This window comes from Rhamphochromis longiceps, linkage group LG1 (genome assembly GCF_057381845.1).
Source record: "Rhamphochromis longiceps isolate RC_006_pf linkage group LG1, R_longiceps_female_GT1.1, whole genome shotgun sequence".
Lineage (NCBI taxonomy): Eukaryota > Metazoa > Chordata > Actinopteri > Cichliformes > Cichlidae > Rhamphochromis > Rhamphochromis longiceps.
In genome coordinates, this window is record NC_140557.1 from 18,462,302 (window position 1) to 18,603,518 (window position 141,217).

Genomic DNA, 141,217 nt, shown 5'->3' on the forward strand with positions numbered 1-141,217 from the left:
CTGGAGCGGTCCCACGGACCCTCCAGCGAAGGCGGACAGCTGAAGCGAAGGCAGACGAAGATGATGAAGGCTGGAGCGGTCCCACTGACCCTCCAGCAGACGACGAAGGCTGGAGCGGTCCCTCGGACCCTCCAGCGAAGGCGGATGAAGGCTGGAGCGGTCCCACGGACCCTCCAGCGACGACAAAGGCTGGGGCGGTCCCCGGACCCCCCAGCGAAGGCAATCCCGGACGAGCCCCCATATGTTACACCCCAGCCTAGGCAACCGGCGTGCAACGTATGAAAATAAAAATAAGAAAAAAAAAACACGAGAAAAAAACTACAGCTCTCCACCAAAATCCCAAAACTAAAGTATCGACAAATCTATTTACAACACGGGGGAGATCGCAACCATGACACACTGAAACACAGGGTTTAAATACCTAGAGGGAGCAATCAGGAAAATGGACAACAAGAGGGAAACACAGCTGGGGCAACTCAGAACTGACGAGACAGGGAAACGTAAACTGAAAAGACTAAGATAACACAGACTTTCAAAGTAAAACAGGAAACACATAACAGTCACGCCAAAAAGAACACACTGACAACACCGAAACGTAACAATGAAATACAGCTGTAATCATGTGATTTTGAAGAAACTACATTTGGTACAAACCTTTAAATTAAAATTTATTAGACAATTTAATAGTTTGTAAAACAGCTATTGCTTCTCACAGGTCTTCTTTGCTCTAACTGCTTTCCACTAACCACACACCATAATCTGGTTCTGCCAGAGATTATGTTTTCTTTGCACTGTGACTGTGTGCTTGTTCACAGGGAATCATTTCCCCACAATGACACTGAGATCAATTATTCTGTGATTTACAGTTAGAGATTTGGAGAGTGAACTGAAGACACTGAGATGTGTCACTAGCAATGGTTGGAGTATGCTTTCTGCTATCAGGGTGGTGCCTCAGACTGTTCAGCACCCTAATCAAGATAACGTAACCAAGAACATTTGAGGAAAAAAACAAAAAAATAAAATACAAAACATTTACACTTCACTTGCAATTTGCTGTGTGCAGTTCTCAGAATAGAAGACGCTGAGGTGCAGATGGTGATTGTTTCTTACCAGAGGCAGAGTTGAGGTGGCTTCTTTGATCTCAGAGAGTAGGACATGGCGATGGATGTTCCTTGGTGCACTTTGGTACCTCTGCTTTCTCCTATTAGAAAGACATGAAGGGGAAGGTTTTGAGAGGCATGTACTTTTAATTAAAGGAATACTAAGTGCAGAGGTAAGACCCAGCCCACAGTTAATTTTGCCTCTCTTTGTCATCAACAAATGCCTCCAATGTTTAAAAAAAACAAAAGAACAAGGAAAAAAAAAAAAAAAAAAAAAAAAAGCTGACTTGTTTTGGCAGTCCTCCACTACAGGGTCTTTGGCATCAACTCGTCGCAGCACTTCTTTCACCATCTCTTCCAGCCAAAGCATTACTGCAGCCTCCCTCCACAGAGTGCAAGTTCTCCCCACATACAGACCTGTCAGTTCAGCCAGAGCTGGCAGCTGCCTAAAGATGGAACAAGTGCAAAGAGCTTTAACATGAGGGTACAAAGATGGAAGAAAAAAATGTTTCAATTGTTTTTAAAATCCTGCATTGTGCAATAGTTTGGAAAATAAAGAGAGTATACGTTACCTTATCTGACTATTTGGACCAAAGAAGCTATGGGAGGTGACTGCGGCATCTGGCTGCACAGTACACAGATCCAGTAAAGGCATCAAGACTATAGTGGGGAGAAGGGAACACGTTAAAGGGCAGGGAATTACAAAGTTACACTTTTCAAAAGGTGAATGGTAACAGTCCTGGAAGTTATTAAAATTCTTTAGAGTATGCCTTAGAATATGAAGAGCTAAATAAAGGGCAACCATTTGATTCAGTTCATTGCTGAGGGTCTAACCTGCAGGGAACATGATGAGGGCAATCTGCAGCAGCTGGTCGGCTTTGTGCCTTTGTTTGTGACTTTCTTCAGGGTCCATATTTTCCTGCTGACTTAGATGAAAATGACAAAGGGCAGTGGAGAATGCAAAGTTTGGTAGCTGAGACAGATTTCTGTGCTCCTGAAAAGCAAAAACAAACAATTCCTGTCACAGACTGAAAATTTAACAGTGGCACACTAACTCCGGCACGCACACAGAACGTAAGTGCACACTTTACCTCCCAGTCCTGATATAACTGAAGGACGGATTGGTACTCTCTGGATCGAAGTGCCAAGAAATCAATGAGCAGCAGCATGCAAAGAGGGTCAGAGTCCGGGTCCAAACTAATTCAAATGGGGAAGAAAAAAAATGAATATAAAACAACCATGACAAAGATGTGTCTTAGACTAAGTACAAATAAAACTATCACACCACGATGATCTGGGCTGCTTACGGTGTTTCAGACATTACAGCCACTGTTGGTTATGGCATTTAAGGATATTTAGTAAAGACGGCATTAATGAAGAGGGTCGAAACCAGACAGCTCCAAAACACCACTGCTTTGCTGTTTGTTTCCTCAGTAAATTTTGACCCTCAGGCAGAAAACCAACTGAAGTAACCAGGAGGGAGGTATTAATCTATGCACACAAGTCTCTTTTTACAATAGCTTAAAATCAACCTAAGGGCAAAAAAATAAATTCTTTAACAACAACTGTGATTATAACGACAAATAAAGTTTGTGTGTTAAACATCATAGCAGATGAGATTATTACTTATCTTCTTTAATCATCTCATATAATGTATGTGTAGCTGAACGTGCTAAAGATTCTGTTAAAGCAAACAGTGACTTAATATCTGCCGGTGATAAAGGGCCAGTGCTTTTTATTACCACACTGCTGCTCTTCAGGCCGGAACATTAAATCAGGAAGCCAGAATTTGATGAAAATCACAAAAAATATTGACAACTATATGAATAGTCTGCAAAGCTGAAGCTTATGGCAGCAGTGTCCCCACAGGAACACTTCGTGAAAAGCTTTTTGGTAAGTGATTTCTTAACATAAGAGATAATGATATAAACACATGGACTGTTTTTAAATTATGTCTCCATAAAAGTTTAATTCTATTATTTGTAAAAGACGGGTCATGATATTAGCCCGAATCTCAATACATGACCTGAATGAATGGTCTGAAACACATGTTCAGTTGTTTTTTACCTTATAAATAATTCCGAGTCCATCTCGGATCGTTATCAGCAGACAGTCTCACCACATTAGTGCACATAAAAAAGGTGCCTCAACAAATTTGCCTGTTTAGTGTTTACTTTATAAAGAGAATAAAGGTTCCTCTTGTTTATCTAGAAAGTCATTTATGTAATACTTTTCATGTAATGGGACAGTGAAAGCGTCTAAATGTGCATCCTCTCTCTTTGAGTAGAAACAGATCGTGTTCTTTCATCGTTATTGCTCACATGTCCAATCAGCCCATTAATTCCTCAGCAATTAAGAAGGTAACTAGCAGCCAGGTGTTGCTAATCAAATGCAGCTGATTAACTGATCATCACGAGCACCTCGAGAAAAGCAGTTTTGACCGTTTAAACGTTTGGACCATTCAAGTGCGTTACAAAATGCCACGATCTTCCTAGGACTAGACGTCCCAGTAAATACACCCCAAGGTTAGACTGTGCAATGCTCAGGGAAACTGCAAAAAATATTAAATGTCAAAGCTAATGACAGTGAAAAGAAAGCCTGAACAAAGATGGTTTATTTGGAAGCGTTGTTAAGACAAGGCTTTTTCTCTCTGAAAAGAACATGCCAGTATGCCTTAGGTTTGCACAGTTGCATCTGAACAATGTTTCAAAAGTCTAGTGCAATGTCCTTTGGACAGATGAGACCAAAGTGGAGATGTTTGACTCGAATGCACAGCACCACATTTGGTGAAAACCAAATAGCATATGAGCACAAACATCTCATAACAACTGTAAAGCACAGCTGGAGGTGATGATTTAGGCTTAGTTTTGCAGTCACAGAATCTGGCCACCTTACAGTTACTGTGATGTTCAAAGTGAATAAGACCTCAGACACTGGACAACATCCATCTGGCAACCACTGGTTGCAAAAGAAATGTATTCCCTGACTGTTTTCCAAGTGGTTGCTGGCAGTTACCGGATGAAATTGGTAACAAAAGTTATTTAATCCTGCAGCAAAAACCTCTTAGCAACAGGTCACTAGCAGATTGACTTGATTGTCAGTAGTTTGCATGGAGCACACCGACTACTGCGTGGTGAGTGTTTGTACAGAAGTTGGCATCTTGCAAAGAACCTCTGCAAACCTCTCACAAATCAGTTGGACAAAACACATTTTTGCCCCGTGAGCAGTGGTTGTACCATGTCCAATATGACCATGTGTACCATGTGATTGAGAGTTCTCAATCACTGTGTTTATGATGTCACAAAAAACCTCTACAGAAAAGTATTTTAGAGTCAAATGTGAGGCCATCTGTTTGAAAATTTAAGTGTGACTGAAATGTGGTCATCCACAACAGGACAATCATCCCATACCCAGCAGCAAATCTATAACTAAATGCTGAAAAGAAAAGAATCAACATGTTGAGATGGCCCAGCCGGACCTCACCCAGACTTGAAATGCTATAGCGGGTCTTTAAGAGAGGTGTGCATAAATAATTCCTCACAAATATCACTGAACTAAAGCAATTTTATACAGACAAGAGGCCAAAATGTGAAAGGCGATAAAGTCACAGAAAACATGCAACTAAACAAAGTCATAGAATCATTGGGTGCACTCGGTTTTTCACAAGAGTCCATAATGTTATGGAAAGGTCAAAGACTTTTCACAGCACTGTAAATTAGCTGTTAAAAAAAAAAATCTGGAACATAATGTTTTATACATCAGTTAAAGTTTGTTTGAAGGGGGAAGAGTCTGAATGGGGAAGAGTGAGGATTTATTATTATTGCTATCATAAATGCCTCATATCTAATTATGTAGCTTATCCTTTCCCACGTTTTAAGCTTTTCTTTTTATACCTCAGGATAAGTTTGCAGTACTCCAAAGCTGTCCTTGGGCATCCTCTCTTCTCCAGGAACATCATGTGCTTATACAGAGCCAGATAAAATGCTCTGCAAACAGGGGAGATTGAATTACTGAATTGCTGAGTTCAATCACTTCATAAATATATAATTTAAGTTGAAAACTATACTGTAGAGTCTACAAGATGTTTAACAAAAGTACAATGTGTAACAACATTTTTAAAAAGTACAAAAGGGAACAACCAACCTGTTTTCTGGTCTCAGATAATCCAGTCTGCTGGTGCCCGACGTCAGACTGAATAAAGGATGAAAAGCACACTCAAAGCTATACAAAGCTCGCTCTGGAAAAAACAAAAATACATGTTTTACTTAGGAAATGACTATTAATAAGTATACAAGGCTGCATCATTCCACCTTTAAAGTTTTGGTACACGAACATGTACCAGCAGTGAAAACAGCGTCTCTTACGCCTTCAGCTTGCATTTGGCTGGCGCCGTGTTACTACGTAAATCAGACAAATTATCCCTGCAGAGGACAAAGTATCCCTGTGGTCTTCTACACAAACTATTTCAGAGACATAAATAGGATGGCGCCTGTGAAATTAAACCCATCATTGTCCTTTGCATGAATTTTGACTTGTTAACAGTGGCTAGTTTGTTTACTCACAGTATATCAAGGAACTACCTAACCTCTGAAATAACTACAAATATAAATCAATGTGGAGAAAGACAGTTTAGAAATGAGGTAAAATGCATTTTTACTTGAAATTATTACAAAGACAAAACATCAGATATTGGAAGTGAATACATTTAGTTGATTAGAACAGACAAAAAACAGGGAAAAAAAAGTCAACTTAATACCAGCAACACGGTTTAAAAAAAAAAAAGAAAAAGAAAATGACAAAACCTCAATTGGCACCATGTTACATCATCATCACCTATAGTTTAGAAAGCCCAGCATTTTTGCTTTAAATGGTTTTAATTGATCGAGAGTTCAGATTTTTTTTTTTCCATTTTACAAATGATGATAAAATACATTTTTTAAATTGTAATTATACTGAAAGAAATGGAACATTAAAAGCTTGAATTCTAAAGGTATTCATATACCAAAACAAATTAAGTAATCAGTTAATACTGAAAAAAAGTACAGTATATGCTCGGTCCTCTTAGTGATGATGAACAACAGACATGCACTTAAGCTTGTCTTAAGGCAGAATAATGCCTTAAGACAGGCTGCATTTCATGTCTGTACCAAAACCTCGTGTCTACAGCAAGAACAGAAAGAGTTTGTGTATTAAGTCACTGAGATCAGAACGCCAGAGTGGGTGCAGGTCAAACAAGTGAATGAAGCACAACCCAGTTAAGATTCAAAATTTCATTACAGTCTAAAGATATCTGAATAAATCACCATCGTACTTGCAGATCATTAGTTTGCCTTGAAGCTAGATGTGTCATTTGCTCTTAACAGATTGTGGTTGAACAGAGTGGATCCCCAGCTATCATCATTTAAAAACAACAAAAAAAAAAAAACACAATGTATTTCATGACACAGAGCATCCAATGATCCTCACCAATAAGGTCCCTAGCCATCTCCTGGTCTTCTTGTATGCGACAGACATCAGAAAGTTGCAGCAAGGAATCGATGTGGTAGGGGTTAAGCTGAAGCAGGGCCTGGATCAGAAAGGACACACACACACACACACACACACACACACACACCCCCCCCCCTTATTGGCGTCTTTAGTCTTCTTGTTTTCCACACTCAAATCCATCATGAACCTAGTTTATCTTTACATTGCATTTGCTTCACGTTATTCATTAAATGATTAAAATATTTGGAGTTTTTCAGTGTAGATTTAAATGTTTTAAAGTAAAAATTAGTTGCCAACATTTAGGTTGACACAGTCGTCGGTGTCTACAACACTGAAGAATTTCATTTACCACAATGTTGTTGGGGTCCATGGACTCCACGGCATCCAGGAACTTGAACTGCACTTGTTGGTATTCCCGACTGTGCTCAAACGTGAAGTAATGAACGCCGTCCTTTGTCTCCAGTAAGGTCATTGAGATTCCTGCGGAGAGGTCAGGCAGGAAGGAACAAAGCATCACGTAAAGAAAAGCACAACTCATGTTACATTTAAAGTCACTCTGATAAACAACTGATAAATATTGAAAAAAAATTTTTTAATATATTAAAAAAGATTTTTACGTTAGATGAGAAAAATGTGATTCAAACAAAGTGTAAGAATCGAAATTGAACAATTAAATAACCCATCAACGATAACTTTCAATATGTTCACAATGAGGTGGTCTTACGATGGGAGTATCAAATAACATTCACTACATGTTACACCTAAATATCTATTATAACTAGCACAGTTTAGAACTTTTACCCTAAATGTAATTCCTTCAAACTACAAGATAAAGTAGCATGAAAAGGTCTTAACACCATTATGTGCCTGTCAGCTTGAATTATGTATAGTTAAAAGAGAATAGATCAGGAGCTTTTGATTGATATAAATTGCTGTAGAAACTAATTTATCACAGCTATGTGTGCTTTTGTGTGTCTTCTGCTTTTGCTGTGTCATATAAGAGCTTAACAGGCAAAACTGTCCTCATCCTGGGACAACTGAAAAACACATGTGCACCAATCTAACTAAACATTTATTTACACAGAAAGCTGCCTATACACTGAGTGTCATCAGTAGTGTTCTTGTGGGTGTTTTGGCATTTGAATCGTATCCCAAAATAACCATTAGGTAATCACGAAACTTTTCATGTTTTAGTTTCAAACAGCAGCATGCGACACACAAAGTCAACCTTTGATCAGCATCGTTAAAAGTATTACTGAAATTATCAGCAAATCACGCCACATAAAATTCCTTATGATTAATTAATATATAAAAGTATACCTGGGCGGCTGAAGCGAGGCCAGCTGTCCTTTGGACTGGTCATCCAAGTGCTACGGTGAAACTGTCTGTTTCTCTGTCGAGGCCTAACAAAAAAAAGTGCAAGATTATATTTTAAACTATAGATGATATAATTCATTTACTTGTTTAAAAAAGTGGCACTGACTACTTTTAAAAAAAAAAAAAAAAAGAAAAAGAAAAAAAAGGTTTTGCTATTACCTTTGATCCCCTAGAACAGCTCGAGCCCCAAAATATCTCTTCAGCTCCGTCTCAGAGTTGAGATTCCTGAGTTACCACAGAAATTCAAAATGAAAATGAAATTCACTTTGAACTGGTAGAAGAAATGCATTCCAGTTAAATCCAAGTTCAATTTCAAAACAATATCATACAGCAGACAATTTCACTGAGGACCATGAGAAACACACCATATAAGTGTTGAGATTAAGAAGTGGTCGTACCAGAAGCACACCCGATTTCAAAGCTGACTTTATATCAGTCAGAGTACAGAGCCAAAATAAAACCAGGTCATCAGTGTAATTGTTTACTGCTTTGGGCACAGACGAGTTTCACACGATTAACTGTATTTTTGCGAGTTGAAAGCAGCAAATAAGGTTCTCACAAAAGCCACAGGAAAAATACAGTTGAGTGGAAATGTCTCAGTGGCTGTTAATCACCTTAACATTATAATTTGACAGTGCAGAATTTGCACATTTATTTGGAACCACCCAGCTGACTTACTGGTACAAAAAAGTGTTTGTTCTGTAACAGTCTTTTAATGCAGAAAGGAACAAATGATGCTTTGCCACCAACACTGGTGATTTGTCTTGTGCAACATTTTCTAAACCATTTTAACTTTTTGCACTTTGGTATTAATAAACTGTTGTACAATCCGAACGACTAATGGCCTTATTGTGTTTTGTTTTTCTTCTGTGAGCCAAGCGCCACCACATGGCAGCATTTCAGAATCACAGAAATTATGTTTGAGGCTAAAAACTAAACAAACCAACCTAAATCTGACTAAATCAAGGAATTTCAGCTGTCCACTGTTTAAAAAAAAATCCTAAAGCTATAAAATGAATGAATTTTTTGTTATTATTTTCTAACTAATGCAGTATGCTAAAAAAACTGATTTTTGTGTACAAATATATATAGAAAGATAAATGCTTCTGCCACCTTGCTGGTCAGGTTTGGTTAATGAAAAATGATCCTAATGTGTGTTATTAGGATCATTTTGTGCCATTTTTGATGTCTTGATCAAACATGTCCTCACCTGTGCTCCACATGTAGCACAGGTCTTCTGTCTGACACTCCAGAATCGTCATTTTGCAAACTCAGACCGTTAGACTGCTCCAAGTTTTCCAGCAATAAATCAATGTTATCATCTGCTGCAGCCTCCTGAATGTAAAGCACATACACACAGTCAGTTCAAAAAGAGGGGATCAAGTTATGCATACTGTGAGTTTAGCTTCTGATTCTGAAGCATTAATTAAATAAATAGTGTATATAGTAAATATGTTACCTGTCCATCTTCTGATGTCACTTTTGTCTTTTTCTTCTTCTTCTTCTTTTTAACTCTGTCTCCAGGGGGCTGTTAAAGAGAAGATGCACAATAAGATCAGATTTCCACGGACCTAGAAGACTGCAGAAGTGCATCACTGTTGCTTTGTTTTCATTTTACCTTGGCTGACTCTTCCTCGTGCTTTTGATCCAGTTTATCGGTGTCTCTATTGTCATTCTTTGCTGGGTCGCTTGTTTTGTTTCTGTTTGGTTTCTCTGCCTCTTCATCAGCTGAAATTTTTTCTCCTTCGATGTCTGTACTACCGATCTGGTAAAAATAGGACATTGGCACTGAAAGCATCCCGTCACAACACGGCACAGCTACAACTCCAACACAAAACAATACCTAATACACGAAAGTCTGTGTTCATGATGAGAAGGTATATTAAGATGACATTTTAACCACAGCTTGTGGGTGAATTGTGACTTAAATTGTGGGAGGAGTTCATATTTTTAGTTCTATTCTGATCAATGGAGAATTTAAATAAACTGATCTATGTAAACAGTATTGATATGAAATGAGCTGAAAATTAAAAACAAACAAACAAAAGAAACCCTTTAATGCTGGTGACACTGTGACAGAAATATTTTTCCTTCATGGCCTTAAGTTAAGACAAGTTATTGTCCTATGAAAAAGTAATTAGCCCTAAATTTAATAACTGGTTGTGCCACCCATGGCAGCAAGAACCGCAAAGTGGGAATGAGTCTTTCACATTGCCATGGAATAATTCTTCAACTGTGGTTATAATTCACAGGGTTTTCAAGCATTACTGGCCTATTTAAGGTCATGCCAAAGCATCTCAGACTGAGGCAAGTGATGCCCGCAGTTCTTTAGATGATGTTCTGGGCTCTTTTGTGGCCTCCTGGATGAGTTACAGATGGAGTGATTTTTGTAGGCCAGCCACTCCAAGTTCACCACTGTGGCAGGTTTTCTTAACCTATGAATAATGACACTCACTGTGGCCTTAAGAGGGCTTGGTAACACCTTTCCACCTTTGTTTCTCATCTGTTCTTTAGTTTCTTTAGATGGTAGCACACTGTGTTGAGTTTTGAGATCTTTTAACCTACATACTACACTTTGTCTGACAGGTTCAGTTTCATCTAAGTGATTTATTGATTCAACAGGTCTGGCAGTAATCAAGCCTGGTTGTCAAGTAAAATTAAACCAAAGTTTCCAAAAACATGTTAGTGTGACAAATAGGGGGGGAATCAGGAAGGGATCAGATACTTTTTCACAGCACTGTAGGTTTCAGTTAGTTATATTAAACACGGTCTCACAATAAGTAGAAGTAAGTACAAAAGGCAGCGCCTGTACGACTCCCAACCCACTAGGATTATGTTCGTGTTGATGAGGAATCACACCGACAGCTGTCGATTGTCGGTCCATGTGCAATCAGCCGTACAGGGCATTTTAAAGGTAAGTTTTAAAAGAATAGTGACGCGCTGAAAACAAATACCAGACCTTTTCTGGCGGTGTTCGTTCTGATGGTATAGACAGAGCCTACATTTGGACGATTTTCTAAAGCGACAGCCAGCTGGGCATCATGTCATACGGCTAGTCCAGAGAGAGCTAGCCGTAAACAGCTGCCATTAAGACACTAACTTTATGCTAAATTCATGATAAGCATGAGTTGGTGGATTACACCGTCACCTTACCAACTCGTAAATGTTGCTGAAATTTTTCTGAGCCTTGCTTTTCTTTGCCTTTCGGCCGTCACTTTTCTTGTTGGAAGGAGAAACGTTAGCCGTGTCCAACTGCTCCTCTTCAGCCTCAGCCTGCTCCTCCGGGGTGTCACCCAAAGTTAGATCCCCCAAGTCTAACGCCTCCTGGCCTCGCTGTTTCCCTTTAAGCCTTCGAAGAGCCCGGGTAGACATTCTCTGATACTCATGAGGTACATACACTTGAATATTAACGACTAAAACTGTTGTTTTGCTAGCAGACAGACACAGCAGACTAATAAACTGAGGACGAATTCCATTGGGTTCCTTTTCTTCTTCATCGAAATGTTTCTGCGCTTCTCCGTGTGTTACTGCCATCCATAGGATAGATGAGGAATTGCAACAATAAATATAAAACTGTCACTACGCAAAGTACGTAAGAACAGGAACAGGCACGCAATAAATTGTCAAACTAGCAAGACAGAGGATGGGAGAGCAAGATATATGTCTACTAGGGAATACACAACCCAAGCCATTAAAAGCCATGCAATTTAAATAACTTGCGCAATTAATGACGCTAGATTTATCGATAAATTATCAGAACTTGTAAAATGTGTTTATATGACCTACATCTGAATTTCATACGAGTTGAACTTATTTTGACATTTGTTAAGTTATGTGTTTCTATAGATTTTCCACACTTATTTCATTATTTAAAGAAAAATCATGAGCATTACAATTAAGATCAGTTGTTTTATAATTTCTTTTGAATGATTTGAAAAATAACAAATGAATCAACGAAACTGATTTCATAACTAGTCTTACTTTGCCTTTGGATCAACATCTAATGCAGCACAACTTCGTTTGTAGTTCTCTCGTTGAACAGGAGGTGGCAGAATTAACCTACTTTATAAACAAGACAAACAACTTTTCTAGCAGCATAAAGAACCCGTGAAAATATGAATCATATTGTCTTGATGATTATTTTAAAAATACAACATATACATTAAAAATGCTTTTAAATAGATCAAACACTGTACATTAGTGCTAGGCCCCAAACTAAAATGAAGAACAACTGTACCCATGGATTATCATCTGACAGTATGCATTATTCATAAGTAGATGCCTATTTATAGGGATAGCCAGCTGCCTGACAGGTCAGCTGTGACACACACACACACACACACACACACACAAAAACATGAGGGGTAACAAAAGATATAATACAATACATAAACATGCAGAACTTGTCTGACAACCAGCACCTAAACCAAATGAATGATCCTAAGATTTTTTTTCCCTTTGTAAGCCAACAATTGATGGCAATATGACAAAAATGCAGAAGAAGAAAGAAACAGCTGAGACAAGAAAGGGAAATTCTGACATATTGAAATTGTGTACATTTGCAAAATGGGGAAGTTGCATTGCTTAAAATAATTTACCACAGAAACCTTGTAGAATAGAGATTTAAAGAATACGCCTACAACACATAATGAGTCAAAGGATAAAATGAGTTTATTTACAACACAGTGAAAATGCTAGCAAAAAGTTTAATAAATGGCTTAATGTCAGCCAGATACAGTCAAAAACAGCTGTTAAACAGCATTGGGATGAGCTGCTTTTTAAGAAATACGTAAAGGGTTAAAACACAGTGTAATTATTTTGGATGCAGAACAACTTAAAACAAATTGACAATATTTGTTAGCGGATGACACTTAGCAGCTACAGTGTTTACATTTATATTCTGTTGTCTGATTTTTCTTTCTTCATTGAACAAATTATTTCCTTCATTTTCTCCTCCCATTTTTCTTAGTTGAGTTGAGTTAAGGAGGTGTGTGTCTAACTTGTTGCCCGGTCAACAGAAACACTAAACTTCAGAAAAACGTTGTTCATCCAGAGTTACACAATCCAGTAAACTCCAACTGTAACTGGTTATGGACTGAAGCTATACTGCTTATTCATCATCAGTAACAGACATGGGGTTGTCATAGGCTGATTTTTCAAGGTCGCCTGCTTGTTTCCTGCGCATCTCTGGAGGAGGTCTTGGTGGTGGATTCTGAGGAGGATTCTTGATGCTCTGTGCAACTGGTTTTCGGGTCTCCTTCCGTGGAAGAATGGGCTCCCAATGCTCGCCTCGTATAGCGGCCTACAAAGCAAGAAGATGACAAATCAACAATGACTGGCTTGTGGATGATTAAGTTAAGCATGACTGAACGTTACTGTTCAAGTCTGAAAATTAGGAAGATTATTATTACTGGTCCTTTTCTTTGACACTCACAGTAGTTTAGAAAATATAAAAATAAACAGTGCAACCTCGAAAGCTTCCACAGAGATCCACAGAGGTGTTGAGGAATTCAGTCACACCCCTAACTGTTCAGATTTCATAACTACATCTTTCAACAGAGGTGCCAGTAACGAAACAACCTCTTCCTTGTTGCTATTTCCTTGTTTCCACTAACTGGCCAGTTCCTGCTTCAGTTAACAACTTTATCAAAAAGTTATTTAACTTGCTGGACAAAAGAAAAATAAATGCGTTAAAAGCTGCAAACTTACTGCAAGGTAGATGAGGCTGGCAATGCCAAGGCAGACACATCCGAGAACAGTGGCAAGCATAAAACCTCCAGGTACACAGATGCTGAGGGAAAAAAACAAAAACAAAGGAATTTGATGACAAAAGACAAAATAAACCAAGTCATAATTCTTGACTAATCGACAGTGATAGAAAGCTGTTTGGCAAAGATAGCAGCTGAGATAAGGAACTCACGCAGCATGTAAGAATGCCCTGACATAGTAGTTCCTGGTCAGTGGTCCAAAGGCTTTTACGCACACAGTGAAGCAGTACTGGCCTCTGAGAGAAATTAAGACACAACCATGAGCAACTTAGAACTTGTCCATTAAAGTCCATCACACATCCAAATGAATAGTGTTTGCTTACGTTCTCTCCACACTCGTGCCCTTGGCCCTCTTGCTTCTGGGATACTCAAGTAGACACACAAACACCCCAGCAGCACTAGTTATCTGTCAAGGTGTTTTCTTTAAAATAATGTTCTTTATTTACATGCAAAGTGTCACACAGACATAAAAACAGAAACAATATATCATCATCAGTAAACACAGTGCACTAAGTCAACAGGACCAAAAGAAGTCAGATAAGAATGCTCACTGAGATAAGTCTGAGAAGTGAAATTGAGATAAACACTGGTGACGCTGAGCGGTTCCGCAGGCAAAGACAATAATGAATGAGAGCATTGTTTCTAATACAAAAGAGAATATGTCCATTATTTCATAAGAATAGCTACTGGGGGGAAAAGAAAGTACTTTCCCATGTTGTATTTTTGCCATTAATGAATAAAAAGAAATAATGTTCTTGCATGTCAGTGTGAACATTGTTAAGCACAGCATCGGTTAAATCCATAATACTAGAACATTTGGTCAGGTTTGATGTTAACTTGCTGCATAATTGTGCTTAACATACTGTGTGATGCATCATATACATTTGACAGTTATTGTATTAATAACACTCATTCAACTGCTTGTCAATAAAAACACCAATTCAGTCACTAATGAGGCCGGAACAAAATGTCTTTTGACATATATTAATAACTTTAAATAAGCCTTAGAGAGAAAGAAAATTCACCCACTGAGCTGCGAAAACACTTCCTGATGGAAAAGATAGGAGAGGAATGGCTGCACTGATTGAGCAACAATGCAATAGAAACTAAAATGACATGTTGTGCAGAGAAGGATCTCTGAGCACAAAATCTGTCAAAGAAAAAGCAAATGGTCGTCAGCAGCTTTAGACCACACGGGCTTCAATTTGTGCAGCTAAGAAAAGTAAACAGAGCACACAGTGGGCCCATGAGTGGACATGCATGGCTGGAAAAAACATATTGCCTGGTTGATTGGCGATGACTCTCTTTCTGCAGCATTTAGATGGTGGGGTCAAAATTTGGCACATCATTTAACGAATCGTTACTGTTTTAGTATAATTTGAATGTAACAGCAGAGTATTGTTGATGAGTATATGTGTCCCTGCATGGCTACAGTGTAATTGCTCATTTCACTTGGGCAGTGCACTACGCAGTCTCAGACTGGTTTCTTGAACTTAAAATGGCCTCCACAATCACCACACCTCAATCCAACAGAGCCTGTTTAAGATGTAGTGGAGGACAGATGAATCACATCATCTGTTCTATCACGTCAATACAGACCAGAAAGCTAAAGGCTCTAGTATTAGCTGTGTAGCCTATAATGTATTTACTTGTTATAAGTATGTCAGCTTCCTGTATGCAAACTGTAGCCTGAATACATACTTTATATCAGTTCTAATCGAGATTTTTGTGACGTAAATAACATCTGTACTTTATTTTAAGTTATTTAGCATATTATTATTTCTACAACACAGAAAAAGCTTAATAAGCCAAAAATCCAGACACAATTAAAAAATACAACTGAAAATAAAGGATACACTGCATAAGCAGCAAACTGCCACCCTCTGAACTGTCCAGCAACGCCTACGATTCCTCCTGTGAGGAGAACTGAAAGAAGAAAACAGGAAGATAAGATTAAAATTATACACTCCAGCAGACTGCACAAACAAAGAGATGGTAAACTGTGCTTTATTATGTTGTCAGAAACACTCTGTAAATGAGCTAGACAAGAGGCTAAAAGTATAATTCCCTTTGAAAATATTCTGTTTGAATTAAACCGCTCATGTAACCGAATAAGACAAGAAACACGCTAAATACCGCCCCCCTCCTTTCCCTCCATAATAATAAAGTTTTCATACTCACTTAGACCCGACGCCAAAGCCTGCTCATTAGCCCACATCGCCCACTCAATCTTCCCCATTATGTTAACCTAACAGCACCTCTGCAACCTCCTGGAGCTCCTCCGGCGTGGATTACCGACGGTGATAATAGTTTCTACAAGGAAGAAAATGTATTTACGAGATTTGAGGGGTGCAGGAGGGCAGGTCAGAGGGCGAGGCTTGTTCTGCCTTAGCCAATCTCCGTTTCAAGCGTCATGTCCGAAAAAAATGCAGCGCTACAGCGGAAGAGGAAGAACCGAAAACTCCTGGCAGGTAACACAAGGAAAAGAAAGACCGGCTTTATCCCAAGATATTCACACTGTGATTGTTGACTGTGGCGGTGATTGTTAGGTTACCGGAATTTGTAAAAGTTTTGTTTTTTTCCTTATCTATTATTTGCTGTCCTTTTTGCTGCTTCTGTACCAGAATTATGAGTCAATCTTTAAAGTTCTGAGATTGAATAGAGAATTATTTTTTCATCTGGATGAGAATCGGATGATGACAAAAATCACAAACAACAAATGAAATCTTGACCAAAATATATTTTATTGTGTGCCATTGACATTGAATTGACATGAATTAAATATGCACTGTTGATCGGAAATGGTGATTAACAAGAAGAAACAAAAAACTGTACAGACAATGATTTGATCAGACAGGTCAGAGAACAATGGGTCAGCTCCAGTCTCCGGTCCGATCTGTATTTATGACTCAGTGCATTGCTCACTGCAAGAGTTTCCACTTATTTACTACCAGAGAGTCAAGGCAGTATCAGTGTTTATCTACCTACAGACACACAGAAATGATTAAAGCTATGAAAGAACACAAAGGAGTAATGATGATATGAAAAGAGACCAAACAGGACAGTTTAATATTTAAAGGGAGACGTATCATCTTCCGCTCTTGTGAGGAAGGTGTCTGGTATTGCTGCGATAAAAGTTGTATGCAACTAAGTCACATCGGCTTTCCTGTTGCTCAGTAGAACTCGCTCCTTTAGGGCTGCAGGAGGAAATCACATTGTTTTCTTGGGAAAACCATCAGATAAAAGCAGGTGCTGAGTAGGATCCTCTACAACACGCGGGCCTGGTCCAGCCTTGAAGACAATACAAGAAGATGAAACAACAGATTAATTATGTGTGTCTGAGTGTTCACAGCTTCAAAATTATACAATTATTCTTTCCACTTGGAAACGTTAGCTTTTCAAATGAAGCACTCACTGGTCAAAGATTCAGATAACTGTCATGGTCTTTCAGTGCCCTAGTTAAATGGACCAATGCAAGACTATGTTTCATAACAGCATGTTGAAAGGTATTGCATAGACACATCTGAACCTTCTTGCAATCCTACAGCAGACACATCACTGCAGTTTTGTGCAGCATAGATGGATCATTTAAATCTAAAACCTCTGTATCTTTCAGCTGCTGTTTAAAGTAAGCCTATAATACAAAGTTGGAGTAATTGCTTGTGTGGATAAATATGAGTGAATACCTTAGTACTAATTATGTAGTTTATTCCCTTTGGCATGGGTTCCAGACCAATACCTTGCTTCAGCTCCTCAGAAAGAGAAGCACAGTTGACTGGAAGACCCTTAATAAAGCTGCAGAGAGGAAAGAAGCACTCAGTGACACATTTTAAAAAGGACTGAAGGCCAATACACCTTAATAAGCAAAAATACAAGTCTACCATTTGTTCTAAAACATTATTCAACATTAAGATGCAACATTAAGTCCTCTGTGGAAGTCCATTTAGCAGCATTTGCAGGTTCAGGTCTTCATAGACATTTCAGATTTATTCTTCTAGGCAGGTTTTTTCTAGCTCAGGCTATTTCTGTGTTTTCAGGTTGTGTGCAATTTGAAGCAGGTTATCTTCATGTTCCCTTTCTGAAATCTTTACATCCCTGCGTCTTCATGTCCCTTCTGTGGAGAAAGACCCCAATAGTATGCAAGCATCCTGATTCACTTGCCTTCAGCAAGATAATAAGCAGTGCCTGGTATTAGTCAGAAATAGTGGTCTGCTCAGGGAGTTAAGTGTGTGGATCATTTGACCAGTAAGTTGGCTGTCTTTCCAACAGGTTTTCACAACAACTTGAGGACCTCTGAGGTTCAGTCAGAGCAGACCTTTCTTGCTTGATCACTTATTTTGGTTGGATGGCAAGGTAACTTCTGGTAAATATCTTCTAGAGATGTTAATCTACTGAGTACAATGCACTTTTGGGAACACTCAAAACCTCAGAAATGGTGTTCTTGACCAGTTTTGTGGGCAGTTTTTACAGAGTTTCCTGGACTTTGGGCCTTAATACAATATGATTTGTTAGACTTTCTTTACAGGCACATGCCTTGGTAAGCTGTGCTCAAATCATTTAGGTTTCCACAGTTATGTTGTAGACACGTGTCAAAAATAATTAAAGCAAACAGGATGCACCTGATCAAAATGTTGAATGCAACAGCAAAGGGTTTAAACACCTTGGTAAGAACTGATTTCAGTTCTTGATTTTTAACAAACCAAAACAAGTTTCACTTTCACAAATTTCAGAGTAGGTTAATGGGCAAAAGGCCTGCTTTATCAGCTTTAGATTACACGAAAAGACCTAATACTTTCCACTGTATATATCTATATATATGCATTTAAATGTTGATTTTTCAGGATTAATTAATTGCTATAGACGGATTTTAAAGGGAATGAGCTTAACATCCTTCAACTTACTCTGCTCTGTTGGTTTCTGGGGGAAAGAAATATTGAACCATGTGCACAAACTCAGGAACGTGCTGCTGTAAAGTGAAGATCACAGCATTGGGCCCTGCATCAAAAGTGTAGGCTACCTATAAAGATAATAAACAGAATGTGACTATTGCAGAAAAAATGAGATTTTCCTGTCTCCAGTTTAAAACCATCACACATCTTTCACATCTTCTTTACGGCATCATAAAAAAATGCATTATTTTAACACATGAGGAAATTAAGTTTTCTTTATTTCATTGAAAGCATGGCATGGTGTTGAGTGATGGACTGGCAACATGTCCACTGTTAAACTAAACTCTCGCCCTATATCAGCTGGGACAGGCACCTGTGACCCCAAGTTGGATGAGTGGTTAAGAAAAATCAATTTCATGGAAAAACAATAAAATAAAATGTAAATAAGGGAATGGAAATACAAATATGTATAAATAAATAAAGTCCAGTGCCCAGATATTTCTCCCATAATGTCACTGTAAAAGCTGCTCACCCTCGTCTCCCCGTAATGCTTGTTGTAACGATGGACCAAACTGATGATCTGCTGCGAAACATGATTGAGGTAGAAGATAGGGGGGTACGTGTCGAGGCAGGTGGCATGAAACTGGTTACTATCCTTCATGGTTAGTTCAGCAAATGCTGCAAAGTCCTTTTTTCGTATTGCTTCAGTCATCTCTACCATCCGGCCTGGGACAACAGATTCAGCGCGGTGCTAACACAGGCACAGGTATGACAGTCAGACATGTGTTGTATTAGTGAGCTGGGTTTAAATAAAGTGCCAATCAATATACATTAAAATTCTGACATTTGCAGTATAAGGTGAACACACCTTTAATAGGCAGCTTGTTTTTACACTGGTTTGCATTCCAGAGGTGCTGCCAACTGGCTTCCGCTCTGCACTGGCCTGTGACAGAAGTGCATCAAATTGATGTAACTTTTGCATTCCTGCATTTGTAAAAGCGCAAATTCATCAGTATTATTTTCACTTATTTAGTGTCACTCTTCTATACCCACAATCAGACCTACCACTAGTACAAGGATTCTGAGCTCAGGCCAGTGAGTCTCTGGCTCCACCTGCTGGGCTAAACTGTCCTTCCCATCCTCTTTGTTTCCCATGATCCACTGGACGAAACCTCCATACATGCTCCGGCATGCGCTGCCAGAGCCTTGACGAGCAATCCCAGACAACTCTCCTTCTACTCCAAACACCCGAGCCAGAGAGTAAACTGTGCCACAGAACAGTCAAAAAAAACAAAGACACTGGGACTAAGTGAAGCAATATCAACTATAAGAAAGATGGAGAAGGAGATGTTAGCAAAAGTGAATTATAGCACAGACAAGCTCACCCAGGCAAGCAAATCCAGCTGCTGAAGAGGCGAGTCCAGCAGCAGTGGGGAAGTTGTTAACTGAGCAAATGTGGACTTTGTGTGACAAACTAGCTGAATCCACGCCAGAGTCTCCATCATTACGCCTCTTCCGTGCCAATCGTCGAACTAAACATAAAGAAAAAAGAAAGAAAACTACATTGTAGTATGCACTCCTTTCTGTCTGCTCTATGATTTTACAAATATAATGCACAACACTCACTCTCTCTCAGACAGGACTGCAGTCTGGGATGGGTTATGTCCTCCTCTTTACCGTTGAGCCATATTCGATCCTCCTGAAATGATCTGCTGGTTGCAACTGTAGTGGTTGTTTTCAGCTAAGCAGAAGAAGAAAGGAAGGTACGTCGGTATCAAGCTGCATTTACAGTGGTGTGCAAAAATCTTGAACCATCCCTCATTTTTTTCTATTATGTTTCCAAGAACCAGACCTTTTTGTAGTTTTTTAAGAGTGCTCGAGAGCAATAGTTCTCCAGGCATTCTGAAGTTCTTTCAAAGTTTTACTTTGGACATTGGATGCTTTTATACACATTTTTAGTCCAGTCCTTGTACCTAACCACTTATAGAGGGATCTGTTTTTGTTTATTAAGCCACTTAAAACTGATTTATCAATCACTCAAGCATAAAAAGACACCTGACTCAAGGGATGAACCAGTGTTATGTCCATACATAACAGACCAATTAGCCAAACCAATTTTAAATTGTATCTTTAAGAACTTTGTTACTTCAGCCATTCCAAAACATTTCGTGATTTCTTTAGGTAAAGCTACATAAAATATAAAAATGTATTTTTGCACCAATAAGATGATTCCCAAAGCGTTATTTGCCAAAAGCATGTCTCATCATGGGTGTGCAGTGTGTTCTTCAAAAAGGACCAAAGAACTGACAGATCTTTACAGAGAACAGAACAAAAAAGCAGCAAACATGCAAAGAAGAGCAAAAGAGAAACTAGAGAAATAATGGTGCTGTATGTAGTAGTGTATGTTATTACTAATATAACATAATATCCAACTTGAAGCCCGGAGACATGTGAAAAGCACAAAACACAGTGTATGTCTGTGTATCCCAGTTTCAAGGGACAGTGCAAAAGTGATGCCAATCGTCTGTAATCTGAGTAACAGAGAATTTCTTCCAGATTGTCACAATACTTTTCCCCCCAATATTCATTTAGTAGAATATCTAATAGACGTGAACAGGTAAAGTTTAATATAACTGTGTTCACACTGCAAATACTAAAACAGCAGGTAAATATTTAAAGTTTGTCTAGCAATCCTAATTGAGACTAACAGTAATGTTATGACATAATATTCTCTTAACAGTCTATTTTATAGAGACTTTGGCTCCATTCAGTGAACTCTTACTGCCACAGCAGCAGTTTATTCTGCAGCTCTCGACAGGGAAACACGACGAAATGAGAAAACATAGAGAAAGAGTGTTTTTTTTTACAGACACAGGCTTCGTGAGGATTTCGTTTTAATTAACATACCTGGTCTTGATGCAATGTGACGCTCAACGATGAGTTAATGGGTAGAATTATGTCTTCATTTCTCTTGCCCCCTGAAAAGTAAGAAGGCTTTAACACGGAGTCCTCAACCGAGGTGTCATCAGCCTGATATTAGGATAAAATATAAATAGACTCGAGAGTAATTCAGACCTTTAATAGCCAATATTCAGTCAGACATTAACACACAGGCACTGTCGATTCAGTTTTACTTGAGTCCAAATGATACAACCGTAACAAAACAATGCTAACTCAAACACAAGTCCAGGTGATACTTACAGTATTTAATGACAGCTATATTCACTGGAGCGGTACATGTAACTATATGTGGCTGCTCAGTTCTGTCCTCCGGCATGGCTCTGCATATACACTAATAAAAAGACTACCTGAATGTTTTTTAAAACACACTGTACAACCCTCTCCCCGAGTTTAGCACTCTCAGCGTGGCTGCCTGCACCTTACTGTAGCGTTTCCTAGCAGACTCACCGGATTGGTTAGTGATGAACATGTGACTAACCCGAGCACCAATCAGAGTCGGGCTGAGTGTACTGAACTCTAAATAGCCAATAAGAAATCATCTGACCACGGTCGTGTGAAAATGAGGCAAGCGTAAGACCAACCCAGACCCCTGTCGTCGGTGTTAGGGTTTATTCAAGTCAACGCAATTTTGAATTATAAACGCAATATGAATTAAAAATCTTAATAAGTGCTCAGGCAGGAAATGACTATTGTGAATTAGAGATAAGCTGCAGGATTTAGTGCTGAAAAGGTACTCGGTTATTGTATTTGACATGTAATGAACAACTGAGGTACATTAAATGCTTTCTTATACTGTACATCATTATTGGTACTGACCCCGATAAAAACAGTTCTGTCAGTATGGTGACTACAGTGATTTCGGACAGACTTTTATAGAGATAATAAAGTATATTAATATAAAACAAATTTCCTCATTTTGCATTTTATTTCAAAAGTTGTTGGATACATTTGGCAGTCTGTTAACTCCTGCTTCTGAATTGAATGTCAAAATGTGAACTTATTTATAAAGCAAAAAGTCCAGAGTCAATTATCCACCTCCATAGACTGACAGTCTACCTTTGTATGGTGGGGACGTTACTGTGTATTGATGTTGTGATATTTGATGTTCAAGTCAGTGGAATACAATTTGTGTTTAATTCTAAATGGAAACTTAAAAAAAAAAAAAAGAAAGATTTAACACTCATTTAAATGGTGAAGGACAATTTTAGAAACAGTCCACTAATAAGGAAAAACATTTCAATTTAAGGCTCATTTAATTATATGTGAACCCTCAAGGTACACATCAGCAACAAGAATCCTAGAATAACAGCTAATGGGATAGTAGCCTAGATGGCAATTAAAGAGTAGACCCACATAAAATGCATTAACATCAGTATCATCTGCATTTTAACTAGTTTCTAATGTTTGAAGAAAATGCATGAACCGTGGTGAAAATAAAGGAAACTACTGAGATGGACTAGGAGAGTCAAACAGTGCCATGAGCTGTCAGATAAGCAGTAAACATTTGTAGCATCTAGATTGAAGAGTTTACAAAATAAAATGTTAATTGACATTGTGTTCAACAATCCCACCAAATGCTGCAATATCAAAGTCCTTGTTTTCCATCTTGGTTGGTAGTTTCCAAAGACACACAGAAGCTAGTGTGGCATCTCAGGGTTCAGCTAACAGGAACACACTAGTCAGCGATCCTGTCAGAGTCCCAGCAAAGCATGTCAACTACTCTGATTTGGTTGCTCATTCCAGAGCTCCTGTTGAAAGTTAATAGTCGTCCTCATCATCCGAGTCCATCACCCTCCGTCTGTTGAACTGTCAAGTAGAGTGTATTAGAAATGTAATACATATAAATTACAGGGAAAAAAATCAAATGTATGTGACATTTCAGAGAAACTTACTGTAACGGTTGTCTTTTTTTCTGTTTGTTGACTGACTTTTTCTAGGATCTCGATCAAGCCTGATTCTGTAATCTGACAAAAGTGGAAATGAGTTTATTCAATATGTTTTGCTAGAAGCATTCAAAGTTAAAGTCATTTGAGGAAAAAAAGAGTTTTGAGAGGAATGCATAGTGAAAAACTACATACACTCTTGCTGCTTAAATGAACTTAAATGATCGTCAGTCGTGTGACCACCTCTGAAAGCAGAAGTTTGGCACTTTGCTGGCACCATGCAGGCACCTTGCAGTTGAGTTAACTGCAAACTCCACTGTACACGGAAATATTATAGTGCTAAATCTGCCTGGCAACTATAGCTTGGCTGAAGGTGGTTTTACAAGATACTGAATGGTGGGGTGTATTTAGTTTTTCATAGGATCGCAGAGAGTGCTGTGAAAACTTTTTCCCCATGTCTGTACTTTCTTACCTTTCCTCCCAGCTTTCCAAAACGAGCCATTTGAATGAGATAGTTTTCAACTGCATTTGCCTTTTCTGGCTTCACCAAGGCAAGATTGCTCACTAAAAAATAAAATACAATGAGACAGCACTATTAATTTCCAAAGAGGAGTTTTATTAGGATGAAGGATATACAGTATATGAAACCACACTTACATCTCGCACGGGCAGACTGGTCTAGAACTTGAGCCAATATGGAGTTCCTCATATCTGTTTCTCTGTAATTAGAAAACAATTACATTGGTCAACTGAGACCAACTAAAAGAAAACAAAAAGATACTGCATTTATATAGAAGTTAAGCAGTAAGAATACCAGGTTGGTCAGCTACACTGAGAGTTTAGATATTACATATATGTCAAAAACTTTCAGTGCTGGCTCACAGCGGCTCATCTAATTGTTGGGGTTTCTCCGTATTAATGTAATGGGTCTATACCTTACAATAATAAGCACCTTGAGGTGACTGTTGTTGTAATTTGGCACTATATAAATAAGACTGAGTTAAATAGGAAAAAATATATTCAACTGAAGGTATATATACACATTTCTGCTGTATGGAAATATTTTAGTTCAGTTACAAAAAAAGTGCAATACTTAAGGCATATAACAGTTAGTCTTTAAAAAAAACAGTCCTTTATGCAAGTACAAGTACTATAAACAGGAAAAATTCAGCTAAAGTAGTTTCTTTTTTGATCAATTACACATCGTACCTTTGTTTGGCCTCCTCTGCTTGCTGATTATTACCTTCCTGGAAGTATACAGGACAGCACCATTAAATACAGATTTTATTTATACATTCAGCTAACTGGTAGACATTTTATTTTATTCCATCCACCAATCAAACAGTACTTTAATGTTGGTAATGGTGAAAATTTGATAAAGTAACTTATTCGCTGTTATTTTCAGGTCTGACGATACAAGAAGGACCATGAGAGCAATCTCTTCGGTTATGTTTTCAAGTTTCTTCGTTTTGTTTTTAAAAATTCTATATTTTACTTAAACCAGTATAGCAAAGTATACCATAATGGCTAATCTTTAATCGAGTTTGTAAATTTGTTGCTTTGGATATTTTTTTAATGGTAGGTACTCTAGAAAATGAATTGAAGTCCAGTATGTTCTCTATTTTGTAACAAATAAAGTTAGACTACTGTCAACAAACAAACAAAACTCATATGACAGATTTATATATAGGCACATTCAGTGAAAAGTTCCAATTACAGTCTTCTTGAGGTAAGTTGGATATCATCAATGAGATTTAAAACCCACTGATCACTGTATTTTTTGAGGTCACAAAAAGACATAAAATAGAAATTTATGAGTGTCAAATATTTTCAAAAACAATGACAGAAACCCAGACACGTGAGGACTCTCTAATCACTGCACTGCATGTGAATTAGTATAAATACTTATTTCTGACATATGGTAATGTATTAGACTATTGACAGTTCACCAAACACGTCAGAAATTGCTGCCGCTTACTCACATGCTGTGCTAATGTCAAAGTTTAGATAAACACACACACACAAATTATCTGTAGAAAGGAGGAAGCATAACGACCACTCCATCAGTAGCAAGTCTAAAAATTTGTTCAATTTTGTTCCAACAAGCCAGCGCTTTGATTTTCAGAGGGGTAAGCGCTGACTGATACAAAGCTAGCACTATGGTGATGTTAACACATCTAGATGAGGAAGCAAATATCATCTGCACCAAACATGAGGCTCATTAAGTTAGCTGTGTATATCCCTTAAGTTAGAGTTAAGTGGTGGTTTGTTTTTGTTTTAGCTACACTAGCTAGCAGTATACTGAACTCAGCATCTCCATATAAGGCGGGTGAAACCATGCTTTCCGGTGCCTATTCGGTTCTTACCCCTTGCTTTGCCTGTAGCTCCGCCATTCTTTGCCGCCTAATCGCCTCTAATTCTTCGTCTGCCATTTTTTATAACCGTAATATTGACCTAAAAGTCAAAACTGGGATGGTGTATCGCAATAAAATTCCCACTAAACTGCTATCACAGGCTAGGCCCAGCCTAACTGAAGGAAGGATAATCGACGTCAGAAAAACAGATCCGACAGGCTCGATCAATCAATGAGAGAGTCAGGCTCACTCAGTCGTGCACTGTATCATTATGCCTCTGAAGTTATATATTTTATTCTCCCAAGTCTTAATAATAATAATAATAATGGATTGGATTTATATAGCGCTTTTCAAGGCACCCAAAGTGCTTTACAATGCCACTATTCATTCACATTCACACACTGGTGGAAGCAGCTACGGTTGTAGCCACAGCTGCCCTGGGGCAGACTGACAGGAGCGAGGCTGCCATATCGCGCCATCGGCCCCTCTGGCCAACACCAGTAGGCGGTAGGGTAAAGTGTCTTGGCAATCATTATAACATTTTTTCCCAGGAAGTCCGTTTGATTTTTCTCCAAAATATAAGGTTAGGGTAGCGCTGTGGCCAAAGTTACCACCAATAATTACTTATACCTCATAGGGGTAATACTGAAAGAAGGATCTCTAACTGGAAATATGAAAAATCTTAACTTTATCCTACAGCGATTTGTATGGTTCTTGTGATGATATACTCTCAGGTTTCACAGGACCTGGAGGGGTTTCTTGAAGGTTACTGTCTTTTTAAAGGCAGTGCACATGTAACACAATTGATCAATCAATATGTTTCAATTTGTATCACATACAGAAACTGGTGATTTAGACAGATGTATTATTTGATCGTTTAGACCTTACACATCTTAAAATAACAGCTTACAATAATTGATATGGTAGACTAAAGTACAGCATATATTAATAAGTTTTTTAATTTGTTTTTTTAAAGAAAGAAAATATGGTATTGTGGCACTATTACAACAAAAAGAATAATTGAAATGGAGTATTGTGCCTTGTCAATATGTCCAATATGTGTGACAGTTCATTCAGTGCCATCATGTGATGTGTCAAACAGCTGACAGGTGGAGTAATCTCAGGAGGTTCCTCTTGCTTGATATCTAGCTCCCTCTGTATGTACTGTAAGAGAAACGACTCAGAAGCAGAGGGATATGGTACTTTTGCCCAGGGTCATTTATGGTGAAGACAATCTTCAAGAAGAAAAACAGAAAGATTACAGAGATAAGATTAATATTCAAGCCCATACAAATGGTTTAAATTGGACACAAATTTACCGATTTAGTCTCAAAAATTGTGATGACACCACAAGTAAATCGTGAGATATCAACAGTTTTAGCATTTCCTCACCTCAACATACGGGTAAAAGCAGGTCTCTCCCATACTCGCCCAATACTGAGCCGTCTCAAAATGCATTTTGTACACACCAGATTTAAATGATTGTTTTGCGATAAGTCCAGGGCAACGTCCATCATCATTAGTGGTCCTGTTCAAAAAGCATAAGATCGAAGAGCTTTGCACAAAGACATCAACTTTTACAGCAGTCTTTGAGATTTTCAACTAATTATAGGTTTCTTGGTGATGCTTTTTTTTTCCAGGTTCTTACCCGGTGGTGATTAAATTCCAGGTGTTTGTGGAGGGGTCTTGTTGATAAAGGCTGAGGGCCATATTTGACCCGGGGACACCCATTGCAGTGTTCAGCACATGTGTGGTCAGAGGACTAGGTGATTCTGACATTGCTGTGAGCTACAGACCGAAGACATAGGACTTTAAACAGAGCAGCTTAATATGGAGGAATCACATTAAAATAGTAATATTAAGATGAAACTATATCCACACATTTGCATCTTACAAATGAGATACTGGTGCTGGTGTAGTTTTCTTAAAGCACCAGTGAGTTCTTGCAATGTTAAACTATCTTTGGCACTTTAAAGATTTTAGACAGCAACCACAGCAGAACCCTTGGTTTAAATTTGCCACAAGACTGTGTTCAATAATTAAAAATAGCATATTTTGTTATATTTGATATTGAACTGTTAACTAAAACTAATGTCACCTCAGCCATAAGTTATAGTACATAACAACCTATCGACTATATAATGCTGTTTCACTTTATTTTAAAATCACAAATCTTCAGTTTTATCATGTATTTCTTAAAATGTTACACTTACCTTATTATCAGGCAAAATCTGACTCTTCAGTTGCTGCAGCCTGGAAGTGCTCATGAGCACTGAGGAATAAAAATTCTGGGTTTGCAGCTTTTTACTGAGTAATGTAATTTTATGGTGTATATGTAACAGCTTCAGATCTTTATTACAAAACCCCCACAAAGTTCTGAACACTGTCCTCTTCAGTATGACATTCAGTTCACATGTGCTTATCTTTTTGTCAACAGCACGCTAGTTATGCAAGAGCTCCTTTTGTCACACTTCGTTTTCAGCACTTTGAACTTGGATGATTAAAGTTGCTTCCTCTGGGGCCGAGCAGATTAGCACAGTAAATGGCATTAAAAGTAACAAAGTTGCATTCTCACATCTTCCCCCTGCTTGAATTTCACAAAAGAATATTCACAACATAATTTTATATGAACCACTCAACCTTAACCTCCAGCTTCAAATTCAGCTCCCGGAGTTCAGCATCAGAGTTGTTAAATATAAAGGCTTGTTGATTTTATTGTTGACAGCAGAGCTCTGCTTCACAGTTCATAATGGTGACTTTTTAGAAGTGCTGTTCTTTTTTTCTGATGCTTCCATATCAAACTATATCATCAGGTACATGCTGACATTAGAGCGCAAGATGGCAATGTGGTTAATGTGCATCATCAATCACTAAAAATCACCAGGCTGTCCTATTTGGCTACATTTCACTTCATGTCTTCATCTCATGTTTGTTTATTAATCATTCATATTATTACTGATGAGAAAAAGAGAGCAAAAGATTTTTACATGTCTTAGTTTTTAGTACCCTATCAGGTCCTTGTGACCTATGGCCTAAATTAAACTGAAACCTGGCCATTTTCCCCACGTGGCCTCCGTATCTCAGCTTAGTAAAGCTTTCCCTTTCTCTCTTAATTATCTCTCACAGGCTAAGCCAGCTTTCTAAAGAGACAGCTGCTGATGGAAAGGCTGCATGTGGATTTTTGTTTTTCAAACTCTGACATATATAAAAAAAATGAGTCATATTTTGTTTCAGTGTTTTCTGACTCAGCAGAAATTCACAGGCTGCTGGAAAGTCTTATCAAATGTCTGCTTTTGCCTCGGTCTTTCAGAATAAAAACACAACACCACAAATAATGTTTATACTCAATATGAAAATACTTTTACTACAATGACAATGAGTATTTCCACTTGGCAATATCTTAAGAATGCAAACAAAAACATGTAACACCATAGGAATTATAATAATATCATTATTTTCTTTAAAAAACACACAGAAGTCCTAAAGCAAGATTAAAATTGTACGGCTAAACAATTACAGTAAAGTATACAATAATACACATTATTACACTGACCTGGGTCTTCGCACATCTTAAAGTGTCTAATACATAGAGGAAGAGAGTTATAACATTACTCTAATACACTTAAAGGAGATAAAATACTCTTTCCTTCTGAAAATACTTAATGGGTATAGTATATCATTCATACTCATACCTACAGGTGGAAAACAAACCATTTATCTCCTGAGTGATTATCCAGCTAAATTCTGATATCTGGAAAATATGAGTTAAGGTTTAAAAATGAAAGAGCTGTGTGCAGAGTTTAGAATACTTGAAGTAACACCGAGTTCATTTTCATTATACTGTCCACACAATATTCCAGTTCTAGTGTTAATTTGGAAATAGCGGCATGTTTACATGGTTGAGAAAAACCCATGCTTAATTAATATCTAGTCCTATGTGTTTTGTGCATGATTTACTTCAAGGTCCTTAAGGCCTTTAGACATTTTGTAACACTGAATGATTTTGCTGTTTCCAGCGGAAAGGAAAAAAACCCAAAAAAATGATGAACCAGCTGTAGAAACACTCATATTAACAGTATCTATAAATGATTAATGTGTGTAAAGTCTGACATTACTCTATGTCATCTGTTTTCGTAAAAACAAAGAAATAAAAACCCAGAGTGACCCATGCATGGTAAAAAAGTACAATCTGAACTGAAAAATTAAACTAATGAGGACGTGCTTGAAAACCTGCATACTATCTGATAGACACCAGTGTGGTTGCACAAAGACTTCAGGTCCTTTAGAAGTCCATGGGAAAATGACTTTCTGACTTGACCCCTGTAAACACATTCCTGCTCAGTTTATGGGTTCTGTCACTCATTTTTGGTCACACTGAATTAAAAAAAAGAAATTTGTTTGTTTTATAAACCTGGGTAATACTGTGTTTCAAAATAGAGGCTTATCTGTGGTACGAAATCGCACGCTCATTAGCAAGTGAGACGTCACTCTCCAGTTTGCCAAATGCTCATCTCCAGGCTTCAAAACAGGACTTCAGAAACCAGTGTGAGACATCACGGTAGCTACGTCCATCTTTTATACCGCCTGTGACGTGAGCAAAATAAACTGGCAGGTTTGTGTCATTATGATTTAATGATTCATATCTATTTTGCTGAAACATTGAGATTCATGCTGGAGTGTTGCTGTTGGTGCAAACTCACTCATACAGTAGAACTGGTTCATTTCAGGTAGACGTGTAAAATTTATAAAGTCATCGTTCTGTTTTGTTTATTTGTTACAGCAAGGTCACGGTCTATCTGTCACTCTCTTAGGTAAGCCTGTCAAGTTCTGGTCAGTTGGATGTATGTGTACTTGCTTCTCAAAATTGATCTGTATCTGGATCATGGTCACGTTAAACGAGTTGCTGTGATTCAATTAAATGCATTATGTTATTTGATATGTACATCCTATGTTGAGCTTCTGATGTGGGTGTTAGCCTGATGGCTCAGGTTCTCTTCCTCCATGTTTGGCACCTTATCCATGTCTTTTACGTTTTCTCACATTCCTCCTTCATATTTCCTCCTCAGGGTCAGAGCTGTGGTTGCTCATCTGTGACAGACAAACAGGCAGACAGACAGTGGGAGGGAAACAAAGAAGGCGTTTCATTAACTGCCAGCTCAGAATGACTCAGGAAAATTTTGTTATGCCAGTATACGCTGATTTCAAGAAGCAAAGTCTTGCTTAATGTCCAAGCCACTCATAAGACTGAAATATGTGGGCTTCTTGCCTGTATGACTTTCAAGTAAAAACAATGTTTTCTAAAAAAAAAAAAACAATTATACAACATTACTCCCCATCCATATTCACAAAATGTAGCCCTAACAGAGACCCAAATAATGTTCCAGGCAAAATATTAAACTTTTTTTGGTCATAGCATCTGTATCCCCTTAAACTAGCATATGCTTCATAAACATCATTTACCGTGTGGTGGTCATCGTCAGGCTCTCTCAGGTCAGGGCTCTCCTTGTGAATTCGATGGCGGGAACTAGGAGGCGAGAGGGAGGAAAGGGAGTGCTCTGGGCTGCTGGGTGATGCAGCATATGGTGAGCCAACTGGACTATCCTCTCTCAGTGGAGACCCTGAAAAAAAAAAAGAAAAAGAATAAACATATGTACACACGACATTTGCAGTTTTATTTGAGATTAATTGCTGTTCGTACAGCGTATTGAAGAAAATTCGTGTTCTCTGATTTTATACTAGATGACAGGTAGAAAAATGAGTGGGAGTGACAAGATGAAGGACAGATGTGATGATAGCGAGAGGGAGATGAGAGACGGCAAGGCTAGACAGTGAGGGACAGGGGAATGAAGCAAAGCTGGAGATAAATTAATATAAAGATGAGAGCTATCTATCAGCCAAGGTCAATCAAAGTAGACAGGAGAGTTTTAACACAGACTTTTGCAGGTGCAAATCCACAGATAGTAAAATGAAGGTTGTCCAGGACTGTTTTTTTAGTCGAATGTTGTGATAATGGTTTCAAGGTTAAAGTACTGTCTTCACTCAACAACATTTAAGTGTAGCAGTGACTGAGGGGTTGGGAGCTCAGAGGAGGTTGAACTGCATCAAGTGAGAGGGAGTGGTGTAAACTCAGTGTTTCAGTTATGGTCGGTTTAATTAAGGCAGAGGCTAAAATAATTTCCTTAAGGAGGACAATAGAGCTTTGTCCTTTATTCCCTGAGACGTTTTTTCGTAGCCAGCTGCAGTGACCTGGAGATGTCCACATGAGGGCAGCAACAGCACTTCCTTCTGTGTGTAGCGATCGGCTGCCGTTCACAGTACTTGATTATTTGCGTTTGCAGAAGTCTCATCAGTCAGTTACTTCAACCACGCTGTTTGTTCAGCATGTTCCATAATTTGATCCCAATCATAAATCTATACACCTCTCCCCCGACAGCCTGGATTCAACTTTTTAAAAGATCCTGACTGGGGGAAAATAATTGATTTGTCAGGTAAAATAAGAGTGGCTCCATCCATGCAGTGCATTCCCATCCCCCAGTTTCCCTGCAGTACAGATCCTGAATCGTTTTGATTGGGGTTGTGACTGGAGGAGCTAATCAAGCAGGAATCTGAACGTGGCATATTGCCGGAGTCCTCCTTAAAATGATTCTGATGTGCAAATGGATTATCTATCATTCGATCTTACAGCCACCCGACTCCACTGTCTTTCTGAATGAGTGTCTCACCTTTGTGGTCATTCCTCTGTGTGTCCATCCTGTCAAGACTGTCAAGCAGCCCATCGATCTGTGTCTTTATCAGAGTCAGCTCCTTTTTAATCACCTGCAACTCCTCCATCCCCACTGCAAGGACAGAGAGAGCGAGAAAATGTAAGCGGCATTAGGAAATTACACGACCTGGAAACACCTTTGGAAAGAATTCTGAATGTACTTCAGCTAGTGTGAGACCTCTTTGAGGACACTGGAGCAATATACAGTTAGGTCCATAAATATTTAGATGCATATATACATGTAATTTTGTCCCTGTACATCACCACAGTAAATTTTAAATGAATTAAGATGTGATTGAGATGCAGACATCATCAAATGCTGCATTTCCTCCTTCTATCAGCAGTCACATCATCAAAAAACAATAGTGATCCGGTTCCACAGCCATACATGCTGTATGCCATGCCGTAAAGTCATATTGGACATACATGCAGTATGCTTCAGATCATGAAATGTTCCCTTTCTCCTCTGTACTTTTCTATTCCCATCATTCCGGTACAAGTTAATCATGGTTTATTCTGCCCAAAGAATTTCTGGACTGATGATAAAGACTTTTATTCTGCCTCTGAATCTACTGTTTGGTTCACTTCTATCAACATCTGTTTTGACCTCATACTAAGAGTCCCTGTGAACAACTACCAAATTCAAGTTCAATACTTGGAAACAACTCCATATCTTTGATCTGCTTGTCATGGAAAAACGAGGGAACGGGCCGTGAAACTGCTTGTCAGTCAACTGTCTAATTAACTCTGGGAAAATGGAGGACTAGAAATTTCTGCAATTTCTAAACAATTAATGCAATGATTTTTTTCAACCCCTTGAATTAAAGCTGAAAGTCTGCACTTCAATTAATTGGTTGATTTTAGAGTTCACTGTGATGGTGTGTAGAGAGACAAAACTACAAAACTGCCAGTGTAAAATGCATGAGTTCTTTTTTATAAAATATATTTATTAAGCATGTAAGTTTAAATGCATAGAACTTTACTACCATTTTAGGCAAACAATGGGAACCTACATTATCCAACTTGTCTAATTTAAGATGTAAAATAAAGCCATTTATTTTTTTCAAATTTGTTTGTTACGTTTTTTCCACAACAATCAAATCTCAGTGACATCCCATTCATATTGCTCACACTTGGCTGTGGCTGAACAAGTAGAGTGGGCTCTGGAGCTTTTGGAGTGGGTTCTGTCTCGGCTGCGTCTGTGCCCAGAGGAGTAGGAGGAGGAACGGGATCGCTTGGCAAGACTGGGTCCCAGGGGTAGGGGAGAAAAGGAAGCTGGCACACGCTGGTAGTCATACACCCTGTAGATTAGGTAGACACATTTTTAACAAAAAATATTGTTAAATGACTGTTTTCATGCAGCAACTTGTGTTTTTGTGCTGTAGCTGTGTCTGTGTGATTTTGTGCTTGTGTCTGAAATGATAATCAGAGGCTGGAAACAATGCATTTTGTCACACATAGGTGAAAATGACTCAAATTAGAAGCTGTATGCAGATTATTGTTCCGCAGATCATTTGAGCTGTTCACAGCCTCCGTACAGAGTACACAGCTTTTAGATCCACCGTTTCAGGCAACAGGTGGTGATGACGTTTCATGCTCATGAGGCCACTTTAACTTTCACTCAGATGGCAGATTGATGCAGGGCACACTGCAATGCTCAAAACTGGGACTAGTTTGCTTGTATTTTATTTTGAAATATTCTCTTGCTCAGCTGAACGTATATTGTATGTTTTCAAAGTTCTTTAAGTATCAAATTCAAATCAGCATTCATACCTAAACTTAGACTACAAAAAAATGTAATCATATTCAAACGAAGTGAAAAGAGATGCAAATTAAAGCAGTTGTCCAGCCGTCATAAATAAATATGGGGGGGGGTCTATTCTATGTTCCTTTGACTTGTATTTTCTATTTATCAAATGCAAGAGAGTGAAACTGTCTCACTCTCACTGTTGCCTCCTCCCTGTGGACAGCTCCATGTCTCTATCTGTCACTGAATGTAATTGGTTCTGTCAGGGCCAATCAATAGCTCCCCGGCAGGCTAGTAGTGCCGGTGACAGGGGGTGTATCACTGTCAACCTCTATAGTGGTTACAAAAAATGACACTGTGTGTTTGTGCATGGGTGTTTCAAAAATAGAAATAATGATGTGACTGAAGAATGTAATGGCCTCGACACTCACTGACCCAGTGACCAGGTGAAGCTACAGAGCTACAGGATCCAAACCAACCAATCATCACTTGGCAAACCTGTAGAAAGTGTGGGAAGCTAATGTTTTGAATGGTACAGTGCATGCAGAAAGTATTCATACTACTTCACTTGTTCCATACTTCTACACAATGACATTGTTATTATTCTTTATTGAAGCACCTATGCTAGCAATTACAGCCTCAAGTCTTTTTGAGAATGATGCTACAAGCATGGCATACCTACTTTTGAACAGTTTCTTCCCTTTTTCTTTGCAGAACTTCTCAAGATCCCTCAGGTTGGATAGGGAACACCCTGCACAGCCTAGGGATGTTCAGTCAGGTTTATGGCTGGACTATGGCTGGGTCAAGGAATTCACAGTCGTTGTCCTTTTCTAACCTGAAACTTTGCTCCAGTCCAACGTTCATAGCGCTCTGGAGGATGTTATCATCAAGGTTCTCTCTGTACATGGCTCCATTTATCTTTCCCTTAATCCTGACTAGCCTCACAGTTCCTGCTGCCAAAAAACATCCCTAGAATAATATGATGCTGCCACCACCATGCTTCACTGTAGCACGGTGTAGCACTGGTATTGGGCAGGTCAGACATGACTCTTAGCATTCAGCCCAAAAAGTTCAATCTGGTCTGAGGCTCCTTCAGGTGCATTTTAGCAAACACCAGGTGGGTTGTCATTTGCCTGTCATGTGTCATGTGCCTTGAAGAACATCATCTCCTCCTCCATTCCAGACACCACAGATCCGGAGCCACCCATGGCTCCAACACCATTGTGGAGTTTGCTGACGACACAGTGGTGTTGGGCGCCATCTCCAACAACGATGAGGCGGGCTACATTGACGAAGTGAAGAATCTGGCATCATGGTGCCAGGATAACCACCTCCAGCTGAACGTTGGCAAGACCAAGGAGCTGGTGGTGGACTTCAGAAGGAGTCAGCACAGAGACTACAAGCCCACTATCATCAATGGAGCTCCAGTGGAGAGGGTGCAGTCCTTCAAGTATCTTGGTGTCCACATCTCCTCAGACCTGACATGGTCTGCCCACATTCAGGTCCAGACCAAAAGGCTAGGCAGCGCCTGTATCACCTCCGACAACTGAGGAAGTTCAGGGTCTCGCTAGCGATCCTCTGGACTTTCTATGTAGGTGCTGTGGAGAGCATCCTCACACAGAACATCACATCCTGGTTTGGGAACAGCTGTGTTAATGACCAAATAGTTCTTCAGAGAGTGATCTGTACAGCAGAACGCTGCTGCAGGATTGCTCCCCCCCACCCCCTTCAGGACACCTACACCAGGAGATGCCGGACTAGAGCAGCGCAGGTACTGAAGGACCCATCCCAACCTGGCAACAAACTGTTCCAACTTCTGCAATCCGGCAGAAGGTTCCGCACTATCCGGGTAAGGACAGAGAGACTCAAGAGGAGCTTCTATCCCCAAGTCATCCGGGGCCTAAACTGATTGGCCACTCTACCATACAGGTCTGATGATGGAGTGCTACAGAAATGGTTCTCCTTCTTCTCCTCTCTCCACAGAGCAATGTTCAAACTCTGTCAGAGTGTCCATCAGGTTTTTGGTCACCTGCCTCACAAAGGACCTTCCACAATCACTTATACTGGTCGGGGAACCAAATCTAGGAAGCGCCCTGGTGTTTTAAACTTCTTCCATTTACAGATTACCGGATTACAGGACCTTCAGTGCTGGAGAAATGTTACTGTACCATTCCCCATATCTGTGACTTGATACAATCCTCAACTATGGGACTTTATCCATACAAACATGTGCCTTTCCAAATCATGTCCAGTCAACTGAATTTACCACAGGTGGACTCCAATCAAGTTGTAGAAAAATCTGATAGATCATCAGTGAAAACAGGATGTACCTGAGCTCATTTTTGAGTGTTATGGCAAATGATGAATACACGCACATGCTGTAAAATTGTTTCTTTTTAAAATACATTTGCAAGAATTTCAATCACTTTGTTATTATGTTCATTTTTTTTCCAAATCAGGCATAACGAGACAGGGGAAGCAAAACGAGGGACTGTCAAAGATAAAACAGGAAGTAGCACGCAAACCAAGATTCAGACAAGGACACACAGGCTTGACACGAAGATGGGGGTAAACAAACATAGAAACACATGACAGACGGGGGAGACAAAGGAGAAAACACAGGGAGAAGAACATGGAGACAGCACAGAGATATGACACGGATGAGAGGGAGAGACAGGGCAAGAGACATGACTGACAGGAGGGGAAGCCAAACAACAAAACAGAAATACCAGACCAAAGAAGCGGGAACATAAACTGATAACCCTAAATTAACTTAAAACTAAACTAGAGACCTCTAATAATATAGCAGGAAAATTAACAGGGATTACCAAACGCTACCATTTCTAGTCACACGAACTAAACAAGAAAACCCGGCCTAATAAAATCCAGAAAAAAGGTTCACTTCTCAAAATCAAAAAAATGAATTCAACATGATGCAAAAGGTCACAAAACAGAGAACACTGGCTCAACGATCTGGTACCATGACACTACTATAATAGTGTCAGTGACTTAAAAAAATAACGTGTTAGATATTTCAGGATAAAAGACAGTCTGAAAACAAATGAAAATATTTCTGCAAAGCCTGCGAGTGAAGTGTTCCTCTGTTGTATATAACGAGCCAACAACAGGAAGTGAAGCTGTCATCTGCAAGGACTTTGATTTTGGATGGCAATTTAGATTTACTGATTGAGCCGTTAGCCAGTCAGTCAGACACAGCCTGGCTTCCTGAAGAGTTTTCTATATTGTTTCCTGATCTATGATATTATGTGAAGCCCGTCTACTTGATATAGTGATTTCTGAACAGACTGTGTTCTTAGCACATCCACAATACACACTCAGACACATATGCATCACAATGTCACATAAGTATGAAGTGTATTAGGCCACCGTAAGTGTGTGAGATTAGAGGCTTTGAGCATTGTCCGTGCGGGGAGACATTGAAACCAAAGACTTAGGGGAGTTTAAAGTCTTTTAGAGCTGTGTGCAGGGGCAGATAGACAATGTGTTGTTACACCGGCTTTGAAGTGTCATCTCAGAGAATAGAAGCTCAGACAATGAGAGACAGTAGAGGAGTGAGGATTACAGAAAAGTGTGTGAGTGTGTGTGAGAGTGTTTGTCTCCATGGATTAGACCCCACATGGAAAGCAGCTTTGTCAGCCTGAGCTGTTATCTGTGTTGAAAGACACTTTACTGTTGTGTTTGCTCAAGAGGACAGCGGGCAAAAACAGTCATTTCTCCCTTTCCCACATATTGACGTACACAAACAACAAACACAGATGCAAACGTGCGTGCACGTGTACACACGCATAGCTCCCGCTCACTCAAACCCAGAGGAATACACGCACATGCACTCAAACACGCACAGCTGTCAAAAGCGCAAGCCAACAGTGTGGGGAATAATCACGCACTGTGTTAAAAACAAATTGATATTGAACAAATTCATAATCAACGTAATAATTCACGTAATATATGTTAAGTGATCAGTTTGACCTCAATCTTTCGTGATACACTGTTATATTTACATTATTTCTACAGTACGAATGATTTTCTTTGGTACCTGGTCAAACTTCAGTTCTCCTCAGTCTGCGCTTCTCCAACCGCGCACTCGCAGGCAGCAGCTCTCCCCCGCCCCCTCGCTCAGTCGCTTAGTGCCTGAGCTCGGATCATACCAATATTAGGGGGGATTTACGCACAGTCGTAAATTCCCACAGTGTGCACTATGTGCTTTGAATATTGTGTGTAGTTTTTGTTTTATACAGTTGTCAGCCAGGCATCTAACTATGAAAAAATTACACTTCAAAAGACCCCGGGCTTCTGAAAAAACAACCCGGGCTTAAGCCCAGTAAGCCACCACCCTGCTCCGCCACTGCTTCAAAGAAGCCTGGAGAACTATTCATGAACACTACTTAAAGAAATTAAACTAAAGTTTGACTTAGAGTGTTCAGGCTGTGTTGAAGAATACTGGAACGTACAAACATTGCAGTTTATGTTTGCATGTTAGAATAAATCACCCTTGATTTAGAATGCACATCAAAACCCACCGTTTTAGTGTCTGTAAATAGTATTGGATGTGTGTGTGTGTGTGTGTGTGTGTGTGTGTGTGTGTGTGTGTGTGTGTGTGTGTGTGTGTGTGTGTGTGTGTGCAACTAGTGAGGTTGTGTAGGTTGTGTAGTAAATGGGTAAACTGTAAACTGTAAGCAAAGACAGAATGACTGACAGCTGTGTGGGAGACAGCAGCAGGGAGCAGACACTACCAGCGGCTGTCAGGATGACGAATCCACTTTAGCCTCTGCCTTTAGGCGCCTGTGACACACAGACAAGCAGTAAGGTGTATAGGCTGCCATGCATAGCTTTCTGGCAGTACCTGTCATAGTAGTCCTCATGATAGCTGTCATACTCCAGGTCGAACTCAGATCTGCAGGAGAGGTGGAGAAAAAGTCAGAGGAGAGATGAGGTGAATGGTCAAGAATTTGTCAAAACTACATGATGGGCTTTTACCAAAGCTATCACATTTTTCACATAACTGACAGCATGCTTGGTTGGTGTGTCAGTCTGTAAATGTAAGTCTTAACAGAGTTACAGTGGGGCAAAAAAGTATTTAGTCAGCCACCGATTGTGCAAGTTCCCCCACTTAAAATGATGACAGAGGTCAGTAATTTGCACCAGAGGTACACTTCAACTGTGAGAGACAGAATGTGAAAGAAAAATCCATGAATCCACATGGTAGGATTTGTAAAGAATTTATTTGTAAATTAGGGTGGAAAATAAGTATTTGGTCACCTCAAACAAGGAAAGTCTCTGGCTCTCACAGACCTGTAACGTCTTCTGTAAGAAGCTTTTCTGTCCCCCACTCGTTACCTGTATGAATGGCACCTGTTTGAACTCATCATCTGTATAAAAGACACCTGTCCACAGCCTCAAACAGTCAGACTCCAAACTCCGCCATGGCCAAGACCAAAGAGCTTTCGAAGGACACCAGGAAAAGTATTGTAGACCTGCACCAGACTGGGAAGAGTGAATCTACAATAGGCAAGCAGCTTGGTGTGAAAAAATCAACTGTGGGAGCAACCATCAGAAAATGGAAGACATACAAGACCACTGACAATCTCCCTCGATCTGGGGCTCCACGCAAGATCTCATCCCGTGGGGTCAAAATGATCATGAGAACGGTGAGCAAAGATCCCAGAACCACACGGGGGGACCTGGTGAATGACCTGCAGAGAGCTGGGACCAAAGTAACAAAGGTCACCATCAGTAACACACTACAACGGCAGGGAATCAAATCCCGCAGTGCCAGACGTGTCCCGCTGCTGAAGCCAGTGCATGTCCAGGCCCGTCTGAAGTTTGCCAGAGAGCACATGGATGATACAGCAGAGGATTGGGAGAATGTCATGTGGTCAGATGAAACCAAAGTAGAACTTTTTGGTATCAACTCAACTCGTCGTGTTTGGAGGAAGAAGAATACTGAGTTGCATCCCAAGAACACCATACCTACTGTGAAGCATGGGGGTGGAAACATCATGCTATGGGGCTGTTTTTCTGCCAAGGGGACAGGAGGACTGATCCGTGTTAAGGACAGAATGAATGGGGCCATGTATCGTGAGATTTTGAGCCAAAACCTCCTTCCATCAGTGAGAACTTTGAAGATGAAACGAGGCTGGGTCTTCCAACATGACAATGATCCAAAACACACCGCCCGGGCAACAAAGGAGTGGCTCCGTAAGAAGCATTTGAAAGTCCTGGAGTGGCCTAGCCAGTCTCCAGACCTCAACCCCATAGAAAATCTGTGGCGGGAGTTGAAAGTCCGTGTTGCTCGGCGACAGCCCCAAAACATCACTGCTCTCGAGAAGATCTGCATGGAGGAATGGGCCAAAATACCAGCTACTGTGTGTGCAAACCTGGTAAAGACCTATAGTAAACGTTTGACCTCTGTTATTGCCAACAAAGGTTATGTTACAAAGTATTGAGTTGTATTTTTGTTATTGACCAAATACTTATTTTCCACCCTGATTTACGAATAAATTCTTTACAAATCCTACCATGTGGATTCATGGATTTTTCTTTCACATTCTGTCTCTCACAGTTGAAGTGTACCTCTGGTGCAAATTACTGACCTCTGTCATCATTTTAGGTGGGGGAACTTGCACAGTCGGTGGCTGACTAAATACTTTTTTGCCCCACTGTATACAGTACAAACACTTCATCTGGAAAGAATACAATGTTCATGATCTCCAGCCAGCCAGAAAAAAAACATCTAATTTGCTCTGCTGCATCATCCAAGGTGGATAATCCATAGAAATTGGATCGTGCTCCAACTGTACCACCCACTGAACACCTCTATGTGTAAGCTTGGTGAGGAATGGAGTGACTGGAGTGAATGGTCCGTACCTGCGGAAAAGAGCAGAGGAAGTGGAGGGGGGAAGTGACACTAAGCCACTGCAATTTCACATTCTAGTGTGTCAGACCTCAGCATTCCTCCCTAATCCCTTCACAGAGTCACTAATAATCCCTCCATGTTGCTCATCCTCCCTCTGTCTCATTGTGTCTCTCGCTGACTCACTCTGCTATGTCTGTCTGTCATTTGTTTATTTATTTGTCATGTTTTCTCTCTGTTTAAAATGACCCCAGTCTCTCTATTTGTCTCTTAGTCAGCCTTATGGTTCGATTCAATTCAAATCAATTCAATTCAATTCATTTAGTGCCAAATGACAAAAGTTGGAAGGTAAATGCCCTACAAGAATATTATTAGTATTATTAACTAATTTATTTTATTTTATTTTGCTCTGCAAGATTTATTCCCAATATCACATCTATAAATATAGTCTCTTAGCAACTAATGTCATGGTCGTAGATTTTTTAATTTTTGACTTCACGATCCATTTTTGTTTGGAGATGAGATTTGTGTTTGATTTCTATTCTTTGTTTCTTTTGAAACAAAAAATAACTCCTATATATTTAACCAATTATGTAAGACTTGCATTTTAAGTTGTCCTTGCATTGGATTTCTGTGAGTTATGTTTCTCTTTAATATTTACCGTTCTATTCATACAGTTTTCAAGTGTTATTTTTCATGAGTTGTATGGATTCATAATGATCTCCATTTATATTTTATTTTTTTTAAACTCCTGTTTTTAGTTAGAGGTAACTTTGAAGTTTGTATTTAGTTAGTTCCATTTTGTGTTTCCAATCTGTTCCTTTAGTCTTGTCTCTGTGTTTGTCTTATCTCTTTGAATGTTCTCCTGCCTTCTTCTGTCTTCCGAGTCAAGTTAATCTTGTTTTCCTGCTTATCTGACTCATTTACTTCCCGTTTTATTTTGGTAGTAGTTTGATCTTCTGTATCTTGTCTAATTTTGTTTCTCCTGCTTGTCGTCTTGATTGTTTTCTTGATTGCTTGATTGAGCTGTGTGTGGGTTTCCACCTCTTTTCTCCATCCTCATTATCTGTTGTATACATTGTTTCAGTCTTCCCTTGTTCTTTGTTGTGTCGTCTGTGTAATTGTGTATTCCTTATATCTGTAAAACCAGAATTCCCAACGTTTCATACGTTGTGTTCTTTGGATCTTGGACTTTCAAATTCTCTAAACTAATCAGCATAAAAAGCTCACCTTATGTTCTACACCTGTGTCTTGCATCCTGCTGTTGGTTATGCAATATAAATCTACAACACATGCATCTGAATATGACTAACTAATTACTAATGACTAATTACTCCACTGTGATGACTACAGTGTGTGCGGTAGATCAGAGCCCTTTTGCTAGAAATAACATGCTGTTGCAGCCAGAACCTACACTGTATGAAAACCAAGGCTGTGATGCTGCTAGCCAGAAACCCAAAACAATGAGCTGAGAGAGAATAAACCAAGTGTAAAAAGTTCTTTAGAGCTTAGCTGATTTATACTTCCGCATGGGTTTGACATCAAGATGGGTTTCTCTTATGTAGCAGGAGTTTTGTGGTCCATTGTTAATATAAGAATATTGAAATTTATTGAAATGGGTGCAAGAAAACGTGGTGCATATGAAGATGGGGTATGAAATTGTATTAATTCATTCATTTGTGTTGTTGGCTTGTGCCATTTATGTATACCTTCGATTCGTATATCTCATTTTTTCAGGAGTCGTCACCAAAACCAAAGTCCCTGCCATCTGCCTATCTGTCGCTGACGGGCAGCTGTGGTTCTCTTGTTATGCAGCTAATCTCAAAGAGGAGGTGTTTTTGTGTATAAGGAGAAACATCAGGGGACTAAAGTGAGTGCCACACAGTCAGAATTACATACAAAGCAAGACAAACATAATAACGTCTCAGCCTTAGTACTGTGTGTTTGTGTGGATCTGAAGTGTAGGCTTATTTTGGAGGGAACCATAATCACATCTCCTCCAGTATCGCTCTCACGGACGCTTTTCTGTCTCATACCAGCTGGTTTTCTGAGCTCAGGAGACAGGAAACCACAAAATAATTCATAACATGTAATCATGCCTGAGCTATACACTTGCCAAAAATGCAAAGCGCAATTTCAATCTAATTTAAAGATGGCCTTCTGTTAGCCTATTTGATATGAACAAGGTCTACAAGTTGTTTTAGTTCATTTTCTTAGGTAATAGGTAATTCTCTGACATTTGAAGGTATAAAATTAAGAAAGCAATTCTAGTGAATTTGCCTTTTATCCTTGTAGCAGTTAAGGACTCACTGAGGACAGAGGAGGACAAAGGGAAGCAGCAACTCCACAGCTTCTTACCCGAACAGGGCTTTCTGTTCTCCAAGTGAATTCAACTAGACGAGAGAAAATAACAGCTATTCACCATAATCCCCACTGAGGGGGAACTAAGCTGCTGTTCACGTTCTGTTCGTTTCTTTTGCTGTGAGATTCTCTGGTTTACCTTTGGCTGTTTGCAAGGCTTTATGGCAAGTATTTCTTATTTGTTAAATCATGTAAATTGCAAATAGTGAAGGCCTAATTCAAAATGATTTTGAATTTGTTTTTGTTGATTAAAGCTTTTATAGTGTTTTATTTCCACTTGGTCACTTTATTTTGATCAATAAAAATTATCCTTTTGTTGGGTGTTAGCTTTTGTATTAGACAGTAACAACCTTACAACGTAAACAGTACGAGTCATACAGAGTGATTAGCTGTCACCTAACCCATAAATGTTGGATAATAAACTCTTTATTTATCTTGTAATAGTGTTTGGCCCATTAAAATCTCACCATACTGCAGTAATGATACACCTAGGTATTTTTTATGTGATTTAGCGAAGATGAATCTGTGACAGGTAAGCACAGCCCATTTAACCTGTAATTACATGCAAAGTGATCAGCCAAGCGCCTCTGCCAGGAGAGAGAGAGGCAGATGGACAGCAGGGTCACTGAAGGCTAATTAATTCTTTTTCATAATTTCTCAAGTGCCAAAGCAATCCATTAGACATGGCTGGCTATAAATCATTTTAGCCTCAACAAGCCTGCCTGGCTGCACGCGTGCGTGTACGTGTGTGCGCGCGTGTGTGAATGTGGAGATCAGGCATCTGTAATCTGTTTCTGTAAACAAAGCATCCCAGGGATTTCCGCCAACATAAACTCCCACCAAAGGCAAAACACCATCACAACTTAACAGATTCAATGGAAATTGTATGTGAGTATATTTTTGTGTATATTGTTTGTGTGTACTGTGTTTAATTACTAGTTATGTAGTTCAATTAATTTAGAACCAAATTAGGCAGTTTTTACATTTTACTGACAATCAGTTCTTGACAGTGGTGAGTGACAGTGACAGTGAAAAGAAAAACTACAACAACTTTGTCTAAGCCTTAAAAATAAGTCAAACATCTATTTTACATGAAATTTTATGCTTCATATTAACAGTTTTGATCACGATCTAGGTGTTAAAACATGTCTATATGTTTAGAATGAATAAAAAATGCATATTTGAATGCTTAAGTTTCATTTTGCTTCAAACTAATGTGTTTTCCATTTTGTTTATTTAATACAGTTTAATGTTTCCCCCCCCCTAAAAACGCCTTTGTACTTACTTGCATGTATACTAATTAATTAATGACTGCACTGGATTCCCCATCAGAACCTCCTTAATTTTCCATGACGCAGATTTAGGAGACATCTCTCATATTGACATCATTTAGTTGCTGCAGATTTGTGGATAACACTTTAATGGTGCAAAGCTCCTGATCTGGTGACTGTGGAGGCCATTTTACTACAGTGAATGCATTCTCGTGCTCAAGAAACAAGACAAAATGAGCTTTGAGACACGGTGCCACGTTCTGCTGATTAGCAATTTGCAATCATAAAGGGCTGGACATGTTCAGCAACAATACTCAGGTAGACTGTGGGATTTAAATGATGCTCAGCTGGTACTAAAGGGCTCAAACACCCCCAACACAATTACATGACCACCATTAGTGCGAGTTGTTGATACAAGAGTGGATGAATCAAAGCTTTTAAAGTCATGAAGACTCATTAAATCAGACAACATTTATCAAGTTTTGATGCACCGTTGTTACTAAAGCCTCAGTTTTCTGTTCTTAGTGGACAGAAGCATCATCCCAGGTGGTCCTCTGTTGTTCTGGCCCATCTGCTAAAATAGTTAGTATTGACTTCATCGTACGCTTTTCTCCCTGTAGAAATCATTATCAGAGTAACTCTGGCCATTTATTCTGGACCAGTCTGGTTATTCAAGATCATTCGTTTTTGAAATACTCAAACCATCCTGTCTTTTCCATTTACAAACTTCTTACTTGTAATCTTTATTAGTATGTGATGGAGAAATAAGACATCCTGATTAGAGATGCACAGACTGACCAGCCAGGGACTGGAATTGGTTGATTCCAACATTTTGACCTTAGATGGGTCAATCAGCCTCGTGCATGTCTGACTAGAAGCAAGTCCATTTTATGCATGCACACCACGCACACAGTGGCACAGGCAAACAGTCACACTCATACTGACACACTAACATGTTGTTAGCATGGAAGCTCTTCACTGTCAATGACGACACAAAGTTCTCCAAAGCAAACCACAGGAGGAGCACCACAAAAATGTCCATAGCAACAAACCTTTATCACACTTAAATCATTACCCAGCTGAACATGGGCAGTGAAAGAAGCCACAAGTTGGCTAAATCTAATTAAATGTAATACCATCCTGAGCTCAGAATCAGCCATAAGCCAGTAGCCATCGTAAGAGCCTCAGTATGAGCAAAGGTCAATGTCCTGTTATCTGGTGAAGTTATTAAATTATACTAGAAAATTATGTACATAACTTTTGTTTTGTTATATAAATCTACTGCATCATCTTTTGTTTGGTATAGTAAAATATGTCAGGTAAAGGTGGGTGTACAGCAACTCAGTTTCAGTTAATTATTTCTACCTCTTTATTTTTACTTGTTTCAGTGAAAGATCAAGCAACTTACTGCAGTTTGAAAGAAACTGTCAAGTATAATTGTTCATTTTGCCATGAAAACAATATTTTGTCTTTCCTTGCATGTGTTCAGTTATAGTTAGAAAGAAAACTGGAATCAATTTAGGAAAAGAAAGGAAACCTCTAATTCTGGTGTGTCGAAAAGTTTAAATAATGATGAAAAAACTTCTTTCAAGTGAGGATTTAAATGGATGGAAGACAAGAATCTTTTTATGAGCCTGTCTCTGATGCTTGTAGGTGTCGTTTCCCCCTAATGGCTCAGCACTGACTCCCAGAGCTCCATATCATTTCTGATGGAAAGGCAAAGGTCAGCTAGGTTATTATTGTACACTGGGTATGTCAATGTGTAGCGCAGTGAAACATGACAAAAACGTAGCTCAAGGAACCCGAGGACAGACTGCTAAACTGTAGGGTGGTAAACATCCCAGACAAGCTCACGTTAATGTAAATAACAATTCTTAAGAATACTTTTTTTCAGTGTAATTGCAATTTTTTGTTAGTACAGGAGTCCAGTTAACATTACAATTACAAAACATGTAGAATATGGAAAAACTAAGTCTTATTTATTTGTCTTGTTGACATTTTGCATAATAAGAATTGCTAGTTCAGTAGTCACCATGCCCCCCTACTCAGTTACAGTGAAAAATATGGAAAACAAAACACAGCTGAATAATCAAGAGGGAACACATTGCACAGCCCACACCAACTCAGGGAGACTGGAAACAGCAAGCAGTGAGGAAGAAATGAGATTACTCTGTGTAAAAACTATCACATAGGAGTTTTCATTATGCCCTGCCACAAAAAAAAAAAAAGGGGGGGGGGGGGGGGGGGGGGGCACTACAATCATGCTCATGGACTGACAATGAGAGGAGACACAAAGAGAGAAAGAAAAGAAAGAGAAACCATGATATATTAAGGGTGAGCGTGATGAAGATAAGAGCAGAGAAGCTTTGACGGGGGAGGAGGGGAAGATGAAGGGAGTGCTGGCAGCTTGTTCACCCTATCAGGCACTCTCTAAGGATGGACTCTGAGCTAATGTACTCCCTCTTTCGCTTTCATTTAATCACTGTCACTTGTATTCTCTCCATTCCACTCACATTTTTAATTTATTTCTCTAAGTCCTTTTTAGTTTGTAAAATGCATCTAAGATACTTCAATATAATGGCTTGCTTTCAACATACAGAGCCACATCTACTTATACTGTATATATACACGAACTATAGAGCAATTTTATTTGATTTCTGATGGATTTATATAATGTGGTCAGTTTAAGCCTGTGCAGAGATGACAATCATTGCCAACTGTTCTGCATAAACTACAAATATGTGCCTATTTGATAGATGCAGCATGCACAGTTAATTATGCTTCAAACTGTTATCAGTGTTGTGGCTTTTGCACTTGGGAAAAAAATGAATAACTGCTAAGAAAATTGCCATTGGTGCATCTCTATAAAATAGCACTCAAGCTCTTTTTATTACTGAGCAAAGTTGTTGTCACATTTGCTGAAAGTAGTTTGGCAGTGTCTTGATGAAATAGACAAGGCAGTTACAAAACCTGCATATAGCGTCAGCATTAACTAAAGTACAACTGCATGGTTCCTCTCCTTGTTAGCCTGGGGAATATAATTTAAAAATTATTTGGAATTTTGCGTTGTCAGACTGCAGGACAGTTTTTCAATTTTCCTCATCTATCACCTTTGTAAGCACATATTTCTTAAATGTGCTTGAGACTAGAATTAATGCCTTGCTACCTGATGGTCTCACACAGCCATTAAATACTAGTTTTTGTTTTGTATTCTAACGTTTTACTAAGCATACATTTCCAGAGAACCTATTTCAACATGCAGCAATCACACACCTTGCTGGTTCAATCAATGACATGCATTCGACAGTAGCTAATCAATAGCACATCACTGTGCAATCTACTTATGGACATCCCTTACTGCTTGGCCCACTGGTCTGCATTACTTGAATATACTGCCCATACTCCAGGATGGTTTTATACAGCTACAACCCAATGGTAACTCATTGAGCTCATAAATTTTTTTCAGGCTTTCTGCTCTTGCTCTTTTCTCCTCTCCTCCTCTCCCTTAGCTTCCCTGCTTAGCCTCTTATGTCCTTGTCTAGTCTCGTGTTTTTTTTAAATTACTTTTACCCTGGAACACTCTCTCACAGTCTGTTCTCTAAAACCTAAAAGAGGAATTATGGATTTGATCAACTGGTCCCTAAATGCAATTGACACCCCTTTCTCAACGAGAAGTTTGGGCTTGGGTGAGCTTGAGTGCTGAAGATATCTACCTATTCGGAACCATGATAACAGGGTTCTTGCTGATCGGAGCTGGCTTGGCCCTGACTTATCGAAGAATTAAGAAAGCGGAACTGGCTGTTCAGACCCCCACAAGGCTGCCCGCTGGGATTGAAACGATGGGAAGAGGCGTGAGTTTCTCAAAATGGGCTCATTGAGTGCAGCACGGATAAGATCTTGGAGAAGCTTACGGCTGCCGTGAATACTCAGAATAAGATCTCTGAGTGCAGACTGGATTACATCTTGGAAGGGCTCGCTTGGAATAACATCTCTGAGCGCAAATTGGATTACATCTTGGGGAGGCTCACTGTGGTCGTGAGTTCTCAGAATCGGCTCTTTGAGCAAAAGAATGACAACATCACACCACCTGGGTTGGCTGGAAGACTTTTTACTTAGCCTAGCAGGGCGAAGGACACTGTCTCAGCTGAACTCTGGACACGCACACACATACATATACACTGATATGCGCACACTCATCCCCCCTCCCTTTCCAAACGCCTTTGATGCTTGTTCCCTTCTGGGAACACGGCGGGTCTGAGCCCGCGCTGGAATGGTAGTGCTGAGCAGGATGGCTGCTGTGTTTGCTTCGGATTATTCCTCACCCCCACCCGACCCTGTGGCTTGTCACGTGTTCCATAATGTTGTGCTGTGGACATTTATGTGCTTTTTTGAGTAGAAGAGTTTTTTTGTTTCCTGTTCTCATGCTGTCCTCCCAGGAGCGCAGCATGAGTAGAGGTCTCTTTTTTCCTCTTGTACTTTCCCATTGTAGTGTATATTTCAGTGGGTTTTTTTCTGTAACACTATCGATCTCTGACCTGTATCCCCATGTGATGTCTGTGTTGTGTGTGTGTAAGGTCAGGGGGGTCCTATTTCACTGCACGGCAACCTGCACGTGGCGAATAAAGCCTTGATTGATTGACTGATTGACTGATTAATTGCATGCATCAAGGTTAAATTATGGCCTGAGTGTATTTCATTCGGTCTTAGAAGTACAGGTAAACAGGCAAGGGTTATGTGTCAGATTGCACTCATCCTTCTTGCCCTTCTTTTTAATAGCCCTGTATGATTAGCAGTTCCTTAGGTTTGATTGGCAGTATCACCATCAAAAGGAGGTGCAGAAGAGTAGTAAATTAATAGATAGGAGCTGGGGAGTGATGCTGTATCAATAAGGCAGGAGCAGAGGTGGAGCATAACAGGCAGTTCATATAGACGACTGGCACGCATCACTGAAGAGGAGACTCAATGAAGAGTGTCGTACAGGAGAAAGGCGCTTTCCCTATTTGGTCTTCCAGCCCAAATGTCCATCAGAAGTAATCTCTTATGTCCTCTTATAAGAGTGATCATCAGCGGTAAATTAACACTCACATCACAGAACGGAGCAATGCCACCGTTCCAGAGCACTTAAACCAGAGTGGATAGAATGAAGGATACAGAGACAGTGAGAAAGGGTGAGTGGAGCATTTGTTAAAGACAGGAGGATGCGGACATTGGGCAGAATGAGTCAGATTCTCCCACAGCTGTCAGGGTGTGGACATTCCTGGCTGGGCTTATAGGATCAGCCACGGCAGGGGTAGGGCCTGGTATGGTTATTGTTTGATCGGTCATCCAGCTACAGAATATGAGCTGGAAGTTATTCTCATCCATTTTGGGACTTTAGACATATTACCAGTGAACAGCGACGGAAAGCTGACAATCAGATTCTTACATTTTGTGTTTTCCCACAAAGGAAAATGCATATATACATACACAACTGCAGATAGGCTTTGATCGCACAGTTGAAGACACTGAAATTAAAATGTCTGAAAGCTATAAAACACTATAGAGCGGATACAGTAGACTGGAGCAAGAGAACTAGCAGGCCTGTGAATACGCCGAAACAAAAAACAAAAAACATAATCTGCCTTTTAAATCAGATGGTTTTACAGTGCAGGTGTTTATTGTGATTAGATGCCCAAACAGCTTTTATACTAATTGCTCATTTAGCATTCAGTAGTAGGACAGCACATGAATAAATAATACTGTACATGTTTTGTTCTTCCAGACAAAACACTTCATATTCATATTCACTCTGATCAGGTGCTAGATTTGGCTGGCCTCTGTTTGACACAGAAATACAAAACAAGTTGAAGAACAAAAGATCAGAGACAAAAGCTTCATTTTTTTAAATGAGGAGAAGACATGCAGCGTACCCTGTGACTGGGTGAATTCTACAGTGGCTGTAGCGCGAGCGCGTATGCACCTTATGTGGGTGTAGGTATGTATGCACTTCATAAATATGTGCATATGCAGATAAATGTGGCTTTAGTTCCACGTGTATGAGAGCTAGAAACAGTCTCTCCTCAGCAGTGTCGACAGCGTGGCCTGATCCTATTGGAGGCAGGGTGTTGGGAGAGGGATAAGTCCAATTCTTCTGCATGACTTAAGACCATCTGCACACAGCTCGACATACAATAAAATAAGAGAATGAAGCTTCTTCTTTAAAAAAACAACAACAACAACAAAAAATAACTCTGAAAGGAGCTTTTGGATAATGGCTCATAAAGGAGTGTGAAGGAAATGGGGACAGGTCCTTGTTAACATGTCATCTGACTGGAAGTAATGTGGTGCATGTACCTCTTTGAAGACTTATATGTGTGGCTTCTCTCCAGGAGGGCCAACTGCTTTAGTATGGTGTTATTTATCAAAAGCTCAGGGTCTCACTGGGAGCAGTAATTGGAAATTTCAGAGATCAGGCTATTTAGTGCTAATTAGCAGCATTACACGGGAAGGTGACAAGTGACATGCACGGCACCCCTCCAATCCAGCCATTACCCACAGGGGTGAAAGGAACAGAAATATCAAGACACTTCCACTAACAAGGTCCCCCATCAGAACTGACTTAAAGTGCTAACTTAAAAGGTTAACCAAAGCTGCCTGGAGTAATTAATCCTTCCAGCCCTTTCAACTCTGTCAAGCCCCTGCATCGTTTCCATGTTCTGAACTATGCTGCTGTCCTGATATTACTGAAGAATTAAAAGCTAAAAGTCAGTTTGGCTCAACTGCATAAAGGGCAAAGCAGCATGGTTACACCGAGCTAAAATTAACATCTTTGCTGTCTATCAAAAGAAAAGCAATAAAGACAAGGCGCTGTCATAAAAATGCAACAAAAATACAACGGCTTTCAGCGTGTGTGAGCAGCTGTGTCTAGTCAGACTTTTCACATTTAGCCATGGAGAAAACGCAGTCATCTTCCACATCACCTAGCAAGAGAGGACATGAACATTTAGAGGATATCTAGGGCAAACGATAAGCTGCCATTCAGAAAGCCCCTCACGAGAGCCGTCTGCAGTTTTAACTGTGATCGACAGGACTGACATTTGCTGAGTCAACTTCAGACTGCAGTCCAAGAACCTCACTGGACAAAATTTTAACCTCAGCTAACATGAGCAGTGCTCTGTCAACAACCTCCCTGTATCTGTCTGACTTTTGCTAACACAAAAACTAAAAGCGGCAGATGAATCAAGTGGCACATGTGTCTAAAAGGAGGGAGACAAGTGTAATACTTCAAGACATTGTGTTTGCACAGCTCAGAGACAAAGTACGCAGTATGGTGCTGTGGAAACCGAGTCGTTAGCAGAATTTTAAGGAAATCTAAGAGTAATGCAGCAGAACTAAATGGTCAAACAGACGCTGTCGAAAGTTTTTAACTAATGCACAACTAATGATTACTGCATGCTGTGTGATTTATGTGGCTTTGCATTTGTGAAAAACAATTACACATACATTTAAAAAAATAAGGGAAATAAATTTATGTGACATAAGAGATTTTCTATAGCATTTTCTTTCATGTTAGCTTTCCCTTTAATATCTGTTTTTGCAGTGAGTCATTGCAGAAAATGTTGCAAAATAATGAACAGGACTGACTTATGGAAGAAATGGATTTGCCTTCCAATTTATTTTCTGCACTGTGCAGTCATCAAGTAATTTTAATAGCATATTGTTATTATGATGCAAATTAACATATGCACAGTCAAGAATTTTTAAACAGGGTATTCCAATAAATTTTAATGTACTCAAACAAAACACAAGGTAAATTTTAAAGGTGAAAATTCATGTGAAGTCTGTTCAGAAACGTGTGGTAGCCCACTGGTCTCAAAAATCCCAAAGAAGAAACTAGAGTTCATCAAATGGCTATTTTTAAAAAACATTTTTCATTTCTGTAACTAATCCCCCCCCACCCCCCACCCCATAACAAAAAGGCTTCAGAAGTCCAAATCAATAAACCACAAAGTGAAATCATGATAACTATGCCCATTTCTTATATACAGTCTATGATCTAGTCTTTTGAATCTTGCACCTGGAGCTTATGGTGAATCTGAGATGAACAAAAACGCATGTAGAAACTTGTCTGTACTGTTGTACTTAATACATACATGGCACACAGTGTGGTACTTTTGAGTTTTAGTGTTTCATCTGTCTACAGATAACCATGATGTTAGGTGCGTGTTATGAATAAAGGAATGTATTTAGTTGACGAATGACCCTTTTAAACTCTTTTGATGGAAACATCGATGTGGGGGAAGGTGTACGAGACTGACATTTGAGGGACTTTCATCTGCAGGTGAGATTGCAAGAATAAATGGAGTGTAAAGTTGAAAGGAGGAAACTTTGAAGTGTGTGCATGTGCATGAATTTGTTCCTCATGGGACCCCAAGGTCAAAAAAAAGGTTTTGTCTGTTTTTGGTTCTCATGAAAAAAGGATGTTATTTGGGAATTTTGGCAAAGGACAGGAAGCAACAAGATGTCCACTTAAAGATGCGATTAAGCTGGCTTTTCGGTTTCCACCTCTTACGGCATTTTACAGACTGAAAATAAATTATTTTGTGCAAAATCCTGCAACAAACTGACAAACAGTTTCGTATGCATTACGTACATTTCCATTGTTGTTCATCTGCAATCATGGGGGTCAGTGGGGTTACTAAAATACCGAAGTGCTCTTTGTAAAAACTCACACTTGTTTATATACTCACACACACTCACTATTCACCTCCTCTGTTCACCCCGCTAACCCCCATTACCTCTCTGTGCTGACAGTGAGCTTTTCAGGTCCAGGCGACAGAAAAGGGGCTCCTGCCTCCCAAACGCTGACATGCTCAAACACACCCCTCCCATCATCACCCTTTCCACTGTACTCCCTGAGCCACTCATTGTTTGTATTGCTCACCTTTCCCTATCTGTGTGCCATTCTGCAGCTCTCATCAGAATAAACCTTGAGTAAGTTTTCTGTGTCTTCTGGTCCCTGGTAGCTACAGTCCTGCGATCCAAGAAGTAATAGGAAGTGAGACGCAGCAATACAAGGGCTGTGAAATGTACACTGATCAGTCACAACATTAAAACTACTGACACTTATGTTCTCATTACAACGTAATATTCTGCTTGGTAATCTTGGATTCTGTTGTTTATGTCGATGGTAGCCTGGCATGTACCACCTAACTAGCAATCTTTATAGATAAAGGATCCCCACCCAGTCGGTACACCACACTCTGACAGCAGCAGCCTCCCACACCCTGCCCCACCACATGAAACTGCTCAGGAATGGGTCGATACTACCAAGAGCCCAAGCACTGACCCAAGGCCCGAAATGAAGGAATATCTGTAGGATGTGCAGAAGCCCACATGAGGGTTAATGAGCGGGACCTACAAAACACTAGGCAAATGGTTTTAATATTGATGTTGACATGTGGATATTGGTCACTGGACACGCGCAGTTGAGTATAAAAACATTATTCTGTGCTCTTAAGAAGCTGGACATGCTCCTGTGCTCCTGGACTGGATTTTCTAAGTGTTCCCAGTGATATTGACGAAAGTCACCTTTGAACAATTGTTTATATCGTTTTACTTTTTTACCAAGCCTGGAGAGGCAGCTTGCTCCCCTAAGCTGACTGACCGTCTAAATGCAATCCAGTATTGATCGTCCTTCCTCGGGCCATTCACACAGCCTTGCTGAGGACACATTAAATGTGTTATAAGTCATTAAGAGCTCCAGGTCTCAAATCTCACATGTCTAGGTTAAAATATATTGACGCAGTGTGCGCTGACAAACTTTGTATTTTGTGAGGCAGCCTGTAGGTGTGTGTGCTGACACCTGGATCGCACGTGTGTGAGAGCTTGTGTGAGTGTGATGGTATATAAGCCCGTGTGAATGCACAGTATACCCTTTCTGTACTGTGCTGAACATTGGGGAGCATGTGTCAGTGTATGGGTGTGTTGGGTACATGCAGAGACATTGAATCTGTGCGTGATTGTGCTTGTGGTTTGCGTGTGTATAGGGAGCCGACTCGTCCTCTCGCTGCCCCGGGGGCTCAGAGCCCATTTCCTGTTGTGCAGCGTGATAAGTTTCCCTGTCAGATCCTCCCAGCACCACTATATTTCTGATAAGCTCCACTGCTAGTTTTCCCGACCTCTGGCACAGAGATCAATTTGAGATTGATTCAGAATGCCCTGCTGGGCCGAACTGGAAGATCAATTTGAGATGGATTGTTCATGCCAGGGGGCCAATGACACGCAGTGCAGTGCTCACTTGCTTTCTCTCCTTTGCTTTCTTCACCCCTCGCTCTCCCTGAATGCTGTTATTTCTTCCTCTCTCTGCATTTTTCTCTCTTACGTACCCGTCTCCCAATTGTTTCACACTTGTCTTGTTACGATATTACACCCTGCCTGTCTTTCAAGTTTCTGCATCAATCTTTATTCATGCCTCCTTTTTTCCACCTGCTTGCCTTACATTCTCCTCCCAGTGTGGAGAATGCTGTGGGGATAGAGATGACTTCATTAGCAAAGGGGCCAGCCACGGTAGAGTGATAAGCCTGTAGGACAGGAAAGATAACTCATCTGGCCTGGTAATGCTCACAGCCACACAGTATATGGATATAAACCAACAGAAACACACACACAGAAAGAGATAGATTTTTCTTCCTGGTGAATATGGCCCTTCGTGCCATTATGCCCTGAGCCACCGGTGTCACCATTGCTGGCTCATGACCTTATTTCCAAAGAACATTGTGTCTGCAGCCAGCCTGCCGCTCCCTTGCTCCTTCCTTCGAACCGCTCGAACCCTATCTTCTATCATCTCTGTTGTTCTCTACTCTCTCAAAGGCTTTGTCAGTGGCCCTGAAACCAGCAGATGCACTTTCCTTCTGTCTCCATGGAAAGCGACCTTTTCCCCAACAGTACATCCACCTCTGACTGCACTGACCTTTACCCACAGTCCAGCCCTAGTCATCTCTCAGGAATGCACTGAAAACGGCACATCACACAGGTGCATTCATGCGGAGAGCAAGCTGACAAAGGACAGAGAGAAAAGCTGGACACAAAAATGAAAATGACAGTTATGTTGTAAAATTGATGTTCACGTGGAAAGGGGAGGGAACAGTAGGCTTTGATGAATAGTTAGTGGGCTGTTTTTGGCCGAGGCACAAGTCAAGGCTGCCACCATGGTCTCTCACTCACTCTCTCAGACAGTCAGACTCTCCTCCCTTGTCACTTTGTCGTACACACTAAAAGAAACGTGGTTGTGATGAGAATAAAAAGCTTCACAGAGAAGTTCGCGCTACTTTTACTTGTCCTGGTTAGTCGCTGCTGGACACATGTCAGAGGTTATGAAAAAATGCAACAAGTGCTTTGTTCAAAATCTACTAACGTCTAAAGTGACTAATCTGGGTTCATTTCTGTCAGCATTTTGTGTAATGTTTTCAATATAACAGATTTCCACTTTTTCACACGAGCGTAAATGAGTTGCACACAAGTCTTCAACACTTTAAATAATGCAGTGTTCAGGATTTGACACAATTAATACTCAAATCTTCTCGATCTGGGAATGAGCCGTGATATCAAAACATGGAGACACACTCAGCGAGCCTCGCACTCGACTGGCCTCATCGTCTGGCAGAACAACAACAACGCTGCTCACAAAGAAAACACGGATGCATTAGTCACACAGACAAAGAACTTCCTCCACACTTGATTTAACTTAATTTTTCCAAGGTGCAGACATAAGCAGAATATTTGTCCTATTTGTAAGGATAAATTAAATAGCGAGAAATCCATCACTGTAAACTGGAATACACAGCAAAGTACTTTTTAAACAAATGGACACCAAAGCAATAGGTGAGCTATTTTATTTGTTAGATACTTTTTGAATGCAGATGAAAAACATCCAATATCATATCCCTTGCTCAGTTACTTTTTGCAAAGTTAGCAAGGACAGGGCAACTACTTCGAGTTTATGAAAGGAAATAAATGTTATTTTACTCCTACCATGCATAAGTCACACAATCTCAGATATGAGCTCACACTAGTCTTGGGCATAGATCAGGAACAATGATATCATGTCAATTCTAAACCCAAAGCCCACGCTGGGAAGAACACAGGAGGCGGTGTAATCAGGTTTTGCATCTATTTTACATATTTATTTCTCTTTATATGTTAGAAGTGACAGAAGTCTGTTTTTTGCATTTCTAATAAATGTGAGGCCTTTTTTTAGTTTCTCATTCTGTGCAAACTGCACTCCTCTCTCTATAAATAATGTTTACAAATGTCATTTTAAAAATTGATTACAATGTGTTGTGCGCACATTTGGCTCTGGGTAGGGATCATAACAGCTGGTAGTCAGCTGCGTTGTGACAATTGAGAGACACAGAACTGTATCCAGCAGAAAGAGGTCATTCTTAAAATCGGCGAACATTGACAGTGCCTCAGTTTGCCCTTTGTTTTTCCACTGCTGGTGGATTTACAGATGTCAGCCAACCGAGCCTAAGGCGAGACCCTCATATACAAACTGTCAAAACAAGTGCTGCATGGAAACAAATGAGGAGGAGGAGGATATTGTTTTTTAAGATTCAAATGTAGGTTTATGGGTTATTCCCAACACTGCCGTCTTGAATGACAGCTTAAGCTTTATGTCATCTGTCTTTTTTAAGAGTTTTTATTGGTCTTTCATGCTGTAAAACTAATAGTGCACGCCATGCACAGTCAAGACAAGTATGTTTAATTGAAAGCTGTAATAGGATGTGGCTGTGTAGTGTATATATCCTACCGAATGTTTGGAATTTAATATTCATCTTTGTTTGTTTTCTTTAAAATAACTTGGTTTAAACCTGTCTCCTCGTTCTTCTTTCCCCATCATCAGAGGTGACAAAAGTACAGACATTCAGTATTTAAGTAGAAGTACAAATACTTCTGTTAAAAAATACTCAATTAGAAGTACTTATATTTACTTCAAATCGAGTACAACTTATTTAAAAGGCTCTGAAATGTACTCAAAGTAAGAAAGCTCTTTTGAGGACACTTTTACAAGCTATTTTTGTGCGATGCCATCTGAACCTCGTACTATAATAATTTCACAAAATTCTAAAAGCACATGAGAAGACAAACTTTATTTTAGTCCAAATTTAAATTCTAATGAATGTACCCGGCTTGAATCAGTTATGTAGAACATGAGGCTAGAAGAAAAGGAGAATTAAAAATATATATATTTTCTGTTGCCTGTGAAATGAGCACAGTCAGGGTTAAAGGGGGATTCAGTGGGTGGAGGAACCTTAAGATCGACTGCAGTGGTTCCACGTAGGGAAAAGAATCACATCCCAGAATAACTTCTATTGTAAGATCCATTCGATTTTAGATGTACAGGCTGTGATCAGCTGACCTGAGGTTTACTGTTTACTCTTTGTGGATCTACACAACTGAATTCAACAAGATGTCAGCAGATGTTTCATGAATGGTCTTTGCTGATTTCCATCCTCTACACTGACAGTACAATGTTTACACTGTCTTTATACTTCGTTCAGTGAATGAATCTAAGCATCATCAGCTTAAATTCAAATTCATCTCTGCAACACTTAATCTAGCCTAACTCTGACCATGAACACCAAAGCCGCTGTGCACCAGTCACACACTGTTCTTTGCTTTACAGCCATCACAGAACATTAAACTGCAACCTTTAAATACCACACAGTTAGTATAACTTAGTTTGTTTTCCAGGATGTTTCACAACACAACTTTACATCAAATACAGATCCAAAATCTGGTTTAACAAATGAGGTGCTATATCAGATACAACTTATATCTCTTTGTAATTGATAACCATTAGGATTGCTTTTCATGTGTTACTGTTAAAGGGTGCAGAGACTTGAAATAATAACTCCCCTCAAATGTCTTAAACCAAAGGTAACACGTCTGTTTTGAAAATGTAAGTGGTAGGAAATATAGATATTTGTGTTAAAATGTAGGACGTAACAGTAAAAAGAAAAATAAGTACTCAAGTAAAGATACCTGAAAATCGTGTATAGTTACAAAGTATTTGTACTTGGTTACTCGCCAGCTCTCCCCATGTGTGACAACACATTCCCATTCACAGTGCCAAGCTTGGAGAGTACACTCAAGAGCCACTTTGATACATCTGTTCAACAGCTTCTTAACTCAAAAATCTAATCAGCCAATTACATAGCAGCAACTCAATGCATTTAGGCATGTAAACATGGTCAAGACAGCGTGCTGAAGTTCAAATTGAGCATCATAATGGGGATTAAAGGTGATTTAGGTGACTTTGAAAATGGCAGTTGTTGACACAAAAAACGGCTGGTCTGAGCATTTCAGAAATTGCTGATCTACTGGGATTTTCCTACACAGTCTTCTCTAAAGAGAACATATATTATTTTATGACACAGTTTGGGCCCTTTAATTTGTAGACAGAATAAGAAAGGCTGAGATGGTTTTTACATGTGCAAAAGAGAAACAGTGAAAGGATTTTGAATATGGAGCTGCCAGGCAACAGGAAAAAAAGGGTCCACAGAGAAGATTCATGGATGTAGTAAAGGAGGACATCCAGAGGGTTGGTGTGACAGAAGAGGATGCTAGGGTTAAAGTGAGATGGAGGCAGATGATCTACTTACGTGACCACTAAAGCTATTATACTCTGTTGCGTACACGGACAGGGACCCAAAATTAAGTCACAGGTACCTAGCGGTCCCTAGTGGACTTGTGGATGTGGAAAGCATAAAACCTGTTTAAAGGGACCAGCCAAAGGAAGAAGAAGAAAACTTTGGGCTCCTTAGTACCAAATGAATATTGTTTAAATGTACCATCTTCTAATGGCTGCTTCCAGCACGGTAGCACACCATGTCACAAAGCACAGGTCATCTCAAACTGGTTTCTTGAACATCACAATGAGTTCACTGTACTCATAGCCTACAGTCACCTCAATCCAACAGAGCACCTCTGGCATGTGGTGGACTGGGAGATTTACATCACTGATGTCCGTTGATGTCGACATATCTGCAGCAACTGTGTGACGCTATCATGTCAATATGAAAAAAAAACCTTGAATTTATGTATTGATAAATTAGGGATCTCTGAAGGCAAAAGTGTACCTAATGATGTGGCTGGTGATTTTATAGTGTTACCATAACCAATAAAAAAAAGAGCAACATTAAATGAAGTTAATAATATGACCTAAAATATTTCCTGTCACTCTCTTATCCATCGCCGTGCTGTCAAATTAGCTTTTAAGTTCTGGTTCACTGTGTATAACGTAGGACTTCATCATCTACTGTTTCTGGCCACTTCAGAGTTCATATTTGCCCCTTCTGCCCCCTTCAGCGTCTTTGAGCTGATCTAACAGATGGCTCGCACTGTTTCCATCCTAACACCGACTCCTCTATGAGTAGCCCCTCTCATAATTAAAGAAGAAATCAGACGAAAATACCAGCGACCAGATGCTCAGCACATTGCCACTCGGTTTCAAGGCTACCCTCCTATCCCCCTCCTCTGTGCCTCTCTCCTTCCCCTTACCACTGAGAAAACCAATGGAGCAGCTAGTAAAATGAATACTGTAGTAACCTTAAGATAGACTGGACATACTTCGGGGAGAAAAAAAATTACAACTACAGCCACAAAAGTCTTATCACACATAACAAGGGGAGAAGAAAATATTAGTTAACATGACTATGCCTGTGTGTTATTGTTCCATCTTAATTATAACAGCAAGTGCTTTGAGAGACAAAGGCCAAAAAAGACTAAACAGCAAGCCTCCCTCCATCACCCAACCCAGTCTTCTATCCCAAGCCATGGGTTAACTATACATTGACCGCACACACACATTCAAGCACACACGCTCCTCTGAGACCCCTCATATGGCACCTGAGCCTTCCTATATGGGCCACACAGTACAGTGCAGTGAGCTTTGTAGTAATGCACTGGAGCACACAAGGGCCACGGCTGCAGCATCAACAGCATCTGGGTTGTGGAACATTTGCCACTCGCTACACCCCATCACTGCTTCCACAGCTGTGGCTCACCAATAGAGAGGACCTGTGACAGTCAGAAAGCATGAACGATAAATGATGACAACACCCATATGTTGCCAGGGTCGCTGTAGAGGAAATAGCCTGGGGGTAGATATAGTGCATGAGAGAATGGCAGCAGGAAGAGACAGAAGAAAAAAAACAAACGTGCTTGATATCATGAGGCAAGAAATGACTTGCAGTGCATTAAGACATCAAATGAAAACCTTTATTGGGTTTTACTATCAATAGAGTTTAAAATTTTTATTGTGAGCTTCATAATCCAGCTTTCAAGCCATAATAACAGTTTAGAAAGAGTGGTAGGCTACATGGTTTTGGATGAGTAGATTACACTGCTTTAGCATCTTAGACATGACTTAGAAAGTTTGTTTGCAAAGTAATCTAGGCCACAGGCGAACGTTTGTTGGCCAGCGCTGTGAGAATAGTGGGAGGGAGTAGTCAGGGCACGCTGCTGCTAGCAGCACAAAGCAAGATTACTGGAGCCTGGACAGAGAGATTTTTTGGTAGCTGCCTCACAACATTTTCATGTGTAACTGTAGCTGTACTGCTCACATTTTCTTTAGAAATCAAAATATATATGTTATGCAGAGGAATTGTAAACACTGCCTTCCAGTAAGGCCAAAAGAAAGCATTTTATTCCTTTTTATTTTGTAACTTACTGTCATGCATTTGATTTTGCCATCAGTCTAACGGTTGGTAATTTTGGTTTGTCTTGATAACTGTTGATGGATTACCTTTTAAAATGTATGGAGAAAATTGTCCATATACACAAATCCTCATTGCATAAACTTTGTTGAATCTTCCTCTAGTGTCACTACGAGTTTGTGATTTGTCAGTTTTATTAAATTGTGTCCCTTTCAGGATGAACTGTAATAATGTAATCCTCTGACTATCCCAGCGTGTCTCAACTCAGGTACTTCTGTTAGCAGGCTGCACTCATGCAGTGCATTTTGTGAACATCAGCAATTTGATGCGTGTCTGACCATAATGCTAAATTCATTTCCAGGGAAGAGAACAGTTGTGTTTAATAAAACCAAGATGACACAACACGTGTGATGTTTGGTTTGAGTTGCAGGGCAACTTCCTTACATTCTGGTCACTCAGACGCTCAGGATGTTGGACATTTAACCATCAAGAAACCAGTTGCTCACCAAAACTACTTGTAACTAGTTGCCAAATACAAATAGAAAAATAAATAAATAAATGCAGTAATGGGCAGCCACTGATTTTTCCTACTCGCAAGGACACTGCTGTCCTATTTTTCCTTTAGTGTGACTGAGCCACTACACGCAATTAATCTTCTTCACGCTGGGTGAAAATTGTTTGGTGGTTTGTGCTATGTGGCTAGAAAAATGACCACATGACCACTAAGGGTGAGAAAAAGGCAGTTTTTCATCCTCATGTTTTGTGACAGTTAGTTAGTACACCATCATGCATTCATGTACCCTTAAATGTGAACAGACTCAAAATAGTTTGAGTTCCACACTAGTTTGAGTGATGATCAAAACTCTGCAAAAATAATTACATCCACAAGTCTGTGCTGTAAGTGATATATGTCAGTATAGTAATCTAAATTGTTTATCAAAACAATACCTGCTTATCATTAGAACAGCATTGTCCATAAATACGCTGACGTGAAGATTAGCATCAGGCTTAAAGCACCACTGCACATGCGTCACAGAGCGACCCGCATGACTGTAATCATGTTTTTTGCATGTATTAACAGGCTGGATGTGTCCCGTGCTTAGTTTAGCCTGCTGGATGTGTCTATAAGCCTCAAACGACCACAGAAATCCAACGTCCTCTGCTTTAAGTCTATGTCATTTCTGCAAAATATCACGGAGGCTATATCAGGCTACATTGGGGTTGCTACCTCAGGTGTTTTCCACTGGGTGTTAGTCATCGTGAGTATGTGTGTTGTATGACTAACCTCATTAATGCATGCAGTGCTGTTGAATAACTGCATGGTGGAATGGCTGAATAATGTTTGGGGGTTCAAGGTTTAGGCAGGGCTGGTTAGAGGGATTGGAGCAGGGAGCACAAGTAGAGAGCTGGATTAACTGTTTTCAAGGACATGCTGTCTACATAATACATAATGACCCATATTGCACTATTTTTACATCTATACACCACTCTAATATATGATGAAACCAACAGAAGGACATCAATACAGCTGCCTTGAATTGAAAATCATCAGTGTGTATTGTGGAGCTGGAAACACATGTGGAGGCCCTGTTGCACAGAAGATAGAATATTAATGAGATTTTCTGATTGAGACCGAGACAAACAAGTTGGCCTCAATATCAGTACATCTGTTAATATTCATTTTCTATTCTTGTTTGCATTCCTAACCTACTTTGCAGTATTTTTTTTTATCCTAGAGTGGACGTCCGGCAACATATTTTAAAAATTAATGTTTTTCTCATCTTAGCTTCTTAAATGTTAAAAAAACACTTTTGTATGCTTTCAGAAACTATCATTTAATTTGGGAATTTGGTGACTTTTTCTAAATTTCTTGGACTTTTCTATTTTGTTCCCCTTTGTTTTAAATTAATTTTGAAGGACATACATGGATTTACAGAGTACATACAATGAGCCATTACCAGTGAGTGCTACAAAATGAGGATCGACTCAAACTTAACAAAAAGACAGTACTCTCTGTGGTTTGTGCTAATAAAAGGAGCTTTGGCCTACAGAGCCGCAGCCAGAGAAAAATCTGCAGTTCAAAGAGAGAGTTCGAGTTGAGTAATGAAGCCATGAACGAATTCAAACAAGCCCACACACTGTCATCTCTTCCACTACCCCTCCAACTCCCTTCCCCAGCCATCTGAGCACAGAGTTTACGTTAGTGTAGCTGCACACCGCAGTATTGAACTGTCAGCAATAAACAGTAATCAGCTCCAATCATATGTGTGCACTACATCAACAGATGGATTCAAACATTGACTGATGGAGACAGCACCTCTGGCCAAAATCAATAGCAGCTTACATACACTGGTATGAAGCTAATAACAAATAATGCTGCATTGATTGGAAAGCTGAGGTGCAACCATTGAGTTACAGATAAAGGGCTGCAGCAAATAATAGAGCGCATGATTATCTCTGAGTGTGTGGGGGATAGGAGAGTGTTCCTGTGTGTGTGTGTGTGTGTGTGTGTGTGTGTGTGTGTGTGTGTGTGTGTGTGTGTGTGTGTGTGTGTGTGTGTGTGTGTGCTTTGTGGGCTTTGTGGGTGTGTGAGCTTTGTGGGCTTTGTGGGCTTTGTGGGTGTGGGGAGGTGGGCGGTGTCATACTCACCCATAAGTGGTGTTGCTGGCCCTCTTACTGGCTGCCCTAGAGCGGCTTGACTTCAACTCTCCACTCATGCTCATGTCTGCATGAAAGAGCAACCAATTAACTTTGTACTGATACAGTAAAGAGCGACATACTGCAACACAACAAAGAGAGAGTACAAACACACACACACACACAGGAACCTCCAGATGACTAAATGGCATACACATGGTCATGTTTATCCTACACTTGGGTCTTCTTTATTCTGGCAACATTTACATAATCTACAGCAGCTTGACATGATGCTGACTAAAGGGCCAGCTAAGACTGACAGAAGCCAGTATCTGTTTTCACGTCCACCTCCCTCCAGCCACTTTGAGCTAGACTGTTCACTCCATTTTTATTTCCTGTCTGCAAGGATACATTGGAAACTTGGCACAACCTCTAAAAAGCTCAACTGAGCTCTGATCTCACTCTTTCTCTCCTGCAAACACTTTTATATACATGTTTGTACTAGCCATTTAACCATAAACCATCTTGATTACAGGACACACCAGCAGCTCACTGCTCTCACTGTGCTTGCTCTCTTGTCAATTTACCAAAGGTGAGTAAAAGACAAAACAAAAACAGGCAGGAGGTAAGCAGCAAAGAGACGGGGAGAGAAGTCCAGTCTGACATGGACAGATGGGTGGTGAATGGAGTGTGACTGGGCCAGCTGCACATACACTCGCACAGCATGATTGTCAAATGGCTGGAAGCGACAATTAATTAAGTATGGGTTTGAAAGTGTGAAAAGAAATTTAGACATACGTATGCGCCTTTACCTCCCAAAGTAGACATAGTATTTTCATGAAAAAGTGACTACATCTCCTTACACTAAAAGGACAAAAGGCCTACACATTATCTTTTAAATATAATGGCTCGGCATTGTGTGCCAGGAAAACAAAACTGAGTTTTATAATGAGTTTGCTGAGCAACAGGATGACTGTATGATTGACTGCGTGATGAAGCCATTACACAGGAAGAGAGGGGAGGATGCTGCTGAGCACAGTTGTGTCGCTCAACAGGAGCAAAACCTCAGGAGGTAATCAGAGTGCTATCAGAGTAAACAAAATCCTATATACACCACAGTTAGCTCCTCCTTTGCAGACTTCACATCTATGCCCATGCATGTATGCACGTATATATATGTGTATTATACTTTGTTTTGTTTTGGGGGTTTTCTGTTCAGAGGTATAGTTTCAAAAAACAAGGCAAACTGCGTTTTGAATTAAAGTGACTTCACATAAATGACAACTTTTTTTGGTGAGCCACACACAGATTCTGCCCTATAGTTGGCTACAGAAACATAGAGGCCCATGAAAAAGAAGTGACCTCACAGTGTTATAAAATACTCCACCCTGCTCTAACCACGGTGAACGCAAAGGAAAAAGTGATTCATGGTTGTTGTGATGCAATATGCATTTTTTCCCCTTGCAAATACCAAACAGTCTCACTTTAAGCAGCTACATTGTGCATTTATTAGAGCTATAAAAAAAATAATAACTTGTTTGAAAGACACTACTATTGTAGGCCTTTGGATAAAATCATCTGCTAAATGAATATAATGCAGACTAAAGAGTTTTGAGGACATACATATAGTATTGTGGATCATATGTCAAAATTGTAGCTTTTATCATGAAAACATGTTGCAGATTACAACCACTATGTTTCACTACTGTCATTTATTATCCATTTATACCATCCATTTTATTGGAGGGCAATCACAAGTAGACTATTAGTTTAGTTTTATTTCTATTTTTGCTTCTAGTTTAGATGACAGATTTAAGAAAATATATGGTTTAAATATAAACACATAATTGAAACATTACTACATCATCACCGTGTGGTTAGAAACCGTACAGACAGCAATTCTGCAATACGTGCAAAATTGGATTATTTTCAACGAATACTAATATTTCAGCCATAACAAGATTGTGTAGTGATTCAGGACTCATTTACAAATCCATGACCAGCCTGAGAGATTCCAGGTGCAAACTGGCAGGGAGATATAGAACTCAAACGGCAGTATAATCTGATAGACAGTTATTTCGTAAAACTGGCTCAAAGAGCATCAGAGGACACAGCAAGGTCACATGCGATCAGCTGTAATGGGTTATAAAGCCTCAGCCTCTGCCACAGTCCATCACTATGCTTTGTATCAGCGGATGTCAGGCTGACTGCCAGAGTGCCGCTTCATACCCAGCCAAAGTTAGAGCCAGCTTAATCACACTACCTGGAAACAAAATTACATAGACACAATGTGGAAAAGCTTTTCTTGTTCTGAGTTTTCAAAGCTAGAAGGAGCCTAGATTTCCCCTGAAGATCCCAGTCAATCAGCACCCACCCTGCTCTAATGAAACCTTGGACCTGGATCAAAGTTAGGAAATAGGAATCTGTGTATTCACCTCATTGGAAAACACTGAAAGTTGCTTTAAGAGTCTGCAACACATGCATTAAGGGGAGTCTGTGCACAGCACTTACTTTATTTTCACAGATTCTTTTTTAGCAAACAGTCTGAACGCACACACACACACACACACACACACACACACTTGAAGTCACGGATGTGTGGGAGATTGGATAATGTGATCAGATAAAAACAGCTAAATCTGCCGTCTTCTATCATCATTTTTATTTTCATCCCAATTCTTCAATTTATCACGCGTTGGGCTGAACCGCATCCCTAAATGTTTGATGTATTTTTCAGTGTAATTTGATTCAACATCTTAATCGAGTAACTAACTTCAGAGCAGAACGCAAACGCTTGAGCTGCAGACTGACACTGAAATTTTCAGAGGCATTTAATTCAAATGGAATATTTGGTAATACCGTTCGCACACTCACTTTGCTTTTCTGAAGCGCTGCATCCTAAAAGTAAAAGAAAAGAGAGCGCGTATGGCTGAACGCTTTTGCAACAATCATTTAAACCAGGACTGCAAAGCTGATTTCAATTTAGCAGATTGGTTAAATTACAAAAGAACCTTGATAAAAGATTAAACTACAGTAAGATATTTTCTGCTCTTGTATTGTTCTTTGTCTGTCCTTAGTGCCTTTTCTTTTGATTACTGGTTATTGGCTTTACTTAAGCCTACTACTTATTCTGGACCAGAACAAATTTGTCAAGGCACAGTATACAGTACTATCAAGCAGCACAACCAGAATAGCAGAAATTAACATTTTATTAACCTAAATTTGATTTAGACTTACAGTTGATGATATCATTGTGACTGTAGGATCACATAAATCCCCCTCACTTGTCATAAAGCTTATTAATTAATTCACATCCTGGTAGTGTTGACGATGTCTAGGTATAAGTGCAGCGTGTGCAGGTTTTGTCGATATGCCGAGTCTCTGCACGTTCCTGCAACCATGAACACTTAGTTTCCACTCACAGATAAAAACACGAAACTGTGTAACATAAATTATTACTTACAGCTCTAAGGAACAAATAAAAAACAGGAAATATACTGTTTGCTGGCATGGATACATGGTAAGTTGAGAGAGATGCTAGTGTGCTAAAAACCACGTCTCAACAGTGAAGCAGATTGCAGCATTATAGTGAGGGAGACGACAACAGTGACTTGACTTTATTTTTGCACTGTGGAAGTATTCAACAGTTTAAGATGCGTTTTACTTTCACTGTGGAGTCTTTTAGTCTATACTGACCTTGTCTGAAGCCTCTGCTTCCCCACCAGACAAGTAGCTTTGAGAACAGACTGAGGTTTCCAAACTAGTGTGGAAGTTGTGAGAAGATATTGGCACTGTGCCTGCATGGTAATGTAGTCTTATTAGAAACTGTTCATGGATGCACTGTTCACTTTGCAGATGAAGAAGAAAACTAAAGAAATCTCAATCCATATGGAGAGATGGGTATTACAACATAATTAAGCTATAAGTCATTTCACTAGCAAAAGCCTTTGTATCCTGACTAGACCATGTGCTGACCTTGCCAATATGAGAAACACACTTGGCTTTTGCTTAAAGGTAAATTTGCCTGAAACACCTCTTAATGCATCACAGTGTTTAACATCCTCAAGTCCAGTGTCTCCTATATTACCACAGCACCTTCTGATTGGACTAATGTTTACGGACAGGGAAAAGCGAGAAAAACAGCTCTGAGGTACAAATGTAGAGAAACCGGAGCTTCAGGCTGAAGTGCACAGATGAGCACACAAAAGCTGAAAAGCTTCCAGGATGAAGGGGGAAAATGGCAGTGGAGAGAAAAGGAATGAGAGGAACAATGGCAAATACTGTCTTTCAGAAACACCGTGGTGCATGCAAACATCCACTAAAACAGGCATCATCACACATACACAAGGAAACACTTCGGTATACTCACATCTTGGACTGAACAGGGTCATATCAGGGATGCAGAACAACCAGAAGACTGTTGAGTGGAAGGACTAGCCGAGGATTTCTTTCCTTCTGTTTTATAACTCTCTCGTCTTATGTCCTCACTCTCAGACTATGTGCGCGGTGTTGTTTGCGTGTACGCGCGCCGGTAAGCGTGTGCTCAAAATACTGTTTGGCTGACTGCTGTGATACTACTGAGTCAGTGACAAACCAGCTAGAGAAGCACCAATGGGATGTACCAAATTTGTTATTGTGGCAGGGGCGTACGGGAGCACTGGAATGTTCCATTAGCTGGAAAACTGGAAGGAGGGTAGGATGAGTGCGCAGCTGCTTCTCCCCACAGCAACAGGAGCTTTGGCAGGAGCTTCGGGCTTACAAATTCAAACCAGGCGAAAAGGAAGCTGCTATAGTGCATGTAGTGCATGTGTGTGTTTGTGTTTGCACTTTAATGCATGTGTCAAAGAAGAGCAGAAGCCTGAAGGCACAGATGTGTGTTTGTTTCACTTCACATGTGCACTATACAGAACTGTAGTCTCTACTGTATATAATTAGCACGACTAAAAGTAATGCAATAGGGAAATAAATTTTCCACAATCAAAGGACAAAAGTGACCTATTTCCCATAGTTTCCCGTGTCATTAACATGCAGTTGTCTGCTAGGTTTCACCTCTTTTATGATTTTTCATGCTTTCAACTGTTTTTCAGGTCAATTTTGGTGCATTTTAATACAATTATCTGTCAAATAATATGCTTTGTGTTGCCATCAATTCTATTACTGGCTCACTCAAGAAGTCTGGCCTCCTGGTTTTGGCAAGTGAAATTCCATTTATTTTCCATTAATTTTCTGCTGCTTATCCAGATTCAGGCCGAGGAGACAGCAGTCTGAGTTGAGAATCCCAGACTTCCTTCACCACAGCCACCTATTCCAGCTCATCCTTCTTATCCGTAATCTCTTCATGGAGTCCTGGGTCTGCCCCAGGGCCTCCTCCCTGAAGGACATGCCCAGAGTAGCTCACCTAGGAGGAGGCATCCTAGTCAGTTGCCTGTACCACCTCAACTGGCTACTTTCGATGTGGAGGAGCAGCGGCTCTATTCCGAGTCCCTCTCAAATGACCGAGCGCCTCACTCTATCTCTAAGGGAGAACCCAGCTAGTCTTCAAAGGAAAATAAATGTAAAAAATAATAATAAAAAAGAATATGATTCACTTTGGATCTCGCCCCAGTCCATCTGTCAATCTAATGTTCTCCCTTCACTCGTGAACAATGTTGAATCAAATCCACAAAACACATGTAGACTGGTTGGACAAGTGCAGCCTTGAATATCATCGAGATTATAAGCTGGTCCAGTGTTCCAGGCAAGTGAAATTCCAGTATTTTATTGTATGCTATTAGTGTGGTGATTGGCAAATATGATATGTTTGAAGTCCATGGAGCAGCTTGCTAACCAGAGTAACTTAGCATGCCAGCCTCTTATTAAAATGTTGCCACTTTGTCTTAAAGAAAAACAAAATCATCTGTAGCTAACATGCTAATACAGCTTCAAAACAGGGCTCCCTCAACCAATAAAATTTAATCACTGCAGTCATGCCCATCTTTTATATACAGTTTATAGTACACACACATTATGTGAGTAAACAGAAAATAAAACAGGAAACGATCATATAAGTAGTGACTTTATCTCTACACAAAACCTATACTGCACTGGAGGCAAGTTACATGTAAAACAGCTGAGAAAGTAACCGAAGATTTCATTGCAATCCTAGTAATGTCCCATTTCTCAGCATTATTTCCATCTCTGGGATCTTGATTATAATTAATACTGTATCGCAAAACACACCCAGCAGAATCCTGTTTTGCGTGGTGAAAACTGTGCATGCTGTCTAATCGCTGTTTCACTTTTGTTGCGCGGTAGTTAGAGAGCGAATACACCTGAGGGCGTTTAATCTTTCTAGCTCCCGAGGAGGGGGCTTTCATGTGGGGTTTGTTTAATTAGCTCCTTTAACTACCAACACAGAGTGAGACTGGCTGCAAGCCAAACTTTAATCTTAGGCAACTCTAAAATGATTATTAGCTCTTTTCACACTACACTTAACCCAGACAAAATTGCTTTATTAAACTGTTAACTCTTGGATAACTGTGTTGTTAAGTGACAAGGAGCTGAAACCCTATAACTTATCACTCAGTAAGGTAGAACAGCACAGTGTATCTTGTATCTTTAGACACTTTTTTATTAGCTGCCCAGTACAAAAACACATAACAGGGTGATTCTAAAAGAGCTTTTATTTGAAAACCTGAAAGGTTTAGGAAAATGGAAAGTGGAAAAGAAGAAGTAGCAAACCTAAGAAAAGGGATTTACAACAGGTGAACAGTATGAGAAAATCATGTCCCTGAAAAATAGGAAAAAAATCCAGCAAAAACCTGACACTGGACCTGAGATGAATCTGGCCCTTCAGCTGATCTGGCTACTGTTCACTGAAGCCTCATCAGAAATGGTTTTAGTGGAAGGATGGCTGTCAATGCCGTTTCCCTTCCTTAACAATGCCATTCTTAAGGAAGGGAACAATCATCATTCCATAAAACCTGTTGGCACTGATTATGAGTGTTGGTTCAAATCCTGACATATATACATATGTAAGAGGTCAGGAGAAAGCTGGAACCGTGGGTGTCAGCAGATGTCTGTAAAACACAGTGGAGGTTCTGTTATGGTTTAGGTCTCCAGTTCAGTTAGTGGTGTTTGGGATCTTGTCAAAACTGATGGAATTATGATCGTAGTACCATGATGGTGAATTTGGATCCATCATGTAACATCATCTGGAAAGCATCTGACTTGAAACACCTTCCTTTTTCAGCATGACAGTGATCCTGAACACCCTGCTAATGCAGTAAAAGCATACCTGGTCTGAAAGCCAGGATTTCATCATTTTTGAAGTAGTGTGGGGTTGTGTTGAACAGAACAAAATCAGCCAAAATATACAGAAAAAAGTACTACACAGTACTGTGATTCAGCCCTGCCAAGCGAGCTACTCCATGGATTTGTCATAATTATAAAATGCATTTATTTATTTTTACATGTGCCTGGTTTAGTTAGCATTTCGCAGCTCTTTCTTTTGTGTGAGAGTCAATATCACAAGTACAGTTCAGAATACTGACCACTACTCAAAATCCAGCGCAATTACAATACGGAAAAAGAGGTAGAGATGATATACAGGAAGCCTGTTAGGGATGGGATACTGCTGTTTTTTTTTTTTCAGGTTGAAGGTACTTATGGTGGAAGTTGAACTTTATTTGTGTAGTGGTAATTTAAAAAAAGTAGTGTGTGAATAATAGTGTTACGGTGATACACCTACCCAGTTAAGTCGAAACTCAGTATAGGCCTGCAGAAAGAAATTTGTTTTAGCTGACATACTCAAGCTGTGCTTAGCCATCTGAAAAATTGACCACATAGCAAAGCATATGCTGTGGGCTATATACTCTTGATAAACTCTCATGAGGAGGCAGGCACCCATGCTGAGGTTTAGCATGAAGTAGTGACTGAGGTCAAGAAATAAAATAAAATAAACTTTTCCTACATGAAAACTTCTAAAAATACTGTATTTTTGTTGGTTAGTGATGCATCTTGAAAAATTTGTAATAGACTCAAGATTCTTAATTCCTTATTCACATTCATACTGTCATGGTCCCTCTGCCCTCTTGGTCTTAGACCTGCTTTCTCGTCTACATCTGAAGTAGATACTCACACATCTGATATAGATGATTGGTTGTGTATCTTAGACTGCCTAGTTTTGATGCTCTGTTTCCTGGTTACCTGTTAATCCATACTTACCTGATTTAGCCATCACAGATCTTTTGCTGGTGTATCCGCCTTTTGGAGAAACCTACCTGTTCAACTATTGTCCACTAAAGCATACTTACCTGAGTGCAAATTTGTGGATTTTGAGAATACTTGTCTGTACACACCCTTGTGGAGAAACTGCAAAGTCCTACATCCATGCCTCTGAATGCCAAAGAAGATTAATCTAAAGCCTTCCTTGTAAAGACAGTTACTACTATCCTGAACTGGCAACCTGTGTGAACAAAACACTCTTACCTGCCAAATCGCCTGGTTGTAATTGGACTTAACTCAGCAAAAAACAAAACAAAAAAAACCCTGAAACTCATTGCTTGAACTATTGTCAGTACTTAGTCACTGTCTGAAAGTGTTCATTAACACCATTGCACTGCGTCCTGCCATCGAGTCTTTTGCACAAACTGTGACACATACATAAAACACAAAACTCTTTTGTGTTTAAAACATGAATTTACAGCTGGAGTCTCAGTTTTCTTTCAATTCTCTGCATTCAAACGCAGATCCTAAGAATATATGAAAAGAGTTATTTTTTGTACTGACACCTGGATATCAACAAGTCATACCATGTACTCCAGCACAGTTATGAAGCAATTAAAAGAACAGAATTGAACCTTTCAATATCAGTACGTTACAGCTGATGTGGATAACAAAAGAGCATAAGTGAACGCATAGTGCATTCTCCATCTCCCTCTTAAGGTCTCAAAGTCTAAAGCTGGCAATCACCTGCTTGCTTTCAAATGAAACAGGTCTTCATTTATTTCAGCTAAAGCTTCATTCCTTTTCTTCATTTTTTTCTATTGGATAGAAAAATACATAGAACCTACTTTGTTGGCTGTTTCAGAAAACATATACATGCAACAATACTAGCAAATACTTTGCACTGTTTAAAAAATGGGAACAATAATAATAATCTGGTCCTTTGCAAGTCTTACCTCAGTTGGATAAAAAAACATAGCATCTTACACCAAATCAGTTTATTTATGCAACAAGAATTAAGTCAGAATGCAGAAGCAGTCCTGTGAAAACTAAGTAAGTTTAGCTTCCATACGAATTAAGAGGCGTAGAAGCAGCTAGGTGCTGATAATCGAATGCATTTAATTAATTCATCATAACCAAGTGTGAGCATCTCTGTAACAGCAGACGTTTGCTGGCTTGGAGGAATCACATGTGTGTTAGCATAGAGTCAAGGAGAACATCAGTGGTAAATGTAAAGAATCAACAATTGCCTATCAGTACTGGAAGGTACATGGACATTTACAAAGAACCAACATGTGGACTGACAAGTGGAAAGCAAGAGTTTCCAATTTTCCTAGAGGAAGTAGCAACAAATGGCAAGGTCAGACTGTGCAACACTCAGAGAAACTGCAAAACAATACAAGAGCCACAGGCCTCAGTTAGCATGTTAAATATTAAAGTTCATGACACTGGAAAGGTTGAACAACTATGTCTCGCTTGGAAGGATTGCCAGGAAAAAAAGTCTCTTCTCTGTAAAAAACAAAATAATGGCAGCAGAGCTCAAGTTTGAAAAAGTGCATCTGAGCAAACCACCCTGTCCTGTTTAGACAGGACAAGAACCAAATGGAAATGTTTGGCTGGACAGCACCAAGTTTATTGAAAATCAGACATATCGTATCAGCACAAAAACCTTGTACCAGCTGTCAAGTACGGAGGTGGAGGGTTGATGATTTAGGCCAGTGGTCCCCAACCCCCGGGCCTTGGACCGGTACCGGTCCGTGAGTCGTTTGGTACCGGGCCGCGAGAGTTGAGGCTCAGGTGTGAAATGTATGTTTTTCAAGGTTTTTATCGGTTTTCAGCGTTATTTTGTTATCGTTTTTATCGTTAACTCTGTTTTCCTGGGTCTTTTCACGTGTGTTATGAATAAATCTTCTTTTTTTCGGTATCGGTACTAGTTTTATTTTGTTGTATTTAAAGGCCGGTCCGTGAAAATATTGTCGGGCATAAACCGGTCCGTGGCGCAAAAAAGGTTGGGGACCGCTGATTTAGGCCATAAGACCATATTGGGATCTAGATATCTTGCAGTCCTAGAGTCGACCATGAACGCCTCTGTATATCAAATGTGAGGCCATCTGTCCAAAAGCTGAAGCTTGACACAAATTGTGTGATGCAACAAGACAGTGGTCCCAAACACAGCAACAGATCTAATATAGAAATCGAAAAAGAAAAGAGTCGAGGTGTTCCACATGGCTCAAAGTCCAGAACTTAACCCAAGTGAACCTTAAGACAGCTGTGCATAAACAAATGCCCAAATGAATTAAAGCAACGTTGTAAAGAATAGTGGTCCACCTTTCCTCTACAACAATGTGAGAGATTAATAAAGTCATATAGAAAACGAATGCTTCAAATTACTTTAAATTATTGTGAGATTCTTCAAGCAACTGAATTATCCAATTATTTACTTTTTCACACTGCTTCTGCGCTTTGGCTTAATTTTTGTTAAATAATCACTCTTGTCATTTATATTCATATTTACAAAGTTTAAGTACTTACTATGGACCACATTATTTTTATGATGTCCTGAAACTTTAGATTAGAAAGATTATAGAAGTACCTCTATTTGACTGAACGTGCCTGTAAAAGAGGATTATATGAGCTGGTCCATCTGTAATAAATACAGGATGAATTAAAATGTTCTCATTTTAATTTACTTTGTTCTGTTATGGGATGACTCGGCAGCATGTCCTACACACACTCTCCTCTCCTGATTAGCCTCTTTTTGTGTTCACACCCAGACAGACAGCAGCAACCAATGCCCAATGAAAATCAGTGTTCAGCGAGGTATTACTGTATCTTGACATGATAATCTTCTTTTTAAATGCACCACTGCACTCTTTCCTCCACCATGGAGCACTGCAGACAGCTCATACATTATCATTGAGTGCCTTTTCTCTTTCCTTACCCCTTCCTTCTCCATGTCACACCCACTGAATCCCCCACCTTCCCCTTGCCACTCTCTCCAGCTTGAGTGTCTCAGTGTGAAAACCTCATTATGTTTTGCTACTGGACCTGCAAACTCAATTGGACAGCAAGTTATAGTTCATGTCTGAGCCAGTGTGTCTGCTATTGTGTTTCTGTTTGAGTGTGGATGCGCATGCATTCATTTCTGTTTTGTGTGCGTGCATGCACCTGTATGTGATCTGTGGTGAATGAATCAAAAGGGCTCCATCACTGTGACAGTCCTCAGGTGGGGCAGTTTTTTTAAGCATTTAATAACTGTGGCAGCCGTGTAATTTGGCTGATGATAATGGCTATGCATTTCAAGACAGCTTTATACTGGCACTATTCAATTAGCTTTAATGCTAACCTTGAGCGATCGGGCTAAACATATTCTTTTGTGCAGTACAAACATTTTATTTATGACCAAACACTGACCAATGCTTCCAGAATACCTATAAATTATTATGAGTTATACTTTAAGATGTTAAAGTGTAAAAGATGGTATACAAAAATCGACAACCTTGGATTGTAATCTTTTCCTGAAAATATAGCCCAGTGTTGTGAGGTTGTAAAACATGAATTTGGACTTTGTCTTTATTGTGAGGAGCTTGAATGTGAGATAACAGTGTCCTCTGTGCAGTTTGATCTCAGTTTTGGATGAGGCCGTTTCTCCCTGGAGCATCTCTCGGACAGAGACCACACACAAAACTGTATGCTGTTTCCAGACTTGTGATGTAGTGAACAAAGAAAAATTGGCTTGACAAAGAGCACAGTAGGTTCCTCAGAGGATGAGCCAACCTATATTGGGCATTCTCTGATGAGTAATTAGTAGGAGGATTCAATTATGTTCAGAGATAGTGAGAACCTGAAACTCAGTTAACTTTGCATTACTGCCTCCTTCCCTGCCTCCTACCGTGAGAGAGCGGAGAGTGTGGCTGAACTGAGTCGCATTCTCAAACAACCCCATTCATCATCCTCGAGAGCCCTATCTTTTTCTGTCAGGGATAGTCTTGTTCACTTGGACTGCCCAGCTGTGACGAAAGAAAAAAAAATTTCTTAACTAACCAGAAACTTCTGTGTCATCTTGAGAGCCTGACAGAAATTAGAAAAGACAGAAAAACAAAAACAACTCAACAAGGAAAATATGAAAGAGACTAAAACTATTAAACACACTTAATAAAAACAAATATAATCATATACAAACAAACAAGCAAAAACGACCTTAAGAATTAAGGGAATTTTTATGTAGAGCTTGAGCACCAGCAAAAAAAGAGCCAATTCAATTTGGTGCTGATTTGGATAAATATGAGGGTACTGGAAGTTTGTTTCATATTTGCTCAAAGGGGTTCATACGATTGTTGGTGTTTTCTATGTTTTTTCTGTTTTGCTGTATGGTCTTTAGCTTACAATGTAAAATGCCCTGAGGCAACTGTTTTTCTGATTTGGTGATTTAAAAATAAATTTCAATTGAAACTGAATTGAATATTTCCATCAGACCAGCACCTTGTGACCAGGTGTCCCCTCAAACAATTTGCATTGATCTCTTGCTATAAAGGGAGGTGTGCACAGCATGCCAGCTGTTCTAAAATGCTAGAATATTTCAGAGTAGTTTAATAAACATTATAGTGAATTGATATTTGATATTGCTCCTTTGGCATTTAAGTACTCGGGCATGTGTACATGTCGTCATATTAATTGTTTTTCTAATAAGCAGTTATGAAGTTTGGGTACTGTAGTTATGATGTAAGAGTACTCTCTAAGTATCCTTCTGTTTTGGTCTTCTTTGCTTCAACTGGACACAAATTATTGTGTTGTAGAGGACAAAACTTTTTTTTAAAAAAACTTGAGGGTGGCATAGTGAGGATATCATTTTTTTTCACCAATATGACATGTTGCCTGTTTACTGCACAAACTTTATGCATTTTTCTGGATTCATTTATCTTTAGTAGGCCTTTCAGATATAAAGGATAAACTAACTCGTTTAAGTACACAGTACAGATCTACTCAAGCGTTGTAGATTTTCAATTCAATGGAGTTTTATATTTATGTATCAACAAATCACAACAACAGTTGCCTTTGTTTTTTTTAAGGTAAATACCCTACAATAATACAAAAAAAAACCCCTTTCACAATCAGAGTAACGAGCAAGCACTCTGTGACAGTAGGAAGGAAAAACTCATTTAACAAGACAAGACCTCCAGCAGAACCAGACTTAGGGAGGGGCAGTATTATGCTATAACATGTTAGGGTTGAGAAGGAGACAAAAACTGAAGGTAAACAGCTGACTTTAAACTTATATACATGCCAGAAATTACCTGTTTAAATATTTTGTTTCTATTGATTTTTATCTAGCAAAAGGCTCTCGAAATACAATTTTCTCTAAATATATTTATTTTCCATTTTCCTCATGTAACAACAAAATAAGATAGCTGTGTAAATATACTGTTCCTGTTTTGGTGGTTACAAATAAACTCTGGGTTGAATTTGATTGTGTTTGTCCGTTGTAACAGTTTGTGGGGGTTTTGTAACAGTAACTATTTTTGAGCTGGTTCAGCATAGTACTCCATGTATCAACTTTATGTAAACAAAAAGGAATGATGCTGAATGAAGGATTAAGTTCTTGAAAGTACTTAATCAAAGAGCTATATGTGTATACATACATATATCGTAACATATATTTATATATATGTGTGTGTATGTACATTGTACAAGTAAATGCATAGTTATTTATAGAATTTTAGTTTTTCTTCTTAGGAAGGAGTAATAAGACATATGGAGAGAATATTATGTCAGTGCACTCTGGTATATTGCTTGTGTATATTAGAACTCATTTATTCATGATTTTAAGACTTATTTTGTCTGATTTGTCAAAATAGTTCCATAAGAATCAATGTGCTGCAGAAAATATCATCACAAAACCTGGGTGAAGAAGAATGCTATCATTATTGCAAGATTGTTTATTCAGCCAACTTCTCTCCTCTGGGTGTCAAATAGAACAGCTTGTTGTCCAGTACTAGAGTTACCAAGCCATGTGTGAAGAAACATTTGTACCGATGTCTAAATAGTTTAAATGATCTAGCGCTAATCCAATTTTGCATGTCAGTTTGTTGAAAAAGTAAACTAAAAATTAGGTTGCACTAAAGAGGGCCATAGTGTGGTTAGTGTGCACTGTTCATTCTTGGTTTTTGGCCTTGACCCTGTGTACAGACTTTTGTCTAAGACCTCTAAATAATTCAATGAAGTGATATACACTAGATGATGAAACTTCTTCTTTCCCCCATAATTTTAGGATAAAATGTTACGTTACACTAACAGTCCAGTTGGACTATCTGTCTGTGTAGTCTCTCTCACAAGGCGGTAAAATCCTTTATTTAACTTCAGAAAGACTCAGTCTCTGATGTTCTTTTGTAATCTGTATGTAATCATGTTACTAATTAAGGCCATTAGTTGTGAAATGTTCAGCCAGGTGGTTTTTAAACAGTACATAACCAATCATGTATTTCATTTGACCGACATTTTGAAACATGTTGCAGGAATCGAATTCAAAGTCAGCGTATATTTTATTCATTTCATTCATTCATTTGGGATTTTAACCCGACACTGCTTCAAAAATATTGAAGTTGAGACTTGGGGCAGCTGACAGGATTCCTCTGTTTCTCTATCTAGGTATGCTTTTACTGCATTGGCTCTGTGTTTAGGATCTTTGTCAGGCTGAAAAATGAAGCCAGTCTAACACTTTCCAAATTGCATCGCATGGTAGATCAAAATACTTTTGTGGCATTCTTAATACAACCAATTTTGACAAAGCTAAATTGCAGCCCAAACTATGACAGAGCCTCCACCGTGTTTTACTGATGGCTGTAGACATTCATGGTTGTACTTCTCTCCTTAGCCAGTTATAGAGAAGCACACAATCAGAATGAATACTGTTATTGCCCCAAACGTGTTGTAGGTAACTACATAGCTTCATATTTGCCTAATCAGACTGAGAAAGTGACAAAATGTTCATGTTGACTTTGCACTGGCTATTATTGAGTCTAACTGGTTCGGGCAGTCAAAGCTGCCATGTTGTATTTGGTGCGCTGTTGTTTTTATCCAGTGGCAATGTCAGAATATTTTGTTCTTCAAATGTCAGTCATTCTCATAGGCAGCGACCAGGCCAACAAAAGACCTTAAATGGCGTACTCATGGAGCAAGAACTATATGTGATTCCAGTAATAGGTGTGTGTGCATGTGTGTGTCGTCTTGTCTTGTTATATTAAAAAACTTTGTATCCATGTCAGAAAAGCAGTAATGAGGAAGCAGCTACTCGTTTTAAAACAGAATAATTGCCACTTACTGCTGTTACTTTTTGTCAGGACTAACTGCCTCTTTGACAGAATAACATCTCTATGCTTCCTGGTTATTATCATTTAAGCCTTCATTCTTTGACCAAGACCCGTGTCTCTGTAATAGAAAGTCATTGCAGCAGATTATCCTTTACCCTATGCATCAGTCTCCTTCATCCTTTGCACCACTCCTCATCATCGGCTCCCCTCTGTAGCATTCAGAAAATAATATACTTTTCCCAGTTTATCAGGCTGCATCACTCTTTGAAGTTAATGAGTCAAAACTATCAGTCGTTTCGCTTTTAATTAGAAAACGGACAGAATGATTACAATTTTAATTGAAGTTGTCATTTTCAATTAAGATATGACATCCTTGAGAAGCCCTCTCGTCTCACAGCCCTTTATTTATTCATTTATCAAGAGCCTCCTGGAGATGTTTCACTCCAGATCTCATTTCTCTTCTTCTCCTCCTCTTTTCCTGTTTGGGACTCTCATCATGCCACCACTCTATGTCTTAATGTCTGTTTAATGTCTCATTTTTACCCTCATCTTACACTCTACTATGGCCATTATTCTTAATCACTATTCCTACTCAGTCCCTTACAGAAAAGCTTCTCGTCTAAGTCTCTTTTTACTCCACTGCATCACATTTTATATTCGTCTGTCAACATCCCTCTTCTTTGAAATGAGTGAAGAAATGTGAATGGATCTAATTTATTTGCTTTACAAAATATGTTAAAAAATGTGTTTGGTAACTTCCACAATTAACACAAATTACAATAATGCATCACATCTCTTGGATGTTGATAACGCCGCCTCACGTGGGTCAGTTATAAGGAGATTAATGTGTTAAAAAAACACTTTAAGTGAGATTCAGGGCTCGATGTATGACAAAGCTAAAAGAGTCGGGGTACAGAGCACAGTGTGCGTTAATCTAAAACCTGTAAATTCTGAACCAAAGTTGTTTATATTTTTTACCCGGAGGCTATTTCCTCAAAAGCTGAAGCTTTAGGAGGGAGTTTTCTCTTCCAGCAAGAACAAGTTTCACAGATAAATAAGAAAGACAACCACTGAATTTTAGATGGCATTTTAAATATTCCCTCAGATTCTTTTGTGATAGAGTTTACAGTTTTCAAGATTCAGCTAGCACATGAAATATAAATGTTGGTGAGAGATGTTTCTGATTTCTGATGATGGCTTTGTTGTTTAAGATTATGAAAACACAAAATACTGTGTGTTCAAGCCAGGACTCTTTGATCTTGAAAAAGAGAATGTTATAGATGACTGGATTTCAAACAGTGATATAATCTGCCGGTCAACTCGCCAATAGTTTGGTCAAAACGTCTTTGCGTGTATGTTTTATGAGGCGACTTCATCCATTTGTCCATGGACTGATTATTAGTTTTGCCTAAGGAAAAAATAAACTACCTTTAAAAAAACACTCACTGTACTTAGATATTTCCAGGGACACTGTGCTAAAGACGATGCTTGTGTAACTGCATTTTGTTAAAACAGCTGGTCAGAAAGTTAAGTGTAACTGACTGTGTTTCTCTCTTTTATAGAGGAATTAAAATCATATAAAATTTTGTGACAGGCTGGCAGGACGAGAGGTGTACCCCAGCTCTCGTCCTGTGACATCTGTGATGGGCTCCGGACCCCATGTGACCCTGAATTGGATAAGGAGAAGAAAATGTATGGGTGTATAAATGACTATTTAACTAAATGCAAACACTCATTTATTAATTATTCACTGAGGCTCAGAAGGCTAGCAGGTAAAAACGGGTATGATTCTTTGTTGACCATAATTTTTTGTGGTTGATCACAGCACTGATATTTGCAGACAGTGTGAGCTTGTTTTAAAAAGCTTGACTTCTGTCTTTGTGGATTCTGTAATTTTCCCTGAAATATGAACCACAATTCATTTATCTTATTCGACTAGCTAAAGAACATGACCTTTATAATAACAGATTAGGAGAACTCTACATGGACAGAAATGCAAATGTGCACGACTCCGTAGTTATTGCATTTTTAACAAAGGACTATTCACACACAACTAAAAAAGTGCACGCACAGCACTGCTCCCAAACAAATACATACAGGAATTCTGTTGTGGACGGTTAGGCTGCACAGACAAGGATGCTCAGAATTTTAAGGCAGAAGTTGCAGTTGTTGAACATTGTTTTCTTTTGTACTGGTTATTTTTTGCCAATTGCAAGAAGAGCTTGTTCATTCCTAAAAGAACATCATGTCTGATAGAGTGCTGGAACAGGTGCCAGCCAATGGAGGCCGTGCTTTTCTTTTCTTTTTCTTTGATTAATGAAAAAAAGGTAACAATAAGTTTTGGGGCTGAGTACAATTATGTTGGTTATATAAATGTGGCAATTATGTGTAATTATGTTTGTACCCTGGACTTCTTGTGCTGTTCTACATTTCTGCTTCTCGGTCATATATTTAGTTTTCCTCCATTCTTTTTTTTCCTGCTTCTTCCTTCGGTTCTTCTTGTCCTCACCTCTTCCAAACTGGAGGGGTGGGTGGCTACAGCTCTTTGCAGTCCATTTCCTAGTGAGGAGGCTCTTGAGTGCAGCCCGAGCCATTCTTTGCCTGCACAATGCTGTATTCACATTAACTCTTATCAAAGTTAATCTTGCATCCAAATGCTGTGCGCTGCTCAATACCGACTGCACTGAAAGGAGAAAATGAAAAAGACAAAGCAAGCAGCCGAGAACGAGAGGGAGAGAGCAGTGTGTAGATAAAGAACAGAGAAATAATAGTTTAATGGTGATTGGAGATGGGTGGAATAATCATGGCAGTCGTCTGACTGCACAGTAAAAAAATTGTAATATAAAAGTATTTTACTGTGTATTTTACAGTTTTGTACTGTTTTTCTAGAATATCATTAAATTCACATAAATAGACTGTGATTTTACATTTCAAATGTAAATTAACGTAAAATCATTGTAAATGTAATAAAACATAATTTTCTTGTTTTTTTAAATGTATTTGTCTGTACATATGCATATTTAGATTGCTAAAATACATTCACAAATGTATCATAATTTCACAAATATTTGTCCGTAATTTGAAAGATTGAACTGTTAAATTCAAATGTAATGCTATGGAAAAATATATATAATGGTTCTTATAAACTTTCTTTACATCAAATAATTATTATTATCATTGTTATTTAGGGCGATTGTGGCTCAAGAGTTGGCAGTTCGCCTTGTAATCAGAAGGTTGCCGGTTTGAGCCCTGGCTCGGACAGTCTTGGTCGTTGTGTCCTTGGGCAAGACACTTAATCTACTGGTGATGGCCAGAGGGGCCGATGGTGCGATATGGCAGCCTCTCCTCTGTCAGTCTGTCCCAGGGCAGCTCTGGCTATGACTGTAGCTTGCCTCCACCAGTGTGTGAGAGTGAATGAATATTGGAATTGTACAGTGATTTGAAGGTCTCGAAAGGCACTAAATAAATGTAATCCATTATTATTATTATTTAAACCAACTGTTAACTGTATATTTCTGTACATTTAAGTATTATTATTCATATTGCCGCATTCATTGACCTTGTTTATAGGTCATTTCATTGTTTAATCACATTAAAATGTTCCTAATTTAATGTTTAAAAGCACTTGAAAGAGGCAAAATCCCATGTAAAATTAGGGCAACAAACTGTATTGTCACTACTGAAAATAACCGTACTTTTATGAGAAAGTTATTTTCTGTTATTTTCTGGTATTATTTTGGCGCCCCAGCTGCCGGAATATTACTGTTTTTGTAGGATTTTTTTTTTACGGTGTGGACTGAATATTGGTTTGATGTAAAATTAAACTCTGTTCATATCTGAAACTCTGATAGTTTATATTAAAAACAGACCTAACACTTGATTTTTACAGAGCTAGGAAAGAAGTTAGGGAAGAACAAATGGCTGGCACAAATAATTAAATAGAATTCGAATGCTCTCGTGGCATTTGTTCTCAGTTTAGTATCATATGAGAAACGCTGATGTCAGGATTCAAAAACTGATGCAAGGGACATTAAAAAAAGGAAAGAAAACATTGTCCTACTTCTGGTAAACAGAGACCCTCATCAGGTGAAGACGAGAAGGGAGTGTTTAGTGCAGCTCTTATGATTTGTTCAGATGATTAGAAACCCCCTTCGTAATTCTCTCTCTAAGTATCATCAGCCTCTTCACAAAAAAATACATGGTTACTCCTCCGCCTGTATCATCATCGACTAAAGTGCAGCTGGATTTCCTCATTGAGATGTAAAGAGCGATAATTGCAGACTGATTGCAGCTGTATGAGAGCTTTCATCTAAGTCCTGGTCTTGAAATATTGTGTGGTGGAAAGATATTTTGTACCACGTACCTTGAAATGCAGATTATGCCTACTGCTCTGCTGCAAAAGAGCCAACATTTCATGAAATTGCTGCATCTTAATAAAGTTCCCGCTAAAGACTGTTGTTTTATCTTAGTGGCCTCCAGCTCCCCCGAGACACTCTAATAAAGTCAGGATACATTATCATCCAGGAATGAATGAAATGATGTTTTCTACCTCAACATAAATGAGAACCAGCACATTACAAAGAATAGTTATGACTTAAATTCTGATTCAGTTCATATTACAAGCTCATCCTGTATGACAAATGCTGTTTTCTTGAACACCTGGGATTTGCTGCTTTTTGCAATTATTCACTTTTTACACCAACAGTGAAAGTGCCTTTCATTGGCTAATATTTTCAGCTGCAAATAAAAATCATTTGAACTAATCTTGGTAAAGCTAAAGCTGGTTATGAGGTCAGATACTGCAAAAAACAAAACAAAAAAAACAAAAACAAAGGCTGCTTGTTTGATATTTTAGACTTGAGCTTATATTTATGGACTGACTAGTCTGATCAGACACAGGTTTTATATGAGAACTGGCAATATATGAGTCACACAAGGTTTAAGTTGGCAGGGGCTCCGCTAACAACAAAAGCAATGGACTGCAAAATATGGACACCGCACTGTGCATTTAAAACCTAATAATTAATAAGGCTGGAGTAGCTATAAGCAGTATATGAGGATTGATTTCATATTAACAGTTATTACAAAAAGTTTTCAGATGGCTAAACACGTATAACTTTAGATGGGGACAAGATGTTTATGCAGTAGCAGTTCAAATGAGCAGAGAAACAGTTTGGGGCTAAAGGTGGCCGTAGAATAAATGAAACTTTCAAGTTCATTGTTTTCTCTGGGAGACTCTTTGAGTAATTGTCAGAGGAGTGATGGGCAGTATTAGTTGTATTGTATTAAAAGAAATGTATCTGGCCCAGCGGGCTTTTGATGAGCTTAAGGCTCATAGATCCCAACAGCACACATGCACTTAACTCACCGCTCACACTTTCGAAACTCTTCGTACTCCATCGTGACTCAGCCTGAGCTGCCAGAGGAGACTGTCTGATACCGTAAGCACTGCCGAACAATTTAACGGTGATGGGTAGTGTTGGGAGAGTGTCTCCACTTTGCTCTGGAACTCTGTCCCACAATTTCCCAACTTCAATATTGAGGCACTTTCAAATCAGTAACGTGTGTTCCTGAGTCTGTGTACACACTGTGCTCAATAAACCTCTTGAGTTATATAGTGCAAACTGTCTGTACCCCAGAAAGAATCAGGTTTGTGAGGAAAAAATGAGGATTAGATGTTCTTTGTCAAAAAGAAAATACAGAATCTAATGTGTGTGTCTCAGTATTGCTTAATGTGTGTGTTTAGAGAGCCTCAGGTCTTCGGGATGGCACTGTTCTTCTGCTCCCACTTTAATTGGCTGCTGGCCCCTTAGCCTCGCCTGAATAGAGAGTCATTTAGGGACCTTTCACTCTCATAGAGGATTGTCGGTTGCCGCTGCCGGAGAAATTGCATTCCTGTTTCCATACAATGGCTGGTCTGAGTTGGAAGGGGCACGAGTATCACTGTCATTATCATAACAATGGAAGCTAATTCCACTGCCACTAGCACCATTCTGAAACCCTCTGCAGCACCAGCTTATCAGGGGGCACCATGAGACCAGCAGGAAGCTGCGCGAGCAACAAGCATGAGGCAAAGATTCACACATACTGAGCACGCTCTCAGACAGACGCAGGCACATTCAGGACTCACACTCTGCTTAGAAAGACTGTCAGAGATGTAAACCAACACATCAGCAAAAAAAAAAAAAAAAAGTTTATTGGACAGCACGTCTCACTGATGGCACACAGTGTGGCTGAATATTTCTCTGCACTCATGTTATCTTTTCAGAGGCAACGACTTTTTTCATGTCATCACTGAAACAATGACTCTTTAAATACCAACTTTAACCGCTACAGCTAAACACTTCTTTAACCCTTAAATGTCTGTGTTGGAGCATTAGCTATAGGTACAGGTATACTAGCAGGATTAGGGCTGTGATTGTCTGTATCATGTGTATGTAAAACTGGATGTGCTGCATACTTGCAGAGAGAATATATAAAATATATAAAGTAGAAATTGAAAGCTTAAGGACATTTGTAACTATTTAACCCTGTGTGCTTATTCGCATTAATTCACTGCAGGCTGATTTGACCCAGTTATATTGCAGCACTGATCCCATTCTTCCATCTGAGTGTATTATTTACCATCCAGCAGTATCTTCCTCTGCTAATTCAAAAGCCATCGTGATGTCAGACCTTAGAGTCCCCATTAAAAGCTCACTGACCCGATCCACATTTAAATCACACACACTCATTTGCATGGTTATGCCTGTGAGGCCGTTCATTTCCCAAATGCAATCTTTCTCCCAAACCTTTGTCTTTCCTTCGAGTCTCTAAACTTCCATCGTACTTTAAGCTAAAGTTGAGGTAGAGCATGTTTAACCTGAACCGTAAAAAGCAAGTCTCAACTTCAAACAAGTATTTGAATGACGAAAAGGTCCTCATATTTCCTAAACATCTTCATTCTGATGGTGATGAGTTTGACAGGTGCTTACATACACAGCTGGCCACGTATATCAGGATATAAGTACCCCATGTTGGTGCTCTAGAAGAGACCATTTGAATTCACTATCTAAAACCATTATAACTGTGTCTATCTATATATATTTTTTCTAAAAGTGACAACATTTTAAAATTATTATTTGCTTTTTTAACATTTAGCACCCAAGTGGCCCAAGATACAGACAGCGTGGAGTCACATTAAAATCCAACAAAACAAGGAAAAAAACATGAAGAATAAAAATAATTTAAAAAACACACCCAGAGAAATAATTAGAAGAGACTCACAGAAGCAGGCAGGGGAAAAGACCACACACACACACACACACACACACACACACACACACACACACACACACACACACACACACACACACACAGGACCGATTAATCACAGGTGGGAAGAATTAAGACACAGCAAACAGAGGTAAGAGCAACAAAAACAAACAAGTAAAGAAATCCTTTCAAAATTCAACAAAGGTAACAAAGAAACAAAGAGTAACCAAGAATTAAACTCTAAATTAAATCAAACTATGGCAAGAAATGTCAACCTCGTGGTTATGTTTAGAATTTAGGGGATGACCAAAGCTGTGAAGGTCTTCCTCGGGAGATAGTGAATCATTGATGTTTGCTTAAAAACAATCCATGCAGATCCAAAACGTACCAAGATGCCGTAGCTTGGATCAAAGTGACCACCTAAATAAATATGCCTGATTTCTGTAAGCGAGATGAACAGAACTCAAACTCAAATTTGCTTTAATGTTGGCTGAACACATGAGTTTCCAGGACAGGTGAGGAAGAAGATATTTTAAAAAGTGCACTGATGCATGTGAGACTTTTCATTCCAGCTGTGGCATAAAGCCATTTCATTGTAAAATACTTGTAAATTATTTAAAGCACATCTAAACCTAACCGAATCCATGTACAGTATTGTGGAAAAATTTTAAGCACCCCCTTATTTCTTTTATTTTGCTTCAAAGGAGCCAGTGGTTTTGAGCATAAGCTCTCCAGTTGTTTTTTTTTGTTGTTGTTGTTTTTGTTGTTTTTTTGAAGGTCTGAAAGTGCATGAACACTGGTGCCTTTTTCAGTCATTTTCAGTCCTGTCCGATCATGTATTATCCTCTCCAGGACCTCCCCTGGACCTCAACATTATTGAAGCAGTGTGGGATCATCTTGACAGAGAACTGAACAAAAGGCAGCCAAGGTCCAAAAAAGAACTTTAAATGTCCTTTAAGAGCCTGGAGAACTATTCCTGAACACTACATAAAGAAATTACAAGGAAGCCTACCCAAGAGAGTTCAGGCTGTGTTGAAGAATTAAGGTGTTCACAGCGAATGTTGACTTTCATTAACAAATTCTGCCTCACATACTCTATTTTCATGCATGTTTACACATATGTCAAACAGTCACTGCATCACACGTATTTCCTGCTCTCCCAGTAAAAATGGTAGTTAAAGAGATTTGCACAGTAAAGTACTACAACAAAAGCAAAACATTCACCAACACTGGTGGCTATTGTCCCAGCATCTTAAAATAATCACACCTGCAGTATTTCACCCCTTTGAAAAATCCAGGTCACCTGCTGTCCTCCCACTGAGCAATATGCTCTGCATCTGTTAAAAGAAAAACATGAAATATAAAAGAGATTCTGCTTGTTGTTCACACAAAAAATGTCGCATTTGTGTTATAATTCTCAAGTTATCCTTCGGTTCTCTTCAGAAATGATTGTAAAGTCATAAATGTTTAAGTCATGAAAGAGTTTCAAACTGTGGATACGTTTTCATACATAAAAAAAACACATAGACACAAGTACAAGCGGTACTGTGGAGACACACAACTTAGTGTCTGCTCCAGGCTGTGTGATATCCACTTATCATTTTATTACCAATTAAAACAACACAGCAATAATGTCTGGAAATTAGTCTGATGGGCTGCAGGGCTCTGTGCACTTATAATCAGCTTAATTTATGCTTGTAGTTCTTTGTTGCTTTAGTGAAATTTTGCTTTTATTTTGAGAGGAAGTGTGACAACGTTATTGATTGAGGAAGAATATTTCCATAAATTTAGCTTTGTTAAAACCATGTAGGACTATCTGCTACAGACACAGTTCAGCAGCAAGCTCTCCTTTGATCACAATTTACTAATCATGTTTTACACATTGTACACAAAGGAAAAACAGAAAGGTGGTTTGTAAAAAATCACATCCCTGCAACGAGGACCAGATTCAGAGCAGATCCATCATTCAGCTGTGAGTAATCAATAGATTACACAGCAAACACTTGCAAAGACACACTCAAGTGGGCAAAACTAAACATCTGCCACCATCTCATTTCTCATGATCAATGTAAGTGCATGTGTGTGTGTGTGTGTGTTTTCAGACACTGAAGGCTTTTGTGGAGCTGAGGAATATTGATTACTCAGAGCTTCTTGATGGTGAGCACTGAGTGCCATTGATTTAGACTGAGAGGCAGGTGTGAGCGGGATCACATGGAGATTTCTGTGTTTTCACATCATTACTGGACACACTGGATTAATATTTTACACTTCACTGAACATCAGTGAAGCCTCGACACAGTGCAGCACAGCATGTACAAGAAGCAGAAACCAAAATTGTAAAGAAGAGGCCATTTTTAAATGGAAAAATGAAGGGATGTCCATTCTGCTACCTAAACAAACAAACTATTATTGAGCTCTCTTTATATAGATTTTTTTAATATTAAAATATAATATTTATTTTTCGTTATGTCAAAGGATCACTTATACCATGTGGCTTAGAAGATAAAACACTGTCCTTGAACTGCAACGTAGCATTAATCTTATTACAGTAATCTCTCTTAAATGTATTAAAATGTCAAAAAAAAAAAGAGTACAAATTACAAAGTAGTCAGTGTAGTGAATCCTTTTATAATAGCACTATAGGCACTGAGGTTTTAGGACACACAGATCTCTTTCAAAATGAAGACTGCCATAGGAGGACAGTACATTCTCATTTGCAAATCATCTGTGGACAAACAGCGGTTGCTTTTGAGTAAAATTAATGTGCAAAGATTTCATAGTGAAGAAAAAAAGAAGTGTTCCTCTCAGGTTAAGCTTTATCTCTGAATAAAAAATGTCAAGTCTTATTTTTTCTGAAATTCTGTTACAATATTTTTAGGCAGCCAGTTGTGCAAAAATTTAATCTAGGTTTTCATCCATACCGTGCTGGCAAATGTATCTGTTCAGTGTTTTACAGCGCTGGTCATTCCAGTTGAAACCACTCGATGCCTGCAGCTCGACACAGTTTCCAAAACTGTAAAGAAAAAGAGAAGCTGTGAGTGGACTAATGTGAAGGGTTTGTGATAGATACCAGAAATGGTTAGCATTATGCACTGCTACTGAGAGCATGGACAAAAGAAGTGATTATAATTACAAAGGTTAAGGAAACAGAGGGAAACAGAGACATCTAGTGGCATTAATGAGGGATGCATGTCAACTAAGATCACTGTTTTTTCTATTGGTTAAAAACTGGGTTAATTAATTAATTTGAAATAAAAATAAAGAACTAAAGTAAACAGAGGGGGGAGGGGCTAAATTAAAAGAAAACAAACGTCCAAACCCACCCCCCAAAAAACAAAACAGAGAAGCAGATTTTTCCACCTTTCAGGAGAATTGCTTTGTTTGTTTTGGTCCATTTCCCTCGGCCGTCTGTCAGTAGCTAATGTCTCATTCTAAATGGGTCTCTTACCCTTGGTTGTCAGGCTGCCCAAAGGCAAAGCTGAAGTATTTGGGAATCTCTCCTGTGTCCCAGCGAAATGAGTCTTTTGGAGGTTTATATGTCAGGCCTGTGGAGTAAAAACATGCTGTTTTATCTATGCACCATTTCAACTACATCCATACCCATAGCATGTCTAAATAAAAAAAAACAGCAAGTTAAAGTGTCAGTGTTTTTCAGTGTTAAAGATATAACTGATATATTTCATTTATATTAATTTATAATACAAAAGAGTACCTATCCAGAAGTTTTCAGTTTCAAAGTCATTCCTGGTGAGCTCGTTGCTCGTCTCCAGCTGACTAAGATAAAAAGCCAGAATGTCCTGAACCTTCTGATTGTGGATTTGAGCCAAAATGCCTCCTTGTTCCTGATGGTTTACATAAGAAAAAGTTTAAACTTGGTCTCTGTATGTTGTTTTATAGAAAACTCGATGAGGCTCCTTAGTGAGGCGCACACACACCTGACAGTGACTTTTAGCCCCATAGTAGGTCTCAACATCAGAAGACACCATGAAGCAATTTCCATCTATGATGAGATCACAACTTTGAAATGGGAATTTCACTTTCTCTGTTGGGACACAAGCACATAAACTAAAAATGAAGAGTAATAACACTGACCACCAACTTCAAATCAGACAGAACAGGCTTACACATGCTTGGGAACAAGCACAAATTTCCTTACTCGATTTTATCTGTTTTGATTTTATATACTGTTTTGTTTGTTTGTTTGTTTATTAGTTAATTAGTTTATTTGCTTGTTTTAATCAATTTTAAATCATGCTTTTTATTTGTTCTTGTTTCTAATGTCTCTGTAAAGCACTTTGAATCACCTTGTTGTTGAATTGTGCTATACAAATAAACTTGCCTTGCCTTGCCTTACTCAGTGGCTGCCAGTTTCTCAGAAATAAAGTGATGTTGTCATGTTTCGGCTGTGTACAGGCAGGAGAAGGACCCAAACGCAAAACTCACGACAATGAAATTAAACTCAAAAAGCTGCTTTATTGCAGAATGGCATGGAAAACTAAACTGGAACATGGATGACTAACACACAGGGAAACACAGCCATGAGGGAGACTACGACACTGACAAAGAGAAACACAGGGCTTAAATACACTGGGAAGTAACGAGGGGAATGAGACACAGAAGGAGGGCACAGCTGGGAGAAATCAGGACTGACGAGACAAGCAAAGCAGGACGCATTCACATAAGACACGGACCATCAAAGTAAAACAGGAAGTATCACACAGAGACGCGAACTTGACACAGTGGAGACAGCAACTAAGAAACACAGAGACAAACCATAAGGCAGAGGTCTAAGAACCAAAATACACAGAGGGAAATACTCAGCTTGGAACACAAGAGACTAGACTAGAGGGAGTAACAAAAGACCAACCATGAGAACATAATGCACAATGCAGAGTGACAGAAAACAAGAAACTCAAACATGCAAAGACACACAATTAAACAGAACAGAGGGGACACAGAGAGACATGAAGGGCAAGGGATCAAAACTAGAAGCCATAGAATAAATCACACACAAGTACAATAATACAAAAATCACAAAGAACTAAAAACGCTGGGTCAGGGGACCCAGGACCGTGACAGATGTACACTAAGGTATTAAAGTGTCTACTGGTCTACCTGATGAGATCACAGAAAATCCCCTCATATCTCCTCTAAAGGTCAATGATGAAACCATCAATAAACTACTATAGTATCCTTTACCATGTCATTAGCAGATGGCATTTCTCATTATGTGTGTGGACTATGTGGACGAATTAAAGCATTTCTTGGTTTCAGAGCAAAACTTGATTAGATATATAAAAACATAAAGAACCGTTGGTCAGTGACAATATTAAAACCACTAACTGGTGAAGTAAGATTTTCTTGTCTGATTCCACTGGCAAATGTCAAATTGTTGGCTCTATAATGCAGCAGGACAATTGGAAAAAAGAGTGAGCATCTCAGGAACTTTGACAAGGGTAAAACATTCATGGCTTTCAGGCTGTAGTACACGCTGACTGTCCACCATCTAAAAGCACCTAAAATGTAAATGTAAGTCACATTTTTAAAAAAGCTGTTGCTTTTGATAAAAATGATTAATTGCACTTTCATTTATATCAGTGAACAGTGTGTGTGTGTGTGTGTGTGTGTGTGTGTGTGTGTGTGTGTGTGTGTGTGTGTGTGTACTGCAGGCATTAATTGTCCTCTGGATGTTCATTAACACATACAACCAGCCTAAACTTTGTTGCACATTATGTCGAGGTGTGATTAAAAAAAACCCTGTGGTTTGGTCGACTTTTCTCTCGGCTGCTTTCAGTGTAGTTGCTATTATGAGATCTCTCAGTGAAAGCCTCCTTTAACACGGGTCTTTGTGCTCTAACTCATCTGATGTGTCAGATAGGTTATCCTTTCCTTGTCAGGAAGTGCAAGGAACCAAATCTTGTAACTAGGGAGGGCACTGAGGGCATACTGTGTTTGTGTGGCCATAAAGCACACTCTGTACTTCAGGTCTTAACTGAGTGTACTCTGTCAGACACCTCACAACAATAAAGTGGAACTCCGTGACGACAGTCTCACCCTGGGGGACAAATTCATGGTGCACAACCTATTAAACCTACCAACGCTATTAGCCTTTAACCCACTAACGTGTTTCTAACCTTGCTCATCACTTGAGATGCTGCATGTGGACTCGTAAACTGAAAACTCCTTGCAAATCCAATCAAGCTCTCATTAACACCAATGATTGTCCACATAAAATCAGATAAAATGAAATCAGTCGTAAACAGAAGCTAATTTTTGCTGACTTTACAAGTCTGAGGTCTGTGATGAAACTGCAAAGTGGACAGTGCACATGCTCAGAATGGGACTTCCAGGAAGTGATCAAAGAATAGCAGCATCTTTGGAAGCTGTCTTAAAAAGATCCAAGAAGAGGAAATTAAACTAGTAGATCAAATTTAATTTTCATTATCATTATTATTATTATTGTTGTTATTATTATTAGTTTTGCCTTTGTTTTATTTTTATGGTGCTGTTCCTATATATATATATATATATTTTATCACACCTTAGACAGCCCTTTGTGCCAGCGATCACTTTTAGTACAGTAACCTTGCAACACTGTAACAAACATGTTCAGGAACAGATGGAGAAACTTTACAGGAATCTGAGGTGTAGACTCGATCCCCAAATTCTCCAGATCTCATTTTGATCAGGCACATGTGAGCTGGACAAACTAATTTTAACTACGGAGACCACAACTCACAATTCACAAGACTTAAAAGATGTGTTGCTAACATCTTGCTGACTGATACCACAAGTCAGCATCTGACATCCAGTGAAATCCATCACTTGACAGCTTAGAGATTATCAGTCAGTTCAACTGAGACCTGCACAATATCAAGCAGGAGGCCTTACTCTTGTGGCAGACTGTTGCATACTAAAGCACACTTCACTTACCTGCACACTCAGCACCCCCATAGCCAACAGCACACAAGCAAGAGCATCCCTCTTCTTTGAAATGTCCGTGCACACATTGCACATTGCACCGAACTGAAAAACACACAATAAAACAGCAGCATTTTTGCCTTTGCTTTCTCTTTGTACATTAAGATAAACAAGGACAGCACACTGAGAATGATATTTATGACATCAGCTGTTGATAATTGGTACCCTGGCAGAAGCGTCCAGTGAGCCCGAGGTCACACTTGCATTTGCAAGAGGAGATATTAAGATGGCCGTGTTCGCCACAGTTCATACGACATGGGTTCTTTGGAATCTCTGATTAGAAACACAAAAACATGTAGGCCGCAAAATGAACAACTGGGAACTGATCATATTAAATATTAAAGAAAGTTTGCTGTCACTGAAAAAATACAACTATAAATACATTTTGTGTGTGTGTTTGTCTTACCACATAGTCCGCCTACATGGTCCCACAGTCTCAAACAGCCAGACATTGAGGAGGTGCAGAGAGAGCAGTACAGCCCTGATTTATACGGCATCACCAGTTGACCATTTACCTCCCAGTTACCCCTGAAACATGAAAATATATGCAGCAAAAAAATTGTGTTTTCTAATAATACTTTTAATATTTAGCTTTTTGGGAAAGCAAACTGTTACCCAGGATAGTATGCACAGACAAATATCTCCCAGAGTTCTCCATTTCTCCAGCACTGTTGGTTGGCACAGCCCACCTGGCTTGAAGTAGCCCAGACCAGCTACAAGACAAGAGAGGATTTGGACACACAAAACAGCATTTTTATAGGCAACAGAAACTGTATGCAGCTGTGGGACTTCATATAAACATGTGTAAGGTTTGTATATGCTGGTGAATACCTGGGTATAGTGTTGACAGGTGGCATTTTCCTTACATCGGCCGCTGGAGTAGAGAAAATCTTTTCCTTCCTCGAACCAGAAGTCAATGATGTCAGAAAATGAAGCAGCACCAACAACAGAAAGATGTGTGTTCCAGCCAATATGGCTGAAAGACGAGGAGTGTTGAAGGAAAGGCTCTTTGTGACACAATGTGGCTCTCTCCTTTGCAAGTGTAGCCAACTCCTCATTCCAGTCCTATAGAAAATTAACATCCCCATTATTCTGCAATAGAGTGGCATGGGTTTCAATTTCAACAGTAAACAAAGAGACACACAGATAAAAGGCTAATGCTTCCAATCTCGTCTCTGTTTTTATGGTCCTATGGTCCTAGGCAACTGGCTAACATAGGAGGGTCATCAGAAAATGCAGCTCAAACAGGCCCTTTGTCTTGTTTACACTGTGTTTCTCTGATTTTTTGTTTATAATCTAATGCATCTTATAATCTAAGATGCATTAGATTATAATATTTATAATTTATTTATATTTATGTCAGACTTGATCAGTATTGTCAGTATTTCCTACCAAAAGTTCCAAATAAACTACTTTGTCTTTTAAAAAGTGATGCATATCAAGGCCATCTAAAGTAGGTTAATTATACACAATGACTAGCCAGTGTCAGCTATCAAAATTACATGGTAAATGGACTGATTGTTATATAGCAATGTTCTACTCTCCTGGAGTACTCTACACAACACGCCACATTCACTATCTTCTATGCACTTACTAACTACCATTCATATTGCAAAATACATAAAGGCCCCAGGTAGCTGGTGAGTTCGAACCAATAACTTTCTAGCTTTAAGGAGACTTCTATTACTTCTATTACTATCACTAGCATCGGTGCTCTGTCCCTTTCCTTTTTGTAATTTTGGAATAAGAGGAATTGGACAAAAGTTGTCTTTTTGCAGATTAAGCATGATGCAGAAAACAGTACCAGAAATCCTCAGTGGGGTTTCAGTGAATAACTGCCTTTATAGAGTGACTCTGTTCTCATACAGTTAGGCATCAGACAGGCTTTATTCCAGGGACCTGGCAAGTTAAAGATCGGCTAATATTGAGAATATGTGTCAGAAATGTGCCCCTCATATACCCTTTTTAAGCACCTAGAACAGTTAAGAGCTAAAGTGCACGTGTGAAAGCCATTATGATGTACTTTGGAACTATTGATATTGGGCTGGCTGTTGTTCAGGAGATAGAGCAGGTTGTCTGGTGATTTGATACCTGGCTTGCACATCAAAGTATCTTTGGCCAAGATGCAAATTGTCCCAGATGCATCTATTGGAGTGTGAATGCTAAATTTGATAAAAGCGCTTGTGTGAATGAGTAAATGAGTGCAGTAAGAAAGCACTTTGGGTGTTCAAATAAAGTGCTGTATAACAGTCCACTGATATACATAAAACTCTTTGTTATTCTGGTGCAAAACCATTAGTTTGCAGTAGCAGTGTGCAATATGTCTACCAGAACAGGAGTGAGGGATCTTATATCGATGTGTCTGCTTGGCTGGCTCTCTGATGTCATGCACTGCTAAGACTGCACTACCCAAATCAATCACAGGGCTTTGTTAAGAGTTGAGGCGTGAACTCAGTGAGCACAGTCCATGGTTAGCTACAATCCTGACGAACTTTAGGTCAAAGAAGAATGATTCAAATGTCCACAATCATTTTTTAGCCTAAATGACAGAGATTCCTGTTTCTGCTTGTATTTCTGTCCCTCTGTTCTGTTCATAATTAGTACAGATGGAAAATCCAAATCTGTCTGAAATGTCAGACTGACAGGATTTTCAAGACAGGTTTTCCTGGTGTAACTCTGCTGTGTAGTGTCAAAACCCTGAGGCCTCTTGAGTTCATCATTCACGCTGCTCTCTGATGTCAGCCAGCCAAAGCCTTTGATGACGGAGGGCTATTAGATCACTGGGTAATATCTTTCATTTTGAAGTGTGCCATTATGTATCAGCGCCTAACAGCATGAACAATTTGTGCATTTCAGCCTTCTTTGTGGCGCCAACAACTGTTATATTCAGGTGTTTAGTAGCAGTAAAAATACAGAAAAAATGGAATTGCATCTAAAGTTCAGGAAAATGGTTCCCTCTGAAGCTAACTACATTAAAATAACACGTTGGACCCTTGGGTATAGTTCTGAGAGAGATTAGTAAGATAAAATCTCACAAACAGAGGTCATGATTTCCATATCAAAAGAGACCACTAAACTTCAATATCGGCCTCTTTGAGTGATGGTATGACCTCAATACTTCTTAGCCTAAAGAGCTCAAAGAAAATCCGCCGACAGGGCACTGGGTGAGAAAAGGAGGAGCATCATTCATTCTTGGAATATTGGTATTTTATCTCATCCTGAAAGCAAAGCCTAAAGGACCATATAATAATCACTTCAACACAATCTCACCATAATACTTGCTGGTTCATTCTTGTGCGGGAGAGGGGGAAGAAAAAAAGTATATTAAGATATTCGCAAACACAGGCGAAGCCTTGAGCCTTTTAACGTTTATCAGTAAAGCTCTTTAATAATGCCTCTTCAGCTTGGCAAAGCCTTCTCTGAGGGTTTTCATGGGGAAATTACCTGTAAAACCAGAGTTGTGAATGCAAAGTGATTATCCACATCCTCTTTTTCTCATTACTGCCTTATCAGTTGCGAACAGTTCTCTGAGGCTGAAGAGCAGTCGAAGAAAAGGGGCTCAGTCTGTACGACTGGCTTTGAGGATGTAATCTATGAAAAAGTGACAGTTTGCCCTGGCACAAATCTCATATTGGGCCCAAAGGGTATCTAGTACACAGTGAGTTTCATAATCCTTCATTACCTCTCATAATCACATACATGCAAGAGAGTTGTGCAGATAAGCACTGTATCAACTGATGGAGTAAGACAGGGAAACAATTTAGCACTGCTGTTTAGAATTTGCTGCACATTCAGAAACATTACTCATTGTTTCTCTCGAAACATGCTGTTATTGTCATGTTTACAATAGACCTATCTGTTGATCATTAGAATAAAGAGACAAGTGAAAAATGTTGCTTAGTTACTTAACTTTAGTTGTCTAAGAAATAAACTTAGTGACCCTGACAAACTTGCACACACCCAGTTTATATTGGCCTCATTCTCATTTCTGACGCTATCAGTGAGCCTGCAGCAGAGCAGAACAAATTGTGCACTAACGCTACTATTTCACACCGCCGAGACTATCAGCACTACAAAGGAAGACAGCTCGACCCCAAACCCTGCTGTTTGTGTGGTCATTTGGTGAGTTTACTTTTAAGAATTCAAATTATTTTCAGTGAAACAACTGTGGCCACTGATCAAAGCTGCCTTTTCTGCACTTCAGCGTGTCCTTTAAATGCACAGGGACCTCAGTAACCTCAAGAGTCCTCCTAAGTTATAGATGCTGTCATGGGAGAGTCACACTTAGCTGATTGAGCACTCAGCTCGGACGTGCTACCTCATATCTTCACACATTCCTGATCAGTGTGACTGACACTTATGACAATTACTGTTTTTCTGGGCCTTGGGACTGAAGCTGCAGGCTTACTTAATGTTAGAAGCATAACAATTAAGTTTACAACCTGCAGCTAAGTGTTTTTCACACAGGAATGGGAAGAGAAACAACAACAAATGACTAATGTTCCTTATTAGGAGAAAAACATGAGCTGCATAGGAAGACCAGGCAGTCTACCCACACTGATTAGTTTACGTGAGCCCACACTGTTAACAAAAGCGTGATGTTAAACTCAGTGACAGCAAAGGCACTATTCAAAAACACACAGAGGAGACAGACAATAGGTGCCACAAACCATTTTTTGCATGTTAGCTGCCATGGGTTTGACCCGGCTGCGCAGTCTATTGTGGTGAGCAACAATCTGTGAGTGCTCCTTCACCCCGAGCCCTGGAAGAAGATACAGATGGTCATTAACTATACTTCTACTGCTGTCGCTGTGGCAACTAAATGCAAATACACTGGAGAGAGACAGAGAGTAAAAGTTTGGACTGTAAAGTCTATCACATCTACACCCGGGAGTCTGTAGGTTAAACACAAAATCAATCACAACACATTTTAAAACTTTTTAACACTTATTGAGAGAATTCTTTGTCATATGAACGATCTAAAACCGTTTTAATAATATAAACGTGCTGGCAGCGTCTCTAAACAACATGTGTATGTCTGCTGATCATAGTGTATGTAATTATGCTATAAATAAACGCTAAGAATGTGTCTACTTCTTATGTTAACTCAAGTAAAACAGTTAACTGAACGTATTCCCAATTCTCCTTACTTTTAGCACTTAGACAAGCTAAAATAAATGCTATATAATAATCTAAACTGGGGCTGACCACCTTAAATCTTTATTTGTTAGGCTGTATCATGAGAAAATTTTACTGCACTGCTGACTTTGATCTGTTGATCATCAACTTCACATCTTACTGACTTAATTTACTGATATTAGATCTAAAAACATTTTAAGAAAAAGTTAAAGAGAAGCCTGTTTAATTCAATTTAAGCTAATGCCACATTTAATATAGAGTTTAGTAGTCAGCAGAAATTTACATTTTACTTCTAACTACTAGATAAAAAATTTGAACCTTTATAACTGAACCTGTCCTTTCAAACACCCACTTCACAGCTGCACTTAACCAATCTAAAATGTGTGTAAATTGATCACTCTCTACTGGAAACTGTCCCTTGTGGCCACCTGACTTCTCTCACAACGCTAATTGTGTTTACCGGTGGTGGGGAAAATCCGGAGCTCCGGTGTCTCTGCCATGATCCAGTTTGCTGAGTTAAACGAGGGCAGAAGAAAGCAAACGACAAAAACATCCAAACGCCCGGACGCTGTTACCGACCCCATTGTGAACTCCTGCAGCGTCTGCACCAACAGTGGCCACTTGCTCTGCTATCCTGTCCTGCCTCCCTGCCCCTCTCCTCCCTCTTTTATCCTCACCGGCTCAAGTGCTTTCACCTCAGGCTGCGGCACATGCCACTGACTATTCAAAGAGGAATTTACTAATCCTACAGGGACTGTAGACACAGTGTAGATTTTCTATGCTGTTTCAATATATTTCTAAGTAAATATTCAAATTATCCCAATTTTAATTTGTGTTTAAAGCATACTGATCTTTCAACAGGTTATAAAAGTAAGTAAAATAAGTCATCTTTTCAAATCCATTAAGCAGACTGAGCTGTCTTTCCACAGAACTTAAAATGAAATGATTATATTGCAGTTTTCCTAATGCTGTTTTCTTCTCAATACAATGCACTTAAAAATAAATACACTTTTCCCCCCATATTTTATAAATTGCTCTAGTTTGTAGTACAAGCATCATGGCAGAGGCACTTAGCGCTCCAAGCTGAGTGCCATAGCAATTTTACGCACTATCTACCGATTAGTAATGTAATCTACAATATTTCAAGAATTCTTTAAGCTTGTTGTGTGACACATATGATGAGTATAGCAAGATTATAACAACAGTTTTAAGATAAATGTGGTAGGCAGCGGAATACCATAATAAAGTATAGCACTTGAAAATAAATGCTTTGTTTGCCTACTATCCAAAACTGACAGCAGGTGTGTTGCCACTTACTGTCAGACGCTGGAAGGAAAACATATGGCTTAATGATTTCTGTCATTCTTATTGATGGATTGCTCACTGATATCTGTTTTTCAAATGAGCCAGTTGAAATCTGTCTTCATTTCTAAGCCATATGAAACTGTAGGAGAACATGATGTGTGGTACAAAAAGCCTACAAATATCTGTGTAAAAGTACAGTATGGTGCTCTCTCTGGGTGCCTGTTTAGACTTGGTGACAATGTTTTTAAGGACCCAGTACAGGAAGCATGAATCATGAATCTGCAAACTGTGAGGTGATTCAGTGTCTGGAGATGACTGCAGCACAGTACAATACAATCCCACTCATTTCTCTCCATTGTGGTCTGTAGGTATTTTGCACTGAGGATTCGGTCCCTCGGCTGTCCACTTTTTTCCCATCCTTTTGATTTTGCTGTATCAGTGAGGAACATTCTGACTCTGCTGAGCCAAATGACAGCTGTGCGCTCAGTCTGTTAAAGGCTCAGACAAACACAGACCCACAAAGATGATTTCTCAGGTAAAACCAACAATCAAAGGAAGAACCAAAACATTCTTCATGCTTGAGTTCAAAGCAGTAGTCAAGGTCTTCGGTACATTTTACACATCGAAATGTAGCGCTGCTGACTGCTCACAGGGGTGTGATGACAATAGTCCATCTACACAAATGTTTTCTTTAGCATATCTCTACATTTTTATTTAAATGATGAGATTTCACTCAAAAAAAAGATGTAGCAGAGTGAAACTGACATATCTGTTTCATCCCTATTGCAACGTTACAAGTGTATCTGTCTACAGCTAACGTTGTTGTTCAAAGAAAGGCTAAGGTATAGGGCAAAGCAGAACTGGTTTAAGGTGCAGCTCTTTATCACTTTCTTTAGAACTAAGGATTAGCTCTGCAAGTGCAACTTCATTCTACATCACTCGTGCACCATACAGACAGGTTTAAAAATTATAATCTATCACTTACCTCAACAACTAGTCATGCTGCCAAAACTTTCATAAGTCAATGCACTGATTCCAAAAAGTGTGTAAAGGTGTCCTGAGGTATTAGGTGTCAAATTGTTTGCAAGCATATACAGTAAGCTGAAGGTTTGGTCCTCCATAGTATAATATTCAGAATATTAAGTCTTGTTTTTCCCTTAGATCTCACGTATGATACTCTATCTCGCATTATATTCAGATAATCAGTGTTATTCACACCAAGTCTGCAGTTGTAATATTCTGGCTGATAGGTGTACATGTAGTCTGCTTACTCTTGCTGCGTATAGCTCGTTTAAGAAGAGCATCTGAGATTAAAGAGATGAATTTAGCAAAGTAAAAGTGAACTGGGGGAACTTTTTGATTTGGATCCAGATGTTATACAGCTGCCCACAATCCACTGCTACAATAATAGCCACGGCAGGTATGGACATTATGCTCGAAAGCTGAAACCAGTCTTTATTTCAATCTAATTAATCAGTCTAATTACAGAACAGGAAAGCACCTTTATTCCAGCAGAAGTTACAGCTTCATTGTACCTTTTCTCCAAGACCAAGCTGCTTTAAACAGAGAGGAAGTGCACTCCAAATTAAGTAAAAAGGGATCATAATGTGGTCACATTTTTCTCCTTTGCTGATTGGCTACTGAAGAGTAAACAACATTCCACAACGTTTAGCTGCGGCAGCTTTCCCACTGCCAACTGTGGTCCTTCTCTCACCTGGAGTTCCTACACACTCTGGGAGCCGGCGGCACAAAGTTCACACTGCACGCAAGTTCTAACACATTTGAGAAGCGATTAGTGAGTGCACACTGGACTGGTTTTAGTGGAAACATGTTTGCATCACCTGTGACTGCCATCACCTTACTGTGTTTCTGTTTGCTTCATCCTACTTTGGGGCAGGTAAGCAAGCATGTAACTAAAATTGTTAACTATTGACTGAATGAATGAAGGAATTAGTCGCAGCAGGGTACCTGAACTTATATCACGTCATTCCACTTAAAGTTCTTATGTCAAAAGGAATTGGTTAAAATGTGCTTCATGAATTATGTATGGCTTAAAGAGAATTGCATGCATAACTTCTTTTGAAGTCCAGAGCAGATCTTAATGTGAATGTACTTCTTGGCATCACAAAAAATGTTTCACAGAGCAAACCTTGAGTCACCCTTACTTTGCACGCAAGCCTCAAGAGCAACATCCCAGAGGCTCCGGTGGCTGAATTCACTCACTATATCTATGCTGTGCTTCACTGCAAACCAGCAAAACATTTCCAAAACGCTGCATCTGGCTGTGAATGGCTCTCTTCAGCTTCTGCCATGCATGTCTGTGCCTGTATGTGTTTGTTTGTTTGTTTGTTTGTTTTCTACTGAAAAATGGCCAGCCAATTATGTGTTTGTAGAAGTGCATAATAATGTGAGTGTGATGCTGTAGACTCTTGCATATGTGCGTGAGAGCATATTGTTATTTAGGCTCTAAATCTATTAAATAGAACTGTGCTGCAATTTTGTGCTTCAGCACCACATGCCTCCTACAGACTGTGGTAACATCACCCAGTTAACATGAACACCATGTGAAATATCTCCTAGCACAGGCAGAAAGGGGCCTTTGACAACTACCTGATAAACACCAGCCATCAGCACCAAAAATGACTGAAGTCATTCCAAACCTCAGTTCAGTCTAAATAAGAAAAGCGTTTTCAACAAATATTGACTCTTCTTACATAACTGCTGCTGGATGAAAACACTAATTGGTTGTCTGAAAACATGTGAGAGAGCAGAGGTCTGGTGGGGACTGATGCTGCTGAATCAACGAGAGTAATGAGGGAACGGTTATGGGTTGAAAATAGGTGTGTACAACTCACTTGAGCTCACACCCTGTTAAATGAAAGCAAGGCGCTGGAAGGAGATGACTGGTTGAGTCAAAAATCAGCAAGTAATTACCCTCTAATGAAAGCTTTTACCTCCATTTCTGTAATGACTCATGTAGTTAAAACTTCAAACCTAAGCAGAACATCACACCTGGAACCACATAAGAAAGTGTTACACACAGAGCCTTTCTTGTCAGCATGACTGAGTTACAGTATGGAGCTAGCTAGGGGGGGGGGGGGGGGGGGGGGGGGGGGGAATGACAAAATAGGGTAAAATAGCGCAGTAGGTAGAGCAGATTCATTTGTCTATTCATTTAGATGAAGAGATTTTTTTTCCTCATTGCGATAGCATTCACACAGAAATATGTGCAGGTGCAATTTATATGACTTAACATTACAGAAATGCACTAGAAGTTTGAATTTTGAATTTTTTTTCATTTGACACAAAAAAGAAAACCAAATCCTTTTATTGAAGACTTTTGAATGAATTCATGTCCTTGAATGAACAGGAAGATAAATAAACTGTTAATAGAAGCAGCATCACTGGCTTGTGGTGCTTTCATCTCTCAACAAATTTTACCTGTCCTGAGTCAAATAAATTGCTTTTCCATTTTCAGATATTTAGCAAGGATGGTGTTTTTTTGTTTTTTTTAATAAGAAACTGTCATTTTCAATGTAATATTATATAGCGTGCCTAACCTTCTCACGTGGTTTTTTTAGATGGTTGCAACTGTTTTTCTGATCCTCTTTGTGAATTAGAAGATCAGTATTGACTTAAAATATTCAACATTTATGAATTTATTCAGTAGCTCTGTATTATTCTAGGACTGTCCGAGCAGGCAAGAAATTCAAGGGTCCTTGAAGCAGGTCCAGAAGCTTCTGTCAGCCCATGAAGCCTCCTACATGCAGAGTCTGCGCAACCTAAAGAAGAAAATAAATTTACTGCTGAGCAGTGCTGCAAGGCAGAACACAAAAGCCATCAACAGTAAGTAAATATGTTAGAAAGACTTTATTCAAATTCTTAGATATCAGAGTATTTCTGCTGTTATGTTCTTATAATTTCTAGGTACCTGCCCCAAACTGGAGTCCCTCATTAATGGGAGGAAACTTGGCAAATCGCACAGCATTGGCCATGAGATTCACTTCCTGTGTGACCCTGGTTATGAACTCGTGGGATCAGAGAGCAGGGTTTGTCAGGAAAGCCTGACCTGGAGCAGCCAGCAACCAACCTGCCGAGGTGAGAGAGGAGCCTTCTGCTGCCTGGCCTTGCTGTGATGGTCATTTTCTCCATTGCGTCCTCCTAATCCTCCTCCCACCAGTGTTTCTCCACTTCATTACTCTGACCATCACTCATCATGCTATCTAACCCACTGATCACTTTTACAATCTTGTCAACATCTTCTGTGTAACCTCTCTTCTCCTTGCCCCCTTTTATTTGCACTATTCTGCTTTCTGGGCATCAAACATGCCGACAACATTTTTCTATACGATGATACATTTCACATGTGACCCATGATCATATTTCTTTATGTACTTTGGTCATTGTCCAGAGAGCTTTTTGAATGCTGTGACATGCGATATTCCAGCCTCCTTGTCCTTTGACAGCTTGCTGACTTTGAGATAACAACTCAAAGGCTGTTTGATCAGGATGTGGCATCCCCTACACTTTGGCTGCCCCTCCTGTTAACTCATTTGCTCCCGTATTTTCTCATATGTCTCCACACACATGCATATGTCATTATGTAATGTTCCGTGATGTTCAAGCATCAAAGCTATTGAGTTGCATACATGTGTGTATCTCTGGACAGAGTTCAAACATAACCTTAATATCTTTTTTCCCTCAGACATCAATGAGTGTGCATCCTCCCCTTGTCTGAATGGTGGGACGTGTGTTAATGAGGTGAACCAGTTTTCCTGTGTCTGTGCCAAAGGCTGGGCTGGAGTTACCTGTCAAAGCCCTGTGCCAACATGTAAGTATAATACATTGCATACTCAGACCACACACATGAATGAAATGTAGTGATACTTTACCATTTGAAAGAGATTGCATTGGGCATTTGCTTGTGTAGGCACTAAAATTCAGTAGACACCAACAGTTTTACTAAATTCATCTCCTTTTTCACACTATCTAAATATTTCTACAGTTACAGATGGTTTCATAGTTTACTGAGAGATTTGAAAGTCTGGTAATGTTTTTGATAGTCATCCAATCGTTACATTAAAACATCCACCAACTTTACCCAAGAGAGTGGAGTGGTAGATGTGGACAGATTTCCAGGGCTAAGAGAGAGAGAGAGAGACAGCTGTGAACACGCAGGTTCAATTTAGACGCTTACTTAAAACACATGTGTTTGGACAGTGGGATGAAGCACAGGGAGAACATGCAAACTCCACTCAGAAAAGTCTGGCTGACAAACAGGTTTAAAGCCAGAGCGTTTCTGCTGTGAGGCCACAGCACTAACCACTATACCTCCCACTATTTAAACATACACAACATATTCCTCCCCACCCACAACCCCCATTTAACATAGTGTGGGTAACTGCAGTCACCAGTCTGTCACAGGGCTAACACACAGAGACAGACAACCATTCGCACGCACATTCACACCTATGGGTAATTTGGATTTATCAATTAACCTATCCCCACAAACTGCATGTCCTTGGACTGTGGGAGGAAGCCAGAGTACCCTGGGAGAACCCATGCAAACACAGGGAGAACATGCAAACTCCACACAGAAAGACCTGATGGTGGAATTGAACTCAGGACCTTCTTGCTGTGTAGCAACAGTGCTAACCACCGTGCCACCGTGCTGCCCTAAAAATACTAATAATAATGATAATAATAATAATAATCTAAATTACATTTCACCAGAATTTCTACACAAACATTTGCTTCTTTTTATTCCTTACTGGCAAAATAAACAAATCCAAATATATTAACACTCAGATATCTTCACTAAGCTCATGCTGCTGTCTTGTTCTTGTAGAAGAACAGAGCTTATTAAATATTACCTATCAAACTCGTATCTGTGAGGGCTTTATGTTGTTGCCACCGATACAACCCAGTGACTCTCCTCTTGGATTCCATTTGACACGGGCAGGCGTGACTGACACTGTCTCATATCACCATCGGCACACCAACATCAGTGTCTGACATATATTGTCAGCTGACTAAATAAATAACTCGTATCCCTGGGGCAGATACAAAGCTACAGCAAAGAAAATATGAAAACAGGTTATGAAAACCTTTTCTACAACACACCAGCATTGCTTACCTGTCTTCTCTTCCTTATTCAGTCTTTGTCACCATGACAAACACCTCTGTCGCCACCTCCCCATCCACAGCTGCTGCTGCATCCACTTTACCAGCTGCCACCACCGGGCCTCATGTTCGCCCATCACAGTGCACTATAGTGCAGGGGACCACCCACTGCACCTGTGAGCCAGGATACACCATCTCTGGCAGAGACAGCTACACCTGCACTGGTACACCTAACAGCTTTAGTAGAACACAGACTATACATTTTTCATATTATGATGTTTCCATATGGGTTGTTAGCCATGTCTGTGTGTGTTATGCATTTTAGATATTGATGAATGTGAGCTGTTTCATAACGGACAGGCTGGGAGGTTGTGTTTACACGCTTGTGTTAACACCCCTGGAGGCTATCGCTGTTCCTGTCCTGCGGGATACAACGTGACCCGTGACGGACGCAGTTGCAAAGGTGAGCAGTCCTTCTTCCTGCTTTATATTTTGCTATCACTTTTGTTTTGATTTTTTCTTTTGCCAAATTTGCACTCAGAAGTACTCAAAGCATTCCTCCAAAAGGCAGATTCTGAGGAATGTAATACAAAAATGTAGAGTCTACAAGTACACTTAATACAATTTTATTCATTTTGACTCTTTTTCTTTTCAGTAATGGCAAATCAAAGAGTTGCAGCCTAAATGATGTCCCAACTAAATGTGGGGGTTTTGTGTTTCTCTTTTGTGGCAGATATTGATGAGTGTGCTACGAGGCAAAACAACTGCACGAAGGACCAGATGTGCATTAATACATATGGTGGTTTCCAGTGTGTTCGTGTGGACTGCCCCAAAATTCCTAATGCTACATATGTCAAAACGTCACCTACGTGAGCATTATCCTTATTTTTGTGTGAGATGCATAGTAACAACTAATTCTTTAAAATCTCTCTTTTAGTAACATCTTTCTCATTATTTTCCAGGCGCTGTGAACGTAACCCCTGCCCTGTGGACAACAAGGTGTGCTCTCAGGCCCCAAACTCCTTCTCCTACCATTACTTGGCTGTTGTTTCCAACCTGTCAGCTCCCCGCGTCATGTTCAGAGTGTCAGCACTGCGCCCGATAGGTGACACCCTTCGTTTCTCCCTGCTAGGCGGAAGGCCAGTTCGCCGCCACTTCACAGTGCAGCGCTCAGACCGCCTCACGGGCGAGCTGATGCTGGTGAGCCCTGTGCAGGGCCCTGCCACTCTGGAGGCAGAGGTGGAGATGAGTGAGCTGGAGAGGCGAGTGCAGCTGGGGAAATACATCACCAAAGTCACTATGTTTGTTTCCCAGTATGAATTCTAAGAAAAATCTATTTATTGTGCAAAAAAATAGAAATGCATGTAGAAAATTGGTACATGTAGCAAAGAGTAACAGCACTTGACTTGAGGATACTTGCAATAAGCTGGAAAGACTAAAGAATGACAGCCCGTCCTGAAATAAAGCATTATTTTTGTAATAGTGCCTTAAAATTTATATGCACGTAATCATTATGCCTACGGATGTTTTGGTTTATAATTATGTTTTATTGATTCTAGTTTTGGTACTCTTTCTGTGATAAAACTATAATACCTGTATTGCCTCCAGTACACCCATTAAACATCATATAAAACATTAACAGTTCAGTCTTTTCCTTACTAATTCTTTAAGGCTTTTCTACACTCTATTCCTTCTGAAATGTGTTTTAAGAACTGCCCGATAGACTGTGAGCAGGGACATATGCGAGCAGAGGTTGTTTAACACTTCAGTTCCTGCAGCACAGAGCAACGCTGTTCGCCTGACAGCCAAGGAAGGCTTGCTGAAAAGAGCCTCTGTGTTCCTACAGTGCACGAATAACTTTAACTTTTGCATTTGCAAAACAAGTACACACAGAAAAGAGCTGTGTCATGTGCCCTAAAAGTAAAGTCTGTGCAATCTTTTTCCTTTCATTTAGGGGGGGTTTATAACTGAGGAGTTTCCAAGGAGCGTGATGAAATGTGTCGCCACTGTGCTGCACCAGCCATCTATCTTCTCTTTGATGTTACACAGCTTTCTGAGAAATAAGGAATCACATAGTGGATAGTGTGCCAGGATGTAGTTACACTGGAGGGAAACAGGAAGTCTTTAGTTGCAGAGAGGGCTCCGTACTCTGGCTGAGACGCAGCAATGGCTCCATGAGGGAGCAGAGATACTTTAGACACAGAATTCTAAAACAAGATTGAGTGTTGAGTGAAGAAAAAGATGCCCAGAGATAGAGAGGGAGGCAGACAGAGAATGACAGATGAATAGAGATGACTGAACAGAAGACAATTCACACCAGCCAGTCAGTCACTGACTTAGCTGCAGAGTGAATTAAAAACAGTAGTGTTTATTACCACCACAAAAAAGACCTCCCTGTTCTTCAGATCTCCCCTCTACAGTCTTAATAAAAGACTGTAGGCTGGAGGGTGGCTTTTGTCTGTCCCCCAGGGATCCACAAGAGGTAATGATTCAGTAATAAAGCCCCCGATCCTCTGCATTTTACCTCTCCATTGTCTGTCTAGGTTGATACACAACAAAGTTGGTCTGTGAGAGCACCTGGCCTGAAATCTGATGTTTTGCCCATTCTCTTCACCTCACTGTCCTGTTTTCCACCGCTCCTTAACCTTATCACATTACATCCACTTTCTTGTCATTCCATCCCTTTTCCTCTGGCTCCACTGCCCTTCTCTACAGCTTTTTCCAGTGTGGATGAGTCACACCTCTGTGCAGATAAAAAAACAAAACAGTCCCCCTAATGAGTGCTTGCAAAGTGAGACTGCAGTGAGTATTCTGATCTCAGTCTGGTTGTTGGGGCATTATTATCAGAAACAAGCATGCTCACTTTGACAGCCACTTGGGTTTTCAGTGGTACTTACTTTTGCGTGTATCTTGGTCTCATGTTGCTTTTAATGGAAAAAGGAGAGAGTGATGGTGTCTGCTGAATCTCCAGATTGTGCATGTGTAGTAGAGAACTCTTAGTGAAAAATGTTCCTCACCCGAGTAGTGTTTTTGAACGCACCATCAACCCTCACTCCTCTAATGCTTACATTGTCCTATGCACCCATTATTCAGCCTGTTCTTGCCTTTTTGGCCTTATTCCAGTTAAGGATGGTACCAGAATGAGCACATTAGTGACTTTCTTTATGTCATTGTCTGATCCTGGTGTTTTTGGACCAAATTTTTATTTCCTGTGTTTGGCTTCCCAGTGCCTGGCAGCAGTGAGGATCACAGCATTAAGTCTCTAGTCTATAGCAGTGTGGTCCTCAGTTACTAATCATTTTTCTCCATTTTTTAAAAATATGTTTCCCCTGCTCTTTCCTGTTTAGGCCTTTTTAAATAAATTCTAGCTTGTGTATTTTAATGTAGTAGCCACACAAGTGTTTCATCTTTTAACTGAGTAGCCATGTCTTTCTTTAGAGTTAATTTGTTTTTGTTTAGTTTTTCCTTTCAGTAAGCTGGAGAGCCATGTAATTGTGAGGCGTCTTTGGTGAGGTCCAAACGCTGATGCAGAGAGTGATGTAAGAACATAAATATGAAGGATACTGTCTTAGTTTGAAGTGAAATATGGGGGGGGGGGGGGGCATACAATCACTTCCAGTACTTCTTGTTCTTCTTTATACTGACAGTTCTTAATGACTTTGGCTGTATGTTTGGGGTCCTTGTGCTGCTGCAGAATACATTTGGGGCCAATAAACAATCATTTATATTTCTGAAAGCATTCTTTGCATACAGCATTTTTTCACACCTGCCTAACTTTTGCACAGTACCGCATATTACAATGTTATAGTAAAGTAATATTTTGATAATCGAATTCTATGAGTTTTTATGGGGTTTTAGTTGAGTTTTCCTTCTTTATTTGCAGATCTAACCTTATTCAAGGTTTATTGCTTTGTCAAATAAACTAGTTAAATTAATCTGCCATGCCCCTTTCTTTACCAGCAACTCTGCGTGCTTTTACTACAAATAGGCAATATGATATATATAACAAAAAATAATACAATGTTTGTTTAATATTTCCTGAGGTGCGCTGTTGGTCTTCATTCTTTCAATTTTTTGACACCCCATACAAAACACCTGCTTCCTACCTCACCCTTGCCACTGCACATACAAGTCCCATAACAGTGTTGTGGTCAGGAAGAAATGGCAACATCAATTACAAGTAGTAGGATTACTGTTAGGAATACTATTACTATTCTCTTTCAAAAAGCAAGTTTATTGTTAAACCTACACTGTGAGACTTTGCAAAGAAAATGTACCTTTTCAAAATATGATGCAACACTGCCCTCTGTTCACAAATTAGACATACTGCACCCTCAACTCTTTTTAAAAGTGGCCATAAACCATATCTGTTTAAACAGTTATTGGTTATCGGTTTGGAATTTACTAAGATTTTAACAGATTGCAAGAGAGAGAGAAAGGCCAAACTTCATGTGCAATAGGATCCAGACACACATTTATTTGTTTACTGTGCTTGTGGCTTTTCATCACCATTTGTAATCATTGTGGCTATGATTATTAGCATCACTATTGTTTTTAGATACATCATTTAAAAAACTAGCCTCTTTGAGAGTTGGAGCTCTTTTTTAAGAAGGGCCTGTATAGAGAGAATACAAAAATAATAGCAAATAAAACATTAGGAAAAGTATAATGCATAATGTTTCAACAAAATCAGAGAATGTAATAGTTTTGTAGCACATTTTCTTGTGGGCATTTAAACCCAGTTTTTCAGTGAGAGTAAGAGCTACAGCTACCATTAGACTGTCCTGCGAAAGGGCATTGTAAATAAGCCTGTTATATTTAAATATAACACGGGAGCCGTGGAAAGTGGGCAATTTTTGAAGAACTTTAAATATAGCCCAACATTTCATTCAACATCATATCATGTATAGCCTACATTTCAAGTCTTGTTACATCTGAACTGACCTGCTCACATAATGTGATTGGTGGATGATCACCAGCACACATAAACATCAAATTTGATCTTTTGTTTTTTTGTTTGTTGCTTGGGAATTCATAGTTTTCAGTGTCCATTCATTCATTTTATTATAGTCCATAAGCTGTTTACTTTAGTTTTCTTCCACTAAACAGTTCTCTGGCCTCAACCTTTAATTTTCTCAAACATAATGTAAGTTGCATTTACTGAAGACACAACCTAAGATTATCCTTTCAGCAAAAATGAGACAGGGGAAAACAGAAAAGTACTGCTTTAATGTCAGTTATGGTCCAAACAAGGCTGGCCATGTGGTGAGAATGAACCATGGAATAAATATCACTGTAAAATTCTAAACTTTCATTTTTGATAAAGCATAGTTAGGGATGCACCAGGTGCCCCTGAGTTCGCCCTTAGCTACACTAGGTGATTATTACACACCACTCTGCTTTCAATCCCTAGTTATTATTACTCTCAAGCTCTCTTCTACAGTATGTTTTGCCCTGTCTTTCTCTCTTACCTGAGCCTGCACAAAGATTTTTCCTGTCAAAGGTGAGTCCTACCATCGCCAAGTACTTGCTCAGAGGGTTAAATGTGATTGTTGGGGGCTCTCTCTGTATTACTGTAGGGTATATATAAATATATAAAGCGCCTGCTGTTTTGACTTGGCTCTATAAAAAATAAAAGTGAATTTAAAAAAACAGCTTTCGTGATTTGACTAGTTGCATTTACACATGTGGTTTTCGTGCAGATAACAGAAATTTCTCTCAGCTCCCATAAATTATTTTACAATCCAGGATCCAAAACAAAACAAAACCGTAATGATTAAAGTGCCTTTTATACTAAATCACGTGTGCTGTGACCTGCTGAGATGTTATTATGGAACTCCAAAGTGTTCAAAATTAAATAAATAAATAGGTCAAGATGAAATAAATAACTATGTGAATAAATAAGACACAGATATGTAATGTGAGAATGATATTGTGAAATAATGGAACACATTTTGAAAAAAATGCTCATTATTGTGAAACATATTACATTCTGCTATATATATTTTCTTATTATTGTGAAATATTATTTCATGGTCATTATTTTTCACAATAACAGAGATTATTCCTGAGGCATTTTATTTATTTCCAGCCGTTTATATTCCAAAATGACCTTTTTTCAAAGTCAGTCTTTATTTCAAAATCCCGTTTTTCCCGATGGTCTATTTATTTCATAATGCGACTTTTCAGCAGAATGACTTTGTCTGTCAATCAAGAAAGACAGGGCGGAGCCAGTTGTGTGATTGGTTGCTCCTTTACTCAGACATAAGTAATAGCACATGAATTGTCGATTTAGGTTTAATGGTGCAATGCATCTCCTATGCAGCTGGCGGCAGTATGCAGCTCAAAATAAACTTAAGGCACCGACAAATGCAAAACACTGGGCGCGAATAACGTTACAGGTGTATCAATTCTTGTGAAGGGCATGGCTGCAGGAAACAAGTCCGTTTCTGAGTTACTCAGAGAACTTGCTAACCGCTTAGATTGAACGTCTTCACCTCAGTCTGAGTATTGCAGCAGTGTACTGGAGATGAAGTGGTCCCTGGTCCAAGTTCTCATCACAACCGCACAGTGTTAACGTTAGCAAATGCTAACGCTATCACAGCTAGCTCCACTCCACGAAACGCTGTTCAGGGTAAGTAACGATATGTTATTATTGCTTGGTTAGTCTGTCTGTCTGGCAAAAATGAGCTTTTTAATCAGTTTAGTCACAGATTTTTTTTAATACTGTTTTTTATCATAGCAAAGAATTCTATAAATTAGGTAAGAGAAAATAATTGTCTTCTGGGTTAATGTCTGTATTACTATTTACATTGTTGTAGGTAATAGTTATTCATGACTGTTTTAAAGTGGCTTATCTTCTGTGCTAATATGGAAGACAAGTAATCTATGTGAAAGAAAAGAAAGCAATTTTAGTTCAACATAGTGATTTTGTAAGTGGGTATAATTTGAAAATGCTTTTACTAGTACAGTGGATGTTCTTTAAATATTTAACATTTAAAGTGTGTGTCACTTTACAGACTCCAACTTCAGTTTTGGTTTGGTCTCACCGTTGTAGGTCATAACACAAACAAGTCGTCAAGTCAAGCAGCTGAGGAAAGGGCTTAAGGAAACCATGGTATGGCCGCTTCTGACAGAAAGATCAGACATCATTCCTCCTTTCTTACCAAGGGAATCAGAGACTGCTCCCTGTTGTGAGGTAAGGTCAGGTCACATCTTTTAACATCTGAATAGTAAAGCTATTTGGTTAATTTATGAAGGATGAACATTAATTGTTGACACAAAACACCAATATACTGTTTTGTATGCGTGGGTTAGTTGAACAGCTGGGTTACATTTAATAAAAATACACCTAATGTTGCTGATGCTCTTAAGACTACAAGATAAGTAAAGCTATAAAATGACTGTGGCCTGCCACAGAAGATGAAGATGAGGAAGAAGAGGAATGCTCTCGAGGATAAATGCAGAGTGGCAGGTTACCTTCGGTCCTTCATTGAAAATGGTAAGTCTGCTGCGATAGGTATTTTGCCATTGGTTTTCTCTGATTATACTTTGGTAAATTACATACAGTCCAGTGATCTTGGGTCATTAACAAAGTACACTATAGTAGAGCTGGGCGATATGAGATTTTTTCATATCACGATATTTATTTTTATTTATTTTTTTATAAAAAGGACAAGAGCGGTGAGGTCTATCGCAATAGTTTAATTTTTCTATTGAGAAAAAGTTATTTCGCAATACATATCGTTATCGTTCTATCGCCCAGCTCTACGCTATAGTATAATTTTGTTTTGTTATTTGCTCCATGCAATACATAAGAGTGGTGGCATTATCAGTTGCACTAGAATTGTATGTAGACTACTTTTAGCTTTGTTAACATAAAAATATCTATAAAAGCTACAACAGCAATTTGAGTGGGGCAAAAATGTCTGGTGCCCTGTATGTAAGTGGTCATCTTTTATGGTATTTCTCCATAAAAGATTCAAAATAATGAATATAGGATGTCATTATAGTTTAAAACAATCTTCTGTTGCAGCATCTTGTGCACAACAAAAAGCCCTCATCAAGTTTTGGACAGGATGGGAAGTCTTGCCGAGAAATGACTGTGGAAGTGGTCAACAGCAATCTTCCAAAGTCTTCCACCGGTTTTGAAGTACTACGTCTTCCTGCACACTACTGTACCTATGAGTCATTTCTAATGGACATTCAGGTGTGTCTCAACTCTACTGACTCAGGTTTTGGTCTGGTTTACGATTGATTCCATAACCACATGGTAAAATTAGACCATTTCTTCTTTCTTGCATCACATTACTGTACTCGGTGTTCAAAGAAACGGACAATCTAGTGAGTTCTAGTTCTTTTTAATACACTTGACAGTGAAAAATACAGAGTACAGGTGTGCATTTATGGCTTTTTTAATATAAACTGATGAAGAGTTCAGATATCAAAATCAGTTGTTCACTGTACATTATAAATTACACAATATGTTTTGTTTATACTCGCTACTGATACAAAAAAAAAATTTCTAGAAAAAATTATTTGAATTAAGATGTTACACTACTCTACTGTGTTCATTGTATTAAATCTGCTCAGAGTTGACATGTACTGTATATCCAACCAAGAAATGAATATCATTAAAGTGACAGCTGTATAAAACAAATCCTGTTTTATAGCCACTCACTGTTTTGTTGAAAATGAAATTGGTTATGCTGTTTTGAGTCAGTATTAGCTACAAAGCTGTAGAAATTAAAAAAAAAAAAAATCCTCCTGACATAGAAACTGATTAAATGTAATAATGTCTTTCTACAAGTGATTTTGAAGTATTGGTAGCACAGCAGGGTCTTGTTCATTCAGTGCATCTGGGAGCTGAATCTCAGGAATGGTGATCTCATTTGATGGGCAGCGATTATGTTGTCCTGTCCAGTCCACACCATAATCCTCATCAACCTGAAAGAGCATGCACATGTTTTAAATCTAAACTGAAGAGGTGTTTCCTGCAGCTGTTCCTAGATGGACTTATTGAGTCTGCCAGGGCCTATGTGAGTTGCTTAGGCATTGGCTACCAACTAATTATTCATTCACCCATTCTAGGTCAGGATTGGTTCTCTTCAGGTATAACAAATTTAACTTTGTTTAAAGTATTGCCATCTATACCTGACAGGTGGGATAAAAGAGAATGGCTTGGGAGACACACAGCAAATCTCAAAGTTTTCCAATTAATGCTGAAAGAACCAAGGATGTAAATGTATTCTTGTTTTAGCTTTACCGAAGACACCAGAGAAAGTATATCTATAATGCTGCTGAAATAGACAAAACCATTTCAATAAACTCGCTATTTAACATCAACCTTGTTATGCGTTATCAGAGAACAATCAACTGCAAACAGCAATGAAACATTCAACTATGTACTATTTAAAGCACTAATGACCCTGTTGTCTAACAAGATGTGATAAGTAAGTAGACTGTGGAAAGCTGGTGGGTCTACTCTCTGTGTAAAAGGTTCCTACAGGCCCCACTGACCCCAGTCTCCGAGTTAACACACTAACAGCTAACACTGCTAAACGTGTCTCAACGCCGAGATGGCGCCGATAGCTTTAGCCGTAGCTGCCCCACTTAGTTTAGACAGTAACAAAAAAAAGTAAGCGATAATAATTCATTGTCAAACGTCATAATTAAGGTCAACACCTAAACAATGCTGTGTACAGAATCACACAGGTGCTCAATTACAGCATAAACTTACCTTAGACCATCCTCCGTCATTTTCCTCCTAATTGTGCTCGGAGACACAGAAAATGTATCGGCAATTACCCCGACGGTTATCCCGGACAGCACTAAAGTCCTGAGTGCTGCACCGGGATTTCTAGACGTGGACGGCCAACATTTGAAGACTGTTCTTCCTCGGCGTATTCCAAACGAACACGGTGCTGAATTGATCTTAAACCTTTGACAATGCTGTCATCGATGCGAACATCTTGAAGAGCAATTATCATCCCAAGCATTTCAGAAACATCTAAACGACTCAAAACAGTATCTACAGGTAAATGATCCCTCTCTATCTGATTTGCTTAAATGAGCAGAACTGGCTGAAGTTCACACCAGTCCGCCATCCTCCGTGACTTTTGACCTAGCACGCTGTTGCTAGCTGCAGTAGCCGTCCGCGGAGCCGGTATCCAGGAAAACTAGTCGATGGTAAACGATAAGCCAATAGGTGCAAAGGTCCAGCCCACTTACATTGATTGACAGACAAAGTCATTCTGCTGAAAAGTCGCATTATGAAATAAATAGACCATCGGGAAAAACGGGATTTTGAAATAAAGACTGACTTTGAAAAAAGGTCATTTTGGACTAAAAACGGCTGGAAATAAATAAAATGCCTCAGGAATAATCTCTGTTATTGTGAAAAATAATGACCATGAAATAATATTTCACAATAATAAGTAAATTTATATAGCAGAATGCAATATATTTCACAATAATGAGCATTTTTTTTCAAAATGTGTTCCATTATTTCACAATATCATTCTCACATTACATATCTGTGTCTTATTTATTCACATAGTTATTTATTTCATCTTGACCTATTTATTTATTTAATTTTGAACACTTTGGAGTTCCATATGTTGTCGCCTCTCAGCCAAGATGCTTTGCTGCTGCAGATCAAACCCAGGCCACGGTTTCGTGCTCCTCCCCTGGGCTGCCCGTGGACTGCCCCTCAGCTTCCATTCTTCCCCAAAAAAGCTCTCCAGAGTTACTCTGAACCCGTGGTACAACTCCTGCTGCATTAAAGTAAGTCGTGAAAAATGTTTAGTGGTTACGAAAACTGTCAATGTACGCCGTTTAACGTTACGCATTTCTAACGGGCCGAGCTAGTTCGCGCGTTATCAGCTTTTATCCACCCTCATCCTCAAGTTTTTGATGTTGTTGTTTAGACTGTCAGCTAACTTTAGCTTAGCTGAAGTGAATCTGGACAACAAGCAGCCTCACGAACTTATGAACTTTAGGAAGCAGCGTGAAAATGAAACAGTCCTAAAATAAAGCCGACATTTTTCTCATTAATAGAGGTAGTACATTTTTGTGTTTTCTTCTTCTTTTGTTTTTTGTAACCCTGTACAACAGCGAGCTACCGTTACCCTGCTAACTTGGGAAATACAAGTTAGCAGCGCTGTGATTACTTCTGGATGTGAACTATAACTTTTTTTTCTTTACTCGATACAAAGCTGGTTTGTCTGCGTGAAAAAGCGATAACTTAACTAATGAAGTCGGTGATGAAACGCTACCCTTGGGTTAAAACGCAGTAACGTAACAGTACTTAACCAAAAAATAAGAAAAGATTATTCACAACGCGACACCCGCTATTTTAAACTGTTGAAGACTTTAACTGTGTCATATAACTACTGTGTCGTTAGTGCAGAGCTGTAATTAACCAGTAAATAGGGGAAGTAAATAGGCTCAGACTAATCCAAGTAATAATAAAGCATCCTTGAAGGGGTTTAATGTGAAATTGTAAACGTTTATTTTGAATAAGATCTTGGTACAGGTATATATTTTTAGTAACACTATAACTTTGGGAGAGATAAGCTGTGTTAAAAAGCCTCGAAATCAAAACTTATTTTATACTGCATGCATCTAAAAAAGATTGTGAGTTATTTCATCTAAAATGTTGTTGTTTGTTTCCTTACTGTAGTTTCAGGGAGTGTACATTTACATGAATAGAATATGAATGATAATCATAAACATTCACACAGCAGCTTTTCCTGCAGATGTTTGTTTTTGTTTATTTCATGTTTGCACCCAGGTCAGCATTTCTTAATGATCAACTCAGAAGCTGTATGCCTTTGTCTAAAATGGTAAATTGTGTGATACTTATATAGTCCCATTTCTACTCAGTTTTGAGAACTCAGAGTACTTGCTGTTACAAGTATCAAACTATAACACACATTAACACACATTCATACAGTGCTTTTATCTAATTTCACACATACACACAGACTCACATTCCAGTTGGTGCATCAGGGGCAACCCGGGGTTCAGTATCTTGCTCAGTGTTACTTTGACACATAGCCAAGAAGAGCCAGGGTTGACCAAAAGACCTGTGTCCAAAAGACCTTTGACTGAAGGGTAAAGTTGGCTAAACTGAAAGAGAAGTGGGTTTGCAGTTAAATATCCTAGCTCTAGGTGAGTCGACATTACCACATACAGTACAGTGGTGTTGTCACTTTTTATAGAGTTTACCTTATAAGAACTTTGTTGTGCATGGATCTCCTTTCATTTTTGTTTTGTTTTTTAAATAACTGTAATAACATTATTTTATTTTATCTTTTTATAGAACACATATCTTATCAATGTTCTTCAGCAGTAAGTACAGTATTGTGAAAAACCTTTTACAGGACTACATCCAGGAAAGGTGTTGTGTAGTTGATGGTTAGTAGCAGCCAGGTACTGCTAATCAGGTGACTTTGATTAATTGGGCATCAGCATGTGCCTTTATCCTGGTGTTTGTGCAGAAGTTTTGGTAGTTTGCTGGTCTGGACCATTCAAGTGTGTCTTAACAAAAGGCCTCAATCTTTCCAGAAGTGGACATCGCAGCAAATGCACCCCAAGGTCAGATCATGCAATGCTCAGAGAAAATGCAAAAAAACTAAGAAAACAAAACAAGAACTACAGCACATGGCAACACCGCGTAGGTTTGCAAAGTTGCATCTTATTCTTGATTCACATGTGAGATTATCTGTCAGACAGATCAAACTTGGCCCAAATTCAGTCATGCAACAGGACAGTGATCCCAAGCACAGCAGCAAATCTACAACAGAAAATAAAATAATCAAGGTGCTGCAGTGGCCCAGTTAAAGTCCAGACATTAAACAGACTAAAAGCTGTAGAACAACTTTAAGAGCTGTGCATGAATGAAAGCTGGCAAACCTCAGTAAACTGTAGCAATGTTGTGAGGAAAAGTGGGCCACAAAGACTGATAAAGTCGTACAGAAAACGATTATGTTAAGTTATTGCTGCTAAAAGTGGTTCTACAAGCTACTCAGTCATGGGTGCACTTATTTTTTCCCATCTTATCATGCCATCAATCGCATCCTCATTTATTACCTTGTACCATATTCATAAATGTGACATGAGATGTTCATCAAATATTTGTCAATAAATGATTTTTGTTTTCTTTAGGCGTCCAAAGATGATCAATACATAACAGAGAGGAGAGAAGAAATGTCTCCCAAACTGCCTGCTGGCCAGGGCAGAGGGGAGTATTCTGCAGTGCAGGTGGCTGTCCGAGTACGTCCGCTGCTGCCTAAAGAGCTTCTGCACTGCCATGAGAGCTGTATCACTGTGGATCCTGAGCTGTGTAGGGTTACTCTGGGTCATGACCGACACTTTCTTTGCGACTTTGTATTTGAGGAAACTTGCAGTCAGGAGGAGATTTATTCTGCGTCTGTTCAGCCGCTCATAGATGCCTTCTTTCAAGGTTTCAATGCTACAGTGTTTGCCTATGGACAGACAGGATCAGGCAAGACTTACACCATTGGGGAAGCTAATATTTGTAAGTTTTTCTTTTTTGTCTTTTAGAATTTTTTTTACTTCAAAATATTAGTAAAATCTTTGGTTTCAACAAAGCATGCATGGCACACACTTTAAAAATACAAGCTATGCTATTTTGCAGTTTTTTTATTGGATTGAAAAAATTAGCTGAACAGAATCAGATTTTCCATTTTTTAAAAATTAACTGTAATTTTAGGTTCCTTTAGTGATGAGGAGCAGGGCATCATCCCCAGGGCCGTTGCAGATATCTTCAAGCTGCTCGATGAAAATGACCTCACAGACTTCTCTGTTCGAGTCTCCTATCTGGAGATTTACAAAGAGGATTTCAAGGACTTGCTGGAAGTTGAGACTGCCAGCAAGGACATCCACATCCGGGAGGATAAGGGCAATATTGGTGAGGAATAAAGAGTCTTAAATGTTTCTAAGCATGTTTTTGAGTAGTCAATGCAGAAATGTTTTCATTTAAAAAGTATTTGTTGATGTATTTAATTGCATTTTGACTTCGTAGTTTTGTGCGGCGTAAAGGAGTGTGAAGTGGAGGGTCTTGATGAAGTGCTAAGTTTACTGGAGTCTGGAAACACAGCCAGGCACACTGGTGCAACCCAGATGAATCCCAACTCCAGCAGGTCTCACACCATTTTTACTGTGTACATGGACCAACGACGAGGAAGCTCTCGCCTTTATGGGACTGCTGGAAGTTCTGGACCACAAATGTTGTCTTCCAAGTTTCACTTTGTTGACCTGGCAGGATCAGAGCGCATTTTAAGGACAGGAAACACTGGAGAGAGACTAAAGGAGAGTATCCAGATTAACAGCGGTCTTTTAGCTCTAGGAAATGTTATCGGGGCACTGGGGGACCCCAAGAGGAAAGGCTCTCACATACCATACAGAGATTCTAAAATTACAAGGTAAGTTATAATAAGTTGATCTGGACTTAAGCATATCAATCTAACTAAACATTAATACCTGATCATTTTATTTTTCCTTCTTTCAACTAGGATACTCAAAGATTCTTTAGGAGGAAATTCAAAAACGCTGATGATTGCTTGCATCAGTCCATCTTCTTCTGATTTTGATGAGAGCCTGAACACACTAAACTATGCCACAAGGGCAAGAAACATTCAGAACCGTGCTACAGTCAACTGCAAACGTGAGCCAGATCGCGTGGAAGGGCTCGAGCAGCAAATCAAGGCGCTTCGCAGAGCCCTCGAAAACCGCCAGCGTTCAGAGACCCGCATAATCTCTCACGCCGAATCCAATAGGAGACCTCGACTTGGAGAGGGAGAAATAAGCAAACTGCAAGTCCAGAGCGCTCACTATAGGACCTGCACAGACACTGCTTACAGGTTAAAGAGCATTTATCGATGGGTTTGATTTAGTCTGCGTTATTTAACCTGTGCTGTAAGATTTGGACACTCTGTTTAACCTACCAGAAAAACGTACACATTGGTTGACAGCTGCTTTGTGAATTAATCCTCATCTACATCTTTAGAGAGAGAAAAGTTTGATATATGTATATATCATACAATTTAAAAAGCCAGTGCAAACACAACACTGTTTGGTTTATTTTATAATTACGTAATAATTTTTTTTTTTTTTTTTAAATATTGGAAAACAATGAAAGTGTCCAATCAGCCAAAGTCTTAATATGTGACGCAGGATGGGAATAGCCAGCCAAAGATGCAGACTGAGAATCTCAGCTACCAACATAAAAAAACAAGCAATAGCAGAATCAGGAACAACTGAACTTTTTAGTATTTCCAGTGTTTGTCTTACATTCACTTTCTGCAGATATCTCTCAAAACTGTGTCAGAAAATGCATGTTTGAACAGTTTCTGAGGCATAAACAGTATCTTATGCACTATTTTGCCCCGTATTGTCATCTAGCAAAACTCAACCATGATAAGAAAAAACGGTCTCACACTCCTAGGGACTGCAACCCAGTGCTGGCGACTGTTGTCTTTAGCCTGTGGTGATAATGCTGTATGGATTTTGTTCGTTAAAACAGTTTTTTTTTGTTGAAAATAAACATTTTTCCATTTGCGTTTTAACTAAACAATAATAATTCTGAGAATGCAAGTAAAATTTGTAGAAATTTGTCATGCAAACTGTTTGTTGCATGACAGAGAATAAATTAAAAGTTAAAATTTGGGACTTTAGCGTGGTTTTCACATAAGGTAACTTGTTTAAAACTATTTAAAACCCAGTCATCTGCGTATTTTATTCTAAATCATAATTTTTGATGTTTCTCTGATACAAAAATGTAGAAGAGATAAGTGAAATCAATGGCTATACAAACATTTGAATGTCTGTGCTGCTGGTGGATCACAGGTTGCTGCGGGAGCTGCAGAGTGAAGGGGCTCTGACTGCTGAACAAAGTCTGAGAGTGAAGGAGTGGCTTTGTTCTGTGGAGGAAGAGAGAAGTGGGCTGACCACGGCTTCCGGTCCAGACAGCGGTATTGAGAACAGCTCCACTGAGGACAGTGCTGGCCTGAGGAGGGGCAGGCCTTCTGTAAGAAACCAGGTCTGTCCCTTTCACTCTAAAATAATTACTAAATCACTAGTAATTATTTTTAAAGAGTAACGTTTTGAACAAAAACATAGGACACGTATTACTAACTATGAATTACTCCTTAGGACACCGCTGTGGAGGAGAGGTGGAGCCATGACCATGACAGTGATAAAGATGGAGAGAAAGAAGATGCTATTGCACACCTTCAGTCACAGATCCAGCGGTTAGAGAGGGAGAACACAGACTTTCTAGCAGCTCTGGAAGATGCTATGGAGCAGTACAAGCAGCAGGTTAGACAAAGTTTATCTCCTATATTGTTTTTCTGTTGGAGCAGTGACTCACACTTTTGATTTTTTTTAATTGTCATCACAAAGTTAATCCTACTGACCCGCACCCGAGCTGTGTCAACACTTAATACACTGATGTTTCAGGTCATATCTGATCTTAGTGATGTGATACTGATTTTATTGTCCTCTTATTGTCTCAGAGTGATAAGCTGCAGGAGCAGCAGGACCTGATAGCAGATCTACAGTGTCAGCTCTCTACTGCAGGACTGATGGGCCTGGGTCTTAACATGAGGCTGCGGCCGCACACTGCCCCCATGGGCTCCATGCAGCACAGCCAGAATGGAGGCACCCACAGACAGGTAACCAGCCATTAAAAAAAAGAAATAGAAAATCCATATTAAGATGCATTAAGAGTACAATTTATTCTTTTGTTTTATAGTTTTCATACCTCTACATCTGTGTGTTTTGTGTGATTGCAGGTCAGTCCAGTGGGATACATTGGTAATGGGCCTTGCACTGATCAGGATGGGAAACTGTATGAGGAGCAGGAGATCCCAGGTGGAGTGGAAACGCATTACAGGGAAAAAGAGGGCAGTCATTCTGGACAAGAGAGGTCAAAGTATGTTGTTTCTTCTGAATCTAAATTGAGTTTCAATTTTTTTTTAAAGTTGCTAAACAACTGTCTGGGCAATCATGTCAATCAACCATTCACTCAAAGTGTCATTGTGTTACGCCTGTGCTCATGGTATTTGTGACTTGTGCGTTATTCTGTCAGGCAGGTGAATCTGACCTGGACCAAGTGGGACATGCAGTCAGGGGGATTACCAGCTGCTGGCAAAGGGCTGGAGCCAGACCAGCACCCCTGTTTAGCTAGAAAAGCATGTAAGTCTAACAACTTGCTCACTACCAAGATTACCAGATGCTCAGAAATAATTTAATGGAGCGTTGAGCGGGATGTTGAAAGTATTGTCAGGATTTCTTTTTTGTACTATATTTGCCTTGACTAGTGGAACATTTCTTAAATCAGAAATCAAGTTTAAGTCATGCAGTGTCATACAGTCAGAAACACTCTGTTACAAACACGATCAGTTATGATCCAGTTTTAAGTCCTTTTGCTTATTTTTCTGTGTTTTCTGCAGACTGCGTATCCAGTCTCTGTGCGGCATGCACAGAAAATGAATTAAGTAAATTGCAGGGACACTAACATCACGTGGAAAGATTAATTCTGTACTTTATTGTGGTTACATGTTCAACCAGTGGTTACCGCAGACTTCTAAAACTGATTGTTATTCTTCTGTTGCCTCTTTTCTGTTTCTATATTACACTCCACTCGTGCTTGAGTTGAGTCAAAGCTGTGTCTCCTTCCTAATTGTACCACCATCCTATCAACCTTGTGTGTTCACTTTCAAATTTCTCTGTAGCCAACTCCAGCAGTGGGGAAAGTCTAAAAAGCTTTGAAGGTGTTTCAGAGTGGGGACTTCTTCAGGCACAGCAGAAGATCAGGGAGTTCTCTGTCACCATTCGCATGAAAGAAGAACTCATTAAGGAACTTGTCAAAACAGGTAGCAATTAAAATTTTGGCTTTATCCTTTTCACAGAAAATATTCTCTTGTGTGTTTTTTCTGAATCAGTTGTTTGCCTTTTAAGGTAAGGATGCTCAGGCTCTGAACAAGCAGTACAGCCATAAGATCACAGCTCTGGAGGGGGAAGCTGTGCAAGCTCGGCAGGAGCTGCAGGAGGCCCAGCGGCAGCTGCAGGACCTAGAGAGGCAAGAGAGAGAGATCAGCATCACAGACAAGACCAGAGCACAGGAATGTCGCAGGAAGATAGCTGCTGCTCAGAGCAAAGTTCAGGTTTGTGTTCATGTGACGCCAAGTTCGGAGTGATGTTGTTGTTTTGTGTCAGTGAGATGCTGCTTTTTAAAACTGTGTTCTTAATGATTTCCTTTCCTGATTTTTAAACATGACCTGTAAACTTCTAAAAGTGAAAATATTTCTGGTTAAACATTAGGTACTAAGTCAGCGTCAGAGGGATACTGCCCGTCTCGCCAACCTCCCTGCCCAGAGTGAGCGCCGTGTGTTAGAGCTGGAGAGAAGCGTCCAGTCTATGAGACAGCAGCAGGAGCAGCTGCAAAAGCGGCTGCGTCAGGAAAGTCAGCAGAAGCGTCGTCTGGAGAACGAAATGCAGCAGAGAACTCACAGAGTCAAGGTACCACTGAGTGGCTTTGTTGTTTGTAACTAAGCAAAGTTTAATTGAAAAATATTAGTCTGTGCGACAGATGGCACTGCAGTTTCAGTTAAGGCTGGGTAATTAATCCAATTTTATGTCAGTTATGATTTTTTTTCCAACAAACACGAAACCAAAAAAAATCTAGATTAAACGCCTTTGAATTCATTTTCACTAAAAAGCTGTCGTTTGTTTCTTGAGTTATAAATCAAGCACCTCTTTCCTTTGCAGCTTAAACTCACTCAGTGTTTAGTGCAGCTCAAGCCAAGAGAGAGCAAATGGGGCTCACTTTACCCCCAGGCTACACTCGCAGACATCCCACAGTGGTGGTAGGGTGGCGTGGACTGGTGGTTGCCCTTGCGAGAAAGGCTTTAGAGTCAAAAACGTCTCATCTTAGGGTCTAACTCTCCTACAGGACAAACGTCTGTCCTCTGTCACCTCCATTTAAATACTTTTTACTCAGCAGCCTTAGAATGAGTATAGAATCTGTCTTTTGGGGGGCAATGATGAGCAAATTAGCTTAACTGGTAATTGGAGCCGAATGCAGTTCTTGCAGTTCTTCCTGTTCTTGCAGTGCGATGTGTGAAAATGTGACTTTCATGTTATTTACACCATACCAGGAACTTGAAATAAAGAATGAGCAGCAGCAGAAGATCCTGAAGATAAAGACCGAAGCGATTGCAGCTTTCCAGAGGCAGAGACGCAGCGGCAGCAACGGCTCTGTCATCTCATTAGAAGAGCAGCAGGTGCAGCAAGAGCTGAGATGCAGTAGTAGTGTATACACGTAAAGCACCTAGAAATACTACTACTGTCTGTTATTGTGCTTTTATGTGTCCTTTTGTGTCTCAACTTGCCTGTGAGCAGAAAATTGAGGATCAAAAGCGCTGGCTGGATGAGGAGATGGAACGGATACTAGAACAGAGGAGAGGATTGGAAGATCTGGAGGGAGAGCTGACGAAAAGAGAGGAAATCCTGGCCAAGAAAGAAGCATTGCTACAGGAACGCAGCGGATTGGAAACCAAGAGGCTCCGCTCCAGTCAGGTATTAACATAAACAATTCAGCTTATTAGCACAGAGGACTTGCAGATACTGAGTCCTGTTTTATTCATCTTTCCTCCAGGCCCTAAGTAAAGATCTAATGACACTCACCGGGCGCATTGAATTACTCGAGGAAGAGTTGAGTGAGAGGAATGGTCTCCTTCGCAGTAGTAGTGCTCAAGACTCCCAACAGATCCGGCAAGAGATCTCCAACCTACGTCAAGAGAAAGATTCACTGCTTAAACAGCGAGTTGAGCTGGACGATAAACTGCGGCAGGGTAGCCTGCTCTCACCAGAGGTCAGATATTACTCTGAGGTTCAAGCTCTTTTATCTGATTTCAATTATCAGCACTCTTTAGATTAATATTTTGCTGTACAGAACACATGTACTGAATACAGTCACAATAACAGCCTAATTATCAAGAATCTGGAAAGCACTAGTTTCAAACTGAAAATGAATTCTACATCGTATTCAAATCTTCATTAAGGACATCTGTTCACTCTGATGTTACCAGGAGGAGCGAACGCTTTTCCAGCTGGACGAGGCAATTGAGGCTCTGGATGCAGCGATTGAGTATAAGAATGAAGCCATCACTCAAAGACAGAGACAGCTTCGGGTTTCTGCCAGTATGCTCTCCCAGTGGGAGATGAATCTCATGGCCAAGCTCAGTTACCTGTCTGCCTCTGAGACCAGAGCTCTGCTGTGCAAGTACTTCGACAAGGTATGTGAAACAGAATAAAAAATGTTCTGAATAAACAGACCCACACAAATTTTAGTCATTTTTAGGGGGTAGAATAAACCTTAAGATGATAAAAAAGAGAGAACTGTGCCCATGTAAGCACCTCAGTCTGATTAGTTTGTGGCTGTGCTCTTCCTTAGTATGCCCTCTCCCTCACATTTAATGTGCCCATGCCTGCCTTGACAGAAACGCCCGGTGATGCATTCTACTTCCCTTTCGACAAATCAGCAGTTACAAAGCTGAAATGTGTCTTTGTGTTGAGATTTTTAAGAGAAACTCTTAGAGAATTAAGAGCAACACATATCCAATATTGATGCCTGTTTCCAGAGAGTTGATTTTATGCGCCAAAGAAAAGGTAGCCAATGAGGATGGTGATTGTAGGACATACACTCAACAGAAACATTACGAGACATACCTTGCTAGCACTCGATTGGGCCCCTTTTTACCTTCAGAAATGCGTTAATTCTTCAACAAGGTGCTGGAAACATTCCTCTAAGATTTTGGTTCATATTGACATGATAGCATCACAGGTCACACCACATCTGTGAGTGTCTACATCCCAAAGGTGCTCTGTTGACTGTGGGGGCTATTTGAGTACTGTGAACTCACTGTCATGTCCAAGTAAGCAGTTTGAGATGATTTGAATTTTGTGACATGGAGTGTCATCCTTCTGGAAGCAACCATCAGAAGATGGGCACACTGTGGTCATAAAGGGGTTGGTTAGTAACAAAACACCGTTACAGCACCATCCACCACCAGCCTGAACCGTTGATACAAGACAGGATGGATCCATGTTTTCCTGATGTTTATGTCAAATCTGACCCTACCTAATGTGACAGCAGAAATCAAGACTCATCACCAGGCAATGTTTTTCCAGTCATCTATTGTCCAGTTTTGGTGAGCCGTGTTTATTGCAGTCTCAGTTTCCTGTTGTTCACTGAGAGGAGTGGCACCCAGGCTGCTTCAGGGTTCAGTATGTACCCATAACTTGATTGTAATGAGTGGTTTTTTGAGTCACTCTTCCTTCCTATAAGCTTGAAACAATCTGGTCATTTACCAACATCCACAAGGTGTTTTCATCCAGAGAACTGTCGCTCCCTGGATATATTCTTTTTCTGACCATTTTCTGTAAACTCTAAAATTGGTTGTGTAGATCAGCAGCAACATTCAGTCCAGCCCAGCTGCCACCAACAGCCATTCAAGGTCACTTAAATCACCATTTCCCCCCCACCTTTTTTCTGATGCTCAGTTTGAACTTCTGCAAGTTGTCTTGGCCATATCTACATGCACAATGCTTGGAGTTGCTGCCATGTTTAGATATATTTATGTTAACAACCATTTGAGCAGGTGCACCTTGCACATGTGACTCTGGACTGCGTCTGGACTCACCAGTTGTAGGCTTATGAGTGTTTGTGTGCACATTTCCTGCAGGTGGTATCTCTGCGTGAAGAAGAGCGTAAGCTGCAACTTGCCCTAGCTGAGCTGGAAATGCAACTAGATGAGCAGCAGAGGCTGGTGCAGTGGCTGGAAAATGCACTCGATCGCACACAACTCGACACAGATCGCCGGCTTACACAACAGCAGAAGGAACATGAGAGGAGTGTGCAGCTCTTACTGCAGCAGTGTCGAGGTGAGACTAACATAAACCAGTCACGCTATACTGCAGACTAAGTCTCACACACTGAACATATGTAAGGCTCAAAGGTAGAGTATAAGTTAAAGTGGCAGATGGTGTTTCCGTTAATATACTGTGTACGTTTTATCATCCCAACAGAACAAATGGACGAGGGTCTGTTAGGGCGGCAGCGGCAGTATGAGGGATGGATCCTCAACCTCAGCAGGGAACTGAACCATTACAAAGCGGCTAATGTGGAACTAAACAACAAACTGAGGGAACTCTGTGGGTCATCCACGCAGCCAAAAGAGCATCCTAAAGGTGCAAAAGTGTTTATTTTTAGTGTGTGATTGCGATGTCATTCTGCGGGACTAGGAACAAGATGCCTTTAGTTCAAATTTTCCTTCTGTTTTGTAACTTTTGGAGTTTTCCAGTCGAATTTAGTGATTTTTACCGTTAAAAATAATGTATTCCTGCATTAGTAAATATCCTTATAACATACTGTCTTTCAGTCGTGCCATCTGATGGTAAACCTGCGAACGCTGGCAGCATGGAAAAGCTTCCCCGTTGCCCCGAAGACAGCTCAGGAGGCAGTGGGGCAGGGCAGCTGGACAGACCTTCCAAGTCTAGGGAGGAAATGCGGGAGCTGGTGAACACCCCTCTCCCGTCCACGTGGAGGCGCTCTTCTCTCCCAACGGAGGAACCTGCCATCATGGAGGAGCTGTGGCTTCAGGTGGCCAGTGATGGCCCTGTTAAACGTGTAGGTCAAACTGCTGTGGGGTCTTGGAGTGGGCCAACATCCCTGCCTGTGGTTAAATCTCGCCGGGAGTCCCGTCGCTCCAGCCTCAACATTGGACCACTGACCTCAAACAATGCATTAATAGATGTGCGAAAGAATCCTGTCTGAAAGTAAATGTAACATGTAATTCGCATGTATTTTTGCTCTGTGGTCGCTGAAAGGTTTTATTGCTTTGTCAGTCTTTTAGCTTTTTTTATGTGAATTTTGTACTTTAAATAATGAACACCCACTGATTTTGATACAAAGCACTTTCCACTAAGTTTTTCATGTCATACAGATGGTAGGTATGTGGTCTAACAATATGGCTCATTTCATCCCTACAAAACGAGATTCTGTCTTTCTCTGATGATGTAGTCTTTTGACTTTCTTGAATATTTTATATTAAAAGGTTTTTGCCTTCTATGCTCATGTTTCTTATTTTCTTTTGTACTGAATTCAAGTCCACAGATGTCAAACCTTGAATAAATTACCTCAGAGAAATAGTGCATTTTAAGTTTGAGTCAGGATTTAGAGTCCATCACAACACAGAAACAGCACTACTGAAGGTTATCACTGATCTTCCTATAGCCTCTGACAGGTGAAACATTTGATAACACTGACTACACCAATTACTATAGAGACAGGAACTATTATTAAAGAACGATTAAAGAAAAATGTTTGCAGCACAAGTCATGGAGTTCCACAGAGTTGTGTTCTGGGACTCATGCTTTTTATATTATAGATGCTTCCCTTAGGAAATACAGTGATGTGTGATTTTTTACTTCTAAATTCTGATAAAGCTGAGGTTTTTGTGTTTTGACCTAGAAATCTCAGAAACATGTCTTACTTAGATGCAGTATCTGCTCTCCAGTAGCATTATGAAGAATCTTAGTCATTTTTGACCAGAGCATGTCCTTCAAGGTGTGCATTAAACAAAAAAGTAGAACTACATTCTTTCATCTGTGCAGCATACCTAAAATTAGAAACGTCCCATCACCAGTAAAGCAGAAAAACTTGTTTGTGTATTTTTAACTTCTAGGCTTGAATGTCACTGATCCCATTTGTTCTAAACACTCCTGCAACATATTTGTTGTATATCAGCTTCACTTCTGTGTTGAATCCAGGAATGAATTTAAAATGCATTTGCTGCTTGCAGATACTGGATTGTCTAATTGTTTGAGATTTATCTCTAATCTTGTAAATCTCGACCTTGCAGTATAAAGCACGCTGATGGGGCTTTTTTAAATGAATTTTTAGCAATTAAACTAAATTACATTGAATATGTGTAGCTGTACTTTAAGGACTTGTAAAACAATCATTTTGGAGTGACGTTTGCATGTTCTGAATGTTAAATTATTGGATGAATCTTAGCAAAGCTGATGTTGATAAGAGAAGAAAAATCATTTTATGTTTTAATTAGCATAATTTGCTGAGGACAAAGAAGCCAGATTCCAGGTAAAACTTTGCTTCATGGTTTTCAAAGATGCATTACACTGCATTATTATTATTATTATTATACACAGCCTAAAAGTGCACATCTGTTCACAATGAAAAATTACTCTTAAATACAAAAGTCTGAAGATCTGTGTCTTCAGGTGCCAAATCCCACCTGTAAGAGAAAAGGTACCACACTTTAGGGCAGTGGTTACATATTGTCATTCACAATATTCTCCCATTTCTCTCTTTCTCTACACTTTTTAATGAACACAATCTTTTTCTCTCTTCTGTTAGATACAGAGGAACACATGAAAGATAATGGAGACTATCTGGGACATGAGAGTTTGGATGGACACTAGAAGGCAGTATAACCTCAAATCTGAAATGTGGACTGAACATCTCTGTACTTTTTCAAGTCTCATCTCTGTGGACTGTTTTCCCCTCTGGGCTCAGAAACTGGTTCTTCGTAAAGTCATTGACTTCTGAGAGAGAGCAAAAAGAAAAAACACATTAGCATGTATGTGTTTGTGTTGTGTTGTGTTGCTGACTTTCGCAAGTCCAAAAGGAACAAGTAATCAATCAATGGAAAAGACCCCAATGGAAAATCTGATGAAAAATCTGATCTACATCTAATTATTAATAATTAAAATTCAAATATTTAATCAAACATCAGATTCTTACTCATTCTAATTTCAAAAACAGGCATGATAGAGAAGGGGCAAGTGGTGGCTTGAAAATAACTAAATTATATATGAAAAAATAAATAAATAAATAAATAAATAAATAGCCTTGTTTCAGGACACCATTAGCAAAAAGGTGTGTATCTGAGGAAAAGCTGGGGGGATTTTGTGTCCTCTTCTCATAAAAATAAGTAAATAAATAAAAATATTCAGCTGAAAATGTGAGTTGGTCCGAATGAGTTTGCGTTACATTTTTGTATTTTTGTGATGCGATAAGAAAACAATACGTGTTTCCTTTTCCCACCTTTGAAAAGCAGCGGAAAAGTAAGTAAAAGTAAGTAAGAGAGTAAGAGATCACATGATGGACGTGGGGTATTGCTTGTCTGCCACAGCGTTGTAGTTGATTTTGCTACCGCTGGGTGGCGTTAAAGTCAGAAACTGACTAGATCTGTATGATGGTTTTAATTAGTGGGGAGCCGTTGATAATATAGGGAAAAGAAAAAAGAAAAGCATGTGCCAACACCGGCTTCAAACGTGTCACAGATGATTTCCTGTTTTACTAACACATCTTTTAAAAAAATAACAATAATAGATGACTAACAACACCGACACCACCCAGGAGCGATATGGCTACAACAAGCTGAACGAGATAAGAAAACTAAACTTATGTAATAATAATAACAAAACATTGTAACTACTCTTTTTTTTTTTTTTTACTTTAGCCAGCAACAACGTGCTCTCTGCTTCTTTTTCTTCTTTTTTAAGTTTTGTTTTGCTGGTTCGGTTTCCACTTCCACAGTTAAAAGAGCGCAACGGCGACGTGATGTCTTCGTGAGTTCTCCAAAAACACGCACACGCACAGAGAGAGAGTTTGCGATTGGTTATCGGCAACTTGCTGTCCGCGTGACGTCAGCAAAAGGAGGAGGAAGTATTGAGAAAAAAAGAGAGGAGGCGAGATGAGAGCACTGAAGTGTCTGTCAGGGGACACGTCGCAGCTTCAGGACCGCGGACTGATGATGCGCGCTTTTGGACGCTGTTGATGAAAAGCGTGTCGCTCCTCTGTCGGTCCCACGGAGATCACGGCACTGACCCGGGAACGTCCTGATCTCGGATACAAGCACACGGCACGACGAGGATGTCTCATCCACAGCCGTCTGCGCAGGCTCGGCAGATGGCGTGGGATTTATCGATCTGATCCACGCGCTCACCTGTTTGTCGAAGCGAGGCTGTACAGAAACTCATTTCCATGTTCTAAACATCTGGAGCCCGGATGATGCGACGCTGGCCGCCCCTCTTTGCCACATGTGGATGTTTTGGTCTCCACGAACGCAGGAGGCATCTCAAGAAGTGAGTATTGTGGTTAGGGTAGGCTTGACTAGTTTCCACAGATCATTCCACCTTCAACAAATGCGCCTCGATCTGAGGGCGCAGACTTGACATTTGACACATTTATGGTTATATTGTCGGCGTTTATTTAACGTGACATGCTCAAGTTCACCGTCAAACCCATGACCAATAGATAACGATGTGTACTGGCTTCTATAACTAGTTTGCAAGAGAACAACATTAAAATGGTACATGAGTAACCCAGTTACCTGTGCCTTAACTCATATAACAAGGGCAAAACATTAGTTGTGACAGAGAAGCAGTGTTTATGCAGGCCCGAAGCCTTTCACACACCGCCCAGGCCACTGAAGGCAATTTGACTCATACAGTGATATATATATTTTTAATTTATGAACCCCCCCCCCCCCCCAAAAAAAAATACACACTATGAAACCTGCTATTGCCTTTTTAATATTTTAAATTATATACACATATATACAAGTGTTAATATTTGTGTGCGTTAGAAAATGACGCACGTCTTGTCGGTGCATCTATTTCCCAATTAAAAATATTGACGTCAGACGTACAGGGGAAAAACGTGAGGTCATCACGAGGTTGATTTGAGTCAAATATTTAACAAAATAATTTTGAAATAGATATAAATATATGACAGGGTGCTCTTGCATTGTGACCAAAGATGTAGTGGCACCATTAGAATACCGATAATAACAATACCCATCATATATAGCTGTAAAAATAACCGAAAGGCAGATACTACTACTACTACTACTACTACTAATAATAATAATAATAATAATAATAATAATAATGTCTAGCATACATGTTTGATAGATTCCTAAGGTGTTGCTGTGGAAGATGGGCTTTAATGAAACGTTAAAGCAGTGGAGTTTGATGAATTCTGATGATCTGGGTTTGTTTGCAAAGTGTGAGAAGGAGCACAGAATCCACAAACAGTCACACAGGCTACACAGCTGTGAAGTTGCACCTTAAAGCACAACAGGAACAGCTACTGTGCAGTTTGTCACCCCACATCTATTTTTCATGTGTATTTTGGTGCTTAGGCTCTAGAATTGGAGTATCATCTCGGTGACTGACAGACCGGTGAGATATTAAAATGGTTTAATTAGTTTTGGGGAAGTTATGGAGATTTGGGATTGACATATCTGATTTAAAAACATTAAAAACAAAAACAGAAATCATCATTCGATGGTGTTGAAGTGAAACCTGAAGCTAAACTTGCATAAATACCAAATCATTTTCTTTGTTCCCAGAAAGCCTCGGACTTACCTTTTGCTGTTGTCGCTAATGACGGAGCCTGTTCCTGTCTTTGGTTATCTAGCTGTATGAGTGATAATCATGCATCATAAAGCTAGATAACCGAAAGTAGGAATGACCTCCAAATCCTCAGCCTCTTGTTTATGAGATTAAGAAAAAAAGAAGAAGAAAAGAAAGAAAAACTCCAAAAGGAGGACATGTTGTCTTTTCAGGTAGGTTATGTGTGTGTATTAGGTTTAATAATACACAGATTCTTTATGAAAATGCATACAGTAAGGTTTTACTTATTGACTATTCTTCAATCAAAAGTGCCTCTTCCTTCCTATTTGTGAGAAAAAGACTGGCACAATGAACACATTGTCTTAGGTTTTAGAAAATGGTTGTGAAAATGTTGGGTAAATATTTTATCAGTAAACTGAAAAAGCTTTTTTCAAAATAAGGTGTTTTTGCTGCACCTGTCCACAACAGTTATCAGCCTCATGATCAAATACACAGAATCCCAGAAATTAAAGCATTTCTTCTAATAAATTCTAACACTGAACTTTTCTGAAGGTTGCTTTAATGAAGTGATCCGGGAATAATAAGCTCACGGGGTCACTTAAATATTTCTGAAAGTAGAAAGAATTTACAAGGGGCCTTTGTTGTACATGAATGAATGATTTTTCCTACCACAGACTTCCTTTAGAAACACACTGATGACATTTCTTTGTATAACAGAAGAATTTGGCCTCATGTTGTCAAATTTAAAACACTATTTTTACCTCATGTTAATGTTTATGTTACTGTGATTGAAACCTTAAGTAAGCATAATGAGACTGTTGAGATACAAGTCGTGCTTTTTGTCTTGAAAAAAATGCTATTACATTTAAATGTTTTCATTTTTAAAGCTGAATGCAGTTTAGCTTTAAAAATTAGAAAATTGATATTATTTTGCCTTGACTCTGTTCAGCAGACTGTGTATTTTACTTATCACAGTATAAACCAACAATAAATTCCCAGATTCCTTAAATTGGTCAGAACAGTTAAGATCCAGGAGAGAAATCACAAGTGTTAGCTTATGTCTTTCCAAGGATTAGCACCCATGTATTTGTGTCAAAAGGTTATATTTTTAAAAGCACGGTTATAATAAAGGGATTTCATTGTCTTCTAAATGAGAGGCCTCCTTCTCAAATTTAAGTACGTGGGGATGTTTGTATTTTGGGAGTCATCTAGACGGAGGTTCAATGCTGCGTTTAAAATGGATGTGTAGCAGAAAGTATAGCCGCATTAATGTGGTCCATCATCAGCCGTCCGTCAGATACAAATCACTGCCGTCTTTACGCCTTCCTGTCTTAACTGTCACCTCCGGTGTGCTCTCACTTAACAGAGATGTAGCAAATCACTGAGGTCACGTTTCTGTGGCCTTTTGAAGGTCGTTCTGTGAGTCACTGCACTTCTAACTGCTGCTGTAATTGAACAGAGCGGGAGAAAGTCATTGAGTCAGTGGCTGAAAAAAAACCTCATGACATTTGATTATATTAAAGCTGAGAGGGAACCTGCATCTCTGTGACTCTGCAGGTGGTGAAACAAGTAAAACAAGTAAAAATTCCTACAATTGTCCCAAGTTTACCGAAGCAAAGCACAAAGGAGAAAAATGCTTCTCAAAAGCTAAAACCTTAATGTAAGTAACAGCACCGTGTTATTGTGTGCAACATTTTCTAAACTTTTGACATTTTAAGGTTATTGAAGCAGTTTAGAGTGACTACCTGTTACCTGTTTATGCCTAATTCTTTTCCCATAAAAGCTAGTCAGCAAAAAAAGTTTGAAATGAAATATATAAAATTTATTTGTAATTTCCTTTTTTTCAGTATTGAGTTTATTTGTTAGGCCTCCTTTAAAAACAAATCATTCACTTAAAATACAAAAAAAATACAAGTAAACTATAAATAATATTTTTTAAATGAAAGTAAAAATGCAGAATGTTAGCTTATATTTCCTCTTTTTTTTTCTTTTTTTTTTTTTTTTTAGCTCAATAGTAATCATTTTAAATTCAAATAGAGATCAGCTGCTTAATGACATCTGCAAGTAGAAAATTAGAAACCAAAACGCCAGGTATGGCAAACGTCTTGTTTTGGTAAAACTCCTTTAGACCATTAATAACGGATGCATTAATTATTATGGTTTTTTTTGTTTTGTTTGCTTGTTTAATTATTTTTGGTGTAAAAGACAAAAACATGCAGTTGTGACCTGGAAAACGAAACACTGATTTACGTTTTTGTTATTTCAAAAAGAATGATTATTTGTAAAGGAATCAAGTTTTTAAATTAACCTTTGCCCCCTTTTATTTAAAAAAAAAAAAGGATACAGCTGAAGGGTTAATATGCATTTACACTTACATCCTTTTTCGACATACACGTTTCGTTTTTTCCTCCACCTTTAAACCTTTTTATTTTTAAACCTTCCTTCTTCTAACTCGCTGTATTCAAACATGTTTAATAAATGCTTCCTCCAGCCTTCCGTTTCCTGCCGTGATGCTGATGAACGGAAAGAGATTAACGTTAGGCCCAGGTTTAAGTCGAGGTCTGTCAGTGGGCTGAACTGCGTCCGGTGACCTACATAAGATTTAATAGTTAGACTATGAAAAAAGGAAATCAGTCTTGGCAATTAGATTTTTTTTTTATGTAGTACTTAGAAAATATATTTTCCTTTTATTTATTTTTTTTAAAGGAGAATAAACCGTGCACCCAATAACCCACCTTACAGCTCCCTGTTGGATCACGGCATGCATGAAGACCCTGACTGTAATATAAAGAAAACAATCACGCATTTCTAGCAGATAATGAATAGGACGCAGACAAGCTCTGCATATTAACATAATTGGATCAAAACTGGGTGTAAAAGCGAGTAGGCCCATTTAAAGGCACAGCACCACCTACGAGCTCCACCCAGCAATGCAAAGACAGAGCGATTCTGAACACGTTAATATAATTTTATGCTTACATTTAATATAAAGATTGTTTTATTGTCCTAAATATTTTTGAAGTTGTAGTAAATAATAATAATAATAATAACAATAATAATAATTAGATTAGATACAAGTTCAGCTAAATTTTTATTGTGCCTAGATGCTGAGAAAATGCTATTTTAGATTATTTTAGATTTAAAAAATTGTCTTTCAGATTCTTGCTGGCTGGCAGTCCTCCATGTGCTTCTTAGTTTTTTCTATAGTTTTTTTTTCTCTGTCATGCCAAAATACTGGTTTTAATAGCCAGAGGCTGTGGCTTGAACAAGTAAAAGGGGAACTGTCCCTTTATTACATGTTGTAATTAGACATTCAACTGGAAGGGTTGGGGGTGAGGGCAAAGCTGGGTAATTATAAATGCTGACACACTGGAATACTGCGTGACTAGCAACACACAGCACACGCTTTAAATCCTCATTATCAGCTTTTCAAGAAGCATTCAGCTCTCTAATTTCTATGTCTGGATCTTTGTTTAAATTTTAAATTCATACAGTAAGGTTACGCTGGGTTTAATGTGCTTTGGGTCCAGAAAACAGCTAAACATCTGGAAGGGCAAGGAATTGTGACTGCATCTTTGATTATTTACCTGCTGCCATTCTGCACAATAACTGTATAGTGAATTCAAAAATATTTCTCGTATAAAAAAGTCATTCCTGAAATGTATTTTATTGGAAAAGTGCTGTTTGACTGCACTCAGGGGTATAATGGATAAACACAAAAGGCTTTAATGTGCACCCGTGCACATGTACATACAAACACAGTGCAGTCTGCATGTCGGTGGTGGACAGTGCAGCTGCAGGAGACCTGTTGGCCTGTTGGTAAACAGTGACCAGGCTCCACATTATAATTCTGATCCTGCCTTCTCTCCACAATGGCTGCTTTGTGAAAGGAGTATTTCACAAAGGTCCACCACTTCTTTTTTTTTGTCCCCCTCCCAACATTGTATATTTGAGAGGCTGCTGCAGTAAACCCTGTGGTGGGAACAACAGTCAAGACTAGACAGTGGCAGATGCTTGCATTAGCACAGCAGCCATAACAGTGTCTCTGGTAGAAGTTGTCCTTTTGTCTTCCTGCCTCTTTATGTCTGACACTGACTTTCATGCTGTGAGCATATAATTAATGCACTGTCTTACGCCTGAACTATTGCGAATCACAAACTGAATTGTGAATGTGGTCATGTGTCATGAGTCTTAATTTTCCAAAGAACGATTAAGAAAAATCTTGCCTAACATGCCTTAACAAGCAGCACATGACACACTACAAATATCCCAGCAAAAACCCAAAATCTTAGCAGTAACGGAAAGATTGCAACGATTCATTGCAGAAATGTATAAACTGGCAGCAAAACAGCAAACGAAGACGACACAGAGATACAAATGAGAGAAACATACTGGACAACTGGAAAGACAGTCTGAGCTGGCCCATTTAGTTTGTCTTTGAGGGCTTTGATGATCAGTTTATTGGTTGATCAGTTTATGTTGCCATGTGTCAAATTCAATACTCGAAAACAACGCACAGATTAGACTCTGGTTAGCTCTGTCTGGGTGAGCTGTGCTTGCTTGAGAAGTGAAGAGTAGTGAAGGATAGCAGTGAGAGTGAAGCTTTCATTCTCATGGCTCACATTAGAGAAACCTTCATTTGTGTTTTGCTCTCACCAGAGCAAAGTTTTACACAGTAGAACTTTTTTTTAATAGGGGAATGAGCCTGATCCGAATGAGTCAAAGTCTCATACCTCAGTACCTGTGTAGTACCTGTGTATAGTAAGGATGATGATGAGGTCTCCTGAAGGCAGGACATTGTCCTTTTTACATCTCTGCAGCCCCCATTCCTCCCACAAGGATACCGCAGCTGCGATCCAGTCTTAATCTGGGGATAAACACGATTATCCTGCTATGGCTTGTTCTTGGCTTTGTAACAGCGACAGGGGACCTTTCACAGCTCGCCTTTTTCCCATGGTCGAGTGGGTCTGAGCAGCTAAGACCCCTGATGTGGACCAGTCGTCGTTTATCAGCTGTAGGCAAGCAATCAACCCCGCGCTGACTCTAAGGGAGCAAAAGACTGAAAAGGTTAGAGAGCTGCAGCTCCTCATAGAAGATCCTGATCTCTGACATGCACGCAGCTTTATAATTAGCAGAATCAAAATGTGTTTTTCAGCTTGTTATGTTAACTAAATAATTAAATGTCCATATTCATACATGTAGTAATATAGGGAAGAAAAAGGCAATGTTTTAAATAAATAATGTGTTATTTTTTCTCCCAATATTAGATCTCTATTATTAATGTAACTGTAACAGGGATTCATTTATAGGCACGAGTCCCTATTTTATTCTAACATGTACATTATTTTATTTATTTTATTTTATTTTATAAGAGGCCAACGTGTAGTACTATAATTGCAAATGACCAATTCATATGTAATTTATGCACCAATCATATTATAATCATTACAAAAATGAAAACCCTGTCTTCCTCCCAATTAAACATTTATCTATTTGTGAGTTAAAATGCATACACAGTATGTAATTTGACCATATCAAAGGACAAAATCTCTCAGGAGTGGATTTTGCATTCTCTTCCCGCCAGTCGTCATTTGGCTGTCAGTCAAGTTCAAGTTCACAGGGGTAGGAACGTCTGGACTCTTCATTCACTCCTCTCATTCCTCTCCTGGACTCCCTCCTTCTCCCTGCTCCCATGCTCTGCGTTGACTGCATGGCATTACTATGACACAGAGGCTGTGGCGTTGTTATGGCAGCAGGCTGGATGGCCTGGGTATGTGCTGGTGAAAAAGACAGCCTGTCAGAGACAGAGAGAGAGGGAGAGGAAGAGAGAGACTCAGGATACCCCCCTCAACAGCTGGGCACAATCACCCCCCTTCCAGCCTCCAGCCGCCCCCTCCAGCCTTTCAAACACCACCCAGACCCTGGGAACACTGAGAATTTCACATTCATCATTCATCACACACTCCCTGCACACCCCTCTCAACCTTCTTCCACTTTTTCTCCCCAACCAAATCCTAACTCTGTTACCCATCAATTCATCCATCCAATATTTAAAATACTCCTTTAAAATACTACCCACACTTAGAGAGATGCCTGCCCCACGACACAGGTGTACTGTGGGATCAAGTAAGGAATTTCAGATTTTAAAAAATGGTAAATCAAATGCAAAAATTGAAGATGATACTTGAGCGTATTTTTACACTCAGTCATGCAGTGTGTGTGTGTGTCTGTGTGTGTGGGAGAACAAGGGAGAGATTTTGTTGAGGTCTCATTCAACTTTGAGCATGAAAGGCTGATCATTTGCATAAACTGCATGCTGTCTGAGGGGTTTGGGGGTGGCAGCCATACAGAGAAAAGATATAAGAGAACATAAAAAAAGAGCACAATCCTGCATTGTGGGGCTGCAGGAAGAAAGAGGAGGTTTGAATAAGAGAGAGGGTGAAAATTGGCAGAGAAAGGACTTTACCATGTCTCCCAGTGGGATTAAATTGTCCAGGAGCCTCTTTATATATAATTTGGTGAATCTGGCAGCAGCATGGCCACAGGGCTGAATTCAGTCTGATCCTACACCGAGCCCGCGCCTGAACTTCATTTGAAAGGAGTTACCAATATGCTGAGATGATGCAACCAGTTAAAGAATAAAGTAAATGTTTAGAGCAGTTCACAAAAAAAAATCATACAGCGGTTTTTTAAAAATATTCAATTTATTTTTTGTATATTAAATTACAGCTGATGTCGTTTGTCCTCTTTTTTTTCTTTCTGTTTTTTCCCCTCAGATGAGGACCAAAATGGTACCAGAGTCATCAAGCTGTGGAGGATCAGGGGTCACTGTGAGGAATCCCGTCTCCGCTACTGGACTCAAAGTTTTCTATCCCCACATGCGAGCAGAGCTGTGCAAACAGATCTCACTTCAAGCAGATTACAAATAAAATTGCTCTGCGAACAAAACAAAAATGTTCTCACACTCTTTGCAGAAGATTCGTGCTTTTTCTTATTTTAGAAAATAAGCTAAAATGTGTATAATTTTTATTTTTTTTGTTTATTTATTTAAATGTAAATTTGTCCCTGAAAGTTATTACTACAATCATATTGTATTCAGGTCTTTGTATTTCGTCATTTTGATGACTTACTCATAAATTAACCCAATAAACGTGTAATGTAAAATTTCTGTACGTCGACAGTGTATTAATGCATCTTTTTGGAGTAACCCTTTTAAACTGTATCTCAGCAAAGTGACTGAAACCTATTTATTTA

At 39.4% G+C, this 141,217-nt stretch overlaps 10 protein-coding genes and 1 long non-coding RNA gene across 16 annotated transcripts in view; 3 read left to right on the forward strand and 8 right to left on the reverse strand.

The window, feature by feature from the left end:
- Positions 1 to 11,498, reverse strand: part of tcf25 (TCF25 ribosome quality control complex subunit) — a 19,544-nt gene extending 8,046 nt beyond the window's left edge. The window contains exons 1-15 of the mRNA XM_085400976.1: positions 11,118 to 11,498; positions 9,583 to 9,729; positions 9,424 to 9,492; positions 9,175 to 9,299; positions 8,124 to 8,189; positions 7,908 to 7,990; positions 6,937 to 7,067; positions 6,567 to 6,666; positions 5,244 to 5,337; positions 4,994 to 5,086; positions 2,192 to 2,297; positions 1,935 to 2,094; positions 1,673 to 1,760; positions 1,388 to 1,546; positions 1,111 to 1,201 (exon numbers count right to left, since the gene is read on the reverse strand). Of these exons, the coding sequence (XP_085257102.1) occupies positions 1,111 to 1,201; positions 1,388 to 1,546; positions 1,673 to 1,760; positions 1,935 to 2,094; positions 2,192 to 2,297; positions 4,994 to 5,086; positions 5,244 to 5,337; positions 6,567 to 6,666; positions 6,937 to 7,067; positions 7,908 to 7,990; positions 8,124 to 8,189; positions 9,175 to 9,299; positions 9,424 to 9,492; positions 9,583 to 9,729; positions 11,118 to 11,498 (1,893 nt within the window). The remainder of the gene's footprint in view (positions 1 to 1,110; positions 1,202 to 1,387; positions 1,547 to 1,672; positions 1,761 to 1,934; positions 2,095 to 2,191; positions 2,298 to 4,993; positions 5,087 to 5,243; positions 5,338 to 6,566; positions 6,667 to 6,936; positions 7,068 to 7,907; positions 7,991 to 8,123; positions 8,190 to 9,174; positions 9,300 to 9,423; positions 9,493 to 9,582; positions 9,730 to 11,117) is intronic.
- A 1,119-nt stretch (positions 11,499 to 12,617) lies between these two features.
- Positions 12,618 to 16,106, reverse strand: cyba (cytochrome b-245, alpha polypeptide). Its single transcript, XM_085400990.1, has 6 exons — positions 15,914 to 16,106; positions 15,589 to 15,658; positions 14,056 to 14,130; positions 13,885 to 13,968; positions 13,674 to 13,755; positions 12,618 to 13,266 (listed from the first exon to the last, which is right to left on the reverse strand). The coding sequence occupies exons 1-6, from the start codon at positions 15,969 to 15,971 to the stop codon at positions 13,075 to 13,077; spliced, it is 561 nt and encodes a 186-aa protein (XP_085257116.1). The 5' UTR covers positions 15,972 to 16,106; the 3' UTR covers positions 12,618 to 13,074.
- Positions 16,107 to 16,457: 351 nt separating this feature from the next.
- On the reverse strand, positions 16,458 to 22,660 carry mvda (mevalonate (diphospho) decarboxylase a). Its single transcript, XM_085400998.1, has 10 exons — positions 21,823 to 22,660; positions 21,529 to 21,599; positions 20,248 to 20,362; positions 20,007 to 20,153; positions 19,687 to 19,886; positions 19,490 to 19,564; positions 19,154 to 19,372; positions 18,634 to 18,749; positions 17,419 to 17,527; positions 16,458 to 17,023 (listed from the first exon to the last, which is right to left on the reverse strand). Exons 1-10 carry the CDS (start codon positions 21,896 to 21,898, stop codon positions 16,943 to 16,945), a joined length of 1,209 nt encoding a protein of 402 aa, XP_085257124.1. The 5' UTR covers positions 21,899 to 22,660; the 3' UTR covers positions 16,458 to 16,942.
- A 156-nt stretch (positions 22,661 to 22,816) lies between these two features.
- Positions 22,817 to 26,021, reverse strand: pdcd5 (programmed cell death 5). The gene is made up of 6 exons (XM_085401008.1): positions 25,832 to 26,021; positions 24,675 to 24,712; positions 24,123 to 24,184; positions 23,938 to 24,029; positions 23,475 to 23,546; positions 22,817 to 23,388 (listed from the first exon to the last, which is right to left on the reverse strand). Exons 1-6 carry the CDS (start codon positions 25,895 to 25,897, stop codon positions 23,341 to 23,343), a joined length of 378 nt encoding a protein of 125 aa, XP_085257134.1. The 5' UTR covers positions 25,898 to 26,021; the 3' UTR covers positions 22,817 to 23,340.
- A 724-nt stretch (positions 26,022 to 26,745) lies between these two features.
- Positions 26,746 to 28,219, reverse strand: uraha (urate (5-hydroxyiso-) hydrolase a). The gene is made up of 4 exons (XM_085411082.1): positions 28,033 to 28,219; positions 27,468 to 27,607; positions 27,212 to 27,347; positions 26,746 to 27,054 (listed from the first exon to the last, which is right to left on the reverse strand). The coding sequence occupies exons 1-4, from the start codon at positions 28,084 to 28,086 to the stop codon at positions 26,965 to 26,967; spliced, it is 420 nt and encodes a 139-aa protein (XP_085267208.1). The 5' UTR covers positions 28,087 to 28,219; the 3' UTR covers positions 26,746 to 26,964.
- Positions 28,220 to 30,181: 1,962 nt separating this feature from the next.
- LOC146678571 (uncharacterized) lies at positions 30,182 to 68,761 on the reverse strand. 2 transcript variants are annotated; one of them, XM_085401066.1, is made up of 7 exons: positions 68,542 to 68,760; positions 64,185 to 64,260; positions 39,194 to 39,244; positions 33,714 to 33,883; positions 32,542 to 32,655; positions 31,280 to 31,437; positions 30,182 to 30,907 (listed from the first exon to the last, which is right to left on the reverse strand). In XM_085401066.1, exons 1-7 carry the CDS (start codon positions 68,561 to 68,563, stop codon positions 30,869 to 30,871), a joined length of 630 nt encoding a protein of 209 aa, XP_085257192.1. In that variant the 5' UTR covers positions 68,564 to 68,760; the 3' UTR covers positions 30,182 to 30,868. The 2 variants fall into 2 exon arrangements, with proteins under 2 accessions (XP_085257192.1, XP_085257199.1); XM_085401073.1 differs by lacking the exon at positions 39,194 to 39,244 and having other exon boundaries at positions 68,542 to 68,761.
- A 17,171-nt stretch (positions 68,762 to 85,932) lies between these two features.
- LOC146678572 (C-type lectin domain family 18 member A-like) lies at positions 85,933 to 99,700 on the reverse strand. Of its 3 annotated transcripts, none has more exons than XM_085401053.1 (12): positions 99,519 to 99,700; positions 98,590 to 98,681; positions 94,751 to 94,984; positions 94,535 to 94,632; positions 94,326 to 94,447; positions 94,085 to 94,192; positions 93,872 to 93,964; positions 90,874 to 90,938; positions 90,651 to 90,780; positions 90,387 to 90,483; positions 89,860 to 89,951; positions 85,935 to 88,275 (listed from the first exon to the last, which is right to left on the reverse strand). In XM_085401053.1, the coding sequence occupies exons 1-12, from the start codon at positions 99,640 to 99,642 to the stop codon at positions 88,238 to 88,240; spliced, it is 1,293 nt and encodes a 430-aa protein (XP_085257179.1). In that variant the 5' UTR covers positions 99,643 to 99,700; the 3' UTR covers positions 85,935 to 88,237. The 3 variants fall into 3 exon arrangements, with proteins under 3 accessions (XP_085257184.1, XP_085257179.1, XP_085257173.1); XM_085401047.1 differs by having other exon boundaries at positions 85,937 to 88,275; positions 90,874 to 90,980; XM_085401058.1 differs by lacking the exons at positions 90,651 to 90,780; positions 90,874 to 90,938 and having other exon boundaries at positions 85,933 to 88,275.
- A 2,382-nt stretch (positions 99,701 to 102,082) lies between these two features.
- On the forward strand, positions 102,083 to 108,088 carry LOC146678573 (fibulin-7). Its single transcript, XM_085411094.1, has 8 exons — positions 102,083 to 102,260; positions 104,050 to 104,209; positions 104,291 to 104,461; positions 105,069 to 105,194; positions 106,522 to 106,710; positions 106,812 to 106,949; positions 107,220 to 107,355; positions 107,449 to 108,088. Exons 1-8 carry the CDS (start codon positions 102,192 to 102,194, stop codon positions 107,810 to 107,812), a joined length of 1,353 nt encoding a protein of 450 aa, XP_085267220.1. The 5' UTR covers positions 102,083 to 102,191; the 3' UTR covers positions 107,813 to 108,088.
- A 4,412-nt stretch (positions 108,089 to 112,500) lies between these two features.
- LOC146678574 (uncharacterized) lies at positions 112,501 to 115,145 on the forward strand. Of its 3 annotated transcripts, none has more exons than XM_085401025.1 (4): positions 112,501 to 113,120; positions 113,544 to 113,684; positions 113,909 to 113,987; positions 114,522 to 115,145. In XM_085401025.1, the coding sequence occupies exons 1-4, from the start codon at positions 113,073 to 113,075 to the stop codon at positions 114,635 to 114,637; spliced, it is 384 nt and encodes a 127-aa protein (XP_085257151.1). In that variant the 5' UTR covers positions 112,501 to 113,072; the 3' UTR covers positions 114,638 to 115,145. The 3 variants fall into 3 exon arrangements, 2 of the variants coding, with proteins under 2 accessions (XP_085257151.1, XP_085257144.1); XR_014910346.1 differs by having other exon boundaries at positions 112,505 to 113,120; positions 113,506 to 113,684; positions 113,906 to 113,987; XM_085401018.1 differs by having other exon boundaries at positions 112,517 to 113,120; positions 113,906 to 113,987.
- Positions 114,831 to 116,934, reverse strand: LOC146678575 (uncharacterized). Its single transcript, XR_014910348.1, has 2 exons — positions 116,226 to 116,934; positions 114,831 to 115,432 (listed from the first exon to the last, which is right to left on the reverse strand). It is a non-coding gene; the product is annotated as an uncharacterized LOC146678575 (long non-coding RNA).
- Positions 116,935 to 117,143: 209 nt separating this feature from the next.
- kif7 (kinesin family member 7) lies at positions 117,144 to 129,645 on the forward strand. The gene is made up of 20 exons (XM_085401038.1): positions 117,144 to 117,271; positions 119,657 to 120,029; positions 120,225 to 120,422; positions 120,537 to 120,936; positions 121,027 to 121,374; positions 122,360 to 122,552; positions 122,666 to 122,830; positions 123,028 to 123,186; positions 123,307 to 123,446; positions 123,603 to 123,709; positions 124,249 to 124,389; positions 124,475 to 124,680; positions 124,838 to 125,035; positions 125,674 to 125,799; positions 125,918 to 126,094; positions 126,174 to 126,389; positions 126,607 to 126,813; positions 128,263 to 128,461; positions 128,606 to 128,767; positions 128,959 to 129,645. The coding sequence occupies exons 2-20, from the start codon at positions 119,699 to 119,701 to the stop codon at positions 129,351 to 129,353; spliced, it is 4,068 nt and encodes a 1,355-aa protein (XP_085257164.1). The 5' UTR covers positions 117,144 to 117,271; positions 119,657 to 119,698; the 3' UTR covers positions 129,354 to 129,645.
- Positions 129,646 to 141,217: the final 11,572 nt, after the last annotated feature.

What these genes read in the sequence shown, in the direction of transcription:
- cyba (XM_085400990.1), bottom strand. Translation starts at nt 15,971, where the DNA reads ATGGGGAAGATTGAGTGGGCGATGTGGGCTAATGAGCAGGCTTTGGCG. An exon ending in GGCTTTGGCGTCGGGTCTAA is followed by an intron (nt 15,659 to 15,913) that starts GTGAGTATGAAA and finishes TTCTTCTTTCAG; the next exon opens with TTCTCCTCACAGGAGGAATC. An exon ending in CCAGCCTCATCTACCTTGCA is followed by an intron (nt 13,267 to 13,673) that starts GTAAGTTTGCAG and finishes CTTGCTTTGTAG; the next exon opens with GCCGCTATACGAGGCGAGCA.
- mvda (XM_085400998.1), bottom strand. Translation starts at nt 21,898, where the DNA reads ATGCCGGAGGACAGAACTGAGCAGCCACATATAGTTACATGTACCGCT. An exon ending in TCAGAATCCTTGTACTAGTG is followed by an intron (nt 19,565 to 19,686) that starts GTAGGTCTGATT and finishes CTTCTGTCACAG; the next exon opens with GCCAGTGCAGAGCGGAAGCC. An exon ending in ACTACATAATTAGTACTAAG is followed by an intron (nt 17,024 to 17,418) that starts GTATTCACTCAT and finishes ATTGTCTTCAAG; the next exon opens with GCTGGACCAGGCCCGCGTGT.
- pdcd5 (XM_085401008.1), bottom strand. Translation starts at nt 25,897, where the DNA reads ATGGCAGACGAAGAATTAGAGGCGATTAGGCGGCAAAGAATGGCGGAG. An exon ending in CCAGTCTGCCCGTGCGAGAT is followed by an intron (nt 24,030 to 24,122) that starts GTAAGTGTGGTT and finishes TTTATTTTTTAG; the next exon opens with TGAGCAATCTTGCCTTGGTG. An exon ending in AAAAAAAGACAACCGTTACA is followed by an intron (nt 23,389 to 23,474) that starts GTAAGTTTCTCT and finishes TCTACTTGACAG; the next exon opens with TTCAACAGACGGAGGGTGAT.
- uraha (XM_085411082.1), bottom strand. Translation starts at nt 28,086, where the DNA reads ATGAGCACTTCCAGGCTGCAGCAACTGAAGAGTCAGATTTTGCCTGAT. An exon ending in TGGAATTTAATCACCACCGG is followed by an intron (nt 27,348 to 27,467) that starts GTAAGAACCTGG and finishes CTTTTTGAACAG; the next exon opens with GACCACTAATGATGATGGAC. An exon ending in GCTTTTACCCGTATGTTGAG is followed by an intron (nt 27,055 to 27,211) that starts GTGAGGAAATGC and finishes TTCTTCTTGAAG; the next exon opens with ATTGTCTTCACCATAAATGA.
- LOC146678571 (XM_085401066.1), bottom strand. Translation starts at nt 68,563, where the DNA reads ATGACCCTGTTCAGTCCAAGAT. An exon ending in GCCAGCAACACCACTTATGG is followed by an intron (nt 39,245 to 64,184) that starts GTGAGTATGACA and finishes CCTCTCCTGCAG; the next exon opens with ATCTGAGTTCGACCTGGAGT. An exon ending in CATGAGGACTACTATGACAG is followed by an intron (nt 33,884 to 39,193) that starts GTACTGCCAGAA and finishes CCTAATCTACAG; the next exon opens with GGTGTATGACTACCAGCGTG.
- LOC146678572 (XM_085401047.1), bottom strand. Translation starts at nt 99,642, where the DNA reads ATGGGGTCGGTAACAGCGTCCGGGCGTTTGGATGTTTTTGTCGTTTGC. An exon ending in CAGCTAACATGCAAAAAATG is followed by an intron (nt 94,985 to 98,589) that starts GTTTGTGGCACC and finishes AATTTTCTATAG; the next exon opens with GACTGGAATGAGGAGTTGGC. An exon ending in AACTGAAAACTTCTGGATAG is followed by an intron (nt 90,484 to 90,650) that starts GTACTCTTTTGT and finishes TTTACTCCACAG; the next exon opens with GCCTGACATATAAACCTCCA.
- LOC146678573 (XM_085411094.1), top strand. Translation starts at nt 102,192, where the DNA reads ATGTTTGCATCACCTGTGACTGCCATCACCTTACTGTGTTTCTGTTTG. An exon ending in TTCATCCTACTTTGGGGCAG is followed by an intron (nt 102,261 to 104,049) that starts GTAAGCAAGCAT and finishes GTATTATTCTAG; the next exon opens with GACTGTCCGAGCAGGCAAGA. An exon ending in TATGTCAAAACGTCACCTAC is followed by an intron (nt 107,356 to 107,448) that starts GTGAGCATTATC and finishes ATTATTTTCCAG; the next exon opens with GCGCTGTGAACGTAACCCCT.
- LOC146678574 (XM_085401018.1), top strand. Translation starts at nt 113,073, where the DNA reads ATGCTAACGCTATCACAGCTAGCTCCACTCCACGAAACGCTGTTCAGG. An exon ending in TCCACGAAACGCTGTTCAGG is followed by an intron (nt 113,121 to 113,543) that starts GTAAGTAACGAT and finishes TCACCGTTGTAG; the next exon opens with GTCATAACACAAACAAGTCG. An exon ending in AGACTGCTCCCTGTTGTGAG is followed by an intron (nt 113,685 to 113,905) that starts GTAAGGTCAGGT and finishes GGCCTGCCACAG; the next exon opens with AAGATGAAGATGAGGAAGAA.
- kif7 (XM_085401038.1), top strand. Translation starts at nt 119,699, where the DNA reads ATGTCTCCCAAACTGCCTGCTGGCCAGGGCAGAGGGGAGTATTCTGCA. An exon ending in AGAGATTCTAAAATTACAAG is followed by an intron (nt 120,937 to 121,026) that starts GTAAGTTATAAT and finishes TCTTTCAACTAG; the next exon opens with GATACTCAAAGATTCTTTAG. An exon ending in TGGAGCAGTACAAGCAGCAG is followed by an intron (nt 122,831 to 123,027) that starts GTTAGACAAAGT and finishes TTATTGTCTCAG; the next exon opens with AGTGATAAGCTGCAGGAGCA.